Below are 137,908 nucleotides of genomic sequence, written 5' to 3'. Positions count from 1 at the left end.
CACTGAAGTACTAGGGACAGGACTAGGATACAGGGTGAGGTCAAGGACATGGACACGAAAACCGGGAACCCGGAACAGGACTGGACAAGAGAGCTAGCAGCCCGGGCTTGGACTCCGAGCCAGAGACTGGACAAAAACTCAGTACCTCGGTCTTGCCTCTGGCTCGGACCCCAGAACTAGGCAAGGACGAGACTTGGCAGGCAGGCAGGACGAGGCTGAAGTCTTCAGGCTTGAGGCTAGGCAGGCTCCTCTTGGCCAGGGCACGGTTCGCCTGGGCAGGGCGCGGATCACCACCCGACGGAGGCATGGGACAGGAAGGGACAGAACCAACAGCAGGTAACGGCAAGACGGCCTGGTTTACCCGACGGAGACAAGGGACAGGAAGGGACAGAACCAACCACAGGTAACGGCAAGACGGCCTGGCTTACCTGGGCGGAGGCAAGGGACAGGAAGAGAGCTAGTTACAGGGTGTCTCCAGGACAAGACTGCAGGCGAGTCGAGGTGAGAGTTACCAGCAAGACAAGGCAAGGCTTCAGGCAATGCAAGGCGAAACGAGAACTTCAGGTGAAGCGAGAGTTACCGGCAAGACAAGACAGGGCTGCAGGCGAAGAAACAGAAAGCAGAGGAAGGGATACAAGGAGTAAGGACAAGAACAATCCAGCAGCCACACCCTGGTCTCTGAAGGTATTTATGCAGCCAGCCCCAACGAGCGTCAGCTGACTAAATTAAAGCTCAACAAGAACAGAAACAGGGTAGACAGGAAAACCTGGAGCAAGGGTCGATGGACCGGACCGTGAACCGGAATACGGATTCACGGACCGGACCATGACAACTGTAGCACATCCACTTCAAAGCTCGACTGTCCCCTTCCTGTTAGCTTCAACCAGCTAAACCATTCTCCTCTCACCCCTTTCATTACCAAGGCCGCTCACTGGATGTTTTATTTTGTTGTTGTTGTTTCATGCACCATCCTCTAAACTCTAGAGACTGTCTATTTGTCTGTCTATCTATCTATTTATTTATTTTTCTGCCCATCTGTCCACTATTTATTGATCTATCTATTATTCATTCATTTATTAATTACTGATGGGTACAACGCGGAATAGTCCCACTGAGCCGCACCACCTAGCGACCCATCTATTTAACCCTAGACTAATCACAGGACAGTTTACAATGACGAGTTAACCTACTAGTCGTTATGTCTTTCAACTGTGGGAGGAAACCAGAGCATCCAGAGGAAACTCATGCATTCACGGGGAGAAACGGACACACTCCTGACAGACGACGTCGGCATTGCACTCCGAATTCCGACGCCTGCAGCTATAATAGCGCCTCGCTGACAACTACGCTACCATGGCTGGTAAGATATTTACATTAACAAGAAGGTCTACATGTGTACCCTAATAAAGTGGTCACTGAGTGCAGTTTCACTGTGCATTTTTTCTAAATTAATAGGCACTAAAGTAGTCAAACGCGATAGTGTCCAGTGACCGCACAGCAATTCACTTCTGCACGGATTTGAGTCACGCTGTGCAGCCTCTAGGTGGCGCCGATCTCATCTACAGTCCACCGCAGAAATAGAGCAATACAAAAACTAGAGCAGAGTACACTTAAACCAGCTGCAACGTCTGCAATTAAAAAAGAAAATTAAATAAAAGGTTTGAAACACTTAACACGTCAGGCTCATTTGGAGACAAGGAAACAAAGTTGAGTTTCTAGATTTTTTTCAGAACTTAATTCATACATTTTTGCCACGTTCAATTTGTTGCAGTCACTGGCCCTTCTTTCCCTCCCCCCCTCTCTCTCTTCTTTCCGCAGGGATCGCTCCCTACGCGACTCCCTTGTCCATTCGTCCCCCCCATCCCTCCCCACTGATCTCCCTCCTGGCACTTATCCGTGTAAGCGGAACAAGTGCTACACATCCGCTTACACTTCCTCCCTTACCACCACTCAGGGCCCCAAACAGTCCTTCCAGGTGAGGCGACACTTCACCTGTGAGTCGGCTGGGGTGATATACTGCGTCCGGTGCTCCCGATGTGGCCTCTTATATATTGGCGAGGCCCGACGCAGACTGGGAGACCGCTCTGCTGAACATCTACGCTCTGTCCGCCAGAGAAAGCAGGATCTCCCAGTGGCCACACATTTTAATTCCACATCCCATTCCCATTCTGACATGTCTATCCACGGCCTCCTCTACTGTAAAGATGAAGCCACACTCAGGTTGGAGGAACAACACCGTATATTCCGTCTGGGTAGCCTCCAACCTGATGGCATGAACATCGACTTCTCTAACTTCCGCTAATGCCCCACCTCCCCATCGTACCCCATCTTTTACTTTTTTTTTACACACATTCTTTCTCTCACTCTCCTTTTTCTCCCTCTGTCCCTCTGACTATACCCCTTGCCCATCCTCTGGGTTCCCCCCCCCCCAACATCTTTCTTCTCGGAACTCCTGTCCCATGATCCTCTTGTATCCCTTTTGCCAATCACCTGTCCAGCTCTTGGCTCCATCTCTCCCTGTCCTGTCTTCTCCTATCATTTTGGATCTCCCCCTCCCTCTCCAACTTTCAAATCCCTTACTCACTCTTCCTTCAGTTAGTCCTGACGAAGGGTCTCAGCCTGAAACGTCGACTGTACCTCTTCCTAGAGATGCTGCCTGGCCTGCTGCGTTCACCAGCAACTTTGATGTGTGTTGCTTGAATTTCCAGCATCTGCAGAATTCCTGTTGTTTGCGTTTTTAAATCCACAACAAATCCTTAGCCTGAAAGGATACTCCTCTCCGTGCTCATCAATACTTTGAAAATATGATGTCATCCACTTTCACTATGTTTCCAGGCAACGTGCCTTAGAATTGCAGTTGAAAAAATTCTCCTTCTCCCTAATCCATAAATACTATTACTTCGTATCAATGTCTGGTAGTTTTTTTTTGCTGATGTGAAAGATTTATTTCTTATATATGTGACCTCTAGTTATCCCTTCCTTTTCCACATCTCAGCGAAGATTTTTACCAAAGCACATACCAGCTAATCTCTTTTCACAGAAACATAGTAACATAGAACATAGAAAACCTACAGCACAATGCAGGCCCTTCGGCCCACAATCCTGTGCCGAACATGTACTTACTTTAGAAATTACCTAGGGTTACCCATCGTCCTCATGATTAGTAGTTTGTAAGCGTTGGCATCACACTTGAACTCGGTTACTATACTGACCCAACCTTGCTAATTCCATGTCTTGGTATCGTAGACCTATTGTACGCAAAGCCTCAGCGCAGCGGAGTTCTCAGGAGGTAAACGGGCCTCAGATTGTAGAACCAGACATTGAAAAAAATTTGTTAAAAGATTAAATCGGTTAGTGCAATAAATTGTTGAAATAGAGCTCACATGCATTACTTGCGCTAGTGGCTCGTTCAGCACTCTTACGAGACCCTGAGTGAAGAAGTGTTCCCTTACTTTCCCCTTAAACGTTTCACGTTTCACGCTTAACCCACGATCTCTAGTTGTAGTCCCACTCAAATTCAGTGGAAAAAGCCTGCTTGCATTTTCCCTATCCTTCATAATTTTGTACACCTCTACCAAATCTCCTCTCACTTTTACGTTGAAAGGAATGAAGTCCTTACTGACTCAATCTTTCCTTATAATTCAGGTCCTCCAGTCCCGACAACATAGAAACATAGAAACATAGAAACATGAAAACATAGAAACGTAGAAAACCTACAGCACAATACAGGCCCTTCGGCCCACAGAGTTGTGCCCAACATGCCCCTACCTTAGAAATTACTAGGCTTACCTATAACCCTCTATTTTACTAAGCTCCATGTACCTATCTAAAAGTCACTTAAAAGACCCTATCATATCCACCTCCACCATCGTTGCCGGCAGCCCATTCCACGCACTCACCATTCTCTGCGTAAAAAACTTACCCCTGACATCTCCATCATCCATCATCCCGCAGAGACTAGTGGAGAAACTGTGGCTGCTTGGCCTGAGCACTGCCATGTGTCGCTGGATTCTGGATTTCTTGACAGAGAGACCACAGTCAGTCCATGTTGGCAGGAACATCTCTGACTCCATCACAGTGAGCACTGGATCCCCACAAGGCTGTGTGCTTAGCCCATTGCTGTTTACACTGCTAACACATGACTGTGCAGCCAGATTCAAGGAGAACCTGATCATTAAATTTGCACACAATACCACAGTGGTGGGGCTCATCAGCAAAAATGATGAAACAATGTACAGGGAGGAGGTCAAACACCTAGCAAGCTGGTGCAAGGATAACAACTTGATGCTTAATGTCACCAAAACCAAGGAGATGATCCTCGATTTCAGACGGTCTCAGCCTGAGCACACACCCTTCAGCATCAGCGGCTGCACAGTGGAGAGAGAGGAAAACATCAAGTTCTTTGGGGTGCAGATCTCGGACAATCTCACCTTGTCCAGGAACATCACTGGGATTGTGAAACGGGTCCAGCAGAGATTGCACTTTCTGAGGAAGCTTAAACAAGCATCACTCCCCACTAACATCTTAACTACATTCTACAGAGGCGTAGTTGAGAGTGTGCTGAACTTTTGCATCACAACTTGGTACTCCAGCTGCAGTGGTGTCAACAAAAAAGCCTTGCAGAGTGTGGCTAGGGGAGCAGAGAAGGTTATTGGGGTCTCCTTACCTTCTATCCAAGACCTCTTTCAGAGTCGATGCCTCCAGAAGACACGATACATCATTAAAGACCCCTCACACCCTCTACATGAACTGTTTGTTCTTCTGCCCTCAGGCAAACGTTACAGGAGCATCAAAACTAAAACCACAAGGCTACTAAACAGCTTCCTCCCACAGGCAGTCAGACTGCTAAATAGCTGCTCCACCTGACTCTGCTTTGGACACTTTTAACTTGTACTGGACACTTATAACTTGATTTTAACTGACATGTGGCTGTTGTGTTTTACTATTTATTGTTATGTTTATTATTTAGTGTTGCGTTTGTTATGTTATGATTGCACTGCCCCTGAGAAACACTGTCTCATTCTGCCCTGCAGAGCTGATGTATGGTTAGAATGACAATAAAGTTTTCTGAATCTTGAATCTTGAATCCTCTGTACCTTGTAAATTGTACCTGTAAACATCCTTGTAAATTGTCTCTATACTCTTTCAACCATATCTACACCTTTCCCCTTGATTAGTGACCAAAACTGCACACAATACTTCAAATTAGGCCTCAGCAACGTCTTATATATCTTCAATATTACATCCCATCCCCTCTGCTCACTAACAAGAGGAATTCTGCAGAAGCTGGAAGTTCAAGCAACACACATCAAAGTTGGTGGTGAGTGCAGCAGGCCAGGCAGCATCACAAGGAAGACGTACAGTCGACGTTTCGGGCCGAGACCCTTCGTCAGGACTAACTGAAAGAAGAGCTAGTAAGCTATTTGAAAGTGGGAGGGGGAGGGGGAGATCCAAAATGATAGGAGAAGGCAGTCTTTTAAGTATTTCATTTGGGCACCAGCAATTTCTGCACTTGCCTCCCAGCAGGTCCGAGGGAACACCTTGTTAGGCCTGGAGGTTTATCCACCCTGAGCCAGCAAGGACTTCCTCCTCTGTAATCTGTATGGGGTATATGGCCTCGCTGTTTGTCTTACTTCTACAGACTCTGTGTTCGTCTCCTGAGTAAATACAGATGCAAATATAAAATCTACATTTAAAATCTCCTCATCCCTTTTGTCTCCACACATGGATTACCAGTCTGATGTTCTAGAGGACCAATATTCCCCCTTGTAATCCTTTTGCTCTAACATGTCAGTAGGATATGTTAACGATTCTCTTAGGATTCGACTTTACTTTGTCTTTTAGGGCAGGCTTATCCCTTGTGTTAGCCCTTATAATTTGTTTATTGTGTTCTCCTTATAGAAGTAGCAAACACATGGAAGTTCAGACAGCCTATTCACACCCTCTCCAGTACTGTTCTTTATCATATAACAAGAACTGCATTCTAGCCGTGGCACAGCTGGAGGACAGGGTTTAGATATGAAAGATGTAGCCACAATTTTTATGAGAATCATAGTGGGCATCTTGTACTCTTAAATTTAATTTTAACATTTGTCAACATGCATATTCGAAATTTCAAACTACGCATAGAAATGAAATGTTCAGACATTCCAAGTTTTTATACATCAATAAGTTATCCCGGCTCCTGCGCTTCTTAGAGCAATAAAGCAGGCCATAAACACAAGAGATCCTGCCACGCTTGAAATCCAGTTGTGTGTGTTGCTTTTAATAAAACCTTCAATTGGTTTATACGCTAATTCAATTGTGGTTTCATATGTTTCAGTTAACTTGTGGCTCTTTTTCTTTTTATCTGAGAATTGAGAACTTTTTCCTGAGGTGTACAAGGTAATGAGAGGCATTGATAGTATGGATCGTCAGAGGCTTTTCCCCAGGGCTGAAATGGCTAACACGAGAGGGCACGGTTTTAAGGTGCTTGGAAGTAGGTGCAGAGGAGATGTCAGGGGTAAATTTCTTATGCAGAGAGTGGTGAGTGCATGGAATGGGCTGCCGGCGGCAGTGGTGGAGGCGGAAACGATAGAGTCTCTTCAGAGACTCCTGGATGGCTACATGGAGCTTAGAAATATAGAGGGCTGAGGGTAAAGCCTAGGTACTTCTAAGGTAGGGACAGGTTCGGCACAGTTTGTGGGCTGAAGAGCCTGTATTGTGCTGTAGGTTTTCTATGTTTCTATATGTTTGTAACTGCTACTCTGTCACCCAATTCACACTTTAATCGATTGGTTGGCCTTTCAAAAACTTCAGATAGTATTTCCTCCCAACTAACCCAGGCCAACCAGTGGGCTCCCATTGGCCTTGATCTCATTGCCCAGCATCTGCCCAGAGCCTTCAAAGCTGATTACAGTGCTCATCTAAGCACTTCTTAATGTTCTAGGTTACTATGCTTCTTATAGTGACACTGTCATTGAATTACAAGTATTAGCCACATCCTGGGTAAAAAAAAAGGTCCTCCTCGGATTTCTTATTCCTTACCCAACATCTATGTCCTATATTTTTATTAAGGGGAATACTTGGCTTTCCAGTCTATCTGAACTGGCGTTTCAATTGTCCAAACACCGGATAGGGCCTCGCACTAGGACCCAGACCCCGGCGAAGCAACACAGTTTGGCTGCCCAGCCCGAAGCCGTTCTCGATCGGCTTGGCACTTGGAATGATCCAACCTTACACCTGGGTTAGGTGGACGAACAACGAAACTTTTCCTCATCGAATCCGCTCCAAATCGAAAACAAGGAGGGAGACTGGGGCTAAGAGGGAAAACAGATCAGCCATGGTGAAATGGCGGAGTAGCTTTGATGGGCAAATGGCTTATTTCTTTTCATCTTTTAAGTTAAGCATACCGTTACAAGAAAGAACATTATTCAATCAAAACATTTCAGTGCAAAGTACATAACATAGAAACACAGAAACATAGAAAGCCCACAACCCAATACAGGCATTTCGGCCCACAAAGCTGTGCCGAACATGTCCTTACCTTAGAACTACCTAGAATTACCTATAGCCCTCTATTTTTCAAAGCTCCATGTATCCATCCAGGAGTATTTTAAAACACCCTATCGTTTCCACCTCCACCATCATTGCTGGCAGCCCATTCCACGCACTCACCACTCTCTGCATAAAAAATTTTCCACAGATATCTTCTCTGTACCTACTTCCAAGCACCTTAAACTATGCCCTCTCGTGCTAGCCATTTCAGCCCTGGGAAAAAGCCTTTGACTATCCACACGATCAATGCCTCTCATTATCCTATGCAACTCTATCAGCTCACCTCTCATCCTCCGTCGCTCCAAGAGAGAAAGGCCGAGTTCACTCAACCTATTCTCATAAGGCATGCTTCCCAATCCAGGCAACATCCTTGTAAATCTCCTCTGCACCCTTTCTATGGTTTTCCCGTCCTTTCTGCAGTGAGGCGACCAGAACTGAGTGCTCCACGTGGGGTCTCACCAGCGTCCTATACAGCTGCAACATTACCTCTCGGCTCCTAAACTCAATCCCACGATTGATGAAGGCCAATACACCGTATGCCTTCTTGACCACAGAGTGAACCTGTGTAGCAGCTTTGAGTGTCCGAAGGACTTGGACCCCAAGATCCTTCTGATCCTCCACACTGCCAAGAGTCTTACCATTAATGGTATGTTCTGCCATCATACTTGACCTACCAAAATGTACCACCTCACACTTATCTGGTTTGAACTCCATCTGTCACTTCTCAGCCCAGTTTTGCAACCTATCGATATCCTGATGTAACCTCTGAAAGCACTCCATACTATCCACAACACCCCCAATCTTTGTGTCATCATCAAATTTACTATCCCATCCCCACACTTCCTCACCAGGTTATTTATAGAAAATCACAAAGAGTAGGGGTCCCAGAAGAGATCCCTGAGGCACACCCCTGGTCACTGGACTCCATGCAGAATATGACCCGTCTACAACCACTCTTTGTCTTCTGTGGGCAAGGCAGTTCTGGATCCACAAAACAATGTCCCCTTGGGTCCCATGCCTCCTTACTTTCTGAATAAGCCTGGCATGGGGCACCTTATCAAATGCCTTGCTGAAATCCATATACACGACATCTACTGCTCTTCCTCCATCAATGTGTTTAGTCACATCCTCAAAAAAATCAATCAGGCTCGTAAGGCACGACCTGCCTTTCATGAAGCCATGTTGACTATTCCTAATCATATTATGCCTCTACAAATGTTCATAAATCCTGCCTCTCCGGATCTTCTCCATCAACTTACCAACCACTGAAGTAAGACTCATTGGCCTATAATTTCCTGGGCTATGGCTACTCCTTCTCGTGAATAAGGGAACAACATCTGCAACCCTCCCATCCTCCGGAACCTCTCCCGTCCTCATTGATGATGCAAAGATTATTGCCAGAGCCTCAGCAATCTCCTCCCTCGCTTCTCACAGTAACCTGGGGTACACCCCGTCTGATCCCGGTGACCAAACCAACTTATTGCTTTCCAAAAGCTCCAACACATCCTCTCCCTTAATATCTACATGCTCAAGCTTTTCAGTCCACCGCAAATCATCCCTACAACTGCCAAGATCCTTTTGCACAGCGAATACTGAAGCAAAATATTCCTTTAGTACCTGTGTCTCCTCCGGTTCCATGCACACTTATCCACAGTCACACTTGATTGGTTCCATTCTTTGATGTCTTATCCTCTTGCTCTTCACATACTTGTAGAATGCCTTGGAGTTTTCCTTAATCTTATCCGCCAAGGCCTTCTCATAGCCCCTTGTGCCTCTCCTAATTTCATTCTTAAGCTCCTTCCTGCTAGCCTTATAAACTTCTAGATTCCTATCATTACCTAGTTTCGTAAGCTCTTCTTTTCTTCTTGACTAGATTTACAACAGCCTTTGTACACCACCGATCTTGTACCCTACCATCCTTTCCGTGCTTCATTGGAACGTACTACCTCAGAACCTCACGGAAATATCCCCTGAACATTTGCCACATTTCTTCCGAACGTTTCCCTGAGAACATCTGTTTCCAATTTATGCTTCCAAGTTCCTGCCTGATAGCATCATATTTCCCCTTACTCCAATTAAAAGTTTCCGTAACTTGTCTGTTCCTATCCATCCCCTATGCTATGGTGAAGGAGATAGAATTGTGATCACTATCTTCAAAATGCTCTCCTACTGAGAAACCTGACACTTGACCAGGTTCATTTCCCAATATCAGATCAAGTACAGCTTCTCCTCTTGTAGGCTTATTTACATATTGTGTCAAGAAACCTTCCTGAACATACCTAGCAAACTCCAGCCCTTCTAAATCCCTCACTCTAGGGAAATGCCAATCAATATTTGGGAAATTAAACTCTCCCACCACAACAACCCTGTTATTATTACACCTTTCCAGAATCTGTCTCCCTATCTGCTCCTCAAAATTCCCTGTTACTGTTGGGCAGTCTGTAAAGAACACCCAACAGAGTTGTTGTCCACTTCCTATTACTAAATTCCACCCACAGAGACTCTGTCGACAACCTCTCCATGACTTTCCCTTTCTCCAAAGCTGTGACACTATCTCTGATCAACAGTGCCACGCCCCAAACCTCTTTTGCCTCCCTCCCTGTCCTTTTTGAAACATCTAAAGCCTGACACTTGAAGTAGCCATTCCTGCCACCTGCACCATCCAAGTCTCTGTAATGGCCACAACATCATAGCTTCAAGTGCTGATCCACGCTCTAAGCTCATCTGCTTTATTGATAATACTCCTCGCATTAAAATAGACACATGTCAAACGGTATGAGTGCATTCTTTCTCTATCACCTGCCTATCCTCCCTTTTGCATTGTCTCCAAGCTTTCCCTATTTGCAAGCCAACCACCCTTTCCTCCGTCACTTCAGTTCGGTTCCCACCCGCCAGCAATTCTAGCTTAAACTCTCCCCAATAGCCTTTACAAACCTCCCCGCCGAGCTATTGGTTCCCCTCACATTCAAGTGCAACCCATCCTTTTTGTACAAGTCACACCTGCCCCAGACGAGGTCCCAATGAACCCGAAATCTGAATCCCTGCCCCAGACGAGGTCCCAATGATCCCGAAATCTGAATCCCTGCCCTCTCCTCCAATCCCTCAGCCACGCATTTATCCTCCACCTCATTCTATACCTATACTTACTGTCACGTGGCACAGGCAGTAATCCCGAGAATACTACCTTTGAGGTCCTGCTTCTCAAATTCCTTCCTAACTCCCTGCAGTCTGCTTTCAGGAGCTTCTTCCTTTTCCTACCTACGTCATTGGTACCAATACGTACCGCGACCTCTGGCTGTTCTCCTTACCACTTCAGGATATCGCGGACACGATCAGAAACATCCCGAACCCTGGCACCTGGGGGGTAAACTTCCATCCGCGTTTCTTTCCTGCGTCCACAGAAGCGTCTGTCTGACCCCCTAACTATAGAGTCCCCTATCACTGCTGCCATCCTCTTCCTTTCCCTACCCATCTGAGCCACACGGCCACTGTTACTTTCTCCGGGTAGGCCATCTCCCCCAACAGTAGTTAAACAGGACTGTGGTACTGTCTAGCACCTGCTTCTTTCCCTTCCCTCTCCAGACTGTTACCTACTTATCTGTCTCCCCAAGCCCCGGAGTGACTACCTGCCTATAGTTCTTCTCTATCAGCTCCTCACTCTCCTTAACCAGACGAAGGTCATCGAGCAGCATCTCCAGTTCCCCAACGCGGTCCCTAAGGAGCTGCAGCTTGACACACCTGGTTAAGATGTGGCCGTCCGGGATGCTGGGAGTCTCCAGGACCTCCTCCATCTGACACCGAGCACAGAAAACCGGCCTCACACACATTCTCTCTGTCAGCATTCTAAACAGATAACCAATCTCTCCTCGACCCGTTATCGCCTAAGCCCCATTGAGCCAAAGTGTTCCTACTCAGTCTCCCACGACTCCTTCGCCCGCTCCTCCGACGACTGCTCTGTAAATCTGTCTTCTTTTTAAACTTTTCCCGCTGTTCTCACTGGCCGACCTCCACGCGCTTGCGCAGTTGTGCCCCGTTCAAATCGCTGAAGAAAACTTTCAAAAATTGTCATGAACTTTCCAATGTTCCAATGTTTTCTAATCATTAAGGACCTTCATAATGCAGGACATGCCCAGGTCGAGCACCTCCTCTCCGTCCGCCACAACAGACAGAATCTCCCGGTTGCCACCCACTTGAACTCTTCTTCCCATTCTCATTCGGATATGTCCGTACATGGCTTCCTCTACTGTCATGATGAGGCTAAGCTCAGGTTGGAGGAGCAACACCTCATATACCGTCCAGGTAGACTCCAGCCCCTTTGTATGAACATAGAATTCTCCAACTTCTGCTAATTCCGAACCCCTCCCTTCCCCTATCCCTATGTCACTCTGCCCCCTCCCCCAGCTGCCTATCACCTCCCTCTTGGTTCCGCCTCCTTCTACTACCCATTGTGTTTTCCCCTATTCCTTCTTCACCTTTCCTGCCTATCCCCTCCCTGCTTCCCCTCCACCACCCCTTTATATTTCCCCTTACTGGTTTTTCACCTGGAAGCCACCAACCTTCTCCTTCCCACCCTCCCCCAACCTTCTTTATAGGGCCTCTGCCCCTTCCCTCTTCCGTCCTGACGAAAGGTTCCGGCCCGAAACATTGACTGATCGTTTCCACGGATGCTGCCCGACCTGTTGAGTTCCTCCAGCGTGTTGTGAGCAAAGAACAGGAAAGTGTCATTTTTAAAGCACTTCCTCTATTTCATTTTTGAAAATGAAATCAATCCCACGGGTATCCTGTGAACCGCAGATGACAGTAAAATGTATCAAAGAAACAGTTGGCTATTTACTATCCACAGATGTTTTGTCATTTAGAGGGATAACAGCTACTTAGCATCAATTACTTGTTCCAGCCCAGTGACACGTGCTTCCCTCAAAGATATCGATCATTTATTGGTCTATACAGAAAAACATAGAAAACATAGAAAACCTACAGCACAATACAGGCCCTTCGGCCCACAAAGTTGTTCCGCACATGTTCTTACCTTAGAAATTACTAGGCTTACTTATAGCCCTCTATTTTGCTAAGCTCCATGTACCTATCCAAAAGTCTCTTTAAAGACCCTATCGTATCCGCCTCCACCACCATTGCCAGCAGCCCATTCCACGCACTCACCACTTTCTGAGTAAAAAACTTATCTCTGACATCTCCTCTGTACCTACTTCCAAGCACCTTAAACCTGTGCCCTATAACCAGGGTCCTATATAGCTGCAACATTATCTCTCAGCTCCTAAATTCAATTCCACGATTGATGAAGGCCAATATACCATATGCCTTCTTAACCACAGAGTCAACCTGCACAGCTGCTTTGAGCGTCCTGTGGACTCGGACCCCAAAATCCCTCTGATCCTCCACACTGCCAAGAGTCTTACCATTAATACTATATTCTGCAATTATATTTGACCTACCAAAATGAACAACTTCACACTTATCTGGGTTGAACTCCATCTGCCACTTCTCAGCCCAGTTTTGCATCCTATCAATGTCCCTCTGTAACCTCTGACAACCCTCCACACTATCTACAACACCCCCAACCTTTGTGTCATCAGGAAATTTACTAACCATCCCTCCACTTCCTCATCCACGTCATTTATAAAAATCACAAAGAGAAGGGGTCCCAGAACAGATCCCTGAGGCATACCACTGGTCAGCGACTTCCATGCAGAATATGACCCGTCTACAACCACTCTTTGCCTTCTGTGGGCAAGCCAGTTCTGGATCCACACAACAATGTCCCCACGGATCCAATGCCTCCTTACTTTCTCAATAATCCTTGCTTGGGGTACCTTGTCAAACGCCTTGCTGAAATCCATATACACTATATTTACTGCTCTTCTTTCATCAATGTATTTAGTCACATCCTCAAAAAATTAAATCAGGCTCGTAAGGCATGATCTGCCCTTGACAAAGCTATGCTAACTATTACTAATCATATTATAACTCTCTAAATGTTCATAAATACTTCCTCTCAGAATCTTCTCCATCAACTTACCAACCACTATAGTAAGACTCACTGGTGTATAATTTCCTGGGCTATCTCTACTCCCTTTCTTGATCAGGGGAACAACATCGCAACCCTCCAATCCTCCGGAACCTCTCCTGTCCCCATTGATGTTGCAAAGATCATCGCCAAAGGCTCAGAAATCTCTTCCCTCGCCTCCCACGTTAGCCTGGGGTACATCTCTTCCTGTCCCTGTGACTTATAGAAACATAGAAACATAGAAAATAGGTGCAGCAGTAGGCCATTCGGCCCTTCGAGCCTGCATCGCCATTCAGTATGATCATGGCTGATCATCCAACTCAGAACCCTGTACCTGCCTCTTCTCCATACCCTCTAATCCCATTAAGGGCCATATCTAACTCCCTCTTAAATATAGCCAATGAACTGGCCTCAACTGTTTCCTGTGGCAGAGAATTCCACAGATTCACCACTCTCTGTGTGAAGAAGTTTTACCTCATCTCGGTCCTAAAAGGCTTCCCCTTTATCCTTAAACTGTGACCCCTCGTTCTGGACTTCCCCAACATCGGGAACAATCTTCCTGAATCTAGCCTGGCCAATCCCTTTAGAATTTTATACGTTTCAATAAGATTCCCCCTCAATCTTCTAAATTCCAGCCAGTATAAGCCTAGTCGATCCAGACTTTCTTCATATGAAAGTCCTGCCATCCCAGGAATCAACCTGGTGAACATTCTTTGTGCTCCCGCCATGGCAAGAATGTCTTTCCTCAGATTAGGGGAACAGAACTGCACACAATACTCCAGGTGTGGTCTCACCAAGGCCTTGTACAACTGCAGTAGAACCTCCCTGCTCCTGTACTCCAGTCCTCTTGCTATGAATGCCAGCATACCATTCGGCTTTCTCACCGCCTGCTGTACCTGCATGCTCACTTTCAATGACTGGTGTATAATGACACCCAGGTCTCGTTGCACCTCCCCTTTTCCTAATCGGCCACCATTCAGATAATAATCTGTTTTCCTGGTCTTGCCACCAAAGTGGATAACCTCACACTTATCCACATTAAATTACATCTGCCATGAATTTGCCCACTCACCTAACCTATCCAAGTCACCCTGCATCCTCTTAGCATCCTCCTCACAGCTAACACTGCCGCCCAGTTTCGTGTAATTCGCAAGCTTGGAGGTGCTGCATTTAATTCCCTCGTCTAAGTCATTAATATATATTATAAACAACTGGGTCCCAGCACTGAGCCCTGCGATACCCCACTAGTCGCTGCCTGCCATTCTAAAAAGGTCCAGTTTATTCCCACTCTTTGCTTCCTTTCTGCCAACCAATTCTCTACCCACATCAAGACCATATCCCCAATACCCAGAACCCCACGCAAGTATCCCCTGAATATTTGCCACATTTCTTCCGTACGTTTCCCTGAGAACATCTGTTTCCAATTTATGCTTCCAAGTTCCTGCCTGGCAGCTTCATATATCCACTTACTCCAATTAAACGCTTCCCTAACTTGTCTGTTCCTATCCCTCTCCAAAGCTATGGTAAAGGAGTTAGAATTGTGATCTGTATCTCCAAAATGCTCTCTTACTGAGAGACCTGACATCTGACCAGGTTCACTTCCCAATACCAGATCAAGCACAGCTTCTCTTCTTGTACTGGTCTGTTTTCGCTTCCCATTCTCCGTTACACTGGTAACGTTCTGAGACCATTGAACAATTTTGGGAGCGTCATTTTGTTTCTAAGTTAAATTTCCCACATTGTGAAACATTTCGCAGTTTCTCCTGCTGACGGCAACATCAGCAGAAGTGTTCCATCGTGGTTGTTTCTCAGGAAACCCACTGAGATCCGCATCAACAAGATATTCTCTCTATTTCGCCTGGTTGTAATCTTAACCTAAAGTTAACAGATAAAAAAATCAGGATCAAGTGTATGAACACTGACATATGTAGTAAAATTTATTGTTTTACGGCACCAGTACGTGGGGGGGGGGGAGAGAGAGAGAGAGAGAGGGAGAGAGATGGCGAGAGAGAGAGAAAGGAGCGCAAAAAGAGGGCAAAAATGGTGAGGCAGTGTTCGTGGGTTAGTTCACAGTCGGTTTTGAAATCTGATGGCTGAGGGAAGGAAGCTGTTGCTAAGCTGTTCTGAAAACACGGACTGTGTTTCAGGCCTTGTACCTCTAATGGTAATAATAAGAACAAGGCGTGTCCTGGTTGCCAGGCGTCTTTAATGATGGGTGCCACCACTTTGAGGCATAGCCTTTTGAAAATGTCCTCAATGGTGGGAAGGTTAGTCCATGATGGAGCTGGCTGATCATACAACCTTCTGTAGATTTTTCCGATAGTATGCAGAAAAATAACAAGCTGCGATGCAACCAGTTATAATCTGTAGAAATTTGGACAGCGTTCGGTGACATATCAAATTTATGTCTGTCTGTCTGTCTGTCTGTATCTTGTTTTACGGCGGTTGGCATCCAGCTTAACGGTGCATTACCGCCACCCTCTGCTCCGGAATGTGCACTAGACATACATTCTAATTCCCCCCCCCCCACACACACACACCTACACTTCACCCTCCTATCTTTGACCATCTTAGTATCCTATTCCTGTTTATTCGTCATATTCTATAAAAAACCCCTGTACCCCTTAAAAACGCTAAAAATACCCGGACTTGTGCTCTCTCACCCATGCCCAGCAACCCTTTTAGTGTGAATTCCTGCATCCCCAACTCCTTTAATTTAGTTCTCATCATCTCTCTCTGTATCCCATACTTCCTGCAACTCAGAACTACATGTTCTACTGACTCCTCGTCCTGGCATTCCTCACACAATCCTGTCTGGTGTTTCCCTATCATTTTCAATGTTTTGTTTAATGCACAATGCCCCAGCCTTAACCTAGTCCACACAATTTCCTCTCTTCTGTTTCCATTACCTACCCTAGTAACTGCAACACTCTTTTGTATTTGATATAAATGCCTCCCTTTCCCCTCCCTGTCCCATCTTTCTTGCCACATTCGGTTGACTTTTTCCCAGATTACACACTTAACCTCTGCTTTACTGATACTAATGTGCATTTCCACATTTTCTTTCTTTAACGCCCTCTTTGCCAACTCATCCACCCTCTCATTCCCCTTCACCCCTGCATGTGCTGGAACCCATAGAAATTTTACCTGACCTCCCTGATTTGCAATTCTTGTAACTAACTGAAGGACTTCATAAAGTACATCTTGCCGAATGCTTGTGTGAAAAGACCTTAAACTTGCTGGAACTGAGGATGAATCTGAACATATCAATGCTTTGGCTTGTCTGGCTTTCTGCACCCATTGCAACGCAACCAACACTGCCAGCATCTCCACTGTAAACACCCCTAACTTATTAGATGTTCTTCTGCTGATTCCAATTTCTTTTGCTGGTATTACCACCCCAAACCCTGTCACTCTTGTTTCAGGTTCCTTCGCACCATCCGTATAAATCTGAGTATAATCACTATACTTTTCCATCACATAACAGTTAAATGCATTTACCAAATCTGTTTTATATCTTTCTTTCCTTTTTACCTCTAACAAATGCCAGTCTATGTCAGGCCATACAAGCTTCCATGGAGCTACAACCGGATAAACTACTAAAGGACATATCCTCAGATCAAACACTCCACATTCTTTCGCGATATCATTCCCTGCCCGACTAAAGGTATCCCTCTGAAACCTCCCATTTTCCCAGCACTCCTGCAACACTCCTTTAGTAGGGTGAGAATCATTGTGCCCCTGCAAGTTAGCCCAGTAGTTTGCCATCAGTTGCATCCTTCTTAGTTCCAAAGGCATTATTCCCATTTCTACCTGTAGTGCTGAGACTGGTGACGTTTTAAAAGCCCCACTGCACACTCTCAAGGCCTGAGCCTGAATCACATCCAGTTTCCTTATAAGAGACCTAGCTGCTGATCCATATATTATATTTCCATAATCCAATACAGATCTTACTAAAGCCACATACATTCTCTTCAAAGCTAAACAACTTGCTCCCCATTCCCTACCAGTCAAACATCTCATCACATTTATTACTTTTTTACATTTCTCCTCAACTTTCCTGATATGGTCTGCCCATGTTAATCGTGAATCAAATATAACTCCCAGAAATTTAAATGATGCAACCCTTTCTAATTCAACCCCATACATCCTTAACTTCTTCCCTACCTCAACCCTTTTCCTGGTAAAAAATACAGTTTGAGTTTTATCTACTGAAAATCTACATCCCCAATCATAACCCCACTCCACCACTTCATCAATTGCTTCTTGTAGTTTCCTGATTATATGGTCCATGTTCCTGCCTCTTTTCCACAAGGCCCCATCATCCGCAAACAGTGACCTACCTATATCCACTGGTACCTTTGTGAAGACATCATTGATCATAATGATGAAAAGTAACGGGCTAATCACACTACCTTGAGGTGTGCCATTTTCCACTATGTACTGTTTTGATCATTCTGATCCAATCCGAACTTGAATTTTTCTACCAAACAAAAAATCTTTAATCCAATTAAAAACTCTCCCACCAACCCCCATCTTGTGCAGTTTAATTAATAATCCTTCCTTCCACATCATATCATAGGCTTTTTCAATGTCAAAGAACACTGCCACTACTGACTCTTTATTTGCTTGGGCCTTCCTTATTTCAGTCTCTAGCATAATCACTGAGTCCATGGAATTCCTTCCCTTTCTAAAACCACTCTGATAACTTGCCAGCATTCCCCTTTTCTCAAGCTCATATGATAACCTTTCTGTTATCATTCTTTCCATTATCTTACATATACTTGATGTTAATGCAATTGGTCTGTAGCTAGTGGGTTTTGACAGATCCTTGCCAGGCTTCCTTATTGGAATTACTACTGCTTCTTTCCATGCACTTGGTAATCTTCCCTCCTCCCACACTGTTATAAAAATGCAGCAACTTCAAGAGCGCTCCTTCTCCTAGATTTTTTAGCATCACAGAGCATATCAGATCTTTCCCTGGGGAGGTTGGTCTTGATCTCTTTATTGCTCTCACCATTTCTGCTAATGTAAATGGATCATCAATTATATCATCTGTTCCTTCCCTCCTGCTTAACACACCTGGGTGTTGGCTCATTATTCTTTCCCTTCTTCTTCTCCCTTCTTCAGACAAATTTTCTGAACTGTGTATCAGTACAAATGACTTGGCCATGACCTCAGCCTTATCCCTACTGCAGACTGCAGTGTCCTCCTCAGATATCATTACTGGATATTCCCATTCCCTTCTATCTCCTCCCATCTTCTTAATCATTCCCCATATCTCTCCCACAGGTGTTGTTCTTCCTACCTTGTCGCAAAAACTCCTCCAACTTGCCCTTTTAGCTTGACGTATAGTTCTTCTCACCACTGCCTGTGCTTTCTTATATTGAACCAAATGCTGCATATTATGGGTTCTTTTAACTAGCCTGAATGCTCTATTTCTGTTTTTTACAGCCTGACAACATTTCTCTGTCCACCATGGTACCAGTTTTCTATTCATCCTATTTTTACTCCTAGGTATAGATCCTTCTGCTGCCATGATAATTGCTGAAGTCACCTGACTGTTTAATTCATCTACATTTCCAGAAATATCAATCTTTGTCAACCCTTCTTCACTCAATTTCTGGAACTTACCCCAATCAGCTTTTTCAAATACCCACTTTGGGGTTCCGCCACCTGGTCTTACTTCAACTCTTTCACCCACTGAACACAAAACTGGGTAGTGATCACTGCCTACTGTTGAAGCAGTCCAAACTCCCCAGTTACTAATGCCAGCCAAGGTATTAGACACTAACGTAATATCTAACACTGACTCAGTTCCTGTTGTTATATCTATCCTTGTGCCGCTACCATCATTCATACACACCAAATCCCTTTCTTCCATCAAATCTTCAATTAACTTTCCATTTGGATCTGTAATCTGATCCCCCCATATTGTGCTATGAGAATTGAAATCTGCACACCACACTACTTTATGTCTGTTTTGTCCTTGTATCTTTAATAGGCTGTCCAAATCCAACCTTTTACATGGATTGTAGTAGTTAATTATAACCACTCTCTCCCCTCTCTCCCACACTTCCACCACTATGTATTCCTGATCATCTCCTTTTTCCAGTATCCTATATGGTATACCTTGCTTGATTAACATAGCACAACCCCCTCCTCCCCCTAGATTTCTATCTTTCCTTATCATTGTATACCCATATACCACAAAGTCTAAAGTTGGTTTCAACCAAGTTTCCTGAATACACACTGCATCCGGTTTTACAACCATTTCTTTAATAAAGTGCTTGAATTCCTGGCTATTGGCCAGTAAGCTCCTTGCATTTCATTGTAAAAGAATCACCATAATTAGTATTAACCAACACATGACACTTCCTGGCTTGACTGATTACTGAGCTTCTCCCTCACTTCCTCCCATGTCAGTCCTACTAACCCTAAATGGTTTACTGCTGCTTTTACCACCAGCTGAATTTTGTCACTTTTTGACTTTACCTCAGCCGTACTATTAATCACTCCTGCAATGAATGTTACTAGAGCCTTTTTGTCTACATAAATCCTGTCATTTGTTCTTTGTTGCATCTCTCGTATCCCTATTGCTCCCTGTTCATTAGGAGCATTATTCTGGTCACTTGACATTCTTACAGCTTCTGCATAAGTGATCTTTCTTTTCACTCTTATTTCTTGAATTTTAGTCTCCCGTCTGACAACCTCACACCCACTATATGCCACATTATGAGCTCCTCCACAATTGCAGCATTTTGGTTGAACTCCTGTTCCGCACTTTCCATATTCATGGTCACCCCCACATCTAGCACATCTCCTCTGTCTTTTACAGTTTTTAGCCACGTGTCCAAACCTTTGACAATTATAGCACCTCAATGGCTTTGGCATATACACCCTTACTGGGTAACTCATGAAACCCAGGAACACCTTCCTTGGCACTCTTTCTTCTTCAAATTCAATCAATACAGATTCACTTTCCTTTTTCACTCCCTCCTTTGTTGTTTTCAGTCTTTGAACATTCATTACTTTCCCTCCTTTGATATTCCTCTTTATCTCCTCCATATTTATACTCATTGGTATCTCTGTGATCACTCCTTTACAACCACTGTTTTGTGCTCCCACCCTCCCAGTGTATTCCACCTTGCATTTTCCTATCTCTTTTAGCTTGAGTGCTTTCTCAAGTTGTTCCTCATTCGCACATCTTACCAATAAGTTGCCATCATTAAGGACTTTTGCAAATACTATTTCCCCTATCTTAGTTGTCAGAGTTGTTGTTAGCACAAACGGGTTAATTTCCTTCATATGTCCCTGAGCCTTCTCATTAAACCTAATTATGACAACACCTCCTCTCTGAGCTTGTTCATCTTCCTCACTTTCAGAGCTTTCTCCACTATCATTTCTTTTATTCCCTTTGTCTTGGTTTTTATTCATCCGACCCCTCACTACCTCTTCATTCCCTTTATTTCTCCCTTCACAATAATCCACCTCTCCCCAGCTGCCTACCTCTGATCCCAAGTCTCTATCCCTCTCCTTCTCCACTTTCTTTCCCTCAACCCCGCCTCTTATCTTGTCCGCCATTACCGGACCCACACGACCCCCTCCCAGCAACTTCCGTTCCTTCCCCACTCTCTTTCTCTCAACAGGTTCCAAAACACAGTCATGCATCAAGCAAAACTCAGCCACTTTCCAGTCGAGCCAACTCAGCCACTCCCGCTCCCAACTGGCCGACTATCGGGAATCGCCTAACCCCCATATCAAATTTCATTAAACCCCCACTGAAATATAGCCTTAGGCATGCACTCGCAGTAATGTTATTAATATGTTGGGTCCACACGTGTAGATCTTCAGAAATGTTTGCACCGAGGAATTTAAAACTACTCGACCTTCCCACTGCTGACGCCTCGATATGCACTAATTTTATTCCCTCGACTTCTCCTTCTCGAAGTCAATCCACAATTGTTCTTAGTCTTGACGTTGAGTACAAGGTTGTTGTTGTGACACCAGTGAATCAGCCGATGCACGTCACTTCTGTTCACCTCTTCGTCGCTGTCAAAGATTCCGCCAATGGCTGCGTCATCGGCGAATTTATAGATGGTGTTTGCGCTGTGTCGAGTCACACGGTCATGAGTGCAGAGAGAATAGAGTAGGGGGCTACATACGCATCGTTGAGGTATTGATTGTTCGCAAGAAGGGGATGTTGTTTCTGTTTCGTATTAACTGTGAATTCCCGATTAGGAAGTTGAGGACCAGTTGCAGGGGGAGGTACCGAGGCCTTGAAGTTCATTGATTAATACTGAAGGGATGATGCTTACTTCAGAAATGACCCACAGAAGTAGTTGCAGCGTTTCAACGACCGTCCCGAATTCTCTGAGAGGTGATCATTGACGCCATTCTTGTCATAGAATGTAGGTAGAGAACTTCTTATGCCGAGACTGAAAACCCGCCCAGATGACGTAGCTACTCACTATACTTCTAATTCGGAGTGCCGCATAACAGGGTTGTTTCTTCTACGTTGGAGAAACCAGATACATTTCAGTGACGTGATGGCAAAGCTCCTCTGTATAGTTCACAGAGCGACCCTGAGCTTTTTTGTTGTCTGACATAATAATTCTCCACCCACTGTCACTCTGGGCTCTCTTCTCTTGGCCACTGATACTATCCAATAAAGTTTCTTGAGTGAATTCCGCACCTTCTGTCTGGGTTCATTGCACTATTCAGGACTCAAAAGAAAATTCAATAATTCCGGACAAAAGGAATTCCGTCTGTATTTGAAGCGCAGCTTTTGATGAAAAATGATCTGTTGTAAGATTAACTTTGCTTTCCCCTCGCCTCCCTCCCTGATACTCTCTGATCCTTTATGCGCCCATGTGTGTGGGTACGTGTTTTACAGAGGTCTACTTTGTTTTAGGTTAACAAGGGTGCAATTTTATTTCCTAGTGTTTTATTTTTATTCTCTTCTACTCATACTTGTCGCCTACTTTCGTTTCCTCCGCCTAAACCAATTTCAGCTAAATTGGCTGTCCTGATGACAGGTCTCAGCTCGAAACATCGACTATTTCCTCCTCTCCATAGATGCTGTCTGACCTGCTGAGTTCCTCCAGCATTTTGTATTTGTTCTCTACTTTGGAATTCTCTCTACCGGGGGTGTGTGGATGCTACTGATATGTTAGCTGGCACATCCACTATAGGTATATTCCTATCCCACGTGTTCTCCATCATGTCAAAGTGATAATTTTTTAATCACTTTCCGCTTCTTTGCAAAGTTATGTTTCAGTTTTTAACTGTTGCGATTCTCTCAAGAGGGAATGTACTCTCCTCAGCTACTTTTTCACTCGTTGAGCATTTTCGATGAGAATGACATTGATTATTCCACATTCTGAACTGCAGATCCAGTTCCTCAGTTGCTGATAAGATTTAGAGAGGGACGGGGGGAGAAAGAGAGAGAGAGATATGGAGAAAGAGAAAGAGAGAGAGAAGGAGGGAAAGAGAGAGAGAGTCTGTGTGAGTGCGTGTGTGTGTGCGTGTGAGAGAGAGAGTGTGAGAGGGAAAAAAAGAGAGAGGGAGGGAGAGAGAGGGGGGAATGAAACAGAGAGAGAGTGTGTGTGTAGAGAGAGAGAGAGAGAGAGAGAGAGAGAGCGAGAGAGACAGAGACAGAGACAGACAGCGGGGTTATTTAGATAACGTCTACCCGAAACCTTTCATGTTTTCACACATGTGTCGATGAGCCGCTGGACATTTTCCAACATTTTTCCGTTTTATTTCACAGCTCTTTAAAATCACAGATGGTTTATCTCACCAAAGGATTGGGAAACGAGAAGTGTGCTTTGTGCGGTAACCAACGGTTATGCTCAACATGCACATTACTATATTAGGAAACCGGAAGTGCTATAAGTAAAACTAAGATTCGGTTGTGTGCATAACGTCTGTGCTTTCTGGTACAAAGCTTGAGTTTAAGACGTCCACGGAAGCGTTTAGATTCGGCAGCGATTTTGAGAACGGTAAGTGCTCCTTCACCGAGCATTGGGGAAACCTAATGGCGTTAGACAGGGTCTTAAGAGATCGTTTGTCGTCGAATCGGGCTTTGAAGAGGGCGAATGTCTCTGAGCCTGGTGTCCGTGAGGCTGACCTTCCTTGAAGCGGGCTCTGAGGACTTTGGGGCGGATAAAGTTTCCGAGCCAAATTTTGGGAAAGAGTTCCAAACCTGGGATTCGGGAAGAGTGGGTTTCCAGTTTCTGGAGAGTCCATTAATCTGATTTTAGGAAGATTGAGTGGCTCTGAGCCTGACATTTAGTAGGGCGAGTGTGTCTGGCCGGGCTTTGGTGAAGCTGCGTGGGGCTTGAGCGGTGGCTTGGGGAAGACACAAGAGAGGGCAGATGCTGCATTCTGATGATAAACAAACTGCTGGAAGTACTCAGCAGGACAAGCAACCTCTGTACGGGGGTGGGGGGTGAAGTAGAGGGTCGATCCTGTATCGGGACTGGCCAAGGTGAAGTAAGAGCCGGAACAAAGAGGGGAGGGAGCGTGGTAAAGGCAAGATATGGCAGTTGATAGACAAGGAGACGAGAAGGATAAGGGGCAGATAGAGCCAGTTTTCAAAGAAGTAATGTAGATGGGAGACAGAGGCAGGAGAGTGATGCGTGGAAACAGGCAAAGGGGTGAGATTGCCCATCCCCCGAGGAGAGGGTGAAAGCGGAGACAGCTGCTGGAAGGTGATTGGCTGGAACACAATGGCTACCAGTGCTTGGAGTTAATGTAAGCAAAGCGATAGCGTGAACCATTGATGGTGGGATGGGGCAGTTAGAGGCAGATGGAATGATATGGAGGAGGGACGCCGGCTCATGAAGTATGTGGTTAATATTAAACAGGAGGGCGAAGGGGGCAAAAATGAGCCGACTCATAGATCTCTGCCACCGGATTCCCTTCGCATATATCTTCAACCGCTCCCTTAATGGTTCACAGCATGGCCGTAATTATTAGATTCCAGCACTGCTAGGAAACGTTTCCCTACTCATCGCCCCCCCCCCCCACCCCATCCGCCGGCACCGGTCTCCACCTTCAACATTCTTCCCCCACACGTCCTCATCTGCCTTTATTATTTTCCCCTTTGTCAACTTGCATCTATCATCTATCTGCTACTACAGAGTTTCTCAGCTCCAGCAATGCCCCTGCCCAGATCGTTAGATCTGCCCCTGATCTTTCATCCCTCTTTGGTCTCTATCACATACTGGCCCCTGTCTCACTACTTCCCCTTTCCTAGTTATACTGGCTATTTTACCACTCCAGTCTCAGTCCTGATGTGAGCTTTCGATCCAAAACGTCAGAAATCCTCTCTTCCAGGTGGCTGTTACTCGACCCGCCGACTTCCACCAGCAGATGGCTTTTTGTTTGTGCTTCCGGGAGGATGACTATTCCTGAGCCGAGCTGAAGGTTGCTGTTTCCTTCTGCAACGCAGCCCATTATCCTGCCCCTGTCTAAATCAGTCCCATCCCTTGTACCAATTCGCCTGCAGTGGCGCACATTTCAATGAGTAATGACGACATATGTTCACTGTTCGTTCGCCTCACTGAGTGAAGGAAAATCAAATTCAGTGTAATTCTTCAGTGGCCCTGCAGCCTGGCTGTTTTTAGAGCGCGGCTTTGCCGCTGAAAATCCTGTAAAAGTGGCCTGTGAAGCACAATGATATCTTTATCTAGAGTGGACATGGAGAGGATGTGGTCTATTCTGGGTGAGTCTCGGACCAGAGGGCACAGGCTCAGAATAAAAGGTCATCCTTTTAGAACAGAGATGACAAGGAATTTCCTAGGAACTGTAAAACGATAAGATATACGAGCAGAATTAAGCCATTTGGCCCATCGAAACTACTCTGCCATTTCATTATAACTGATGCATTCCCATCTCAGGCCAATCTCCTACCTTTTCCCCATATCCCTTCATTCCCTGATTTATCAAGAATCTATCAACCTCTGCCTTAAACATACCCAATGACTTCAAAGGTTCAAAGGTTATTTATTACCAAAATATACAACTTTGAAATTCTTCTACTCCAAATAGCCTGGAAACCAAGAAATAAAAGTAAAGCAGTACGCTCATTAGCCCCCAAATTACTCCTCCCAGCACAAAAAAATCAAACAAAAATGGAACAGGTACATCGACCCTCAAATCCCCCATCCCACGACACAAAAATCAAGAAAGAAAACACATAGCAGAAAAACACTATAAGTCTGAAATATAAAAGTCTGTAGTCCAAATCCATATCCAAAATGCAGAAAACCTGGGTAACATTCTTCGTGCACCTGATCTCCACAGCCGCATGTGGTAACGAGTCCCATGCATTCACTACTCTTTGGATACAGAAATTCCTCCTCATCTCCGTTCTAATTGGACGGCCCTCCACCTGTCTTCGTATCATCCTCAAACTTGGCCGCAAAGCCACAAATTTCAGCATCCAAGCATTGAAGTATAACATAAAAAGAAGCGGCCGCAGCACAAACTGCTGTGAAACACCCCTACTCACAAGTAGCCAAGTGAAAAAAGGCGCCTGTTGTTCCCAGTCGTTGCTTTCTGTCAATCAACCAATCCTCTGTCCATCCTAGTATCTTCCCTGTAATAGCATTGGCTCCTTTTCCCATAAGGAAGCCAGAGGCTATGGACTATTCAATCTTGTGCCTCTAAGTAGCTCGAAACCACATCCTTAGCAATCGACTCCAACATCTTCATAGCACTGAAGTCCGACTAATGGGCCTGTAATTTGTTCTCCCTTCTTGAAGAGTGTAGTCACATCTGCAATTTTCCAGACCTCCGAAACAGTGTTAGAATCCACTGAGTTTTGAAGGAACATTACGAATGCCTCCACAATCTCTTCAGTCACCTCTTTCAGAACCCTGCAGTATAGACCGTCTAGACCAGGTGACCGCTCTGCCTACACACCTTCCACTTCCCTAAAGCATCACACAATTCTACCGTTAACAGTCTCGAACAACTGCATACTGCTAGTTTCTTCCACAGTGACGAATGATGCAAAATACGTAGTCAGTTTGTCCGCCATTTCGTTGCCACCATTACTACCTCTCTAGCATCTTTTCCAGCAGTTCGATATCCACTCTCGCTTTCCTTTACGTTGCATACAGTATATGAAGAAACATTTTTCTCTCTTTAATACGATTGGCTGACCTAGCTCTGGTGTTCTATCTTCCCCTTCTTTATGACGTTTTAATCGCCTTCTGTTGATATTTAAAATGTTCCCAATCCTCTAACTTCTCGCGAGAGTGTAGTGTTTAGCACTAAACTTTACAGTGCAGACAACTCGGGTTGACTTCCCGCCGTTGTCCTGTCTGCCGATTGTACGTACACTCCGTGGCTGTGTGGGTTTGCTCCGGATGCTCCAGCACCCTCCCACAGTCCAAAGACGTACCCGTGGGCAGTTTACTTAGTCTTTGGAAATTGCCCCGTGATTAGACTCCGATTAAATCGGAGGAATTGCTGGGTTGGAAGGGCCGGTTTGGCGCTGTATCTCAATAAATAATTTTTGCTCTGGTATAGGCCCTCCTTTTGGATTTTATGTTGGCTTTCACTTTTCTTGTTCGCGTCATCCTGCCTTGAGAATGCTTCTTCTTAGACCAGAAGATATCGGCACAGCATTAGGCCTTTTGCCCCTCGAGTCTGCTCCACCGTTCAATCATGATGATCCTTATTTTTCCCCCCTCTCAGGACTAATCTCCGGCCTTCTCCATGAAACCTTTGATGCTGTGGCCATCAAGAACCTAGCAATCTCCGCGTTAAATACACCCAAAGAGCTTGCCCCCACAGCTGCCTGTGGTAACAAATTCCACAAATTCTCCACCCTCTGGCTAAAGCAGTTGCTCCGTGTATCCATTTTAAATGGATGCCCATCCATTCTGAGGCTGTGCCGTCTTGTCGTAGACTACCCCGCAATGGGATACATCCTTTCCAATCTACTCTTTCTATTATCTTCGAAAGATTTCAATGAGAGCCCCTTTCATCCTTCTAAATTCCAATGAGTACGGTATCAGAGCCATCAAACGTTCCTCGTATGATAACCCTTCATTCCCGCAATCATCCTTGTGAACTTCCTGTGAATCCTCTCCAATGCTAGTACACCTTTTCATAGAACATAGAATAGTACAGCACAGTACAGGCCCTTCTGCCTACAATGTTGTGCCGACTCTCAAACCCTGCCTCTCATATAAGCTCCCACCTTAAATTCCTCCATATACCTGTCTAGTAGTCTCTTGAACTTCACTAGTGTATCTGCCTCCACCACTGACTCAGGCAGTGCATTCCACGCACCAACCACTCTCTGAGTAAAAATCCGTCCTCTAACATCCCCCATGAACTTCCCACCCTTTACCTTAAAGCCATGTCCTCTTGTATTCAGCAGTGGTGCCCTGAGGAAGAGGCGCTGGCTATCCACTCTATATAATCCTCTTATTATCTTGTACACCTCTATCATGTCTCCTCTCATCCTCCTTCTCTTCAAAGAGTAAAGCCCTAGCTCCCTTAATCTCTGATCATAATGCATACTTTCTAAACCAGGCAGCATCCTGGTAAATCTCCTCTGTACCTTTTCCAATGCCTCCACATCCTTCTTATAGTGAGGCGACCAGAACTGGACACAGTACTCCAAGTGTGGCCTAACCAGAGTTTTATAGAGCTGCATCATTACATTTGTAGATGAGGAGCCCAAAATTGTTCACAATACTCAAGGTGATATCTCACCAGTGCCTTACAAAGCCTCAGCATCACATCACTTTTTTTATATTCTAGACCTCTTGAAATGAATGCTAACTTTGCATTTGCCTTCCTCAACAGCGAATCTACCTGTAAGTTATCTTTCAGGGTGTTTTGCACAAGGACTCCAAAGTCACCTTGCATCTCAGATTTTTAGTTTTTCTCCCTGTTTAGAAAACAGCCTGCACATTTATTTCTACTCCCAAAGTGCATGGTCATCCATATTCCAACACTGTATTTCCTTTTCCACTTTCTTGCCCATTTTTCTAACCTGTCTAAGTCCTTCTGAAGCCTTCCTATTTCCTCAATACTGCCTATCCCTCCACAAGTCTTCGTATCATCTCTAAACGGCAACAAGGCCATCTAGTCCATCATCTGACTCATTGATATACAGCATAAAAAGAAGCGGTCGCAACACTGACCCCTGCGGAACACCACTACTCACTGGCAGCCAACCAGAAAGGATCATTTTATTCCCACTCGCTGCCTCCAATCAATGGGTTCATAACTTGGTAAGCAGTTTCAAGTGTGGCACCATGTGAACGGTCTTTTGAAAATCCAAATATACAACATCCACTACATTCCCTTTATCTATCCTAACTGCAATTTCCTCAAACAATTCCAATAGGTTCATCATACAGTATTTTCCCTTTAGTATGTGGGTGTGTTTCTGAAAATGTCAAGGCAGAAGGAAAATAAAAGTGTTGCAACTTCAACACCTTAACGGCAATTAGAATGCAACTTAAGAATCTCAAAATAGCAGAAAACAAAATCTTGGTGACTCTTCAAATCTTATTTTCTATGGTCACAATTTGACGAAGTTTAAGTATCAATTTGACTTTGGTCTAACCTCCATGACTGCTTCTTGAGAAGCGAAACCAGCCAAGGAAAAATCATGTTCAGAAGTAAAAATATTCGTAATTTCATAACCATAGATTCGTATAAATTTAACTTTCTTTCTCGCATTGCTGATTAACTGTCTCGACGTGGTGATGTGGCGCTAACGCTGGAACCGGGGGATCTGTTTCGATGCTTCCTGTCTGGAGTTTGCCCACGTGGCATCGTTATTTGCCCCCGTGCGTTCCCATGCCCTGATTGTTAATTGGTTAGTATAATTTTGGGTTTATTGTACTCGGGTTGAGAGCGATTGGCGATGTGACAATGGGTGAAGTTGATGGGTATGTAGCAGAGAAGAAAATACAAAGTTGATTGCATGTCAAAACACCTCTACTTAGTTCATCAGAGCGACAATGAGCATTCTGTTGGCTGGAGGGGTGGGGTGGGGATTACTCTGATGGCTAGGTGAGACGCTATGGCCTGAATGGAATCTGAACTCCCACACCACCACATTCACGAACAGATTGTATCCTTTAAACCTCAGGCTTTTAAACTAGCGAGGGTAACTTCACTCACCTGAAATGATTCTACAAGCCATGGACTCACTTTCAAGAACTATAACATGTTCTCGGTATTATTTATTTACTTATTTATTTGTGATTTTGTTTTTGTATTTGCATAGTTCGGTTTCTTTTCTATATTAGCTGCACATCCGACATTAATTTTCAGCATTCTGGCATCTGCCCCCTTCCTTTACAGTCTTGATAAACGGTCTCGACCTGAGATAGCGACAACTTATTCCCCTCCAAGAATGCTGTCTGAGTCCCTCCTGCATCTTGTGCGCCTTTCTCTGGATTTCCATGTAGAATCTATGGACCAGAGTGCATTCGAAGTTTCGGGTCGAGACCCTTCAATCAGTCCTGATGAAGTGTACTCTTTTCCATAGATGCTGCCTTGGCTGCTGAGTTCTCAGCATTTTGTGTCTGATGCTTGGATTTGCAGTATCTGCAGATTTTCCCCTCTTTGTGATCTACAGAATTCCCTGTGTTTCTAAGAGTTGCTTAATAGTAAGGTCTGTACCAAAAGTTTCAAGCGTAGCTTAAGAGTAAGGTCTATACCAAAAGCTCCCGGCACTATTTTTAAAACATTGTCTGAACATTGCCTGTACAAAAAGGGAAATAGATACCAAACTTCAGTTGCTAAATGATGATAGCTAAATTGTCCCAAGGGCTCAAACTTCTTTAAGTTTTGCTGATGAAACAAAAAAAATGTAGAAATGAGTTGCGATCATTAAAAATCTGAAGCTTTTTTTTCATTATTGCCATCAAAGGAAGAACATCTTCTGTCCTAGATCAGGTACGGCAAGACGAACCTCCTGCTACTTCGTTAAATGACATAGAATAGCATTAAGTTCATTGTGACTTGCTTTTGTCCGCTGTGTAAAATGCAGTACGTGATTCTATTCATCTTTGATCAGGTACAATTCACACAAGTGCACGATATTTTAATCAGATTATTTATGTTTTAACATTCAGTATTTATCCGTTAAGTCTAACCCACAATTGCAAGATCAAGCACAACCATCTGCAAAATCAGACAAGGAAGACCACGTTTCAGGTCAAACACATTCAGAAAAAATGGGAAAAAAAGAGGAAATCTGCTAGCTTTAAGTTGCAGAGAATGCACGGAAGTGATTCGATAGGATAAAGGGAATATTTCTAAGAGGGTAGCTGCAGCGACAAGTTATTAATAAAACCATTTTCTGGAGCTGAAACAAGGAAACTGACGTAAAAGTTGCAAAATGCAGGTCAGAGCTGTAGGACATGCCAATCAGATGAGGCAGTGTTGGTGGGGGAAAAGCTTCAGTAAATAAAATAAAACCGAAAGCCATTTGCATGAAATTACTGAAGATGACACTCAGTCCCGAAGCCGACTATTTCTTTGGTGAAAGACTTTCTTTGGGCATTCTTTTCTATTTCAGACTTCCGGCATACGGACCTTAGATTGTATTTCTATTTTTTACAATATTTACGATATTTATGTTCATTTGCTTCTCTTTTTCTATAGGCATCCGCCGAACTATGACGTGGTATGAGTTCGTATGTTTATTGCTGTTGTTCTCTGGTAAGTGCTGCAAACGAGAACGTACACACACACACACACACACACACACACACACACACACACACACACCAGAGCAGAAAGAGAAACAGAGAATGAGAGAGGGGGATAGAAGAATATTGGGAGCATTAAGGTGTTATTGTTCTCCTCAAGATTATTTTGACAATCACTTAGATAGTCACTAATCTAAGGCCTAATTGCTCATGCTCACATATTCTTCATTAGTGAAACAATTCAGTCCTTTTTTGAGGGAAGGGCAAGTTCAAAGTAAAATTTATTATCAGAGAACATACAGAATATATCACTATATACTAATCTGAGATTCATTGTCTTGCGGGCAGGACAAGAAAAGCAACGTTTTAGTGCTTTAATGTTCCAAACGGTACAGAGAGGGGGTGAAAGAGTCGGTAGAGCCGCATTATTAAATGCGCATTGTTAAACATCTGCAATTAGAGAGAACATCTTGGAAGGGCATCCAGTGAGGCGACATGGGCAAAATTTAGGATGGGGTCACGGTGGCACAGCTGTTCTGTAGTTAATTAGAGCACCCGAGAATGAAAACGCAATGACATAACAAAAAGAATCAGCCGATTCGTTCCATCGTGGCAATTAGATCGTATTTTGGAAGAAGCGCGTATTTGGCATTTTGCAATGTTAGCGGCTCTCCCCAGCACAGAGGCTTTGCCTCAGTATCACCTCTGTGCACTGAATCTGTAAGTTCTCTTAATAGCTAAACGTGCATCAATGTGTTCTGTAAATATGTTCAGTAAGTGAAGCTCCTTGGTCTCCTTGGCGAGAGAATTTCAGAGATTTACCAGCCCAGGGGAGATGATATTTCTTCTCATTTCTCCCCCGAACGAGTAGTAATCTTTTTTAAGACCGTAAAACTTCATTCTTTCTTTTTCAATATTTTTATTAATTACTTGCATTCTAAACTTCTGAGCAGGGAATATTAATCTGCCATTTAGCTTGCTAAGCGTCGCATTATCTTTGTGTGCATCATTTAGATCACCGGTCATTCGTTCAAACAGCAGAGAGAATAACTCCATTCTGTTTAATCTGTCCTCATTCTGCTATGTTCGGGAGCCGGGTCTCTTTCAGATGTTCCAAAATCAAACTCTCCAGTGCTCTATCTAATGCAGAAAAAGAGCGGTACCGAGTGTCCAAGATAATACAGAAGAGAAACAGGGAACCAAGTCATCACTGTGATATGACCATTAGACATGGGCGCAGAATTAATTCATTTGGCCTTTTGAATTCTCTCTACCTTTTCATCATGTCTGATCCATTTTTTTCTCCAACCCATTGTCCTGCCTTCTCCCAATAACCTATCTAATCAAGAACTTATTAACCTCCACTTTCAGTGCACCCAGTGACCTAGTCTCCACGGCCGCCTATGGCAACGAATTCCACAGGTTCAGCACACTGTGGTTAAAGAAATTCCTCCTCATCTCCGTTCTAAATGGACGTCCCTCTATAGTATAATCAGGTCATGACTGACCTGAATGTATGGATGGATCGGTAGATTTTCAGCTTTGCATTTCCCTGACAGAAGGTTCAATTACGTAAGCATCAATTATATAAAAGGTCTCGGATAAATTTGGAGACTGAACAAAATATTATAGAGAAGGTTATTTTTATTGTAAATACACATCTCTCACTTGCAGCATACAGATTAAAGAAAAAATCGCCTTCCATGTTTGATTCAATGAAAACGTAACGAATCAATTTTCTGATGCTCAGTGACGAGGGAAAGTTTCCATCTCAGTGGCGATGAAAAATGAGATTTGTGATTATTATTGATAATGGGCGCTGTTGTCAACAGCAATAGGCAATGGCAAATGACATTTGGGGAGGCAAACCATAGCAGAACGCACGCAATATATGGGAGGCCTCTGCTGAGTATTAGTGAGCTGAGGGACCTCAGGTTGTAAGTCCGTAGAATACTCAAAGTGACAGCAGCAGTGGATAAAGTGGATATTCGAATGTCTGCCTTCATTGACGTGTCATTATTAGTAATAATTGGGACGTTAGTTTACAGCTTCTTAAAACATTAGGTAGACCTCATCTCGGTTATCGTCAGCGGATTTAGCCCCTACATTATAGGAAGAATGTTATTGAGCTGACAGGATGAAGTTGCAGCTGATTAAATTAGAAAGTGAAGATTTGTAGATGGCGACAATCTTTATTCCGTGACCGGTGTGTTGAGAAACAATGACATAATTGTACTGTGAGAGATGGGAAGTTCGAGAACCTATAGGGATTCCTTTCAGACAGAAGGTGGTTTAAAACTGGGATGTACTGTCTGACGAGGTGGTGGAGACAGGTACTGTCGAGATATTTATAAAGGCATCGAATACTTGAATAGCCACAGCAGAGAAGTCTATGGACAAGATGTGAGTAAATGAGATCAGCGTAGTTATGTACAACTCGTGGGTTTGATATGTCGGGCCGAAAGGAAGGTATGAGACTATGAGATTATTTCCGGTTACAGCAGCTGCCAGAGCTAACGGAATAAGCCACCAATGGCCGGAGCGGATCACGGTTACTGAAGGGGGCACGGCGCAGCTGAATTGTGCTTACATCAGTTATATTAACGTTACAAAGAAGTGGATCGGATTTCTTACCTGGTACAAAGACGAGGAAAACGGTACCGTTTGCAACAAGTGCAGTGGGTTTCATGGTCGCGTAACGACTAACAGTTCAAAAGGCTTTCTTAGGCAAACTTTACAAATCGTCGACGTCAGAATGAACGATACAGGAAAGTATTACTGCAAAGTACAAATTCTCGACAAGGAAAGTTATCTTGGCAAAGGGACAGAAGTTCAAGTCACAAGTAAGTTCGTATTATTTTGCATTTATATTCGATGTTTGATGCGCATTTCTCAACTTCTGCAATAAAGTGTACCTCGATACAAATTTAGACACAGAAATTCGGGATGTCGTTGACATATTGATGGTGAACTAACTTACAAATCCGCGTCCTTGGGATGAAAGAGGAAACTGGCACAACTGGTAAGAAACCTATGCTGTAACAGAGATCTTGGTCTGTACGAAATATGGGGTGCAGAGGGATAATAAATTTTCCATGGTGAGATAGGGGATAGACTGGAAGGGCCGAATGGTCTGTTTACGCTCCTACGACTTATGCTGGCTGCCCGGGATAGCAGCTGTGCTAGAGACGCTGCTTCTAACACTCTTGATTTATGTTAGTATTTTCGTTTATGTAGAAAGATGTAGGCCTCAGAAACGTAATTAGTGATTCTGATTGTTTTGTTATCAGCAGGCATGAAGGCAACAAAAAGCGCTGGAAGGAGCTTACGTTGGCAGCTACTTGAAATGGGAGTGAAACTTATAATATTTCTTGTGATCAACATTGTAACGGTTCTCTTCATCCGTTCCCGGAGGTCTCGTGGAATTGTCAACAGGAACAAATTAATCTAACATGGAATTTCCAAACGGAATAGTAGACTGCTTTTGATGTTGTGTTTATTGCTAATGAGTGAGAATAACTGCATATCTAATTATTAAATACAGAAAAGGACTGTGTATTTTATTGCCTTTCAGAATATTGCTCTGTACCACAGCACATGGGTATTTTTCAGATAAATATATTACATCCAACGATAGCATCAAAAAATCACGTCAATATATATTAATCCCATATGCCGCTTTAGGCCCGAATCCCTCCACGCATTTCCTATCGACTGCCGAAACTACGTATAAATATCGTAATTATATCTGCCTCTATTGTCTTCTCTGGAACACCATGTCAGATATTAACCACATATGACATGCTTATATGATAGCTTACTGAAAGCTGTATTTTACTAAATATGATTATCCAGTTTATTCTGACTGACCGCGATGGTTAATGGCAGTCGTACTGAGTAAAACCAAAATCTTCCATCTTGCGGGAAGAGAACGACTTGTTAAGCAGCAACAGGGAAAAAAATAAACACGGAAATAACGGGAAACAATCGACAGCCATTTATTGGTTTCTAGACTTGGAAATCAATAAAACTTTAATCTAACGTGTAATTTTCATCCGTTGTGTGTGTACATCACTAACAAGAGACGTCGTGCAATTTTCGATTCAATAAAGTGCTAATATCCACCGAAATGACTATATATATCTCTATCTCTCTATATATATATATATACACCCTCAGTGGCCTCTTAAGAAGGTGTCTCCTGTATGTGTACAATCATGAATTTCTGCTACTGTTGTCATAAGGCGGTGGCTGGGAACGGACCCAAGTGCAGGACACAGACACTGAAGTACTAGGGACAGGACTAGGATACAGGGTGAGGTCAAGGACATGGACATGAAAACCGGGAACCCGGAACAGGACTGGACAAGAGAGCTAGCAGCCCGGGCTTGGACTCCGAGCCAGAGACTGGACAAAAACTCAGTACCTCGGTCTTGCCTCTGGCTCGGACCCCAGAACTAGGCAAGGACGAGACTTGACAGGCAGGCAGGACGAAGCTGCAGTCTTCAGGCTTGAGGCTAGGCAGGCTGCTCCTGGGCAGGGCACGGTTCACCTGAGCAGGGCGCGGTACTCCTGGGCAGGGCGTGGATCAGCACCCGACAGAGGCAAGGGACAGGAAGGGACACAACTAACCGCAGGTAACGGCTAGACGTCCTGGCTTACCCGACGGAGACAAGGGACAGGAAGAGACAGAACCAACCACAGGTAACGACAAGACGGCCTGGCTTACCTGGGCGGAGGCAAGGGACAGGAAGGGAGCTAGGTACAGGATGCTCCAGGACAAGACTGCAGGCGAGAGGAGGCGGGAGTTACCAGCACGACAAGGCAAGGCTTCAGGCAATGCAAGGCGAGACGAGAACTTCAGGCGAGACGAGAGTTACCGGCAAGACAAGGCAGGGCTTCAGGCGAGGAAACAGAAGGCAGAGGAAGGGAAACAAGGAGTAAGGACAAGAACAATCCAACGGCCACGCCCTGTCTCTGAAGGTATTTATGCAGCCAGCCCCAACGAGCATCAGCTGGCTCAATTAAAGCTCAACAAGAACAGAAACAGGGTAGACAAGAAAACCTGGAGCAAGGGTCGATGGACCGGACCGTGAACCGGAATACGGACTTCACGGACCGGACCATGACAACCGTAGCACATCCACTTCAAAGCTCGACTGTCCCCTTCCTGTTAGCTTTAACCAGCTAAACCATTCTCCTCTTACCCCTTTCATTACCAAGGCGATTTCGCCCACAGAACTGCCGCTCACTGGATGTTTTATTTTGTTGTTGTTTCATGCACCATCCTTTAAACTCTAGAGACTGTCTATTTGTCTACCTATCTATCTATTTATTTATTTTTCTGCCCATCTGTCCGCTATTTATTTATCTATCTATTATTCATTCATTTATTAATTACTAATGGGTACAACACGGAAGAGTCCCACTGAGCCGCACCACCTAGTGACCCATCTATTTAACCCTAGACTAATCACAGGACAGTTTACAATGACGAGTTAACCCACTAGTCGGTGTGTTTTTCAACTGTGGGAGGAAACCAGAGCATCCAGAGGAAACTCATGCATTCATGGGGAGAAACGGACACACTCCTGACAGACGACGTTGGCATTGCACTCCGAACTCCGACGCCTGCTGCTGTAATAGCGTCTCGCTGACAACTACGATACCATGGCGTCCTTGGCTGCTAAGATATTTACATTAACAAGCAGGTCTACATGTTGTGACGAAAAACCAAGTTATCAGAAGATTGATGCTGTTGAGAGAGATAAGGGAGACAAATGGAGAAACGTTCAAGATGTTAATGAGAGAGGAGAGAGATAACGAAAAGAGTCACAATTCAGAGTATTTACAGACCGGTTGCTTTGAACCTGAACTGTTTGAAGTTTGATGGACAGGCGATACCCCAGCAGGGGGATAAGAAGAACGGGTTCGCTAAGGCACGGGACACACCACGAGATCACGAGATAACGAGACCCTGGAAGAGCGGTGTGCCCCCACAAGTTGGCGGAGTTGGAGGTCTGGTTCGCGGAAACCGACCACAGACGTACAGGGTGAAAATATACGATGGGCGGGAACCTGGTGTGTCTGTCCGCCCTTGCCTGGGTGCCGGGTTCACCGCGGAAGAACCGTCGTATCCGGAACGGAGGGGTCACAGTCGGTGACCATAGAAGACATAAAAGGGTCCGCTCGAAAGCTAACTGCGCAGAACATCAAAGGTCTGCTTGAATAAAAATTTGCATTCTCTCTCTCTCTCTCCAACGGCACAACAGCGATTACTGCGATCTGTACTAAACTGAGCTGAATTCTGCGTCACTTGAGACTGATCATTTTACCCCTAGACTGCGATAGAGCTTGGTTGATTCCTATTACCCTAGTTCTGTGTACAGGTGCTTTTTATCATTGGTAACCTGTTGCATTTATATCCTTACCATTAGAGTACTGTGTTACTTATTTCTTTAATAAAACTTTCTTAGTTCCAGTAATCCAGACTCTAACTAAGTGGTCCATTTCTGCTGGTTTGGCAACCCAGTTACGGGGTGCGTAACAATGTGTACCCTAATAAAGTGGTCACTGAGTGCAGTTTCACTGTGCCTTTTTTCTAAATTAATAGGCATTAATGTAGTCAAACGCGAAAGAGCCCAGTGACCGCACAGCAATTCACTTCTGCACGGATTTGAGTCACGCTGTGCAGCCTCTAGGTGGCGCCAGATCTCATCTACAGTCCACCGCAGAAATAGAGCAATACAAAAACTAGAGCAGAGTACACTTAAACCAGCTGCAACGTCTGCAGTTAAAAAAGAATATTAAATAAAAGGTTTGAAACACTTAACACGTCAGGCTCATTTGGAGACAAGGAAACAAAGTTGAGCTTCTAGATTTTTTTCAGAACTTAATTAATACATTTTCGCCACGTTCAATTTGTTGCAGTCACTGGCGCTTCTTGAGTGAGATACATCCGGTCATTAGCCCCAGTGTTTCATTGCAATTCCACATCATCCCCCATTCTATGCTGTAGTGAGCGATGTTCTAATCTGATCGAAAAGGATTTAGTCCAAACAAATCCCACAACAAATCCTTAACCTGAAAAGACACTCCTCTCCGTGCTCATCAATACTTTGAAAATATGATGTCATCCACTTTCACTATGTTTCCAGGCAACTTGCCTTAGAATTGCAGTTGAAAAAATTCCCCTTCTCCGTAATCCATAAATACTATTACTTCAGATTAATGTCTGGTAGTTTTTTTTCGCTGATGTGAAAGAGTTATTTCCTATATATATGACCTCTAGTTATCCCTTCCTTTTCCACATCTCAGCGAAGATTTTTACTAAAGCACATACCAGCTAATCTCTTCTCACAGAAACATAGTAACATAGAACATAGAAAAACTACAGCACAATGCAGGCCCTTCGGCCCACAATCCTGTGCCGAACATGTACTTACTTTAGAAATTACCAAGGGTTACCCATTGTCCTCATGATTAGTAGTTTGTAAGTGTTGGCATCACACTTGAACTCGGTTACTATACTGACCCAACCTTGCTAATTCCGTGTCTTGGTATCGTAGACCTATTGTACGCAAAGCCTCGGCGCAGCAGGGTTCTCAGGAGGTAAACGGGCAACAGATTGTAGAACCAGATATTGAATATAATTTGTTAAAAGATTAAATCGGTTAGAGCAATAAATTGTTGAAATAGAGCTCACATGCATCACTTGCGCTAACGGCTCATTCAGCACTCTTACGAGACCCTGAGTGAAGAAGTGTTCCCTTACTTTCCCCTTAACCGTTTCACGTTTCACGCTTAACCCATGATGTCTAGTTGTAGTCCCACTCAAATTCAGTGGAAAAAGCCTGCTTGCATTTTCCCTATCCTTCATAATTTTGTACGCCTCTACCAAATCTCCTCTCACTTTTACGTTGAATGGAATGAAGTCCTTACCGACTCAATCTTTCCTTATAAATTCAGGTCCTCCAGTCCCGACAACATAGAAACATAGAAACATGGAAACGTAGGAAACCTACAGCACGATACAGGCCCTTCGGCCCACAACTCTTTGTGCCCAACATGCCCCTAGCTTAGAAATTACTAGGCTTACCTATAACCCTCTATTTTACTAAGCTCCATGTACCTATCTAAAAGTCTCTTAAAAGACCCTTTCATATCCGCCTGCACCATCGTTGCCGGCAGCCCATTCCACGCACTCACCATTCTCTGCGTAAAAAGCTTACCCCTGACATCTCCTTTGTACCTTGTAAATTGTACCTGTAAACATCCTTGTAAATTGTCTCTATACTCTTTTAACCATATCTACATCATTCCCCTTGATTAGTCACCAAAACTGCACACAATACTCCAAATTAGGCCTCATCAACGTCTTATATATCTTCAATACTACATCCCATCCCCTCTGCTCACTAACAAGAGGAATTCTGCAGATGCTGGAAATTCAAGCAACGCACATCAAAGTTGGTGGTGAACGCAGCAGGCCAGGCAGCATCTCTAGGAAGAGGTGCAGTCGACGTTTCGGGCCGAGACCCTTCGTCAGGACTAACTGAAAGAAGAGCTAGTAAGCGATTTGAAAGTGGGAGGGGGAGGGGGAGATCCAAAATGATAGGAGAAGACAGTCTTTTAAGTATTTCATTAGGGCCACAGCAATTTCTGCATTTGCCCCCCAGTAGGTCCGAGGGAACATCCTGTTAGGCCTGGAGATTTATCCACCCTGAGCCAGCAAGCACTTTTTCCTCTGTAATCTGTATGGGGTATATGGCCTCGCTGTTTGTCTTACTTCTACAGACTCTGTGTTCGTCTCCTGAGTAAATACAGATGCAAATATAAAATCTACATTTAAAATCTCCTCATCTCTTTTGACTCCACACATGGATTACCAGTCTGATGTTCTAGAGGACCAATATTCCCCCTTGTAATCCTTTTGCTTTTAACATGTCAGTAGGATATGTTAGGGATTCGCATTAACCTATCCACACCCTCTCCAGTACTGTTCTTTATCATATAACAAGAACTGCATTCTAGCCGTGGCACAGCCGGAGGACAGAGTGTATATACGAAAGATGCAGCCGCAATTTTTATGAGAATCATAGTGGGCATTTTGTAATCTTAAATTTAATTTCAGCATTTGTCAACATGCATATTCGAAATTTCAAACTACGCATAGAAATGAAATGTTCAAACGTTCCAAGTTTTTATACATCAATAAGTTATCCCGGCGCCTGCGCTTCTTAGAGCTCATCAATCAAGCAGGCCATAAAGACAAGAGATTCTGCCACGCTTGAAATCCAGTTGTGTGTGTTGCTTTTAATAAAACTTACAATTGGTTTATACGCTAACTCAATTGTGGTTTCATATGTTTCAGTTAACTTGTGGCTCTTTTTCTTTTTATTTGAGAATTGAGAACTTTTTCTGAGGTGTACAAGGTAATGAGAGGCATTGATAGTGTGGATCGTCAGAGGCTTTTCCCCAGGGCTGAAATGGCTAACACGAGAGGGCACGGTTTTAAGGTGCTTGGAAGTAGGTGCAGAGGAGATGTCAGGGGTAAGTATTTTACGCAGAGAGTGGTGAGTGCGTGGAATGGGCTGCCGGCGGCAGTGGTGGAGGCGGAAACATTAGGGTCTTTTAAGAGACTCCTGGATGGCTACATGGAGCTTAGAAATATAGAGGGCTGAGGGTAAAGCCTAGGTACTTCTAAGGTAGGGACAGGTTCGGCACAGTTTGTGGGCCGAAGAGCCGGTATTGCGCTGTAGGTTTTCTATGTTTCTATATGTTTGTAACTGCTACTCTGTCACCCAATTCACACTTTAATCGATTGGTTGGCCTTTCAAAAACTTCAGATAGCATTTCCTCCCAACTTACCCAGGCCAACCAGTGGGCTCCCATTGGCCTTGATCTCATTGCCCAGCATCCGCCCAGAGCCTTCAAAGCTGATTACAGTGCTCATCTAAGCACTTCTTAATGTTCTAGGTTACTATGCTTCTAACAGTGACACTGCCATTGAATTACAAGTATTAGCGAAATTCTGGGTAAAAAAAAAGGTCCTCCTCGGATTTCTTACTCCTTACCCAAAATCTATGTCCTGTATTTTTATTAAGGGGAATACTTGGCTTTCCAGTCTATCCAAACTGGCGTTTCAATTGTCCAAACACCGGATAGGGCCTTGCTCTAGGACCCAGACCCCGGCGTAGCAACACAGTTTGGCTGCCCAGCCCGAAGCCATTCTCGATCGGCTTGGCGCTTGGAATGATCCAACCTTACACCTGGTTAGGTGGACGAACAACGAAACTTTTCCGCATCGAATCCGCTCCAAATCGGAATCAAGGCAGGAGACTGGGGCTAAGAGGGAAAACAGATCAGCCATGGTGAAATGGCGGAGTAGGTTTGATGGGCAAAAACGTTATTTCTTTTGGTCTTTTAAGTTAAGCATACCGTTACAAGAAAGAACACAATTCGATCAAAACATTTCAGGGCAAAGTATATAACATAGAAACACAGAAACATAGAAAACCTACAGCCCAATACAAGCCCTTTGGCCCACAAAGCTGTGCCGAACGTGTCCTTACCTTAGAACTACCTAGGATTACCGATAGCCCTCTATTTTCCTAAGCTCCATGTATCCATCCAGGAGTATCTTAAAACACCCTATCGTTTCCGCCTCCACCATCATCGCTGGCAGCCGATTCCATGCACTCACTACTCGCTGCGTAAAAAACTTACCACAGATATCTTCTCTGTACCTACTTCCAAGCACCTTAAAATATGTCCTCTCGTGCTAGCCATTTCAGCCCCGGGGAAAAGCCTTTGACTATCCACACGATCAATGCCTCTCATCATCTTATACACCTCTATCAGGTCACCTCTCATCCTCCGTCGCTCCAAAGGGAAAGGCCGAGTTCACTCAACTTATTCTCGTAAGGCTGGCTCCCCAATCCAGGCAACATCCTTATAAATCTCCTCTGCATCCTTTCTATGGTTTTCCCGTCCTTTCTGCAATGAGGCGACCAGAACTGAGCACAGTGCTCCACGTAGGGTCTCACCAGCGTCCTATATAGCTGCAACATTACCTTTCGGCTCCTAAACTCAGTCCCACGATTTATGAAGGCCAATACACCGTATGCCTTCTTGACCACAGAGTGAACCTGCGTAGCAGCTTTGCGTGTCCGATGGACTTGGACCCCAAGATCCTTCTGACCGTCCACACTGCCAAGAGTCTTACCATTAATGGTATGTTCTGCCATCATATTTGACCTACCAAAATGAACCACCTCACACTTATCTGGTTTGAACTCCATCTGCTACTTCTTAGCCCAGTTTTGCAACCTATCAGTATGCTGCTGTAACGTCTGAAAGCGCTCCACACTATCCACAAGACCCCCAATCTTTGTCTCATCATCGAATTTACTAACTCATCCCCACGCTTCCTCACCAGGTTATTTAAAAAAAATCACAAAGAGTAGGGGTCCCAGAAGAGATCCCTGAGGCACACCACTGGTCACCGGACTCCATGCAGAATATGACCCATCTACAACCACTCTTTGTCTTCTGTGGGCAAGGCATTGCTGGATCCACACAGCAATGTCCCCTTGGATCCCATGCCTCCTTACTTTCTCAATAAGCCTTGCATGGGGTACCTTTCTGAAATCCATATACACGACATCTACTGCTCTTCCTCCACCAATGTGTTTAGTCACATCCTCAAAAAATTTAATCAGGCTCGTAAGGCACGACCTGCCTTTCATGAAGCCATGTTGACTATTCATAATCATATTATGCCTCTACAAATGTTCATAGATCCTGCCTCTCAGGATCTTCTCCATCAACTTAACAACTACTGAAGTAAGACTCACTGGCCTATAATTTCCTGGGCTATGCCTACTCCTTCTCTTGAATAAGGGAACAACATCTGCAACCCTCCAATCCTCCGGAACCTCTCCCGTCCTCATTGATGATGCAAAGATTATTGCCAGAGCCTCAGCAATCTTCTCCCTCTCTTCTCACAGTAACCTGGGGTACACGCCGTCTGTTCCCGGTGACCAAACCAACTTATTGCTTTTCAAAAGCTCCAACGCATCCTCTCCCTTAATATCTACATGCTCAAGCTTTTCAGTCCACCGCAAATCATCCCTACAACCGCCAAGATCCTTTTGCGTAGCGAATACTGAAGCAAAATATTCATTTAGTACCTGTGTCTCCTTCGGTTCCATGCACACTTATCCACAGTCACACTTGATTGGTTCTATTCTGTCACGTCTTATCCTCTTGCTCTTCACATACTTCTAGAGTGCCTCGGGGTTTTCCTTAATCCTATCCGCCAAGGCCTTTTCATGGCCCCTTCTGCCTCTCCTGTTTTCATTCTTAAGCTCTGTCCTGCTAGCCTTATAATCTTCTAGATTCCTGTTATTACCTAGTTTTTTGAACCCTTCGTTAGCTCTTCTTTTCTTCTTGACTAGATTTACAACAGCCTTTGTACACCACCGATCTTGTACCCTACCATCCTTTCCATGTCTCATTGGAACGTAACTACTCAGAACCCCACACAAATATCCCCTGAACATTTGCCACATTTCTTCCGTACGTTTCCCTGAGAACATCTGTTTCCAATTTCTGCTTCCAAGTTCTTGCGTGACAGCTTCATATTTCCACCTACTCCAATTAAATGCTTTCCTAGGTTGTCTGTTTCTATCCCTCTCCAAAGCTATGGTAAAGGATTTAGAATCGTGATCACTCTCTCCAAAATGCTCTCCTACTGAGACACCTGACATCTAACCAGGTTCATTTCCCAATACCAGATCAAGTACAGCCTCTCCTCTTGTAGGCTTATCTACATATTGTGTCAGGAAACCTGCCTGAACACACCTAATAAACTCTACCCCATCTAAACCTCTCACTGTAGGGAGATGCCAATCAATATTTTGGTAATTAAAATCTCCCACCACAGTAACCCTATTATTTTTACTCCTTTCCAGAATCTGTCCTCGCTGTCCCTGTTACTATTGGGTGGTCTATAAAAAACACACAGTAAAGTTATTGATCGCTTCCTATTCTTAACTACCACCCACAGAGACTCCGCAGACAACCCCTCCATGACTTGTTCCTTTTCTGCAGCCGTGACACTATCTCTGATCAGCAGTGCCACGCTTCCACCTCTTTTGCCTCCTACCCTATCCTTTCTGAAACATCTAAAGCCTGGCAATTGAAGTAGCCATTTCTGCCCCTGCACCATCCAAGTCTCTGTAATGCTCACAACATCACAACTCCAAGAGCTGATCCACGCTCTAAGCTCATCCGCTTTATTCATAATACTCCTCGCATTAAAATAGACACATCTCAAGCCATTGGTCTGAGCGCGTCCGTTCTCTATCACCTGCCTATCCTCCCTTTCACACTGTCCCCAAGCTTTTTCTATTTGTGAGCCAACCTCCCTTTCCTCCGTCACTTCAGTTCGGTTCCCTTCCCCTAGCAGTTCTAGTTTTAACTCTCCCCAATAGTTTAGCAAACCTCCCCGCTAAGATATTGGTCCTCCCCTGATTCAAGTGCAACCTATCCTTTTTGTGAAGGTCACACCTGCCCCAGAAGAGGTCCCAGCGATACAGAAATCTGAATCCCTGCCTCCTGCTCCAATTCCTCAGCCATGCATTATCCTCCACCTCATTCTATTCCTATACTCGTTGTCATGTGGCACAGGTAGTAATCCCGAGATTATGACCTTTGAGGTCCTGCCTCGCAACTTCTTTCCTAACTCCCTGTAGTCTGTTTTCAGGACCTCCTGCCTTCTTCTAGCTATGTCGTTGGTACTAATATGTACCACGACCTCTGGCTGTTCTCCTTCCCACTTCAAGGTCTCGTGGACACGATCATAAACATCCTGTACCCTGGCACCTGGGAGGCAAACTACCATCTGTGTTTCTTTCCTGCGTCCACAGAATTGCCTATCTGACCCCTAACTATAGAGTCGCCTATTACTGCTGCCATCCTCTTCCTTTCCCTACCCTTCTGAGCCACAGGGCTAGACTCTGTGCCAGAGGCGCGACCGCTGTTGCTTCCCGCAGGTAGGCCGTCTGCCCCAGCAGAACTCAAGCAGGTGTACTTATTGTTAAGGGGAGCAGCCACTGGGGTACTCTCTAGTACCTGCTTCTTGCCCTTCCCTCTCCTGACTGTTACCCACTTCTCTGTCTCCTGTGGTCCCGGGGTGACTACTTGCCTATCGCTCCTCTCTATCACCTCCTCACTCTCCCTCACCAGACAAAGGTCATCGAGCTGCAGTTCCAGTTCCCTAATGTGGTTTCTAAGCAGCTGCAGCTCGACACATCTGGTGCGCATGTGGTCATCCGGGAGGCTGGGAGTCTCCAGGACATCCCACATCTGACACCGAGCACAGAAAACCGTCCTCCACACATTCTTTATGTCTGCATTCTAAACAGATAACCTACTTCGCCTCAACCCGTTATCGCCTAAGCCCCGTTGAGCCAAAGCCTTCTTACGCTGTCTCCCACTACTCTGACGCCCGCTCCTCGGACGCCGCCTCTGTAAAGCTGTCTCCTTTTAAACTCTTCCTGCTGTTTGCACTGGCCGACATCCACGCGCTTGCGCAGTCGTACCCCGTTCAAACTGCTGAAGAAATAACAGAAATAACGTGAAATAATTAATCTGTAAGCACTTATTTCACAGTTTTCGAATGAATTACATTGTTGTTCTAACTCGTGTCTGCTCTGGAAGCTGATTAGTCAAATACGGACCATCGACTCAACAACTAAATAGTGTACTATGTTTCAAGATTCAGCAGTTTTTCCTGTGACAGAGCGGGAAGCCAGTATTACGATCATCTGATTTCGACTAATCTCTGACTTCCTCATTTCGACAATCTATGACTATCTCAGCAGAGTTGATCGTCTGAGAAGATGGTTATTTTTGTTGGTTTGTACTGATCTGTTTTCGCTTCCCATTCTCCGTTACACTGGTAACTTTCTGAGACCATTGAACAATTTTGGGAGCGTCATTCTGTTGCTAAGTTAAATTTCCCACATTGTGAAACATTTCGCAGTTTCTCCTGCTGACGGCAACATCAGCAGAAGTGTTCCATCGTGGTTGTTTCTCAGGAAACCCACTGTGATCCGCATCAACAAGATATTCTCTCTATTTCGCCTGGTTGTGATCGTAACCTAAAGTTAACAGAGGAAAACAAATCAGGATCAAGTGTATGAACACTGACATATGTAGTAAAATTTATTGTTTTACGGTACCAGTACGGTGCAATGCATGCAATATAAGGGGGGGGAGGGGGGGGAGAGGGGGAGAGAGAGAGAGAGAGAGAGAGAGAGAGAGAGAAAGGAGCGCAAAAAGAGGGCAAAAATGGTGAGGCAGTGTTCGTGGGTTAGTTCACAATCGGTTTTGAAATCTGATGGCTGAGGGAAGGAAGCTGTTGCTAAGCTGTTCTGAAAACACGGACTGTGTTTCAGGCCTTGTACCTCTAACAGTAATAATAAGAACAAGGCGTGTCCTGGTTGCCAGGCGTCTTTAATGATGGATGCCACCACTTTGAGGCATAGCCTTTTGAAAATGTCCTCAATGGTGGGAAGGTTAGTCCATGACGGAGCTGGCTGATCGTACAACCTTCTGTAGATCTTTCCGATGGTATACAGAAAAATAACAAGCGGCGATTCAACCAGTTATAATACTCTCCAAAGTACATCTGTAGAAATTTGGAGAGCGTTCGGTGACATATCAAATTTCATTAAACTCCCACTGAAATATGGGCTTAGGCATGCACTCGTAGTAATGTTATTAATATGTTGGGTCCACATGTGTAGATCTTCAGAAATGTTCGCACCGAGGAATTTAAAACTATTCGACCTTCCCACTGCTGACGCCTCGATATGCATTAGTTTTTATTCCCTCGACTTCTCCTTCTCGAAGTCAGTCCACAATTAAGTTCTTAGTTTTGACGTTAAGTACAAGGTTGTTGTTGTGACGGCAGTGAATCAGCCGATGTACCTCACTTCTGTTCACCTCTTCGTCGCTGTCAAAGATTCCGCCAATGGCTGCGTCATCGGCGAATTCATAGATGGCGTTTGCGCTGTGTCGAGTCACACGGTCATGAGTGCAGAGAAAATAGAGTAGGGGGCTACATACGCATCGTTGAGGTATTGATTGTTCGCAAGAAGGGGATGTTGTTTGTGTTTCGTATTAACCGTGAATTCCCGATTAGGAAGTTGAGGACCAGTTGCAGGGGGAGGTACCGAGGCCTTGAAGCTCATTGATTAATACTGAAGGGATGATGCTTACTTCAGAAATGACCCACAGAAGTAGTTGCAGCGTTTTAACGACCATCCCGAATTCTCTGAGGTGATCATTGACGCCATTCTTGTCATAGAATGTAGGTAGAGAACTTCTTATGCCGAGACTGAAACCCCGCCCAGATGACGTAGCTACTCACTATACTTCTAATTCGGAGTGCCGCATAACAGGGTTGTTTCTTCTACGTTGGAGAAACCAGATACATTTCAGTGACGTGATGGCAAAGCTCCTCTGTATAGTTCACAGAGCGACCCTGAGCTTTTTTGTTGTCTGACATAATAATTCTCCACCCACTGTCACTCTGGGCTCTCTTCTCTTGGCCACTGATACTATCCAATAAAGTTTCTTGAGTGAATTCCGCACCTTCTGTCTGGGTTCATTGCACAATTCAGGACTCAAAAGAAAATTCAATAATTCCGGACAAAAGGAATTCCGTCTGTATTTGAAGCGCAGCTTTTGATGAAAATAGATCTGTTGTAAGATTAACTTCGCTTTCCCCTCCCCTCCCTCCCTGATACTCTCTGATCCTTTATGCGCGCATGTGTGTGGGTACGTGTTTTACAGAGATCTCCTCTGTTTTAGGTTAACAAGGGTGGAATTTTATTTCCCAGTGTTTTATTTTTATTCTCTTCTACTCATACTTGTCGCCTACTTTCGTTTCCTCCGCCTAAACCAATTTTAGCTAAATTGGCTGTCCTGACGAAGGGTCTCAGCTCGAAACGTCGACTATTTCCTCCTCTCCATAGATGCTGCCTGACCTGCTGAGTTCCTCCAGCATTTTGTATTTGTAGGTCTGCGTATTATTCTCTACTTTGGAATTCTCTCTACCGGGGGTGTGTGGATGCTTCACTGATATGTTAGCTGGCACATCCACTATAGGCGTATTCCTATCCCACGTGTTCTCCATCATGTCAAAGTGATAATTTGTTAATCACTTTCCGCTTCTTTGCAAAGTTATGTTTCAGTTTTTAACTGTTGCGATTCTTTCAAGAGGGAATGTACTCTCCTCAGCTACTTTTTGACTCGTTGAGCATTTTCGATGAGAATGACATCGATTATTCTGCATTCTGAACTGCAGATCCAGTTCCTCAGTTGCTGATAATATTTAGAGGTGGGGGGGGGGAGAAAGAGAGAGAGAGATATGCAGAAAGAGAGAGAGAGAGAGAAGGAAAGAGAGAGAGAGTCTGTGTGTGTGCGTGTGTGTGACAGAGAGAGAGAGGGAAAGAAAGAGAGAGAGGGAGGGAGAGAGAGGGGGGAATGAAACCGAGAGAGAGAGTGTGTGTCTAGAGAGAGAGAGAGAGAGACAGCGGGGTTATTTAGATAACGTCTACCCGAAACCTCTCATGTTTTCACACAGGTGTCGATGAGCCGCTGGACATTTTCCAACATTTTTCCGTTTTATTTCACAGCTCTTTAAAATCACAGATGGTTTATCTCACCAAAGGATTGGGAAACGAGAAGTGTGCTTTGTGCTGTAACCAACGGTTATGCACAACATGCGCATTACTATATAAGGAAACTGGAAGTGCTATAAGTAAAACTAAGATTCGGTTGTGTGCATAACGTCTGTGCTTTGTGGTACAAAGCTTGGGCTTAAGACGTCCACGGCAGGATTTAGATTCGGCAGCGATTTTGAAAACGGTAAGTGCTCCTTCACCGAGTATTGGGGAAATCTAATGGCGTTAGGCAGGGTCTTAAGAGATCGTTTGTCGTTGAATCGGGCTTTGAAGAGAGTGAATGTCTCTGAGGCTGGTGTCCATGAGGCTGACCTTGCTTGAAGTGAGCTCTGAGGATTTTGGGGCGGGTAAATTTCCCGAGCCAAATTTTGGGAAAGAGTTCCAAACCTGGGATTCGGGAAGAGTGGGTTTCCGGCTTCTGGAGAGCCCTTGGGTCTGATTTTAGATTCAGTGGCTCTGGTACTGGCATTTAGTAGGGCGAGTGTGTCTGGCCGGGCTTTGGTGAAGCTGCGTGGGGCTTGAGCGGTGGCTTGGGGAAGACACAAGAGAGGGCAGATGCTGCATTCTGATGATAAACAAACTGCTGGAAGTACTCAGTGGGACAAGCAACCTCTATACGGGAGCGGGGGTGGGGTGAAGTGGAGGGTCCATCCTGTATCGGGACTGGCCAAGGTGAAGTAAGAGCCGGAATAAAGAGGGGAGGGAGCGTGGTAAAGGCAAGATATGGCAGTTGATAGACAAGGAGACGAGAAGGATAAGAGGCAGATAGAGCCAGTTTTCAAAGGAGTAATGTAGATGGGAGACAGAGGCAGGTGAGTGATGGGTGGAAACAGGCAAAGGGGTGAGATTGCCCCTCCCCCGAGGAGAGGGTGAAAGCGGAGACAGCTGCTGGAAGGTGATTGGCTGGAACACAATGGCTACCAGTGCTTGGAGTTAATGTAAGCAAAGCGATAGCGTGAACCATTGATGGTTAGAGGCAGATGGAATGATATGGAGGAGGGACTCTGGCTCATGAAGCATATGGTTGATATGTGGTATTAACCAGGATGGCGAAGGGGGCAAAAATGAGCCGACTCATAGATCTCTGCCACCGGATTCCCTTCGCATATATCTTCAACCGCTCCCTTAATGGTTCACAGCATGACCGTAATTATTAGATTCCAGCACTGCTAGGAAACGTTTGCCCGCTCATCGCTACCCCCCACCCCCCACCCCATACCCCGGCACCGGTCTCCACCTTCAGCCTTTCTTCCCCCACACGTCCTCGTCTGCCTTTATTATTTCCCCCTTTGTCAACTTGCATCTATCATCTATCTGCTAGTACAGTATTTCTCAGCTCCAGCAATGCCCCTGCCCAGATCGTTAGATCTGCCCCTGATCTTTCATCCCTCTTTGGTCTCTATCACATACTGGCCCCTGTCTCACGACTTCGCCTTTCCTAGTTATACTGGCTATTTTACCACTCCAGTCTCAGTCCTGATGTGAGCTTTCGATCCAAAACGTCAGAAATTCTCTCTTCCAGGTGGCTGTTACTCGACCCGCCGACTTCCACCAGCAGATGGCTTTTTGTTTGTGCTTCCGGGAGGATGACTATTCCTGAGCCGAGCTGAAGGTTGCTGTTTCCTTCCGCAACGCAGCCCATTATCCTGCCCCTGTCTAAATCAGTCCCATCCCTTGTACCAATTCGCCTGCAGTGGTGCACATTTCAATGAGTAATGACGACATATGTTCACTGTTCGTTCGTCTCACTGAGTGAAGGAAAATCAAATTCAGTGTAATTCTTCAGTGGCCCTGCAGCCTGGCTGTTTTTAGAGCGCGGCTTTGCCGCTGAAAATCCTGTAAAAGTGGCCTGTGAAGCACAACGATATCTTTATCTAGAGTGGACATGGAGAGGATGTGGTCTATCCGGGTGAGTCTCGGACCAGAGGGCACAGGCTCAGAATAAAAGGTCATCCTTTTAGAACAGAGATGACAAGGAATTTCCTAGGAACTGTAAAACGATAAGATATACGAGCAGAATTAAGCCATTTGGCCCATCGAAACTACTCTGCCATTTCATTATAACTGATGCATTCCCATCTCAGGCCAATCTCCTACCCTTTCCCCATATTCCTTCACTCCCTGATTTATCAAGAATCTATCAACCTCTGCCTTAAACATACCCAATGACTTCAAAGATTCAAAGGTTATTTATTATCAAAATACACAACTTTGAAATTTTTCTACTCCAAATAGCCAGGAAAACAAGAAAGAAAAGTAAAGCAGTACGATCATTAACCCCCAAATTACTCCTCCCAGCACTGAAAAATCAAACAAAAATGGAATAAGTACATCGACCCTCAAATCCCCCATCCCACGACACAAAAATCGAGAAGGAAAGTGCATAACTGAAAAACACTATAAGTCTGAAATATAAAAGTCTGTAGTCCAAATCCATATCCAAAATGCAGAAAACCTGGGTAACATTCTTCGTGCACCTGATCTCCACAGCCGCATGTGGTAATGAGTCCCATGCATTCACTACTCTTTGGATACAGAAATTCCTCCTTATTTCCGTTCTAATTGGACGGCCCTCCACCTGTCTTCGTATCATCCTCAAACTTGGCCGCAAAGCCACAAATTTCAGCATCCAAGCATTGAAGTATAACATAAAAAGAAGCGGCCGCAGCACAAACTGCTGTGAAACACCCCTACTCACAAGTAGCCAAGTGAAAAAAGGCGCCTGTTGTTCCCAGTCGTTGCTTCCTGTCAATCAACCAATCCTCTGTCCATCCTAGTATCTTCCCTGTAATAGCATTGGCTCCTTTTCCCATAAGGAAGCCAGAGGCTATGGACTATTCAATCGTGTGCCTCTAAGTAACCCGAAACCACATCCTTAGCAATCGACTCCAACATCCTCACAGACCCGAAGTCCCATTAATGGGCCTGTAATTTGTCCTGCCGCTCCCCTTCTTGAAGAGTGCAGTGACATTTGCAATTTTCCAGACCTCCGAAACAATGCCAGAATCCACTGATTTTTGAAGGAACATTACGAATGCCTCCACAATCTCTGCAGTCACCTCTTTCAGAACCCTGCAGTATAGACCGTCTAGACCAGGTGACCGCTCTGCCTACGCACCTTCCACTTCCCTAAGAACGTTGTCCCTAGTAAAAGCAGTATCACACAATTCTACCGTTAACAGTCTCGAACAGCTGCATACTGCTAGTTTCTTCCACAGTGACGAATGATGCAAAATACGTATTCAGTTTGTCCGCCATTTCGTTGCCACCATTACTTACCTCTCTAGTATCATTTGCAGCAGTTCGATATCCACTCTCGCTTTCTTTTACGTTGCATACAGTATATGAAGAAACATTTTTCTCTCTTTAATACGATTGGCTGACCTAGCTCTGGTGTTCTATCTTCCCCTTCTTTATGACGTTTTAATCGCCTTCTGTTGATATTTAAAATGTTCCCAATCCTCTAACTTCTCGCGAGAGTGTAGTGTTTAGCACTAAACTTTACAGTGCAGACAACTCGGGTTGACTTCCCGCCGTTGTCCTGTCTGCCGATTGTACGTACACTCCGTGGCTGTGTGGCTGTGTACGTCCAAAGACGTACCCGTGGGCAGTTTACTTAGTCTTTGGAAATTGCCCCGTGATTAGACTCCGATTAAATCGGGGAAATTGCTGGGTTCGAAGGGCCTGTTTGGCGCTGTATCTCAATAAATAAATTTTGCTCTGGTATAGGCGCTCCTTTTGGATTTTATGTTGGCTTTCACTTTTCTTGTCCGCGTCATCCTGCCTTGAGAATGCTTCTTCTTAGACCAGAAGATATCGGTACAGCATTAGGCCTTTTGCCCCTCGAGTCTGCTCTGCCGTTCAATCTTGATGACCCTTATTTTTCCCCCTCTCAGGACTAATCTCCGGCCTTCTCCATGAAAACTTTGATGCTGTGGCCAATCAAGAACCGAGCAATCTCCGCGTTAAATACACCCAAAGAGCTTGCCCACACAGCTGCCTGTGGTAACAAATTCCACAAATTCTCCACCCTCTGGCTAAAGCAGTTGCTCCGTGTATCCATTTTAAATGGATGCCCGTCCATTCTGAGGCTGTGCCGTCTTGTTCTAGACTACCCCGCAATGAGATACATCCTTTCCAATCTACTCTTTCTATTATCTTCGAAAGATTTCAATGAGATCCCCTCTCATCCTTCTAAATTCCAATGATTACCGTGTCAGAGCCATCAAACGTTCCTCGTATGATCAGCCTTCCTTCCCGCAATTATCCTTGTGAACGTCCTGTGAATCCTCTCCAATGCTAGTACATTTTTTCATAGAACATAGAACATAGAACATACAGTACAGCACAGTACAGGCCCTTCAGCCCACAATGTTGTGCCGACCCTCAAACCCTGCCTCCCATATAAGCCCCCAGCTTAAATTCCTCCATATACCTGTCTAGTAATCTCTTAAACTTCACTAGTGTATCTGCCTCCACCACTAACTCAGGCAGTGCATTCCACGCACCAACCACTCTCTGAGTAAAAAAACTTCCTCTAATATCCCCCATGAACTTCCCACCCCTTACCTTAAAGCTATGCCCTCTTGTATTGAGCAGTGGTGCCCTGGGGAAGAGGCGCTGGCTATCCACTCTATCTATTCCTCTTATTATCTTGTACACCTCTATCATGTCTCCTCTCATCCTCCTTCTCTCCAAAGAGTAAAGCCCTAGCTCCCTTAATCTCTGATCATGATGCATACATTCTAAACCGGGCAGCATCCTGGTAAATCTTCTCTGTACCCTTTCCAATGTTTCCACATCCTTCCTATAGTGAGGTGACCAGAACTGGACACACTACTCCAAGTGTGGCCTAACCAGAGTTTTATAGAGCTGCATCATTACATTCGTAGATGAGGAGCCCAAAATTGTTCACAATACTCAAGGTGATATCTCACCAGTGCCTTACAAAGCCTCAGCGTCACATCACTTTTCTTATATTCTAGACCTCTTGAAATGAATGCTAACTTTGCATTTGCCTTCCTCAACAGAGAATCTACCTGCAAGTTATCTTTCAGGGTGTTTTGCACAAGGACTCCAAAGTCACCTTGCATCTCAGATTTTTAGTTTTTCTCCCCGTTTAGAAAACAGTCTGCACATTTATTTCTACTCCCAAAGTGCATGGTCTTCCATATTCCAACACTATATTTCCTTTTCCACTTTCTTGCCCAGTTTTCTAATCTGTTTAAGTCCTTCTGAAGCCTTCCTGTTTCCTCAATACTGCCTATCCCTCCACAAGTCTTCGTATCATCTCTAAACGGCAACAAGGCCATCTAGTCTATCATCTGACTTATCGATATACAGCATAAAAAGAAGCGGTCGCAACACTGACCCCTGCGGAACACCACTACTCACTGGCAGCCAACCAGAAAGGATCATTTTATTCCCACTCGCTGACTCCAATCAATGGGTTCATAACTTGGTAAGCAGTTTCAAGTGTGGCACCATGTGAACGGTCTTTTGAAAATCCAAATATACAACATCCACTACATTCCCTTTATCTATCCTAACTGCAATTTCCTCAAACAATTCCAATAGGTTCATCATACAGTATTTTCCTTTAGTATGTGGGTGTGTTTCTGAAAATGTCAAGGCAGAAGGAAAATAAAAGTGTTGCAACTTCAACACCTTAACGGCAATTAGAATGCAACTTAAGAATCTCAAAATAGCAGAAAACAAAATCTTGGTGACTCTTCAAATCTTATTTTCTATGGTCACAATTTGACGAAGTTTAAGTATCAACTTGACTTTGGTCTAACCTCCATGACTGCTTATTGAGAAGTGAAATAAGCCAAGGAAAAATCATGTTCAGAAGTTAAAATATTCGTAATTTCATAAGCATAGATTCGTATATATTTAACTTTCTTTCTCGCATTGCTGATTAACTGTCTCGACGTGGTGATGTGGCGCTAACGCTGGAACCGGGGGATCTGTTTCGATGCTTCCTGTCTGGAGTTTGCCCACGTGGCATCGTTATTTGCCCCCGTGCGTTCCCATGCCCTGATTATTAATTGGTTAGTATAATTTTGGGTTTATTGTACTCGGGTTGAGAGCGATTGGCGATGTGACAATGGGTGAAGTTGATGGGTATGTAGCAGAGAAGAAAATACAAAGTTGATTGCATGTCAAAACACCTCTACTTAGTTCATCAGAGCGACAATGAGCATTCTGTTGGCTGGAGGGGTGGGGTGGGGATTACTCTGATGGCTAGGTGAGACACTATGGCCTGAATGGAATCTGAACTCCCACACCACCACATTCACGAACAGATAGTATCCTTTAAACTTCAGGCTTTTAAACTAGCGAGGGTAACTTCACTCACCTGAAATGATTCTACAAGCCATGGACTCACTTTCAAGAACTATAACATGTTCTCGGTATTATTTATTTACTTATTTATTTGTGATTTTGTTTTTGTATTTGCATAGTTCGGTTTCTTTTCTATATTAGCTGCACATCCGACATTAATTTTCAGCATTCTGGCATCTGCCACTTTTCTTTACAGTCTTGATAAACGGTCATGACCTGAGATAGCGACAACTTATTCCCCTACAAGAATGCTGTCTGAGTCCCTCCAGCACCTTGTGCGCCTTTCTCTGGATTTCCATGTAGAATCTACGGACCAGAGCGCATTCGAAGTTTCGGGTCGAGACCCTTCAATCAGTCCTGATGAAGTGTACTCTTTTCCATAGATGCTGCCTTGGCTGCTGAGTTCTCAGCATTTTGTGTCTGTTGCTTGGATTTGCAGTATCTGCAGATTTTCCCCTGTTTGTGATCTGCAGAATTTCCTGTGTTTCTAAGAGTTGCTTAAGAGTAAGGTCTATACCAAAAGCTCCCGGCAGTATTTTTAAAACATTGTCTGAACATTGTCTGTACAAAAAGGGAAATAGATACCAAACTTCAGTTGCTAAATGATGATAGTTAAATTGTCCCAAGGGCTCAAACTTCTTTAAGTTTTGCTGATGAAACAAAAAAATGTAGAAATGAGTTGCGATATTTAAAAATCGGAAACTATTTTTTTTCATTATTGCCATCAAAGGAAGAACATCTTCTGTCCCGGCTCAGGTACAAGACGAACCTCCCGCTGCCTCGTTAAATGACGTAGAATAGCATTAAGTTCATTGTGACTTGCTTTTGTCCGCTGTGTAAACTGCAGTATGTCATTCTATTCATCTTCGATCAGGTACAATTCACACAGGTGCACGATATTTTAATCAGATTACTTATGTTTTAACATTCAGTATTTATCCGTTAAGTCTAACCCACAATTGCAAGATCAAGCACAACCATCTGCAAAATCAGACAAGGAAGACCACGTTTCAGGTCAAAGACATTCAGAAAAACTGGGAAAAAAGAGGAAATCTGCTAGATTTAAGTTGCAGAGAATGCACGGAAGGATTCGGTAGGATAAAGGGAATATTTTTTCTAAGAGGGTAGCTGCAGCGATAAGTTATTAATGAAACCATTTGCTGGAGATGAAACAAGGAAACTGACATAATAGTTGCAAAATGCAGCTCAGAGCTGTAGGACATGCCAATTAGATGAGGCAGTGTTGGTGGGGGGAAAGCTTCGGTAAATAAAATAAAAAGGAAAGCCATTTGTATGAAATTACTGAAGATGACACTCAGTCCCGAAGACGACTATTTCTTTGGTGAAAGACTTTCTTTGGGCATTCTTTTCTATTTCAGACTTCCGGCATACGGACCTTAGATTTTATTTCTATTTTTTACAATATTTACAATATTTATGTTCATTTGCTTCTCTTTTTCTATAGGCATCCGCCGAACTATGACGTGGTATGAGTTTGTATGTTCATTGCTGTTGTTCTCTGGTAAGTGCTGCAAACGAGGACGTATACACACACACACACACACACACACACACACACACACACACACACACACACACACACACCAGAGCAGAAAGAGAAACAGAGAATGAGAGAGGGGGATAGAAGAATATTGGGAGCATTAAGGTGTTAGTGTTCTCCTCAAGATTATTTTGACAATCACTTAGATAGTCACTAATCTAAGGCCTAATTGCTCATGCTCACATATTATTTGTTAGTGAAACAATTCAGTCCTTTTTTGAGGGAAGGGCAAGTTCAAAGTAAAAGTTATTATCAGATAACATACAGTATATATCACTATATACTAATCTGAGATTCATTGTCTTGCAGGCAAGACAAGAAAAGCAACGTTTTAGTGCTTTACTGTTCCAAACGGTACAGAGAGGGGGTAAAAGAGTCGGTGGAGCCGCATTAATAAGTGCGCATTGCTAAACATCTGCAATTAGAGAGAACATCTTGGAAGGGCATCCAGCGAGGCGACATGGGCAAAATTTAGGATGGGTCACGGTGGCACAGCTGTTCTGTAGTTAATTAGGACACCCGAGAATGAAAACGTATTTGGCATTTTGCAATGTCAGTGGCTCTCCCCAGCATGAGGCTTTGCTTCAGTACCACCTCTGTGCACTGAATCTGTAAGTTCTCTTAATAGCTAAACATGCATCAATGTCTTCTATAAATATGCTCAGTAAGTGAAGCTCCTTGATCTCCTTGGCGAGACAATTTCAGAGATTTACCAGCTCAGGGGAGATGATATTTCTTCTCATTTCTCCCCCGAACGAGTAGTAATCTTTTTTAAGACCGTAAAACTTCATTCTTTCTTTTTCAATATTTTTATTAATTACTTGCATTCTAAATTTCTGAGCAGGGAATATTAATCTGCCATTTAGCTTGCTAAGCGTCGCATTATCTTTGTGTGCATCAGTTAGATCACCGGTCATTCGTTCAAACAGTAGAGAGAATAACTCCATTCTGTGTAGGCTGTCCTGATTCTGCTACGTTCGGGAGCCGGGACTCTTTCAGAAGTTCCAAAATCAAACACTACAGTGCTCTATCTAATGCAGAAAAAGAGCGGTACCGAGTGTCCAAGATAATACAGAAGAGAAACAGGGAACCAAGTCATCACTGTGATATGACCATTAGACATGGGCGCAGAATTAATTCATTTGGCCTTTTGAATTCTCTCTGCTTTTTCATCATGTCTGATCCATTTTTTCTCCAACCCATTGTCCTGCCTTCTCCCAATAACCGTTCACATCCTATCTAATCAAGAACTTATTAACCTCCGCCTTCAGTGCACCCAGTGACCTAGTCTCCACGGCCGCCTATGGCAACGAATTCCACAGGTTCAGCACACTGTGGTTAAAGAAATTCCTCCTCATCTCCGTTCTAAATGGACGTCCCTCTATAGTATAATCAGGTCATGACTGACCTGAATGTATGGATGGATCGGTAGATTTTCAGCTTTGCATTTCCCTGACAGAAGGTTCAATTACGTAAGCATCAATTATATAAAAGGTCTCGGATAAATTTGGAGACTGACCAAATTATTACAGAGAAGGTTATTTATATTGTAAATACACATCTCTCACTTGCAGCATACAGATTAAAGAAAAAATCGCCTTCCATGTTTGATTCAATGAAAACGTAACGAATCAATTTTCTGATGCTCAGTGACGAGGGAAAGTTTCCATCTCAGTGGCGATGAAAAATGAGATTTGTGATTATTATTGATAATGGGCGCTGTTGTCAACAGCAATAGGCAATGGCAAATGACATTTGGGGAGGCAAACCATAGCAGAACGCACGCAATATATGGGAGGCCTCTGCTGAGTATTAGTGAGCTGAGGGACCTCAGGTTGTAAGTCCGTAGAATACTCAAAGTGACAGCAGCAGTGGATAAAGTGGATATTCGAATGTCTCCCTTCATTGCCGTGTCATTATTAGTAATAATTGGGACGTTAGTTTACAGCTTCTTAAAACATTAGGTAGACCTCATCTCGGTTATCGTCAGCGGATTTAGCCCCTACATTATAGGAAGAATGTTATTGAGCTGACAGGATGCAGTTGCAGCTGATTAAATTAGAAAGTGAAGATTTGTAGATGGCGACAATCTTTATTCCGTGACCAGTGTGTTGAGAAACAATGACATAATTGTACTGTGAGAGATGGGAAGTTCGAGAACCTATAGGAATTCCTTTCAGACAGAAGGTGGTTTAAAACTGGGATGTACTGTCTGACGAGGTGGTGGAGACAGGTACTGTCGCGATATTTATAAAGGCATCGAATCCTTGAATCGCCACAGCAGAGAAGTCTATGGACAAGATGTGAGTAAATGAGATCAGCGTAGTTATGTACAACTCGTGGGTTTGATATGTCGGGCCGAAAGGAAGGTATGAGACTATGAGATTATTTCCGGTTACAGGAGCTGCCAGAGCTAACGGAAGAAGCCACCAATGGCCGGAGCGGATCACGGTTACTGAAGGGGGCACGGCGCAGCTGAATTGCGCTTACAGCAGTAATATAAACGTTACAAAGAAGCAGGTCGGATTCCTTACCTGGTACAAAGACGAGGAAAACCGTACCGTTTGCAACAAGTGCAGTGGGTTTCATGGTCGCGTAACGACTAACAGTTCACGAGGCTTGCTTAGCCAAGCTTTACAAATCGTCAACGTCAGAATGAACGATACAGGAAAGTATTACTGCAAAGTACAAATTCTCGACAAGGAAAGTTATCTTGGCAAAGGGACAGAAGTTCAAGTCACAAGTAAGTTCGTATTATTTTGCATTTATATTCGATGTTTGATGCGCATTTCTCAACTTCTGCAATAAAGTGTACTTCGATACAAATTTAGACACAGAAATTCGGGATGTCGTTGACATATTGATGGTGAAGTACATGTTGACAAAATAATGAAAAATAAATTAAGATTGCAATTGCCATAATCAAATGAACATTTACAGGAGAGTTAACCCAATCTGTCCCTAACTCCATAAGCCATGGAAGCAAAAAGAGGCTATTTGGCTCATCGAGAACGCTCCGCCATTCAAATTTCCAACATTGCCTTTCACTTGCCATTTTTTGTCCGTTCCCCGAATTCATCTAAGTCCTTCTGCAGCCTACGTGTTTTCTCAGCATTACTTTCCCCTCCACCAGTCATCTGCAAACTTGGTAACAAAGCCAACTATTCCATCATTCTAAATCATTAATATACAGCATGAAGAGATGCGTTCCCAGTAGCGACCCGTGCGAAATATCATTGTCACTGGCAGCCAACCGGAAAAGGATTATTTTATTCTCTCTCGCTGCGTCTTTCCAATCAGCCGATGCACTAACCATGCCAGTAACTTTCCTATAAAACCAAGGGCTCTTAACTTGATAAGCAGCTTCATGTATGGCACCTTGTCAAAGGTCTTCTGAAAGTCCAAATATACAACATCCACTGCATCCCTTTATCTATCCTAGGTGTAATCTTCTCAAAGAATTTCAACAGGTTCGTCAGGCAAGATTTTACCTTAAGGAAACCATGCTGTCATACCTTGTCCTGTGTCACCAAATATTCCATAATGTCATCCTAACAAGACAAAATGTTATGGCGTTATGGGAAAGATACTGACATGAACAGTGGGATGGCTAACAGGCTGGAGGCAGCAAGTGGCGCCTTCTCTGCTTGGTTGCCGGTGACTAGTGGTGTTCCTCAGAGTGCAGTATTGGGACCGCTGCTTTTCAAATTGTTTGTCAATTTTTTACATAATGGAATTGCTGGCTTTGTGGCAAAGTTTGCGGATGATAGGAATATAGGTGGTGGGGTGGGGGCGGGGTAGGTAGTGCCGAGGAAGCAAGGCGATTGCAGCTGAACTTACACACTTTGGAAGAATGGGAAAAAACTCGCAAATGGAATACAGTGTTGGGAGATATATGATAATCCATTTTGGTAAAAGGAACAATGGTGCGGACTATTATCGAAATGGTGAAAAAGTTCAAACAGCAGAGGTGCAGAGGGACTTAGGAGTCCACGTGCAAGACTCCCAAAACATTAATTTACAGGCTGAGTCTGTGGTAAAGATGGGAAATACAAAATCTGCATTTATTTCAAAGGGAACAGAACATAAAAGCAAGGCGGTAATGTTGGGCCTTTATAAGGCACTAATTCTGGGCACCATATCGCAGAAAGGATGTTTTATCATTGAAGAGAATTCAGAGGAGGTCGTGAGGATTATTCCGGGAATGAAGGGGTTAACATATGAGGAGCGATTGGCAACTTTGGGCCTGTACTCACTGCAATTTAGAAGAAAACTACGGTATCCTATTGAAGCCTTCGGAATAGAACTTATAACACAATACAGGCCCTTCGGCCCACAAAACTGTGCCCAACATGTCCTTACCGTAGACCTACCAAGGCTTAACCCATAGCCCTCTATTTTTCTAAACTCCATGTACTTATCCAGGAGTCTCTTAAAAGACTCTATTGTTTCCGACTCCACCACCGTCACCAGCAGCCCATTCAAAGCACTCACCCCTCTCTGCGTAAAAAACTTACCCCTGCCATCTCTGTACCTGCTTCCAAGCACCTTAAAACTGTGCCCTATCGTGCTAACCATTTCGGCCCTAGGAAAAAGCCTCTGATCAATGCCTCTCATTATCCTGTACACCTCGATCAGGTCACCTCTCATCCTCCATCCGTCCAAGGAGAAAAGGCAGAGTTCACTCAACCTATTCTCATAAGGCATGCTCCCCAAACCAGGCAACATCCTTGTAAATCTCTTATGCACCCTTTCTATGGTTTCCACGCCCTTCCTGAATTGAGCACAGTACTCCAAGTGGGATCTGACCAGGGTCCTATATAGCTGCAACATTACCTCTCGGCTCTTAATCTCAACCCCACAGTTGATGAAGGCCAATACACCATATGCCTTCTTAACCACAGTCAACCTGCGTAGCAGTTTTGAGTGTCTTATAGACTCAGACCCCAAGACCCTTCTGATCCTCCACACTGCCAAGAGTCTTACCATTAATGTTGTATTCTGCCCTGATATTTGACCCACCAAAATGAACCACCTCACACGTATCTGGGTTGAACTTCATCTGCCACTTCTCAACCTAGTTTTGCATCCTATGAATGTCCCGCTGTAACCTCCGACAGCCCTCCACGCTATCCACAACACCCCCAACTTTGTGGCATCAGCAAATTTACTAACCCATCCCTCCACTTCCTTATCCAGGTCGTTTATAAAAATCACAAAGAGTAGGGGCCCCAGAACAAATCCTTGAGGCACACCACTGCTCGCCGACCTCCATGCAGAATATGACCCATCTACAACCACTCTTTGCCTTCTGTGGGCAAGCCAGCTCTGGATCCACAAAGCAATGTCCCCTTCGATCCCATGCCTCCATATACACTACATCTACAGCTCTAGCTTTATCAACAGCCTCATAATTGAAGGGCGACCCTTTAGAACAGAGATAAGGAGGAATTTCTTTCAGCCAGAGAGTAGTAAAGCTGTGGAATGCTCTGCCACAGACAGTGGTGGAGGCAAAGTCCGTGCATTTATCTAAGGCGAAAGTTGATCGTTTCATGGATGGTCAGGGAATCAAAGGAAGGCAGGTATATGTGGTGTATGGGATCCGGGATCAGCTATGAAAGAATAGTGGATGAGACCCAATCGGCTGAATGACCTAATTCTGATCCTATGTCTTCGGGTCTTCTAGTCTAATGGTCTTAACAATTGACTCTAACGTCTTCCTAACCGCTGAGGTCAGTTTAACTGGTATAGACCATAAGACCATAAGATCCTATGACATGGGAGTAGAAATATGCCATTTGGCTCTTCGAGTCTACTCCGCCATTCAATCATGGCCGGTCTTTCTTCCGTCCTCAGTCCCACTCACCGGTCTTCTCCTCGTAACATTTGATGCTGTGTCCAAACAAGAACCTATCAAGCTCTGCCTTAAATGCACCTAACGATTTGGCCTCCACAGCTGCCTCTGGTAATAAGTTGCACAAATATACCACGCTATGGCTAACGAAATTTCTCCGCACCTGTTTTCAATGGACGCCCCTCTATCCTCAGGCTGCGCTCTCTTGTCCTAGACTCTCCCACCATGTGAAATATTCTTTACACATCTACTCTGTCTAAGCATATCAACAATCGAATGGTTTAAATGCCCTCATTCATCTAAATTCCAGGGAGTACGGACCCAGATCTATCAAACGTTCCTCTTATAACCCTTCCATTCCCGGAAACATCATTGTGAACTTTCTCTGAACCCAGTCCAATGCGAACACACATAGGAAGACCAGAACTGTTCACAGCACTCAAGGTGAGGCCTCATAAATGCCTTATAAAGTCTCAGCATTACATCCCTGCTCTTGTATTCTAGACCTCTTGAAATGAATGCTAACATTGCATTTGCCTTCCTCACCACCGACCGTAACAGCAAGTTAACATTCAGGGTGTTGTGCACAAGGACTCTCAAGTCTTTTTGCATGTTATATTTTTCGATTTTTCCCCCATTTAGAAAATAGTCTGCACATTTGTTATTTTCTTCCGAAGTGCAACACAATGCAATTTCCAACATTGTATTTCATTTCACATTTTCTTGCCCATTCTCCTAATCTGTCTAAGACCCTCTGCAGCCTACCTGTTTCCTCAACACTACCTGTCCCTGTACCAATATTCGAATCGTCCGCAAACCTGGCAACAAAGCCACCAATTTCATCATTCAACTCATTGATATACAGTACAACATAAAATAGAACGGTCCCAGAACTGACGTCTGCGGAACACCACTAATTACTGGCAGCCCATCAGAAAGGATCCTTTTATCCCCACTCGCTGTCTCCTACCAATCGGCCAACTCTCTAACCATGCCAGTAACGTTCCTGTAATACCAGGGGCTCTTAACTTTGCAAACAGCCACATGTGTGGTACCTTGGCAAATGCCTCCTGAGCTCAAATATACAATATCCATGGCGTCCCCTTTATTTATCCTAATTGTAATCTGCTCAAAGACTTCAAACAGGTTCGTCAGGCATGAATTTCCTTTAAGGAAACCATGCTGACTTTGTCCTATGTTGTGCAGTATCACCAGGTACTCCACAACCTCGTCCTTAACAATTGACTTTAACACTTTCCCAACCACTGAGGTCAGCTTAACTGATCTATAATTTCCTTTCTGCCGACCTCCTCTTTTCCTAAAGACTGGAGTGACATTTGCAACTTTCCAGTTGTCCGGAATCATGTCAGAGTCCAATGATTCTTGAAAAATCATACTAATGCCTCCACAATCTCTACCGCTACCTCTTTCGGAAGACTTGGGCGCAGTTCATCAGGTCCGGGTGACTTAAGTACCCTTGGATCTTTCAGCTTTTTGAGCACCTTCTCCCTTTTCATAGTAACTGCACTCACCACTCTTTATTAGAATCCTTCAACATCTGGCACACTGCTAGTGTCCTCCACAATAAATACTGATGCAAAATACACATTTATTTCACATGCCATCGCCTTGTCCCCCCATTATTATTTCCCCAGGCTCATTTTCTAGCGGTAAAAATCCATTCTCATCTCTCTTTTATTTTATACATTCTTCAAAGAGCATTCACTATCCACTTTGATATTGTTTGCTACCTTGCTTTCATATTTCATCTTTTCCCTCCTAATCTTTCTTGTAGTTGTTTTCCGTAGGTTTTTAAAAGAGTCACAATCCTCTGCTTTACCATTAATTTTTGCTTTGTTGTGTGCCCTCTCGTTTGCTTTTACGATAGCTTTGACTTCGTTTGTCAGCCATAGTTGTACTATTTTGCCTTTTGAGTATTTTTTTTCCGAGTACATCTATCCCGCACCTTCCTCATTTTTCCCAGAAGCTCATACAATTGTTGTTCTGCTGAAGTTCCTATCAGCAGCTCCTTACAATTTACTTTGCTCAGCTCCTCTCTCATACCACTGTAAATTCCTTCACTCCACCGAAATACTGCAACCTCAAACTTCGCTTTCTCCTTATCAAAGTTCAAGTTCAACTCAATCATATTGTGATCACTATCTCCAAAGGGTTATTTTATCTTCAGCTCCCTAGTCAATTCCGCATTATTGCATACCACCCAATCCGATATATCTTATCCGGTAGCAGGCTCAGTGACAAACTGCTCTAAAAAGCCATCTCGTAGGCATCCAACAAACTCACTGTCTTGAAGTCCATTAACAACCTGATTTTCCCAATTGACCTGCTTGTTGAAATCTCCCATGACTATCATAACATTTCCTTTTTGATACACCTTTTCAACAGCCGGTTGTAATCTGTTGGCCACATCACAGCTACAGTCGGAGGCTGGTATATATATCTACTATCAGAGACCTTTTACCCTGGGTCTCTCCAACCTAAAAGGATTCAACATCTTCGATCCTATGTCACATCTTTCTATTTCTTTACCACCAGAGTGACGCCACCACTTCTACCTACCGTCCTATCTCTCCAATAGGACGCCTAACCTTGGGCAATCGGTTTCCAACTACAACCATCCTTCAGCCATAATTCAGTGATGACCACAACATCATACCTGCCAATCTGTAATATTGCAACAAGATCATCCACCTCATTTCCTATACTCCGTGCATTGAGATATAACACTTTGAGTACTGAAGTTGCTACCATTTTTTAACTCTGCATCCCTAAAACAATGATAATCACCCTGCTGTCTACAATTTTGTCCTATCACCTGCTGCCTTCTTGACAGTCTGACTGTGAACTATTTTTGCTTTTTTACCATCCGTACTATACTGAGTCCTTAACTCCGGTTCCTACCCCCTGCGAAATTAGTTTATACCCTCCCCAACAGCTCTAACAAACCTTGTCGCGATAATATTGGTCCCTTTCTGGTTCAGGAGCAACCCGTCACTTTTTAACAGGCTATACCACCCCACTCCCCCCAAAAGAGATCCCAATGCCCAGCCTCCTGCGCCAGCTTCTCAGCCACGCATTAGTCTGCCAAATCTTCCTGTTTCTACCCAGCGTGGCACAGGCAACAATCCAGAAACTACTACCTCTAATTCTTTCAGAATTTTGAGCACACTCGCCCTTGTAATAGTAACTGCACTCGCTTCTCTTCCTTCACCCTCTTCAACATCTGACACGCTGCTAGTGTCTTCCACAGTGAGGACTGGTGTATTTAGTTCATCTGCTTTCTCCATGTCCCCCGTTATTATTTTTCCTAGCTCATTTTCTAGGGCTACAATCCACGCTCACCTCTGTTTTACTTTTTAAATTCCTGAAAGAGCTTTGACCACCCACTTTGATATTGTTTGGAAGCTTACTTTCATTCATCGTTTCCCTCTTAATGATTCTTTTACTTGTGTTCTCAGTAGGTTTTTAAAAGCTTCCTAATCCTCGATCTTCCCAGTAATTTTTGTTTTGTTCTGTGCCCTCTCCTTTGCTTTTACATTAGCTTTGTCAGCCACGGTTGTACTATTTAGCTATTTGAGTACGTTTTTGGGAATATATCTATCCTGCACTTCCCTTTTTTCCCCAGAAACTGAAGCCATTGCTGCTCTGCTGTCATCCCTGCAAGCATTGCCTTGCAATTTACTTCGGCCAAATCGCTTCTCATACCACTGTAATATCCTTCACTCCGCTGAAATACTGCTACGTCGGACTTTACTTTCTCCCGATCAAATTTGAAATTGAACTCAATCATATTGTCATCACTGCCTCCTAAGGATTCTTTTACCTTAACCTCCTTAATCACCTCAGGCTCATTACATAATACCAATCCAGTACAGCTGATTCCCCTAATCGCCTCAACAACAAACTGCACTGAATAGCCATATCGTAGGAACTTTCAAATAAGAGAAAATCTGCAGATGCTGGAATTCCGAGGAAAGCACACAAAATGCTGGATAAACTCAGCAGGGCAGGCAGCATCTGGGACAATAAACCAGTCGATCTTTCGGGCCAAAAATAAAAAGCTGAGGAGTAGATTTAGAAGTTGGGGAGAGGAGAGAGAAACGGAAGGTGGTGGGTGAAACCTGAAGGGGGAAGGATGAAGTAAAGAGCTGGGAAGCAAATTAGTGAAAGAGACAGAAGGCCATGGAAGAAAGAAAAAGGGGGAGGAGGGAGCACCAGAGGGGCCGATGGGCGGACTAGCAGATAAGGTGGGAGAGGGAAAAGGAAATAGGAAATTGTGAAGCAGAGGGGGTGTGAGCATATTCAACAAACTCACGCACTTGAGATTTATACCAACTTGATTTCCGAATCGACCTGCCTGATGACATCTTCCATGGCTATCATAAAATTGCCCTTTTGACACGTCTTTTCTATTTCCCGTTGCAATCTGTTGTCCACTTCCAGCAGGGAATCCTCTATATAACTGTCATCCGGGTCCTTTTACCCTTGCAGTTTCTTTCCACAATCCACAAGGATTTAATATCTTCCCATCCTATGCCACATCTTTCGACTGATTTGATGCCATGCCCGAACGCCCGCGAAGGTCTTGTTTTTAAACAATCTGTCCCCAGGAAACTGGCGGAACCGGTGACATACAACCAGAAATAAATCAAAGAATAAGACGGGTGAAAATGCTGGAATTAGTCAGAGTTTTGATACAGCATTAGAACAACTACGGTACAGAAAGAGACATCCTAGACGGTGGGTAAAAGAAACCTGCACAACCCAATCCCCAATCAGTACCAGATCGGCAAACCCTCAGTTCACAGCGCTTAACATGCACACCTCGACCAGTTTTAAATTTCGCAATGTGTGCTACCTCCAGTACTTACTCAGGCAATGAGGTCCGGGCCCCTACTACGTTATTTGTGAAATAGGTTTTCCCTCAGATATTAAAGGTACGCTCTATCTGAACTATCTACACCCTTGATAATGATCAATATTCCTCTCAACACTGAACTTTTAAAACTTTTTTTTAACATTCTTACATTCATAACATTTAAACATTTGAAAAACTTCTGTGTAGGTGTGTAGTGGGGAGTATATTGGCTGGCTGTATCACAGTCTGATATGGAAACACCAATGCCCTTCAAAGCCCTTCAAAATCCTACAATAATTTTTGCATACAGCCCAGTCCATCACAGATAAAGCCCTCCCCACTATTAAGCACATCTACACGAAACTTTGTCGCAGAAAACCAGCATCCACCATCAAGGACCCCCGCTAGCCAGGTTATGCTCTCTTCTCCCTGCTGCCATCGGGAATGACGTACGTGAGCCTCAGGACTCACAACACCATGTTTTGCAACCCCTCATCCTTCCGGCTCTTGAACCAAAGTGGATAACTTCACTCAGCTTTACTTGCCCCATCATTGAAAACTTCTCACAACCTATGTACTCACTTCTAGGGACTCTTTATCTTATGTTCTCGATATTTATTGCTAGTTTATTATTATTTTAATTGTTGTTGTTATTATTATTATTATTATTATTTCTTCCTTTCTTTTTGCATTTGCACAATTTGTTGTCTTTTTCACACTGGTTGAAAGCCAATTTCGTGGGGTCTTCTGCTAATTCTATTATAGTTATTATTCATCATCTATTTATCAAATATGCCCACAAGAAAGTGAATCACATGGTTATATACGGCTACACTTTCAATTACTCTACAACACGTTCTCTATATTATTGATTTACTTATTTATTATTATCAGTCTTTTTTGTATTTGTACGGTTTGTCTTCTGTTGCACTTTGGTTGTTTGACAGTCTTTATGTGTTGCTATTCATTTATTACATTGTATGACTTTGTTCTACTGCAAATGCCAGCAAGAAAATGAAACTCTGCGTAAAATATGGTGACATGTACATACTTCGATAATAAGTTTACATTGAACTTTGATATTACAGCCTCCATTCCTCAGCCTTTTCCTTCTGGAGAAAACAATCCTCGTTCGTCCCATCTTCCATCACTAAGAAAGTACTGCTGTCCGATTAACAATGTGGCAGAAGTTCTTCACCAGTTAATGGTGATAACCGTTGATTACAAAGTTCTTAATGAACCATCCGTTCAGTTTGTCTCACCACAGAACGCTGCCCGTTCTACCTTGAAGTTTCAGCATGTACTAGTTTTATTTTTCCATTTCAGACAAAGACTATATATGAATGCTTTCTTACCTCGCCCTACCTCCACCTCCGTGTTTGCTTTTAGAAATGAATCCCACATGCAAGATACTCTTGTGGTTTTATCTGTTCAACATTTTCAATCTATAATTTGTGGAAGAGGTTTACACCCACCCAAATTATAACGAAAGCTATCAGGCAGAAAAATATAGACATAGTCAAATGTTACCTCCAGTCTACTTATTCATCATTTTGGAGCAACGCAGAATAGTCAGCGTTGCCATTTAGGATTTTCAACTAAACCTTGGGTCAAAACTATCAATCAATGTAAGAACGGTAAACGAGAAGGGAAGTTAACCGATATAATTCTATTCATCAGCAGTGGTTGGTCATGACAAGGGATTGTTTCCGAACGAAAGGAAAATCGTCTTGTATGTGTCTCCACTCCTGGTTTCTGTGCTCCTCGCCCTGGCGCTGATCATCATCATCATTTACAGGAAACGTTGTGCCCGATCGACAGGTAATTACAGATTTACTCCTAGTCCGCATAACAGAAAGGAAAGCTGGCCACTTGGGCCCTCAGGTAATCACGATCCTTCGATATGATTACAGTTGATCTATACTTGACCATTTAGAATAATCAATCCAGACCTTCCTACTTGGTTTCAGATCCTCACTGCCTCTTTAAAAAAATTCAGAACTCTTTCAAAACTTTATCTGCCATTACATTAAAATGCTTTCAGCGAGTTAGGCTCCAGAGCTCCCTGGAGTAATGAATTCCGGAGACTCACGTCGAATGAATAATATTATGGATGTCAAGAATGAGGTTATGGAATACTTGGTGACACAAGACAAGGTAGGGCAGAGTTAGCATTATTTCCTTAAGGGAACATCTGACCTGACGAACCTATTGGAATTTTTTGGGATTACCCGTAGGATAGATAAAGAGGATTCAGTGGATGTTGTATATTTGGACTCAGAATGCCTTTGCCAAGGTGCCACACATGGGGCTGCTTACCAAGTTAAGAGCCTACTGTATTACGGAAAAGTTACTAGCGTGGATAAACTATTGGCTGATTGGAAGGAGGCAGCGTGTGGGAATAAAACGATCATTTTCTGGCTGGCTGCCAGTGAATTACTGGTGTTCTGCAGGGGTCGGTATCAGGGCTGCTTCTTTTTAAGTTGTATATCAATGATTTAGATGACGGAATAGATGGCTTTGTTGCCAAGTTTGCAAAGGACACGAAGATTGGTGGAGGGGCAGATAGCTTTGAGGAAACAGGTAGGCTGCAGAAGGAATTCAACAGATTAGGGGAATGAGCAAAAGACTCTCAACTGGAATGCAATGTTGGAAAATGCATGGGCATGCACTTTGATAGTAGAAATAAATGTGCAGACTATTTTCTACACGGGTAAAAATCCAAAAATCTGAGATGTAAACGGACTTGAGGTTAACTTGCAGGTTGTGTTGGTGATGAGAAAGGCAAATCCAATGTTAGCATTCATTTCAAGAGGTCTAGAATACATGAGCAGGGATGTGATGCTGAGGCTTTATAAGGCACTGGTGAGGCTTCACCTTCAGTATCATGAGCAGATTTTGGCTCCTCATATAAGAAATAAGAGCTGGCATTGGAGAGGGTTCAGAAGAGGTGTTTTAAAGGATGATTCCGGGAATGAAAGGTACGCTTGTTAGCTCTAGGGCTGCAGACCATAAGACCATAAGGACATAGGAACATAAGAAATAGGAGCAGGAGTAGGTCATCCGGCCCATCGAGCCTGCCCCGCATTCAATAAGAGTCTGTCCATAAACTCAGCTCCATCTACCTGCCTTTTCCCCATAACCCTTGATTCTCATATTATGTAAAAATCTATCTAACTGTATCTTAAATATATTTAGTGAAGAAGCCTCAACTGCTTCCCAGTGCAGAGAATTCCACAGATTCACCACACTCTGGGTGTTGCATGGGGGCGTTGGAAGTGGACCCAAGAGCTGGACACAGGCACGGAAGTAGCATTAACAGAAGTGTGTTTATTAGTAGTTGCCAGGAAAGCCGGAGAGCGAGGATTAGACGCTTACATGAACGTAAACTTTGGACAACAGACCAGAGCAACCTGAACTTGGACTTGGCCATGGAGTCTGGATTCGGACGCAGAACCCGGACTTGGACTCGGAAGCAGATACAGAAACCTGGACTTGGACTTGGACTCGGACACGGAGCCTGGATTTAGACTTGGACTCGGACTTGGACACCACTTGGACTCGGACTTGGATACCACTTGGACTCGGATATGGACACCACTTGGACTCGGACATGGAGAGACAGGATTCCCAACTCGAAGTAGCGGCAAACGGCCGAACCTACTCAGCTAGAAACGAGACGACTAAACCAAACAACAACAGATAGTTCGAATCTTGACACAGAGTAGCTCATGAAGCGGCAAACGGCCGGCAATCACTCCACTGGACACGAGGAGCAGAATTCCCAACTCGGAGCGGTGGCAAACGGCCGGACACGGTCAGCTGGAAACGAGACAACTAAACCAAACCTCGGCAGAAAACCAGCATCTTCACTCGAAGCGGGGGCAACTGGCCAGAAACACTCAGCAGGACACGAAAACGACAGAAGTCTCAAAGCAGCCTAGGCACAAAGGCAGAATGCACGACTCCTGGTGGCCCAGAACGTGCATTACCGCACTCGCTCAGCTGACGGTCCAGACTTCTCGACAGCCGGAACCTGCATTGCCGGACTGTCTTCCGGTAATGGTCCAGCAATGACTAGACGTAAGCCGGAGTTTTTATGCTGACCCGTTCGAATGCGGGTCAAGTGCCCTAATCAAGGAGCCCAGTGGAACACGGGGAAAAGGAAATTAACTGAAATGAGGAGTCAATGGTCCAGACCATAACACTGGGAAAAACAGTTTCTCCTCATCTCCGTCCTAAATCTTCTCCCCTGAATCTTGAGGCAATGTCCCCTAGTTCTAGTCTCACCTACCAGTGGATACAACTTTCCTACTTATATCTTATGTATCCCTTTCAAAATTTTGTATGTTTCTATAAGATCCTCTCTCATTGTTCAGAATTCCAGAGAGTATAGTCCCAGGCAACTCAATCTCTCCTCATAGATATAAGACCATGACATAGGAGCAGAATAGGCCATTCAGCCCATCGACTCTGTCTCGCCATTACATCATGGCTGATTCCGGATCCCACTCAACCCTGTACACCTGCCTTCTCGCCATATCCTTTGGTGCCTTGACCTTAAATATATGCACGGACTTGGCCTCCATCGCAGTCTGGGGCAGAGCATTCCACAGATACACTCTGGCTGAGAAAAACCCTCCTTACCTCTGTTCTAAAGGGTCGTCCATCACTTTTGAGGCTGTGCCTTCCAGTTCTGGATATTCCCACCATAACATACATCCTCACCATATCACAGATTTCAATGATAACCCTCGCATTCTTGTAAATTACAGTGAGTGCAGGCATAAAGCTGCCAAACGTTCCTCATATGTTAACCCTTTCATTCCCGCAACCATTTTCGAGAACCTCCTTTGACTCTCTCCAATGATATGACATACTTTCTGAGATACGGTTCCCAAAACCGTTGACAATACTCTAAGTTCAGCTTGACTATTGCCTTATAAAGGCTCAGTATTATCTCCTTGCAATAATCCTCTATTCCCCTTGAAATAAATTCCAACATTGCATTTGCCTTCTTTACTACAGACTCAACTTGTAATTTAACGTTCTGGGAGTCCTGCACGACGACTCCTAAGTCCCTCTGCAGTCTGTGTTCCCTCTGTACTCGCTGAAATTTAGAAGGATTGGTGGAGGAGGTATCTCATTGAAACCTTTCGAATGTTGAAAGGCCTAGACAGGATAGATGAGGGAAATATGTATCCCATGGTGGGGGGAGTCGAGGACAAGAGAGCACATAGAGGGGTGTCCATTTAAATCAGTGATGCGGATAAATTTATTTAACCAGAGGGTGGTGAATTTGTGGAAGCTATTAACACAGGCAACTGTAGAGGCCAGGTCGTAGAGTGTATTTAAAGCAGAGCTTAATTGATTCTTGATTAGTCATGGCATCAAAAGTTACAGGGAGACGTCGGGGTGTGGGGCTGAGGAACGGGGAAAATGATCAGCCATGATTGAATGGCGGAGCAGATCTACAGTACGTCTTTCTACTCTTTGTTTTCGATCCGATAACAAGTCTATTCCAGTATATTACACTAAGTTCCGTTTTTCTAATCAGCTTCCTGTATGGGATTTCATGGGAACCCTTTTAAAAATCTAAAGCCATCACATTAATTGGCTCCACAGGTTTTAGCAGATTAGTTAAACGAGATCTTCTTTACATCAACCTGTGCTGTCTGTTTTATTTTTTCCTATGCGCTCCATTGGTGTATTCTGTGTTTTACCTGATGCCGACGGGTCAGTCATGTCCTTACTCTGTCTATCCTTAAAAACAGAGTAGATCACAGTTGCTGTCCTCCAGTACACAGAAATGAAGGGAGTCTACCGTACCCTGACAGATATAACTCTGTATTCAGTAAGCGGATTAATATTAATATCATCGAGCACCAGATGTACAGTTGTCATTGCTAAATGTCCGTCAGTTTGGTCAATAACAGAAGAACGCCCGTATTTTATGCAAAAGTTTATTCAAGAAAATGAAATGTATTACACGACTTCTGTATATTGCACGAATCTGAAGTTGAAAAAACACGGATTTTGTTTTATAAAATATTAGCACACTTTTCGCCTACTTGTTTGCCCCTAAAAAAAAGACTATAGATTTTGAGAAGGTTCTTAAAGGGAAGGAGGAGGAGTATTAGTTCTGATCGTCGAGGAAGAGAAAGAAATACAGGAGGTAGAAAATGTGTAAACCCCCCCCCCCCCACTAATTATCTTAATGTCAAATTTAATTAATCGTAGGATATCCAATTATCGAATTCGAGAGTCGGTTTCAATGTTTTATTAGTTAATGCAGATACTTTGCGCAAAGCATCATATTGACACTGGAAAAAAGTTTAATTTTATAAAAGTTCAGGTATGTTAACGAATAAGCATATTTTGCTCTCATAGTTACGGAACTAGGATTTAATTTTTTTCTCATTTTATTTGTGGATTCGATAAAAAAAATACTATTTGTTTGAAATGTTTTATAGATAAAGAATCCACAGCCCAAGTTGTGCCTAAGGTAAGTATCTAGTTAAAATTAAAGTTTTTGATCACGTTTTTACTCTGTGATTACTTGCCATTGTATGTGAGAATTATTGAGCTATAAAAAGAAATAGTTGATGTTTTAGACTGATCCAAGGTCCTTGGCTCCAGACACATCAAATTAAGACACTGTACCTGTTAGCTTGGTGTTTGATAAAAAGCAATACATTTACTGTTCTAGATCATGATGGGTTGTGTCCGAACCCACTATACAAAGTTGTTCTTCAGAGGCCCAACAAGCAGGTTATATGAAGCAGCTCATGATACAATCTCAGCAACTCTTTTTAGCCCGTTATGCCAAACTTGTGTAAGAGAGAGCAGTAATACAGTGACAGAAAAAGGCTATTGTTTGTTGGCTTGTGGTCGTCATGACAGATTGAAATGTTTCGAAGCTGGCGGCGAATCCTCTAAGTAATTTTGTTAACACACATATATCATCTAACCGATTTTTCCCAGGATACCACCCATGGCAAAAGAGATAAATTAAAACAATCCTGCCCACTTATAACAGCTAAATAGAAAGCGTCACTGTGGGAGGGTTGAGTTACACCTTTATTACGTTACAAAAGGAGACCGTTCGGCCTACGGGATAGATTTCAACACCCAACAGAGCAAACATATCAAAAGAGCATCTCCTACACTCCCCATTTGCCTACCGCTCCGCAACCGGTAAAATTCCCCTTCTACTCAGAGTCACTAATCAACAGGTTCTTGCTATGTGGGAGGAAAACCGAAGACACATTTGGTTATTTATTTCATACAGCACGGTAACACGTCCTTCCGGCAAAACAAGAACGCGCTGCCCAATTACACCCAAGTGACCAACTAAACCATAATCCAAGGAATATGGGAGGAAACTGGTACACCCTGAAGAATCCCACTCGGTGACTGGGAGAACGTAAAGCCTCTTACAGAGAGCGGCGTGAATCAAACCTGCGTCGCGGCGCTTTGATAGCGTTATGCTAACCGCTATGCTGCCGTACCGCCCGTGGATTATCGGAGCGACATCCAAGCTCCACACAGGCAGCTCCTAAATTCAGAATTGAACCACTTTTCACGAAGCTGTGAGCTAGCGGCATGATTGCTGCCATACCCTTGTTAATTGAAATTGGAAACGAAATGAGTCATAGAACATAGAACAATATAGAAGAGGATGAGGGTTATGCTGAACCAAATAAATTAGTAGTCAAATGGCTAACTAAACTAATCTGTTCTGCCTACATAATGTCTATCCATATGCTAATGTAATTCTCACGCTCATATGTCTATCTAAATGTTTCCAATGCTTCTACGTCTGCCATCGTAGCATGCAGCGTATTCCAAGCATCCGGCAATCTTTGTAAAAAAAAACTTGCCCTCCAGATCTCTCTTGACATTAACCCCTCTCACGGTAAAAGCAGACATTCTGGTCTTAGATATTTCAACGTTTGGAAAAAAAATTTGTCCACTCAATCTATGCGTCCCATAATCTTAAAAACCTCTATCATATTTCTCCTCAGGCTTCGCTGCTTCACAAAAATCACCCCAAATTTAGACCATAAGACTGTAAGACATAGGAGCATAATTAGGCTATTTGGCCCATCAATTCTACTCCTCCATTCAGTCATTTCTACTGTTTTATTTCCCCTTCTCAACCCCATTTCCCGGACTTCTCCCCGTAACCTTTGATGCAGTGTCCGATCAAGAACCGATCAACCTCTGCCTTAAATACCCCCAATGATCTGTCTTCCACAGCAGCCGTGGTAACAAATTCCACAAATTCAGCACCCTGTGGCTAAAGACATTTCTCCCTATCTGTGTTATAAAGGGGCGCCCCTCTATCCCCAGGTCGTGCCCTGTTGTCCAAGAGTCCCCCACCATGGGCATCATCTTTTCCACATCTATTCGATCAAGGCCTTTCAACATTCGAAGGGTTTCAATGAGACACCACGCCTCCGCAACATACTTCTAAATTCCAGCCAGCAGAGACCCAGATCTATCAGACAATTCCTCGTTTGATAACCATTTCGTTCCCCTAATTATCCTTGTGAACTGCCTCTGGTACTCTCCAATGCCAGCACATCTTTTCATAGATAAGGAGCTCAAAACTGTTCACAATATTGTAGGCGCGACCTCAGCAGTGCCTTGTAAAACCACAGCTTCACACTCTTTTATTCAATGCCTCTTGAAATGAATGCTCACATTCCAGTTGCCTTCCTGAGCATCGACTCAACCTGCAAGTTAACCTTTAAGGTGTTCTGCACAAGGACACGCAAGTCCCTTTGTATCTCATTTTTTTGGATTTTCCCACCGTTTAGAAAATAGTCTGCACATTTATTTCTACTACCAAAGTGCATGGCTATGCATTTTCAAACAATGTATTGCATTTGCCACTTTCTTGCCCATTCTTCTAATCTGTCTAAGTTTTTCTGCAGCCTACAGGTTTCCTTAACACTACCTGCCCTTGAACCAATTTTTGCATCATCTGCAAACCTGGCTACAAAGCCCTCTATTCCATCATCTGAATCATTGACATACAACACAAAAAGAAGCGGTCCCAACGCCAACCCCTGTTGAACACTGCTAATCGCTGCCAGCTATCCTGACAAAGATCCTTTTATTTCCACTCGCTGCCTCAATCAGCCAATGCTATAAGCATGTAAGTAATTTTCCTTCAATATCATAGGCTCCTAACTTAGTAAGCAGCTTCGTGTGTGGCACCTTGTCAAAGGCCTTCTGAAAGTCCAAATATACAACATCTACTGCATCCCCTTTAACTATCTTATTTGTAAGCGCCTCAAAGAATTCCAGCAGGTTCGTGAGGCAGGATTTTCCGTTAAGGAAACCATGCTTTCTTTGTACTTTCTTGCCCTGTGTCACAAATTACTCCATAATGCCATCCTAAAAAATTGACTCCAACATTTTCCAAACCACTGAGGTCAGGCTTACTGGTCTATATTTTTCTTTCTGCTGCCTTTCTCATTTCCTAAAGAGCGGAATGACATTTGCAATTTTCCAGCCCACTGGCACCATGCAGGAGTCCAATGATTTTTTTGAAGATCTTTGCTAATGCTGCCGCGATCTCTAACGCTAACTCTTTTAGAACCTTAGGGTGCCGTTCATCTGGTCCATGTGACTTATGTATCTTTAGACCTATCAGCTTTTTGAGCACCTTCTCCCTTGTAATAACAACTGCACTCACTTCTCTTCCTTCACACATTACATCCTCTTGTTATAGCTCAAGATTTCTCATCCAGTCAGCATCCTGGTGAACCTCTGAAAAGGCTCGACAACCTTCCGAAAATTGGACGAGCAGAACTGTATGCAATACTCCAGATGCGGCCTAACTGGAGTTTTAAACTCAACTGGGTTTTTAGCTCAATTCCAAGACAACTAAAGGGAAGCATGCCATATTGCTTCTTAACCACCCTCTCTGCCGCTTTCAGGGAGCTATGAACATGGACCACCAAGATGCCTCTACTTTTCAATCCCTCTGCTTTATATTTGCCTTACCACGTGCAACACTTCACAACTGGCTGGGTTAAAATACAGCTGCCATTATCTCCGCCCATATCTGCAACTAATGTAGATCCCGTTGTGTTCTTTGACAGTCTACTACTGTACCACACAACTACCAATCTCCCTGCCTTCTTCAAATTTACTTAGCCATACATCTACGGCATACTTTTATCCAGGTCAGTTATATACACCATAAACAACAGAGATCCCAGTACACAACCCTGCAGAACACCATGAATAACAGAGCTCAAGCTAGCATAAGTCCATTCACCCACTACTCTTTGTCTTCCATGTGCAAGCCAGTTCTGAATCCAAGCAGATAATTCACCATCTTAAACTTCCGGATGAGCCTCCCACCAAGAAGCTTGTCAAGCCCCTTGATAGTATCCATGTAAACAACATTCACAGATCTACCTCCATCAGTCACCCTTGTCACTTTGTCAAAAAAAAATAAGTTTGTAAGACACTTCTTGCCCCTCACAAAGAAATGCTAGCTCTCCCTAATTAAACAATAGTTTGCCAGATACTCATAAATGTCATCCCTAAAAGTTCTCTCAAAGGATTCAAAGCTTTCAGTTACAGTTGATGTCAGAGAAATGCATACAATATACATCCTGAAATGCCTTTTCTTCGCTAACATCTACGAACACAGTGGAGTGCCCCAAAGAATGAACAACATTTAAGTGTTAGAACACTAACGATCGCCCCCCCCCAGCTCCCCTCCCTCCCGCGAGTAAGCGGCAGGAAGCACGATCCCACCTTCCTCCACCGGCAAAACAAAAGCATCTGCACCCAGCAGCGAACATGAGCAAAGCAACAGCAAAGACATCGATTTGCAGTTACCCCAAAGACTACATTGTTCACTGAGCATTCGACATGCTGCAGGCTCTCTCTCAGGGAGAAAGATGTGCCTAAGTTTCACAGCGAGCTAGAAGACATAACAAACAACTCGCTGGTTTACGACATTGAAAGTCCGTTATGTCGCTTTTTTCGAGCTTTGTGCCCAAAGATCCCGAGACTCTGGGCATACAGCCGTAGATCTTCCGGCTCCCCCGGCGATACACGCGTCTCCTGCCGTAACACCGACGCCGTGTCTCCAGAGCCCCGATATTCTAGGCCTCCAAAGTCGAACTGAACTTTTAGGCCGAGACCTTGGCGTGCCGAACAACGGCCAGTTCTGAAACCCCGACAGTAAAGAAGCGTATTCAGCGTGTAACTCCAGGTCAGGGGTCTTCAGAAGGTCCCTGAACGGGGTAAATAGGGATATTAAAGATAGAATTTCTATCTCATGTAACTACCTACTACGGACACGAGACGCCCCCGGCGATTGTTCACAGGATTAACCCTGGTTCCGTAATAATATAATGGAAGAATATTAGCTACCCGCCCCACTCCACCCAATCCTGCGGGACCTCGCCTTTAGCTAGAGAGGACAGGAAGATATTGATAAAATCCTTTAGCTTGCTTCCCTCAAGACACTGGGGTACGTCCTATCAGGCCATGGAGACCTATCCGCCTAAATGCTCTTTAAGTGTCCCGACACTACTTTTCCCCTTACGTACATGGATGGGAGAGGTCTGGAGGATTATGGACTGGGTGCAGGATAATGGGACTAGCGGAATAATGTTTCGGCACTGACTATAAGGGCCGAATGGCCTGTTTTCTGTGCTGTAGTGTTCTATGGTTCTACAGTTCTCTGGTCAAAATGTCCTGGCATATCAATATGCTCGGCACTGATCTCCCTCTCTTCCACATCCTTCTCCTTTGTAAATACTGATGTAAAGTATTCATTAAGGGCTTCAACCACATCCTCCGCATTCAAGAAAATGTACCAACACCGTCTTTATCCTTGAGCAGTCCTACATTCTCCATAGTTATCCTCTTGCTCTTGAAGTATGCATAGAATGCTTTAGGATTCTTTTTGATCCTACCTCCTAAGAACCTTTCATTATCCCGCCTGGCTTTCCCTAATTCCCTTCCTGAATTATCTTCCGGCTTCTTTACAATCCACAAGCTTTCTGTTTGATTCTAGCTTCCTCAGCTTTACATACTTTTTTTTCTTTTTTACTAAGTTCATCACATCTCTCAACAACCAAGGTTCTCTTACCTTGCCATAATTGTCCTTCCTCCTGACTGAAGCATAACTGTCCTGTATTATAGACAATAGACAATAGACATTAGGTGCAGGAGTAGGCCATTCGGCCCTTCGAGACAGCACCGCCATTCACTGTGATCATGGCTGATCATCAACATCAGTATCCAGTTCCTGCCTTATCTCCATATCCCTTCACTCCGCTCTCTATAAGAGCTCTATATAACTCTTTCTTGAAAGCATCCAGAGAATTTGCCTCCACTGCATTCTGAGGCAGAGCATTCCACAGATCCACAACTCTCTGGGTGAAGAGGTTTTTCCTCAACTCCGTTCTAAATGGCCTACCCCTTATTCTGGACTCTGGTTCTGGACTCACCCATCAGCGGAAACATGCTTCCTGCCTCCAGCGTGTCCAATCCCTTAATAATCTTATACGTTACAATCAGATCCCCTCTCATCCTTCTAAATTCCAATGGATACAAGCCCAGTCGCTCCAATCTTTCAACATATGACAGTCCCGCCATCCCGGGAATTAACCTTGTGAACCTATGCTGCACTCCCTCAATAGCAAGAGTGTCTTTTCTCAAATTTGGAGACGAAAACTGCACACAATACTCCAGGTGTGGTCTCACCAGGGCACTGTAAAGTTGCAGAAGGACCTCTTTGTTCCTATACTCAATTCCCTTCGTTATGAAGGCCAGCATGCCATTAGTTTTCTTCACTGTCTGCTGTACCTGCATGCTTACTTTCAGTGACTGATGTACAAAAACACCTAGATCTCGTTGTACTTCCCCTTTTCCGAACTTGACTCCATTTAGTTAATAATCTGCCTTCCTGCTCTTACCACCAAAGTGGTTAACCTCATATTTATCCACATTAAATTGCATCTGCCATGCATCCGCCCACTCACCCAGCCTGTCCAAGTCACCCTGCATTCTCATAACATCCTCCTCACATTTCACACTGCCACCCAGCTTTGTGTCATCTGCAAATTTGTTAATGTTACTTTTAATCCCTTCATCTAAATCATTAATGTATATTGTAAACAGCTGCGGTCCCAGCACTGAACCCTGCGGTACCCCACTGGTCACCGCCTGCCATTCCGAAAGCGACCTTCTGTGAAGTTGGTCTTTTCTGTGAAGTTGGTCTTTTAATAGCCTCCACATGTCAGATGTGTACTTGCGCAAAAACAGTTGTTCCCTATTAATCCTCCCTAGTTCTTGCATAATGCTCTCTCAATTTCCCTGTTTCAATTTAATACTCTCCCGTGAGGTCCATAGTGGTATCAAAACTTAAGGAGTTGTGGTCACTGCTCGCTAACTTTGCACCCACTGTCGGTCATGTGATGGAAACCGGTATGCTAGAGACAAGGATGAGCTAGAAGGTTTACAAGTAGATGATGGATGTACACATGAATGGAAGGAAGGACAAACCAATGATTGGGTACAAATGCAGACAGAGCAAAGAGTTAAATTGTATCACAGGCAAAATGTAAAAGGGCGAAGAATACAGGAATTAAGGTGCGCACAGCATTCAGAATAAGGTGGACGAACTTGAGGCGTAATTAAAGGTTGGTCGATATATGGCGGTGTGGGCATCACTGAGTTGTGACTAAAAGAAAGCAAGAATGGGGTGCTTAACATCATCGAGTGTTTATATCGAAAGAACAGGCAGAAACGCATAGGCGGTGGTGTGGTTCTGTTGGTCAGAGATGGAAGTACAACTTTAGAAAGTGGTGACATAGGGTCAAAGAATGTGAATTTTTTAAGAAACTGCAAGGGTTAAAAACTTTATGGGAATCATATATAGGCCTCCAAATAATAGGCTGAGGTTGCAAAGGGAACTAGAAAGGACGTGGAATAAGGGTGATGACACAATTGTAACGGGAGAGTTCAATATGCAGGGACTTTGGGGAAATCAGGTTGGTGTCTGACATAAAGAGAGAGAATTCGTTGAATGCCTTTTAGTGCAGCTTGTGCAGTCTACAGGGAGAAAGATTATCTTACATTGGGTGTTGTTTAATAACCTAGACCTTATTGGGGAGCTTAATGTAAGGGGACCCTTCGAAGCAGTGATCATAATATGATTGAGTTCATTCTGAAATTTGAGATTGTCACATGTATCAGTATCACAATGGAATAAAGGGAATTACAGAGGCATGAGAGAGGAGCTTGCCTATGTGGATTGGAGGAGGATACTGGCGGGGATGACGGTAGATCAGAGATGGATGAGGTTTCTGGGAATAGCTCACAAGGCGCAGGATAGTTATCTCCCACAGAAGAAGCAGTTCTCAAATGGCAGGGGTAAGCAACTGTGGCTGACAATGCAAGTTAAGGACTGCATAAAAGCCAAGGAAAGGACATATAAGGTAGCAAAAGTGAGTGGGAAGTTGGATTAGGAAGCTTTTAAAATCCATCAAAAGGCAACTAAAAAGCTATAATTGGGGAAAATGGAATGAGGGCAAACTAGCCAAAACTATAAAACAGAATACCAAAAGTTTTTCAGTTATATAAATAGTAAAAGGGAGGAGAGAGTTGATATTGGACGCCTGCAAAATGATGCTGGTGGGGTATTAATGGGGGACAAGGAATCGCAGACGAACTTACTGGGTACGTTATAGCTGTATTCTCTGAAATACACGTGCAGTGTGCCAGACATCCGTAAGTGTCAGGGAGCAGGAGTGAGTGTCATTGCTATTACAAAGGAAAAGGTGCCAGGCACACTCAAAGATCTTCAGGTGGGTAAGTCACTTGGACCAGATGGACTACATCGCAGATTACTGAGAGAGCTTGCTAAAGAGATAGTGGACGGATTGGGCGTGATCATTCAAGAATCACTTGATTCTGAAATTGTGCCGGAGGACAGGACGATTGCAAATTTCACTCCACTCTTTATAAAGTAAGGAAGGCATAAGAAAGGAAATGATGGGCCAGTTAGTCTAACTTCAGTGCTTAGGAAAGGGTTGGAGTCTATTATTGAGGATGAGGTTTCAAGGTACTTGGAGACTAATGATAAAATAAGTCAAAGTCCGCATGGTTTCCGTCAAAGGAAACCTTGTCTGACAAATCTGTTTGAGCTCTTCTAGGAAGCAACAAGCAGGGTGGACAAAGGAGACAGTGAATGTCATTTATTTGGATTTTCAGAAGGCGTTTGGTAAGGCGCATCACATGAAGCTGCTTAACAAGATAAAACCCTATAGCGTTACAGGAAAGATACTGGCATGGATAACGGAATGGCTGACATGCAGGAGGCAGCGAGTGGGAATAAACGGGGCCTTTTCTGGTTGGCAGCCGGTGACTAGTGGTGTTCCTCAGGGGTCACTGCTTTTCACATTAGCTGGAGGGGTAGGTAGTGCTGACAAAGCAATGCGATCGCAGCAAGACTTGGAAAAATTGAAAGAATGGGCAAAAACCTGGCAGATAGAATACAGTGTTGGGAAATGCATGATGATGTTCTTTGGTAAAAGGAACGATAGTGCGGACTATTATATAAATGGGAGAAAGTTCAAACATCAGAGGTGCAGAGGGACTTAGGAGTCTTCATTGAAGACTCCCAGAAGGTTAATTTACAGGTTGAATCTGTGGTAAAAAAAAAAAAAGGCAAATACAATGTTGGCATTTATATCAAGGAGAATATCATATAAAGCAAGGAGATAATGCTGAGCTTTTATAAGACACTAGTCAAGCCACACTTGGAGTATTCTCAACAGCCTTGGGCCCCATATCTTAGAAAGGATGTGCTGTCATTGGAAAGAGTACAGAAGAGGTCCACGAGGATGATTCTGATAAGGACGGTGTTAACATATGAGGCGAGGTTGGCACCTTCGGGCCTGTACTTTCTGGAATTTAGAAAAATGCTTGGAGATCTCATTGAAACGTATCGAATGTTGAAAGGGCTAGAGAGGGAGGATGTGGAAAGGATGTTTCCTGTGGTGGGGGTATCAAGAACTAGAGTGCAGAGCCTCAAAATTGAGGGCGACCCTTTAGGACAGGGTTAAGAAAGAACTTTTTTGTAGCCAGCGAGTAGACTGCGGTAGAGACTAGGTCCGTGCGTATATTGATCATTTCCTGTTCGGTTAGGGCATCAACGGATTTTGCGAGAAGGCGGGAGTATGGGGTTGAGTGGGAACCGGGATCAGCCATAATAGAATGGAGGAGCAGACTCTCTGTGCTGAATGCCCTAATTCGGCTCCTATATCTTATAGTCTTATGGCCTTACTTAACACTCAGTCGTCCCCTCTGTATTGTCCATGATCAATAGTGTAACTGCCCCTCTTCCACCTTTATTTCTATCTTCCCTGAAAATTTAAAACTATTCCTGTCCCTCTCTCAACCGTCTCTGTAAAGCTTCCATGTTTCCATGTATTGATCCACACTCTAAGTTAATCACCCTTTTCCATAATACTCCTTGCACTAAAATAACAAACACTTCAAACTATCTGACCCATTGTATTTGTTATTTTGTTCCTACTTGTTTTTACTGACTCTGACATTTACTTCTCAGTCTATCCTTTCACTTTCTGCTCTGGTGCTCTGATTCCCACCGCCCTGTCAAACAAGTTCAAACCCTCCCGAGTAGCACCAGAGCTTTCCAGCCATGATAGTGTTTCCCTTCCAGTTAAAGTGAACGGTTCCCTCTTATAGGAGATGCCACTTCTCTAGAAAAATCTCCAATTATCCAAGAGCCTGAAATTCTGCCCCCTTCAGCAGTTTCTCAGCCACTCAGTCATCTGTACTAGAATTCTATTTCTGAACTTTCTATGACGTGGCCCTGGGAGTGGTCCAGAAATAGCTACAGTACAGGTCTTGCTATTCAGCCTCTTTCCTAAGTCACGATATTCACTGGGCAGGAATTCTTCACCATTTTTGCCTAAGTCTTCGGTGCCAATGTGCATCATGACCTCTCGCTACATACTCTCCCCAATATTAAGGAGCCACCGCACATTTCTGACGTCTCATTCGCGGCCACCGGATCTCCTGCCCCTCCCCCTCACTATCGATTTCCCTAACACTATCGCTCTGCCTGACTTTACCATTGCCTGCTGTGTCTAAGAACTGGCCACGGTGCCACTGACCTGGCTTCTGCTGCTGTGCCCTGTTAGGTCATCCCCCAAGGATATATAAAGGAAAATATTTGCTGCAGTGGGGAAGGGACACAGCGGAATCCTGAGCAGTCTGCGGTCATAGACATAATATTTGGGTAGACGTCGAAGGAAAAACGTTGGGGTGAGTGGTGTGTCTTAACAGTTGGGAAAGGGGCAGCGAGGTGGAAAACATTATTGACATTTCCTACTCTCAGGGATGTGGTAGTGAGGAATTCTGATTGGCAATGTCGGCAGCGGAACAGAAAACTATTCACTCAGGTCAAAAGTTCAGGGTAAACATTGCAAATTAAGTAGTCATTTAATCTGCAGGCGAAATAGGACACCGTAGGTTCTTTATTTATAATATGGCAAACATTTCCTCAACCGAGGCCCATTCTGTTGAAAGCAGTGGACAGCGTAACGTAAGGCACTTGAAACAATGAAAGTGCTATCTCTCCGTGGTTAGCTTTGCAGTGGCGCGTTATTAACGTTGGGATGGTGAACTATAAAACAAAAGATAGAGAGAGTTACGCCTAAAATTGATGCCGCGCTTTACAGCACGCGCCTTTTAGAAAACGCACTCGATAAGAGACATTTGGTATTGAACCACTTCAAAATTTTTGTATATTTAAAATCTTGTAATAACTGGTCTGTTCCATTCCAGAAAGAGAACTCTGTAGTCTATGCTGAAATGAATATGAGGAAAGCGCCACGGACTGGACCATTGGACTACGTTGCATGCCAGTCAGGCCGGACTGGACGGAGTTCACAAGCGGGAAAAAGGGAAGATCCGATTCTGTACGCCGAGGTGAGGGCTGCATCGCCTAGAAAGGATTGGGCGTCAACGAAGCCCACGAAGTCTCCCAGAAGAGAGGAGCAGATCGTGTATGCGGCCGTGAATGTGCAGCGTATGTGAGGCAGCCTTCTTTACTTTGACAGCAATAGGTCCTGCAGGCCCAGCGAGCCAGCGGAGTCCAATTATACCCACTTCACCAATTAACCTATTAAACCGCAGGAATGTGGGAGGAAACCGGAGCAACCGGAGGAAACCCATATCGCCACAGGGAGGTCGTACAAACTCCTTACTGATTACTGCGGGAATCACATCCGTGTCGCAGGTGCTGCAATGGCATTAAGCTAACCGCTACGCTATCATGCCTCCCATAAGTTTCTTGAACTGGCGGCAGGGATATGAACATTGGGGAAGGTTTCCTGTAGTTGGGCGAATTCACTGAGCCCTAAGCTCCTATTACCGTATTGTATCTCTAAGTAAAATTTAACAAGTAAAATTTATCGTATTTGCCATTGTAAACGGCATATCTGATATCCACGACCCCTGGTTCCATACTTTCCAGCTCTCAGTTACATTGCTGTATAAAACTACTTTTAAGCTGTTAGCATTTTATCTCCAGTCTCATATCATAGTCATGAGTTACAACAATGTCCGAGATAATTCAAGTCGCAATTATGATTCTCAATCCGGGAAACAAGATTATATTCAAGGTTGTAGGTGCCCGTATTTATTCTTTCAGGTTTGCCTGGTCATCTGGCGGTTTTGTAAGGCTATTGCAGGTAGCGTTGTCAAGGGTGCTGTTTCCTAATGTTGGAGTTATGAATCAGCTAGAATTTTATAGGTTTCACTTATATTTCCCTGGTGTCGTTTTTCAAGTTCAAATTCAAATCTATCGTTATCCAATTTTGCACATGTATACTTCTACGCAAAGCAGCGTTCCTCTGGGACCAGGGTGAAAAACACAGTACATATATCACATACAGCGCATAAATGGTATTAGCACAACAATATTAAGAGTTTAAAAGTATTCTGTAGATGCACAAGTTGCGTCGGAGCACTGCACTCCTGCTTTACAATTCCAAACCCACTTTCGGAGATTGTACCAGCATGAGATTTAATAAACAACTTTTCTTTCTTTCTGGCCGAGACCCTTCGTCCTGACGAAGGGTCTCGGTCTGAAACGTCGACTGTACCTCTTCCTAGAGATGCTGCCTGGTCTGCTGCGTTCACCAGCAACTTTTATGTGTGTTGCTTGAATTTCCAGCATCTGCAGTATTCCTGTTGTTTTCTTTCTTTCTTCTTTTTTTTTTTGGCGTGTGCGCGAGTCTGTGCATGTGCGTCTGCATGTGCGTGCCTGCGTCCGTGATGATGTCTTTTTCATGGTAATAAACAAATTTTCAACCTCATTGTGTGAAACACATTGATGCAGATAGAGCAGTAGATATAGTGTATACAGATTTCAGCTAGGCATTTGATAAGGTATAAACCATATAACAATTACAGCACAGAAACAGGCCATCTCGGCCCTTCTAGCCCGTGTCGAACTCTTATTCTCACCTAGTCCCACCGACCTGCACTCAGCCCATAAACCTCCATTCCTTTCCTGTCCATATAGCTGTCCAGTTTAACTTTAAACGACAACATCGAACCTGCCTCAACCACTTCTGCTGGAAGCTCGTTCCACAGAGCCACCACTCTCTGAGTAAAGAAGTTCACCCTCATGTTACCCCTAAACTTTAGCCCTTTAATTCTCAACTCATGTCCCCTTGTTTGAATCTCCCCCACTCTCAATGGAAAAAGCCTATCCACGTCAACTCTACCTACCCCCCTCATAATTTTAAATACCTCTATCAAGACCCCCCCCCCAACCTTCTACATTCCAAAGAATAAAGACCCAACTTGTTCAACCTTTCTCTGTAACTTAGGAGATGAAACCCAGGTAGCATTCTAGTAAACCTGTACTCTCTTTATTTTGTTGACATCTTTCCTATAATTTGGTGACCAAAACCGTACACAATACTCCAAATTTGGCCTCACCAATGCCTTGTACAATTTCAACATTACATCTCAACTCCTCTACTCAATGCTTTGATTTATAAAGGCCAGCATACCAAAAGCTTTCTTCACCACCCTATCCACACGAGATTGCACCTTCAGGGAACTATACACCATTATTCCTAGATCCCTCTGTTCTACTGCATTCTTCAATGCCCTACCATTTACCATGTATGTCGTAATTTGATTAGTCCTGCCAAAGTGCAGCACCTCACGTTTATCAGCTTTAAACTCCATCCGTCATCCTTCAGCCCACTCTTCTAACTGGCCTAAATCTCTCTGCAAACTGTGAAAACTTACGCCATTATCCAAAACTCCACTTATCATAGTATCATCTACATACTTACTCATCCAATTTACCACCCCATCATCCAGACCCATTAATGAATATGACAAATAACACTGGACCCAGTACAGATCTCTGAGGCACACCACTAGTCACCGGCCTCCAATCTCACAAACAGTTTTCCACCACCACTCTCTGGTGTCTCCCATCTAGCCACTGCTGAATCTATTTTGCTACTTCAATATTAATACCTAACGATTGAACCTTCCTAACTAACCTTCCGTGGGGGACCTTGTCAAAGGCCTTCTGAAGTCCATATAGACAACATCCACCGCTTTACCGTCGTCAACATTCCTCGTAACCTCTTCAAAAAATTCAATAAGTTTGTCAAACATGACCTTCCACGCACAAATCCATGTTGGCTGTTCCTAATTAGACCCTGTCTATCCAGATAATTATATATACCATCTCTAAAAATACTTTCCGTCAATTTACTCACCACTGACGTCAAACTCACAGGCCGATAATTGCTGGGTTTACTCTTAGAACCCTTTTTAAACAATGAAACAACATGAGAAATACGCCAATCCTCCAGCACCATCCCCGTTTCTAATTATATTTGAAATATTTCTGTCAGAGCCCCTGCTGTTTCCACAATAACTTCTCTCAATGTCCTAGGGAATATCCTGTCAGGACCTGGAGACTTATCCACTTTTATATTCCTTAAAAGCTCCAGTACTACTTCTTCTTTAATCATCATAATTTCCATAACTTCCCTACTCGTTTCCCTTATCTTACACAATTCAACATCCTTCTCCTTAGTGAATACCGAAGAAAAGAAATTGTTAAGAATCTCCCCCATCTCTTTTGGCTCCACACATAGCCGTCCACTCTGATTCTCTAAGGGACCAATTTTATCCCTCACTATCCTTTTGCTATTTATATAACGGTAGAAACCCTTGGGATTTATTTTCACCTTACTTGCCAAAGCAGCTTCATATCTTCTTTTAGCTTTTCTAATTTCTTTCTTAAGATTCTTTTTACATTCCTTATATTCCTCGAGCACCTCATTTACTCCATGCTCTTTATATTTATTGCAGATCTCTCTTTTTTCCCGAACCAAGTTTCCAATATCCCCTGAAAGCCATCGGTCTCTCAAACTTTTAACCTTTCCTTTCAACCTAACAGGAACATAAAGATTCTGTACTCTCACACTTTCTCCTTTAAATGACCTCCATTTCTCTATTACATCCTTCCCATAAAACAAATTGTCCCAATCCACTCCTTCTAAATCCTTTCGTATCTCCTCAAAGTTAGTCTTTCTCCAATCAAAAATCTCAATCCTGGGTCCAGACCTATCCTTATCCATAATTATATTGAAACTAATATCATTGTGACCACTGGATCCGAAGAGCTCCCCATCACAAACCTCCGTCACCTGACCTATCTCATTCCCTAACAGGCGATCCAGCTCTGCCCCTTCTCTCGTTGGTACCTCTATGTATTGCTGCAAAAAACTATCTTGCACACATTTTACAAACTCCGAATCTTCCAGCCCTTTTACGGTATGGGCTTCCCAGTCTGTGTCTGGAAAATTAAAATCTCCCACAATCACAACCTTATGTCTACTACTAATATCTGCTATCTCCTTAAAAATTTGCTCCTCCAATTCTCGCTTCCCATTTGGTGGTCTATAATACACCCCCATAAGCGTTACTACACCTTTCCCATTTCTCAATTCCACCCGAATGGCCTCCCTAGACGAGCCCTCTAATCTATCCTGCCAGAGCACCGCTGTAATATTTTCTCTGCCAAGCAATGCAACTCCTACCCCTCTTGTCCTTCCGATTCTATCACACCTGAAGCAATTAAATCCAGGAATATTTAGTTGTCAATCACACCCCTCCTGTAACCATGTTTCACTAATAGCTACCACTTCATACTTCCAGGTATCAATCCATGGTTTAAGCACATCCACCTTTTTTTTTACAATGCTCCTAGCATTAAAATAAATGCATTTAAGAAATTTTCCACATCTTATTCTCTGATTATCACTAAATGTGGAAACAGTTCTACTATTTTCTTTTTCTTCCTTCTTCTCTACATCTGTACCTACACTCTGGTTCCTCTTCCCCCTCGTATCTAGTTTAAATCCACTGGGGCCTCTCCAGCAAACCTACCCGCAAGAATATTTGACCCCCTCCAGTTCAGATGTAGACCGTCCCGCCGGAACAGGTCCCACCTTCCCTGGAAAACTGCCCAATTATCTATAAATCTGGAGCCCTCCCTCCTGCACCATGCCTTCAGCCACGTGTTGATCTGCGCTATCGTACTATTTCTAAACCAGGCTGCGAGATTGCTATCCTGAAGGTCCTGTCCTTTAACTTGGCGCCTAACTCCCTAAACTCACCTTTCAGGACCTCCTCACTCTTCCTACTCACGTCATTGGACCACGACGTCCGGCTGCTCACACTCGCTCTTGAGAATACCGAGAACTCTATCTGCGACATCGCGGACCTTCGCACCAGGGACGAAACAGATCATCCGGGATTCTCGCTCTCTTCCACAGAACCTCTTATCTGTCCCCCTAACTATCGAATCCTGTATCACTACTGCTGTCCTCTTTTCGCTCTTTCCCTTCCGAGTTGAGGACCCCATCTCGGTACCAGAGACGCAACCACTGCAACTTGTCCCTGGTAGGTCGGGACCATCAACAGTATCCAAAAGGATGTACTTATTATTGGTGAGAAAGGCCACAGGGGTGCTCTGCTCATTCTGTCTCTTCCCCTTCCCTCCCCTGACAGTCACCCAGCTCCCTGTCTCCTGACTCTTAGGGGTAACCATCTCCCTGTAACTCCTCTCTATGTCTGCCTCTGCCTCCTGAATGATCCGAAATTCATCGAGCTCCAGCTCCAGTTCCCTAACTCGATTTGTCAGTACTCCATGCAAGGCTTATTGAGAAAGTAAGGAAGCATGGGATCCAAGGGGCCCTTGCTTTTTGGATCCAGAATAGGCTTGCCTACAGAAGGAAAAGAATGGCTGTAGATGGGTCATATTCTGTATGGAGGTCAGTAACCAGTGGTGTGCCTCAAAGATCTGTTCTGGGACCCCATCTCGTTGAGATTTTTATAAATGACCTGGATGACGAAGTGGAGGGATAGGTTAGTAAATTTTCTGCTGACACCAAAGTTGGGGTTGTTTTGGATATCGTGTAGGGTTGTCAGAATTTACAGCGGGACATCGATAGGATGCAAAACTGGGCTTAGAAGTGGCAGATTAAGCTCAACCAGTATGGCAGGGTATCAAGGGATATGGGGAAAAGCCGGAAATTGCAACTAGATGGGAGAATAGTTTAGTTCATGGGGGAGCTGCGGGGCAGACTCGATGGGCCGAATGGCCTACTTCTGCTCCTTTATCCTGTGATCCTGTGATCTTGTGAAGATAAGTCTGAGGTGTTTCATTTTGGTAGGTCAAATATGATAGCAGAGTATGGCATTAATGGTAAGACTCTTGGCAGTGTGGAGGATCAGTGGGTTCTTGGCGTCCGAGTCCATAGGACACTCAAAGCTGCTATGCAGGTGGATTCTGTGGTTAAGAAGGCATATGGTGCATTGGCCTTCATCAACCGTGCATCAATCTTCATCAAAAGTTTAAAAGCCTAGAGCTAATGTTGCAGCTATATAGGACCCTGGTCAGACCCCACTTGGAGTACTGTGCTCAGTTCTGGTCGTCTCACTACAGGAAGGATGCGGAAACCATAGAAAAGGTGCAGAGAAGATTTACAAGGATGTTGCCTTGATTGTTGAGCAAGCCTTATGAGAATAGATTAGGTGAACTCGATCTCTTCTCTTTGGAGCGACGGAGGATGACAGATGACCTGATAGAGGTGTATAAGATGATAAGAGGTATTGATCGTGTGGATAGTCAAAGGTTTTTTTTTTCCAGGTCTGAAATGGCTAACATGAAAGGGCACACTTTTAAGCTACAGAGGAGATGTCAGAGGTACGCTGTTTATGCAGAAAGTGGTGAGTGTGTGGAATGGGCTGCAGGTGATGGTGGTGGATGCGAATACGTTAGGGTCTTTTAAGAGGCTCCTGATTAGGTACATGGAGCTTAGAAAAATAGATGGCTATGGGTAACCCGAGGTAATTTCTAAAGTAAGTACATGTTCAGCACAGCATTGTGGGCCCAAGGGCATGTATTCCTCTATAGGTCTTCTGTGCTTCTATGTTTCTATGTGTTGAGCGGTATGGATATCATCCAACACTGTAATCAGGCTCGCCGCAAAACGTATACTGAATTTACTGAAGAGTCGAAGATAAATTAAATCTTGTATGTCACCCACAAGAACTAAAATGCTGTGAACGAAATATGAAATATAATGTCTCTTTTGATGTTGTAACATTGATGGTGTGATTAATGTGCACTTTCAATGACTGATGGTCCTTTATCTAATTCAAGTAATAAATGTGGACGGTTGCCAATCGGAGTTCGTTTCACTAGCAGGTAAGAGATTCTGCAGTTGCTGGAAATCTAGAGTAACACACGGACTGCTGGAGGAAGTCAGCAGATCAGGCAGCATTTATGGAAAGGAATAAGGGGGCTTCTCGATGAAGAAAATCGGGCCAAAACGACGTCATTATATTCTTCACCATTGATGCTGCTTGACCTGATAAGTTCCTCCAGCATTTTGCGGGCGCAAGCTATGTATAGAAGTTATTATTCTGGAAAAACTTTTACTTCAATCAGGAATGAACAGTATTTCAGTTAATACCATTACTAACAACTTAAAAGCCCGGTGCATGTAACGGAAATATTAAATATGATTATTTTTAAGCTCCGCCCTATAAACTACAGTTCTAATATTTCAAAGATCACAGTAATAGCCCACAATATGTTATGTAATTTAAAGAAAAAAGCGTAACTCCTTCATGGGCGATAGGGGGCCTGTCGGGTATGTGGTCAAAACTCAGTTCTATGCCAACAGAAACTCCAAAGACCTCATCCCAGGAGAGGAAGGATCTTCGAAGACGGACTAAACCTGGGGACAATTTGAAAGAATTGTCAGAACGGATGACTCTGGTGAGCTGCTTTCAGAGGCCCATGTTTCAGTTGGAGAGATGTAGAAAATCATAAATGCTCCAAAGACCCAGCAGGTCAGGCAGCATCAGTGGATGGCGAGTTCACATTTGAGTTAGACTGTATATATATATGTGTGTGTGTGCGTGTGTGTGTGTCTGTGTGTGTATATATATATAAACTAGAAACTGTTTAAGTGGGAGATGCTTTGAACCTTTCCGGAGACCAAAGATTGACCTTTTCTCAGAACATTGATTCTGTGAGGTGTTTCCAGCTTGTTATGCTTTTATTTATCAGTTTAAGCCTTTCAGCCGTATGTGGAAACAGCCTGAGACGAAAGTAATAATAACCATTTCATCCAAAGTCACTTTCAAGGCTACTGAAACTTAGATAATATAACTACAATCTGATGTCACCAGGAATCAGCAAACTCTGAGCACGGTGTTGATTTTGTATTATTTCACCATTTAACGAATTGCTCTATCATCAACAGGCATAAGGAATCAATTTTGTAAGCATATGAGACTACATATTGATGTCTTGCTAATACAGCTTCAGCAAAGTATTTGTTCTTCTTGGTTTCCAATTGTTGGATGTGTTTATTCAAACACGCAGGTAAGTTTCCGTATTATTAGCTGAGTAAATAAAATACATAAATTAATTCAGCAACAAATGAAAGCAGCATGGAACAAAATTAATTACAATTATAATTTATCGCCTGCCTAGCATCTCCCTCTTGTGCCCCTTTTCATTGCCATCCTTCCATCGCTCACTCAACTGCCCTACCATACTCCGTCACCCGCTGGTGCACCTCCTTATTCCCATTCTTCCATGGTCCACCAACCTCCTCTGACAGATTCCGGCTCCTTCGGACTTCACCGCTTCCACCTTTCACCTTCCACCTCTTACTTCACGCCCCCACTCTACCCACCGACTTACCATCCCTCTCACCTGGCTTCACCTATCAACTTCTAGCTTGTACATGTCCCCCTTACATATCTTATTATTCTGATGCTTCCCTCTTCCTTCCAGTCCTAATCAAAGGTCTCTTGGCTCAAAACGTTGACACTTTATTCCATTCCATATTTGCTGCCTACCAAGTATGGTGCCAACGCTGTCACGTGATAATTATGAGGAAAACTTTTAGTTGGCCCACGTATGTTTTCATTTTAGGTACAGCTGAGAAATTTAACTGATACAGTGGTATGCAAAAGTTTGGGCCCCTGGTCAAATTTTCTGTTACTGTGAATAGTTAAGTGAGTAGAAGACGAGCTGATCTCCAAAAGTCAAAAAGTAAAAGATGAAACATTCTTTTCAACATTTTAAGCAAGATTAGTGTATTATTTTTGTTTTGTACAATTTTAGAGTGAAAAAAGGAAAGGTGCACCATGCAAAGGTTTGGGCGCCCCAAGAGATTTGAGCTCTCAGATAACTTTTACCAAGGTCTCAGACCTTAATTAGCTTGTTAGGGCTATGGCTTGTTCACATCAATCGTTAGGAAAGCACAGGTGATGCAAATTTCAAAGCTTTATAAATACCCTGACTCCTCTAACCTTGTCCCAAAAATCAGCAGCCATGGGCTCCTCTAAACAGCTGCCTAGAACTCTGAAAATTAAAATAAATGATGCCCACAAAGCAGGAGAAGGCTATAAGAAGATAGCAAAGCGTTTTCAGGTAGCCGTTTCCTCAATTCGTAATGTAATTAAGAAATGGCAGTTAACAGGAACGGTGGAAGTCAAGTTGAGGTCTGGAAGACCAAAAAAACTTTCTGAGAGAACTGCTCGTAGGATTGCTAGAAAGTTAAATTAAAACCCCCGTTTGACTGCAAAAGACCTTCAGGAAGATTTAGCAGACTCTGGAATGGTGGTGCACTGTTCTACTGTGCAGCGACACCTGCACAAATATGACCTTCATGGAAGAGTTATCAGAAGAAAACCTTTCCTGCGTCCTTACCACAAAATTCAGCGTCAGAAGTTTGCAAAGGAACATCTAAACATGCCTGATGCATTTTGGAGACAAGTCCTGTGGACTAATGAAGTTGAAATAGAACTTTTTGGCCGCAATGAGCAGAGGTATGTTTGGAGATAAAAGGTGCATAGTTTCATGAAAAGAACACCTCTCCAACTGTTAAACACAGGGGTGGATTTATCATGCTTTGGGCTTGTGTTGCAGCCAGTGGCACGGGTAACATTTCACTGGTAGAGGGAAGAATGAATTCAATTAAATACCAGCAAATTCTGGAAGCAAATATCACACCATCTGTAAAAAAAAATGAAAAGGGGTTGGTTTCTACAGCAAGATAATGATCCTAAACACACCTCGAAATCCATAATGGACTACCCCAAGAGGCGAATGCTGAAGGTTTGGCCATGGCCCTTACAGTCCCCCGACCTAAACATAATCGAGAATCTGTGGATAGACCTCAAAAGAGCAGTGCATGCAAGACGGCTGAAGAATCTTACAAAACTAGAAGCTTTTTGCAAGGAAGATTGGGCGAAAGTCCCCAAAATAAGAATTGAAAGTCTCTTAGCTGGCTACAGAAAGTGTTTACAAGCTGTGATACTTGCCAAAGGGGGTGTTACTAAGTACAGATCTTGCAGGTTGCCCAAATTTTACTTCGGACCCTTTTCCTTTCTTGTTATTTTGAAACTGTAAAAGATAGAAATAAAAAAATTAGCCTTGATTAAAATATTAAAGAAATGTGTCATCTTTAACTTTATCTCTTTTGGAAATCAGGTCATCTTTTACTCGCTTAGTTATTCGCAGTAGCAGAAATTTTGACCAGGGGTGCCCAAACTTTTGCATGCCACTGTATGTATGCAATTATGAGATGGCCAAAAAAGATAGACTGGAAGCCTGCATTTCCTAAGCAACTGAATAAGTCCCTGCCAGAATTGAATAGCGTCATGGGCACGAAAAGTACAGTGAAGTTGCTAATATTATTAAGCCAAATAGTCGGGGTGTTGGGCGGGTGTGCTGATAAAGAATTCGCTGACAGAAAGGATAGTAAAATCAAATACCACCATTCTATTTATGAAGCAGTTAATGGGAACTTGCAAAGGAGTAACCTCTCAGTATTCAGACTGGATTGTAATATTCATCCCAATATCACCTTTCCGGCCAGCATTTTTATAACGAGTGAAATTACATTAACCTGCACCGACTGTTTTATTAGACTCTATGAGCTGGAATCAGAACTCCACATAAGGAATAAAGATAGGCAGGTATGGCTCGTGATTGAACATAGCGACAATGAATGAAAAATAATCTATCAGATAATGTATTAATGAATTTCGGATGTTGCCTTAAGTTTTAGTCTCTTATCCTATTACAAATGTGAGTAATATTCTATTTTTCAGAATGAAGTTGCATTTTATTTCTGCAATTTTGTTATTCTCCGCCACACTTACAGAATGCCTATATGCTTTTTTCATGAAAATTGAGCAATGATGACATTTGATTTCATAACAGGACAATTTAAGCCAGAAAACCAGACGTTTCCAACATTCCCGATTCAGGTTTAAATACAATCAAAGCATTTCCCTCGCTACCTAATATAATCCTGTGTTCTCAGCACTGGCGCTGCCTGCCCTATTGAATGTAGTCAGCATTTATTTTTCTTTATTATTTCATTTCCAGCATCTGTGTCATTTTTATTCAAAATAGCTGATCTAAAAGACGTGCTAAATTTCCATGCTTTTGTAATTCCAGATGGAGCAAGGTAATGCATAGTGAACTCCATCTTCTCATTTCTGTGAATATTAATATCTAAACAAGTTGAATATTTCCCTCAATCCTCCTGAAAACCCCAAGAGCATAAGATATTAACGTATCAATAGGTCATCTGGCCCTTCGTACTTATTCCATCATAATTGATCGGTTACCACTTTCATAAGCATCATTTGATCGTGAAAATAACTATAATATGATCAGAGATTACATTAGATTGGAACTTACGAGAATATTTCTCTTTAAAGCGAGATTTGTTAAGTAAGCAGACATTCTCAATACGTTTATATTTTGAATGCCCATTTAAATTTTAGTGCTACTACTCATTCGTGCGAAATGTGTAGATTCAATTAGAGTTTTAGGGGTAAGGCTAATCAATGGCTTTTTCTGTTCGTTTTCCGATTATCTGTCACGGTTTTTGTTTGTCACCCTCCGTCGAAACATTGCTTCCACAAGAAAAGGAAGAGTTTGATTTGAGTATCTTGGCTGAACAACTACCAATAGCCATAATGGATCAGACAGGCAAAGCAGGATTTTCAAATTTATTATCTGTTCAATTTTCAGTAAAATGTCTTAAATAATTATTACCAAGACATAAACACCATTAACTGCAAAGCACCCCTAAGATATGTTTCTCGAGAATTGTTTGTGACACACGAAACTGCGGAGCAGAGTAGATCTTACCATCTTTAGCTAGAACCCGTGAATGTCTGGAGCTTATTGGCACAGACAGTGGTGGCGGCCCATTCATTGAGTTTATTTAAAACAGAGGTTGATAGGATCTTGATTAGTAACAGCGTCAAAGGTTACGGGGAGAAGACAGGAGAATGGTGTTGAGAGGGACAATAAATCAGCCATGATCGAATGGCGGCGCAGACTCCATAGGCCGATTGGCCTAATTGCACTGCTATGTCTTTTGGTTTTATTGTATTAATTGACCGGAATAGACATCTGTATTGAACTATTAAACGTTGTGCACAACTATTACTTTTAAATCCTTCGCCAAATGCAGACTTCTATTCATGTCGGTAATTTTTTAAACTGTGTTTCCATGAATACTTGCCTGTTGGCTAGATTTGTTGCTATGAGAGCTCTAGATGTCCCCCAGGTGCAGATGCCGAAAACTGTTACAATGTTGATCAAAGCAAACACTGCAAGTTTCAGTCCTATTTCAGTCAGCTGCCAACGCAAGCTCCTTGGGTTAAGAGCTGTTGAGAATCAAAATAAATCACATTCACCAACAAATCACGTCCAAGTCCTATCGATTTCATCTCGGGTTTGTGCATGGAAATGTTGCTTGTTTCGGTTTAAATAGACAGGTACTATCATCGCTAACTATTATGGAGGCCTAGCAGTGCAGCTAGAGGTGATGCTGTATCACAGTTCCAGCACCGGGTGTTCAATCCTCGTTTTGGTGACGTCAGTGCGGAGTTCGCACGTTCTTTTTGTTACTGCCTGGGTTTGCTCCGGGTGCTTCATTTTCCACCCTGACCTTGACAAATGACATCTATAAATCACTCTTTCTCTGTAGTGGAGTTGGTGGAAGTGTGAAGAAAGTAGGTTACAGAGAGAAATTGGTATGGAAATTGATTGCTCTTTTAAAAGGCTTAGACTTGCATCAAATGTTTTCGTTCTCTGTGTAAAAGTATCATTTTGCCTTGTTTTCCTTTACAATTTGCTAATCCCATGCAAAGTGGAATAAGTTATTTCTCCAGTTTGATACGATTTGACTTCTACAATTGTATTATAATTTTATTCGTGAATATCGAGTCCTTTTGATATTTAACTGAATAAGTGGACGATTAAGCATGGCGACTGAATGTTTACTTTTTAAAGTTTTCAGTCAATTTACCATTCAAGTGTTCAATACAATGGAGGCAACTTGTACGCAGTGAAATAAAGACAATCGTCATGAAGGCCTTCGCTGATTTGGTTATATCGTCATGTGGTCACGTGCCATCTAATATCGTGAGACATCCACATTCCGCCATTGATTTGCCCATCTTTTATCAAACTATCTTTCATTTTTCGATTTATCTGTCTCTTTCTGCTCTGTGAGGATTAACCGTTAATAATATTCCTGATCTACAGATTTCTCAGCGAACGGTCAATCGGCAGCTGCATCCCTGAATTCTGTTAAATTGGTTGATTGAATTTGTAGGCGATCTGTCTTTCACAGAAAGGAGTTATGGCTGGTGGAGAGTGCCATGAATTGTGGTAGGATGCATCTATACCAAATATAGAACCGTTTAGAGTCCTAATACACGGCCTCAACCCACACCATCCACTATGTCTACACAAATGCTGCCTATCCCTGTAACTTCCTCCAGCAGTTTGTTTTTGTTAAAGTATACCGTTCCCAAATCACCACCTTATCGAATTGGACCTATTGAGATATTGATATACACTTGCGCACGGGGTGGATGTAACGCTTTATTGTAACGTTTAATTTACAATTTTGTTCCATTTGGGCAGCAGCTATTCGTTCCGGATCATATATAGGGTTTGTCCTTCCGCAGTATAATGGGTTTGAGAGGGATAATCAATTAGCTACGATGCAATGGTGAAGCATTAATTCTCTTACTATGCCTTATTGACTTACAGTTTAAGTCTGTTTTTCGCGCAGCAGGGTTGAAAACAACAATAAAGCAAATAAATCTCTTACTAGCCCTTCCATCAGTTAGTCCTGACGAAGAGTCTCGGCACGAAACGTCGACTGTACCTCTTCCTAGAGATGCTGCCTGGCCTGCTGCGTTCACCAGCAACTTTGATGTGTGTTGCATAAAGCAAAGTTAACCTGACATGAAAGTCTTAAATTTTACACCATGTAGCAATTTATTTCCTTCATATTAAACTGTCCGAAAGTAAATTGTTCAACTACCGGGGTGAAATTCAACCCACTGAATCTACTTTAATCGCCTTGGAAATCTAGCCCACAAGTAACAATTATCATAATGGTTTTATGATTCCCTGGCGCCCTTCCTCTTTAGTCAGCATCTTCGCCACCAATTCATTGTCTCACGTTTGTGATTTTGATCAGTTGCTTTCAAATGCTTTCCAAACAGCAGTTGAGAAGGCATTGTCTTTACAAGTCGGGGCATTGAGCTCAAAAGTCAGTAAGCTGTGTTGTAACTTCACAAAACTCTAGTTAGGCCGCATCTGGAATATCCCAGACAGGTCTGTTTGCCCGATTATAGTAAGGACGTTGAGGCTTTGGAAATGGTGTAGGAGAGATATCCCGGAATTCCGGTATGAAGTCATAAAAAAGTACAGCACAGAAACAGGCCATTCCGCCCGTGTCGACATATTTAATAGGCCTACTCCCATCAAGCTCCGCCGGTCCATTGCTCTCCAGAACCCCACCATCCGAACTTCACTTAAACGTTGGAATCGAGCTTATATGCACCACTTGTGCTAGTAACTCGTTCTACACTTTCTTGGTCCTCATGTTTCCCCTCATATTCCCCTTAAATATTTCACCTTTCACCATGCTTGCATTTACCCTATTCACCCTGATTACCCTATCTGCGACGCTATTTTCAACTAAATATGGATATTGCTTGACTTAGACTAGGATATCTGGAATAACGAGAGGCTGGAAAATCTGTGCTGTGTTCTCTGGAGCGATGAAGGCTAAGGCGAGATCTGATACAGATTTATAAAAGGCATTGATTGCCAGATGGCCTAATACTGTTCCTACATCTTATGGTCTTATAGTCATATATTCCAAAGCTCTGACGCTTAAATACGATTTTTTTTCCTTTGCGGATGTTGTTGAGGGTAGTACAACACTGAACGTGAAGCGAAGATAATGCAGACTTCTGCCCGTTTCCTAGATAATGCTGGGCAATCCCAGCATTTTCTTCTGTTTGTTTATTTGATTTCTTTCTGGTGGTGTGTGACTGATTCTGGGAATTAACCTGATTATGTCGATTGCAATGTTAATCTACCTTTCACTATTTTATCAACATGTAATTCACCATCACTATGTCAATGATATTCAGAATTTCTCTGTCTAAATTTGCACTGAGGTACACTTTATTGCAGAAGTTGAGAAATACGCATAGAACGTCGAAGATAAATGCAATATAAGACTAACTTACGTATGACTGTAACTTGTGTCCCTTTTCCAAGATAAACTCCCCTCCCGAGAAGATGTGCTCTGCAGTAATACTTCCCTGTATCGTTCTTTCTGACGTCGACAATTTGTACAGATTGGCTTAAAATGCCCATCGAACTGTTGGTCCTTACGCGACCATGAAACCCGCTGCACCAGTTGCAAACGGTACGGTTTTCCTCGTCCTTGTACCAGGTAATGGCTCCGATCACCTTCCTTGTATCGTTTATTTTACTGATATAACTACAATTCAGCTGCGCCGTGCCCCCTTCAGTAACCGTGATTTGCTCTGGCGATTGTTTGATTACTCCGTTAGTTCTTGTAGATCCTGTAACCAGAAATAATCTCATTGTCTCGTATCTTCCTTTCGGCCCACTATGTCAAAACCACCAGTTGCGCATAGCTACGCTGATCTCATTTACCCACTTTTGGTCCAAAGGCTTCTATGCTGTGGTGATTAAAGTATTCGATGCTTCTTAAAGTACCTGTCTCCACCAACTCTTCAGGCAGTACTCTCCATTTTCTAACCGTCCTCTCTCTGAAAAAGATCCCCTCAGATACTGAAAACTTCCCAAATCGTTTCTCTTACTGACTAGCTGCATCTCCATCTCGTAAGGAACCAACTGAGCATCGGACCAGAAATCTCCGTAAAGGACTGTGGGAACGGCTGAGGGGATCATCGGGGTCTCCCTACCATCCAAAGAGGAAATGCATCAGGAGCGCTGCGTACACAGGGCCCGTAGTGTTAGGTGCCTGCGTTCGCAGCGCTCCTTATTATCCATCCAGCATCCTCTTTGACTTTCTACAATTAGGCAGGAAAATCCGATGCATAATAAAAGACCGGTCAGCATCGGAAACATTTTCTTCCCTCGGGCCATTAGGCTTCTGAACTCTCTGCCGCATCGCATTCAAAATGTCACTGGTTAATCTGCTCTGTACCTTACAGTATTTAATTTATGCACTTTAGTTTGTTTATTTATGTGTAGTCCATCTGCAGATGCCATCTGTGCTTTCATAAGATATTATATGTATGTGTGATATGTATACTGCAGTGCTTTAAACCCTGGTTCGGAGAGATGTTGTCTCGTTTGACGGTAGACGTGCACATCGGTAAATGACGACTTAACTCAGACAAACCATCCATGTAGTAAACATTGTCGCCATATACCATTCTTTCTCTCCTAATTTAATCGTATTCTTCCTATAATGTGGGGACTAAAACCGCTGACAATGTTTCAAGAAGCTGTAACCTGACGACACAACTGTTATAAAGAATGACACAGCAATGATGGCAAGCATCCCAAAATCCACACTGTCAACTGACGCTGCCATTTCCAGGATTCTATCCACTTATTTCCAAAGTACCCTCAGCTCTGCAACACTCCATAGATTCCTACTAAATTTGGCGTACGTTCTGCCTTTGTTTGTTTCCCGCAGTGCAATTTGCCATTGCCAGTGGTCGTGGGAGGCAATGAAATGGTTATCTGCTTCGAGTCGGAGGATTGCACCGTGTTGCATGAGTTATCTGTGATCTGAATGAATATACCTAGGTTGTAGAAGAGATGCCCCCTCAAAGTCCTTCAGAGTCTTCCCTAACCAGAAGCCCTGGATGAAACATGAAATCCGCAATCTGCCGAGACCAGCGGCATTCGGCACTGGAGGCCAAGTAAGATACAAGAGATCCAGGTACGATCTCCGGAAAGCCAGCGTACGTGCGAAGTGGACAATCCACACTACATTTGACTCGTTGAAGTTTCCTCGACAGCTGGGGCTTGAATTCTAACATCTCCTACAAAGTGAAACCAGGTGACATAGGTGATAGGTGGAAAGCGGCCAGTGAAGGAGTGGAGCTTTGAGGCTTTGACTCGAGAGACTCTGTCAGTTTTGACAGTTGGTCTGTGCAATCAAGTCAATCAAGATTTGAACAGATCAGCAGAACGCCGTTGATTAGACAATCAAGATTTAAATAACTCAGACTCAGCAGAAAGCAGCTGATTGGGCAATCGAAGTCAGGTGACCAAGCATTTTGAAAAGCTCAAACAGATAAATAGAGCGATAGCTCAAGCGAAGCGGCCCGTGAGTGAGTGGGCCAGTGAAGGAGTGGAGCTTTGAGGCTTTAACTTGAGAAGCTTTGACAAGAAGAGGCAGAGGACAAGCTTGCTCGCAGTTGGTCTTTACAATGTCTCCTGAAACGGTGATGTGCCTGTCATATGAGATGTGGCAGACATGCGGGAATGCCCCTCTCCCGCAGAGTCACATCTGCCAGAAGTGCATACGGCGGGGCGATCTGGAAGACCGTGGAAGGAATCTGGAGCAGCAGCTGGATGAGCTTCAACCCATAAGGGAGAATGAGGCAGTCATAGATGAGAGCTACAGGAAGGTAGTCACACCTAGGCTGTCGGAAGCAGGTCGTTGCGTGACAGTCAGAGGGGGGAAAGCGAAGGTGAGAAGACAGGTAGTGCAGAGCACCCCTGTAGCCATTCCCCTGAATAATAAGTTTACCGTCCTGGATACTGTTGGCGGGGACGACCGACCAGGTGTGAGCTACGGTGGCAGGGCCTCTGGCACTGAGTCTGACCTGGTGGTGCAGAAGGGTAGGATGGAGAAGAGGAGAGCTGTCGTCATTGGAGACTGTATTGTCAGGGGAGCAGACAGGAGATTTTGTGGACGTGAGAAGGACACCCGCATGGTTTGTTGCCTCCCGGGTGCCAGGGTCCGGGATGTCTCTGACTGGGTGCACGACATCCTGGTACGAGAGGGAAAGCAACCAGAAGTCGTGATACATGTTGGCACCAACGACATAGGCAGGAGGAGGGATGAGGTCCTGAAGTGTGAGTTTCGGGAACTAGGCAGAAGGCTGAAGAACAGGACCTCAAGGGTGGCCTTCTCAGGATTGCTACCAGTGCTACGTGACAGTGATGGTAAGAATTGGAAGAGATGGCAGTTGAATGCTTGGCTGAGGAGTTGGTGCAGGGAGTAGGGTTTTAGATTATTGGATCATTGGGATCTCTTCTGGGGAAGGTGGGACCTGCACAGATTGGATGGATTGCACCTGAACTCGAGGGGGAGCAAATATTCTTGCAGGTAGGTTCATGGCATGGATCGGGAGGTTTTAAACTAATTTGCAAGGGGAATGGGACCCAGAGTGATAGAGCAGTGAAAGAAGTGCATGGAGTAAAGCCAGATCTAACTTACAGAGAGGCTTTGAGGAAAGAGAAACAGAATAAACGGTGTAAAGAGAGTAAGGTAGAAGGGCTAAACTGTGTGTACCTCAATGCAAGAAGCATCAGGGACAAAGGTGATGCTTGGATACATACATGGAAGTATGATGTAGTGGCCATTACAGAGACTTGGCTGGCACCAGGGCAAGAATGGATTCTCAATATTCCTGGATTTCAGTACTTTAAAAGGGATAGAGAGGGCGGAAAAGGGGGAGGAGGTGGCATTGCTGGTCAGGGATACTATTACAGCTACAGAAAGGGTGGGTAATGTAGCAGGATCGTCTTTTGAGTCAGTATGGGTGGAAGTCAGGAACAGGAAGGGAGCAGTTACTCTATTGGGGGTATTCTATTGGCCCCCTTGTAGCAGCAGAGATACAGAGGAGCAGATTGGGAGCCAGATTTTAGAAAGGTGCAAAAATAACAGGGTTGTTATCATGGGTGACTTCAACTTCCCTAATATTGATTGGCACCTGATTAGTTCCAAGAGTTTAGTGGGGCAGAGTTTGTTACGTGTGTCCAGAATGGATTCCTGTCACAGTGTATGGACAGGCTGACTAGGGGGAATGCCATACTAGATCTAGTACTAGGTAATGAACCGGGTCAGGTCACAGATCTCTCAGTGGGTATGCATCTGGGAGACGGTGACCACCGCTCCCTGGCCTTTAGCATTATCATGGAAAGGGATAGAATCAGAGTGGACAAGAAAATCTTTAACTGGGGAAGGGCAAATTATGAGGCTATAAGGCTAGAACTTGCGGGTGTGAATTGGGATGATGTTTTTGCTGGAAAATGTACTATGGACATGTGGTCGATGTTTAGAGATCTCTTGCAGGATGTTCGGGATAAATTTGTCCCCGTAAGGAAGATAAAGAATGGTAGTGTGAAGGAACCATGGGTGAGAAGTGAGGTGGAAAATCTAGTCAGGTGGAAGAAGGCAGCATACATTAGGTTTAGGAAGCAAGGATCAGATGGGTCTATTGAGGAATATAGGGAAGCAAGAAAGGAGCTTAAGAAAGGGCCGAGAAGAGCAAGAAGGGGGCATGAGAAGGCCTTGGCGGAAAAGGTAAAGGAAAACCCCAAGGCATCCTTCAATTATGTGAAGAAAAAAAGGATGACAGGAGTGAAGGTAGGACCGATCAGAGATAAAGGTGGGAAGATGTGCCTGGAGGCTGTGGAAGTGAGCGAGCTCCTCAATGAATACTTCTCTTCGGTATTCACCAATGAGAGAGAACTTGATGATGGAGAGGATAATATGATGGAGAGGACAATATGAGTGAGGTTGATGTTCTGGAGCATGTTGATATTAAGGGAGAGGAGGTGTTGGAATTGTTAAAATAGATTAGGATGGATAAGTTCCCGAGGCCTGACGGAATATTCCCCAGGCTGCTCCACGAGGCGAGGGAAGAGATTGCTGAGCCTCTGGCTAGGATCTTTATGTCCTCGTTTTCCATGGGAATCGTACTGGAGGATTGGAGGGAGGCGAATGTTGTCCCCTTGTTCAAAAAAGGTAGTAGGGATAGTCCGGGTAATTATAGACCAGTGAGCCTTACGTCTGTGGTGGGAAAGCTGTTGGAAAAGATTCTTAGAGTTAGGATAGCTGGGCATTTAGAGAATCATGGTCTGATCAGGGACAGTGATCATGGCTTTGTGAAGGGCAGATCGTGTTCTTTGAGGAGGTGACCAGGCATGTAGATGAGGGTAGTGCAGTGGATGTGATCTATATGGATTTTAGTAAGGCATTTGACAAGGTTCCACACGGTAGGCTTATTCAGAAAGTCAGAAGGCATGGGGTCCAGGGAAGTTTGGCCAGGTGGATTCAGAATTGGCTTGCCTGCAGAAGGCAGAGGGTGGTGGTGGAGGGAGTACATTCAGATTGGAGGGTTTTGACTAGTGGTGTCCCACAAGGATCTGTTCTGGGACCACTACGTCTCGTGATTTTCATTAACAACTGGATGTGGGGGTGGAAGGGTGGGTTGGCAAGTTTGCAGGCGACACAAAGGTTGGTGGTGTTGTAGATAGTGTAGGGGGTTGTCGAAGATTGCAGAGAGACATTGATAGGATGCAGAAGTGGGCTGAGAAGTGGCAGATAGAGTTCAACCCTGAGAGGTGTGAGGTGGTACACTTTGGAAGGACAAACTCCAAGGCAGAGTACAAAGTAAATGGCAGGATACTTAGTAGTGTGGAGAAGAAGAGGGATCTGGAGGTACAATGCCATAGATCCCTGAAAGTTCCCTCACAGGTGGATAGGGTAGTTAAGAAAGCTTATGGTGTGTTAGCTTTCATAAGTCGAGGGATAGAGTTTAAGAGTCGCGAGGTAATGATGCAGCTCTATAAAACTCTGTTTAGGCTACACTTGGAGTAGTGTGTCCAGTTCTGGTCGCCTCACTATAGGAAGGATGTGGAGCATTGGAAAGGGTACAGAGAAGACTTACCAGGATGCTGCCTGGTTTAGAGAGTATGCATTATGATCAGAGATTAAGGGAGCTAGGGCTTTATTCTTTGGAGAGAGGGAGGATGAGAGGAGACATGATAGAGGTGTACAAGATAGTAAGAGGAATAGATAGAGTGGATAGCCAGCGCCTCTTCCCCAGGGCACCACTGTTGAATACAAGAGAACATGGCTTTCAGGTAAGTGGTAGGAGGTTCAAGGGGAATATTAGAGGAGGGTTTTTTACTCAGAGAGTGGTTGGTGCGTGGAATGCACTGCCTGAGTCAGTGGTGGAGGCAGATACACTAGTGAAGTTTAAGAGACTGCTAGACAGGTATATGGAGGAATTTAAGGTGGGGGCTTATATGGGAGGCAGGGTTTGAGGGTCAGCACAACATTGTGGATTAAAGGACCTGCACTGTGCTGCACTATTCTATGTTTTATGTTCTATAACAGTGTTTCGCTGCCAGATGAGCGCAATGCCTTCTATGCTCACTTTCACCGTCAAAGCATGGATGAACGCTCATGAGTTTCCAGCTTTCCCCATGACCCTTTGATTTCAGTTTCCGGGGCCGACCTAAAAGCGTTCTTCAGGACGGTGAACCCACGGAAAGCAACAGGCACAGGTGGGATACCTGGCTGAGTACTGAAGACCTGTGCTGATCGGCTGGCTGGAATATTTACTCAGATCTTCAACCCCTCACTTCTGCAGTCTGAGGTACTCATCTGCTTCGAGCAGCATTCAGTTATACTGATGACTCAGAAAAGCGTTGTAGCCTGCCTCCATAACAGTCGTCCAGTAGCACTTACATCACTGTGTTGAGCTGCTTTGAGAGGTTGGTGAGGAAACATGTAAACTCCGACCTCAGAAGCGACTAGAAACCGCTCCATTTTGCCTACCAGCACAACAAGCCCACGGCAGATGCCATTTCATTCTCTCTTCGCTCAACACGGAAACATATGACAGCAAAATGCATACAGCAAAAATGCTCTTCATCACTGCACCTCGGCATTCACTACCAACCTCCCAGCAAAGCTAATGATTAATCTTCAAGTCAGTGGCCTCAGTACCTCCTTGCTGCAATTGGGTCCTCACTTGCAGAACCTAGTCATTTCGGATTGGCAACAGCATTATCACAATCGCTATCCACACAGGTGTACTAGAAGTCTGTGTGCTTAGCTCCTGCTCTACTGACTTTAGATTGCTGACTATAAGGCGAAGCACAGCACCAACGTCATATTAAACTTTGCTAACAACAACCTCGCACTCAATGACAGCAAGAACAATGAGCTGATTATTGATTTCAGTAGGAGGAAACCGTAAGTCCATGAGCCTGTCCTCATCGGAAGATCAGTGGCATTGAGGATCAGCAACTTTAAATTTCTCGGTGTTAAGAGTTCGGGGGTTCTGACCTAGACACAGTATGTAAGTGCCATTACAAAGAAAGCATGACAGCGCCTGTATTCCCTTAGGAGGTTGCTAAGATTCGGCAAAACATCTAAAGCTTTGACAAACTTGTGTAGTTATGTGGTGGAAAGTACGTGGACTGGCTGAATCACAGCCTGGTATGGAACCACCGATGGCCTTGATAGAAAATCCTACAAAGAAGTAGTCAATATAGCCCAGTCAATCACGGGTAAAACACTCCCGACTATTGAGCACACGTACACGAATCGCTGTCTCAGGAAAGCAGCACCCATCGTCACCAAGGACCCTCCACCACTCTGCCAGCAGGAAGAAGGTAAATGAGCCTCAGTACCCACATCACCAGTTTCATGACCAGTTATTACCCCTCAACCATTCAACTACACTTGTCCCGTCATTGAAATGTTCTCACAACCTATGTACTCACTTTCAAGGCCTTCACCCCATGTTCTCGGTAAAGTACCCTTTGTTAGTTGTGTGTGTGTGTGTGTGTGTGTGTGTGTGTGTGTGTGTGTGTGTTTGTATATTCTTATGCCGGTATGTGAGTCTCTAAGTGTGCATTGCTTACCGAGGAGCATTGCTGACCAAAGGACCACATTCCAAACCATGTTTCAGAGACTGCCTGTAAGTGAAGTCAGAAAAAATTAGTTTGCTAATACAGATTTTTGGCACAAGCCAGCCCAGATCATTTCTTTGGAAATGTGTCAAACGCCACTGCCTCCAGTGCAATCAGGAGCCACTTCGTCACCATTCGTAAAAATACGTAATGGTGAATGTCATTTATGCCAAAATAATAATTGTTCGATCGAATCATTATTTTCAATGGTTCACTTATAAGTAATGCATGCTGCAATTGTGTTGCAAAATAATGTTTTCAGTCACTTGAACTCGGGCTAATGTCCTTTTGTCCCAGTCCGTCAAGCCCCATTCCAAAAAGAGACATAATCCAGAAAAGCCTCAATTATCTGAGGCTTTCGCGGATTCCACGCCCTCGGTGCGCACTGGGGGCAGATTGACCCTTCAGGCCCAGTGAAGGGACTAGACTGCGGTCGCAAGCTCTGTGTGTGTGTGTGTTGTTCAATATTTCCAGCATCTGCGGTCTCCCTAGTGTCTATGTAAGCGTTTACGGCCTATGCTGGAATGCTGGAGAACTATTTATAGTTTCTATCGCTGTCCACAAACTGCTCAGTTTTTCATACACTTGCGTTTGCTTAGCACTATGAATGCACAATGAGAATTGACTTTGGTTATTGTACTCTACCGTGGCTAATTGCACTGGGGACGTAAAACTGTCAGAAACAAACTGACAAGATATTACCTATTACATGTATATCAAAATAAACAGTGATATTGGTCGTTTGTGTTAACAACACACACAATGATGTATTGCCAGTCATTCTGGCGCCAACTTTGCATTCCCACAATGTGTGGCCCGAGAGCGTTCATTAGGACAATCGTGTCTGAACTTAGGCATCGGATACGATATAAATAGGAAAGTCCTACTTTGTTTATCAGAAACGTTATCATCCATGCATTCAATATGAAGCCTCAAATTGAACTCTATCAATTGATATCTATAAAAGCAGCCAAACAAACAAAAAGCCTTGAATTTGCTTTTGCTGCTGCCTTCTAAATACATTTGCGATAGATGCTCTATTTCACTTATTAACAAAATGTGGAGATGGCCTATCCATGACTTATGGACCACCCCGACTACCATGGGCGACATAGCTTAGCACTAAGCACTCTGCTATTACAGTTCGGGGCTCGGAGTTCGGAGTTCAATTGCGAAGTCCTCTATAAGGAGTCTGTACGTCCTCCTTGGAATGTGTTGCACTTCTCCGTGCGCTCCGGTTACCTCCTACAGTCCATACCAGTACCGATTAGAGGGTTAATTTGCCATTGTAAATTTTCCCGTGATTAGGCTAAGTTTAATCGGGGGTTGATGGGCGTCAATGCTTGAAAGACTGAAAGGGTTTACTCTGCGCTATATGCCTAAGTTTAAAAATTGCATTCTATGTCTCTTCAGATATCTATTAAAAGTTACCAAGGCTTCTTTCGAGCTATATTCTCGCCAACAGCGCAAACATTTTTCCTTCTATAGAGCAAAGAACAATACAACACAGTACAAACCCTTCGGCCCACGATTATGTGCTAACCTGTTAACGTACTCCAAGAACAATAACCAGTATGTCTCCCACATAACCATTAATTTTGTTTTAATCATGGAACTGTCCTAGAATCCCTAATATATCTGCCTATACCATCAATTCTGGCAGCGCGTTCCACGCACCTACTACTCTCCGTGTACAAAATCATACTCCTGACATCTCCCATTATACTTTGCTCCTAACATCTTAATACTATGTCCCATTATATTAGCCGTGTGAGCTAAGTGGTTAAGGCATTGGACTAGCTACCTGAAGGTCGTGAGTTCAAGCCCCAGCCGAGGGAACGTGTGTGTGTCCTTGAGCAAGGCACTTAATCACACAGTGCTCTGCGACGACACTGGTGCCAAGCTGTATGGGTCCTGCTCCATCCGCCATCCGCCCTGCTCTGCTGGGGGAGAAGCTGATAACGATGCAGGTGGATGCTTCCCTGGTATCATGGATTCTTGATTACCTGACTGGCAGACTACAGTACGTGTGCTTGCAACACTGTGTGTCCGACAGAGTGATCAGCAGCACTGGGGCTCCACAGGGGACTGTCTTGTCTCCCTTTCTCTTCACCATTTACACCTCGGACTTCAACTACTGCACAGAGTCTTGTCATCTTCAGAAGTTTTCGGATGGCTCTGCCATAGCTGGATGCATCAGCAAGGGAGATGAGGCTGAGTACACCAACATGAACAGCAACAATAATCTCCAACTCCTCCCTTGCACAAAAGTAACATATCATCCACCCACCAATCGTCGATAAGAAAGAAAACACAGAAAATTGGCTGGGTTTTGCAAGATGTCGCCCGAAGAATCCCTGTTCTCGGATGCCATTTTGACCGGATTGAAAATTTGCTTGAGTGGTGCCCTAACAAATATCTCTTACCTAATGACAGGAAGACCAAAGAACTGATTACTGACTTCAGAAGGAGAAAACCCGAGGTCAATGCTCTATTCCTCATTGGAGGATGAGAGGTGGAGACGGTCAGCAACTTTAAATTCCTCGGTGTTATCATTTCAGGGGACCTGTCATGCGCCCAGCACTTAAGTGTAATTAAGAAGGACGCATGCTAGCACCTCTACTTCCTGATGAGTTTTCAACGATTCGGCATGCCATCTAAAATTTAGACGGGCATCTATAGACGTGTATTGGCGAGAATACTGACCAGCTGTATCACAACCTGGTTTGAAACGCCAATGCCCTTGAATAGAAAATCCTGAAAAAAGTAGAGGATACGATCCGGTCCACCACGAGTAAATATCTCCCCACTACTGAACATTTAACATAAAATAGTTCAGCACATTACAGGCCCTTCGGTCCACAATGTTGAGCCGATCCTCAAACCCTGCCTCCCATGTAACCCCCCATATACCTGTCTAGTACTCTCTTAACTTCCTCCATATACCTGTCGAGTATTCTCTTAAACTTTCACTGCTCTATCGCTCTGGGTCCCACCCCACCCCCCTTGCAAGTTAGTTTAAACCCTCCCGAACAATGCTGGCAAAGCTGCCTGCAAGGATATTGCTCCCCCTCGAGTTCAGGTGCAACATATCCTATCTATACAGGTCCCAACTTCCCCAGAAGCGATACCAATGATCCAAAAATCTAATTGAACACATCTATATGAAGCATTGTCGCAGGAATACATACATCATCAAGGACACCCCTCCCAGAACACCCCCCCCCCCGCCATACACACACAACACACAGTACCCAGGACATGAGCTTTTATTGTTGCTGCCACCGGGAAGAAGATAGGGAGCTTCAGGACCCACGCCACCAGTTTCAGGAACAGTTTTACCACCAGTTTCAGGAGCAGTTTTACATGAAGCTCTTAAACCAAAACGGGTAACTGCACTTCACTTTACTTGCTCCATCACTGAAATTTTCCCATAACTTATGGACTCACTTTCAAGGATTCCTCATCAAATATTCTCCATATTTATTGCTTATTTATGTGTTATTATTACTTCTTCCTTTTTGTATTTGTTTTGACAACAGTTTGTTACCTTTTGCACACTGGCTAAACGGCCAAGTCTTTCATTGAGTCTATTATTATTAGCATTTTATTATGGATTTATTGATTATGTCCCCAAGAAAGTCACCGCAATGTTGTACGTGGTGACATATATGTGCATTAACAATGAAAAAAATCCACTTTGAAATTTGGACTTTGATCTTTATTTATCAATGGCCTTCATTGGAAAGTTTGTGAAGAGCATTGTTAAAATCATATGTGCAACATCAAATATACTGCACTTGAAATCTACTCTTACATCGTCACAAAAAAAACCAACTTTTGCAATTAAGATCCTCAAGAAGTACCTTCTGCCCCTTCCTAAGTACGTTAATCCTTTCTAGCTATGGTTTGGAGCTGAGTCCAACAACATATCGCACTGGCTGCAATAATTTCGCTCATATTTTTCCTTTTATGTTCTAGTGAATTTGACCTCCACTTTTCAAAAAGGTTTCCTTCAATACTTTTTCAACTAAGTTTAGCAGCTGCACACACAAAATGCTAGAGGAATTCAGCAAGTCAGGCAGGTTCTAGTGACCGTTCAGGCCAAGACCCTTCATCAGGACTGGAAAGGACGAGGGTAGAAGCCAGGTATATAATAGAGAAAAATAATAGCCTATAGATATAGTATATTACAGGGAATTCGTTCGCTGCTTCTCTTTAAGTAAATGTGGAAAACAGAAGACCACTTACTTTAACAATCAGGTGTCTGTGACCTCTCTTCGACGATGCAAACACACACACACAAAGAAATCCTGAAAGAAGGAAACCCAGAATAAAACTTACCACGTCAGCATTGTATTATCGGAACCAAAAGGGGGAATTGAAATTGAAATTCTTGCTTGTGGCATGCAGCATGGAACATCATTTTCTTCGCATCTTGCGTGCAACTTAAGGACCCCACTTTTCTCATTTTCGTAGTTCCATGATAATCCTAATTGTTCAGTCGTAATCTCAGTAAGCAAACATCTCCCCAAGAAATCAGTACATGTCCTAGTTCTCAGGAACTAGAGAGTACAGCAATTTTGTGAAGGAAAATCAGCTCAGCATGACTCATTTTATTCCATGAAAAGTTGCTCATGGAACTTGCGCAAAACTGATGATTTACAGAAGTATGTTTGCGAAATGAGCAGGCACTGGTCCAGTTAGCGTTGAAGATCCTGAACTCCCACTTCCCTGCTTTTTGCTCAGCAGTGAGACCATTTATATATTAATTTCTATCTCTCGCTCTGTTGCGGTTCCTAAAATATAAACTGACTAGAGGCAGTACAGTGATCACTATGTATTCCGAAACTGGTGTTATTTTAGATTTAACATTCTATTGTTGGGGAGCAGGTGCAGTAGATTCCTATCAGCAGTGCCTGATGCCACAGACACCGACTCAATGATTAGTTGTGTTTTGACACCCTACCTTAGAGATTACTAGGCGTAGCCATAGCCCACTAGTTTTCTAAGCTCCATGTACCTATCCAAAAGTCACTTAAAAGACACTGTCGTATCCGCCTCCGCCACCGTTGCCGGCAGCCCATTCCACACACTCACCACGCTGTGCGTAAAAAAACTTACCCCTGACATCTCCTCTGAACCTTCTCCCTAGCACCTTAAACCTGTGTCCACTTGTGGCAACCATTTCAGCGCAGGGGAAAAGCCTCTGCCTATCCAAATCAAGTCAAGTCACTTTTTATTGTCATTTCGACCATAACTGCTGTTACAGTACACAGTAAAAACGAGACAACGTTTTTTTCAGGACCATGGTGCTACATGAACAAAACAAAACTACCCTGAACTACGTAAAACAACAGAAGAACTACACTAGACTACAGACCTACCCAGGACTGCATAAAGTGAACAAAACAATGCAGGCATTACAATAAATAATAAACAAGACAATAGGTACAGTAGAGGGCAGTAGGTTGGTGTCAGTCCAGGCTCTGGGTATTGAGGAACTGATGGCTTGGGGGAAGAAACTTCGGTGACTTTTGCCAGATGGCAGGAGGGAGAAGTGTTTGTATGAGGGGTGCGTGGGGTCCTTCATAACGCTGTTTGCTTTACAGATAGAGCATGTGGTGTAAATGTCTCTAGTGGCGGGAAGAGAGACCCCTATAATCTTCTCAGCTGACCACTGTCCGCTGCAGGGTCTTGCGATCCGAGATGGGGCAATTTTCGAACCAGGCAGTAATGCAGCCACTCAGGATGTTCTCAATACAACCTCTGTTGAATGTGGTGAGGATGGGGGGTGGGAGATGGACTTTTCTCAGCCTTCCCAGAAAGTAGAGACGCTGCTGGGCTTTCTTTGCTATGGAGCTGGTGTTGAGGGACCAGGTGAGATTCGTCGCCAGGTGAACCCCAAGAAATTTGGTGCTTTTAACGATCTCTACAGAGGAGTTGTCGATGTTCAGCGAAGAGTGGTCGTTCTGTGTCCTCCTGAAGTCAAAAGCCATCTCTTTTGTTTTGTTCACATTCAGACACAGGTTGTTGGCTCTGCACCAGTCTGTTAGCCGCTGCACCTCCTCTCTGTATGCTGATTCATTGTTCTTGCTGATGAGACCCACCATGATAGTGTCATCGGCGAACTTGATGATGTGATTCCAGCTGTGTTTTGCAGCACAGTCGTGGGTCAGCACAGTGAACAGCAGTGGACTGAGCACACAGCCCTGTGGGGCCCCCGTGCTCAGTGTGATAGTGTTGAATATGTGCGTCCAATCCGGACTGACTGAGGTCTCCCAGACAGAAAGTCTAGGACTCAGTTGCAGAGGGAGATGTTCAGGACCAGTAGGCTCAGCTTTCCAATCAGTTTCTGAGGAATGATTGTGTTGAATGCTGAACTGAAGTTTATGAACAGCATTCGAATGTTCGTGTCTTTTTTGTCCAGGTGGGTTAGGGCCAGGTGGAGAGTGATGGCAAATAGCGTCGTCTGTTGAACGGTTGGGCCGGTACGCGGACTACAGGGGGTCCACTGAGGGGAGCAGCAGGGTCTTGATGTACCTCATGACCAGCCTCTCCAAACACTTCATGATGATGGGTGTGAGTGCGACGGGACAGTAATCGTTGAGGCAGGACACTGAAGACTTCTTCGGCACAGGGAAGATGGTTGCGGCCTTGAAGCACGTAGCAATGAGGACGCTGCTTAGGGAGATAGAACATAGAACATAGAATATTACAGTACATTACAGGCTCTTCGGCCCACAATGTTATGCCGACCCTCAAACCCTGCCTCCCATATAACCCCCCAACTTAAATTCCTCCATATACCTGTCTAGTAGTTTCTTAAACTTCACTAATGTATCTGCCTTCACCACTGACTCAGGCAGTGTATTCCACGCACCAACCACTCTCTGAGTAAAAAACCTTCCTCTAATAACCCCCTTGAACTTCCTACCCCTCACCTTAAGGCCATGTACTCTTGTATTGAGCAGTGGTGCCCTGGGGAAGAGGCGCTGGCTATCCACTCTATCTATTCCTCTTGATATCTTGTACACCTCTATCATGTCTCCTCTCATCCACCTTCTCTCCAAAGAGTAAAGCCCTAGCTCCCTTAATCTCTCACCATAATCCATACACTCTAAACCAGGCAGCATCCTGGTAAATCTCCTCTGTACCCTTTCCAACGATTCCACATCCTTCCTATAGTGAGGTGACCAGAACTGGACACAGTACTCCAAGTGTGGCCTAACCAGAGTTTTACAGAGCTGCATCATTACATTGCGACTCTTAAACTCTATCCCTCGACTGATGAAAGGTAACACCCCATAAGCTTTCTTAACTACCCTATCTACCTGTGAGGCAACTTTCAGGGATCTGTGGACATGTACCCACAGATCCCTTTGCTCCTCCACGCTGCCAAGTATCCTGCCATTTACTTTGTACTCTGCCTTGGAGTTTGTCCTTCCAAAGTGTACCAACTCACACTTCTCCGGGTTGAACTCCATCTGCCACTTCTCAGCCCACTTCTGCATCCTATCAATGTCTCTCAGCAATCTTCGACAATCCTCTACACTATCTACAACACCACCAAGCTTTGTGTCGTCTGCAAACCTGCCCACCCTTCTACCCCCACATCCAGGTCGTTAATAAAAATCACGAAAAGTAGAGGTCTCAGAACAGATCCTTGTGGGACACCACTAGTCACAATCCTCCAATCTGAATGTACTCCCTCCACCACCACCCTCTGCCTTCTGCAGGCAAGCCAATTCTGAATCCACCTGGCCAAACTTCCCTGGATCCCATGCCTTCTGACTTTCTGAATAATCCTACCGTGTGGAACCTTGTCAAATGCCTTACTAAAATCCATATAGATCACATCTACTGCACTACCCTCATCTATATGCCTGGTCACCTCCTCAAAGAATTCTGTCAGGCTTGTTAGACACAATCTGCCCTTCACAAAGCCATGCTGTCTGTCCCTGATCAGACCACGATTCTGTAAATGTTCATAGATCCTATCTCTCAGAATCTTTTCCAACAGCTTTCCCACCAGAGACGTAAGGCTCACTGGTCTATAATTACCCGGACTATCCCTGCTACCTTTTTTGAAAAAGGGGACAACACTCACCTCCCTCCAATCTTCCAGTACCATTCCCGTGGACAACGAGGACATAAAGATCCTAGCCAGACGCTCAGCAATCTCTTCCCTCGCCTCGTGGAGCAGCCCCGGAAATATTCCGTCAGGCCCCAGGGTCTTATCCGTCCTAATGTGTTTTAACAACTCCAACACCACCTCTCCCTTAATTTCAACATGCTCCAGAACATCACCCTCACTCATATTGTCCTCAACATCATCAAGTTACCTCTCATTGGTGAATACCGAAGAGAAGTATGCATTGAGGACCTCGCTCACTTCCACAGCCTCCAGGCACATCTTCCCACCTTTATCTGTAATCGGTCCTACCTTCACTCCTATCATCCTTTTTTTCTTCAAATAATTGAAGAATGCCTTGGGGTTTTCCTTTACCCTACTCGCCAAGGCAATGATGTCAGTGAGGATATCAGCTAGCTGGTCTTCACATCCTCTAAGCACTCTGCCAGGAATATTGTCTGGTTCCAGCAGCCTTCCGTGGGTTGTCCCTGCACAGGGTCCACACGATCAATGCCTCTCATCATCTTATAGACCTCTATCAGGTCACCTCTCATCCTCCGTCGCTCTAAGGAGAAAAGGCCGAGTTCACTCAACCTGTTCTCATAAGGCATGCTCCCTAATCCAGGCAACATCCTTGTAAATCTCCTCTGCACCCTTTCTATGGCTTCCACATACTTCCTGTAGTGAGTTAACCAGAACTGAGCACAGTACTCCAAGTGGGATCTGACCAAGGTCCTATATAGCTGCAACATTACCTCGCGGCCCCTAAATTCAATTCCACAATTAATGAAGGCCAACACACCATATGCTTTCTTAACCTCAGAGTCAACCTGCTCAGCTGCTTTGAGCGTCCTATGGACTCGGACCCTAAGATCCCTCGGATCCCGCACACTGCCAAGAGTCTTACCATTAATGCTATATTCTGCCATCATATTTGACTACAAAAATTAACTACCTCACACTTATCTGGATTGAACTCCATCTGCCACTTCTCAGCCCAGTTTTGCATCCTATTAATGTCCCGCTGTAACCTCTAACAGCCCTCCACACTACCCACAACATCCCCAACCTTTGTGTCATCAGCAAACTTACTAACCCATCCATCCACTTCCTCATCGAGGTCATTTATAACAATCACGTAGAGTAAGGGTTCCCAGGACAGATCCCTGAGGCACACCACTGGTCACCGATGTCTATGCAGAATATTTCTGTAGAAGACGATGAGACAAAGGAGCAGAATTAGGCCATTCCGCACTTTGAGTTTGCTCCAGCATTTTATGATGACTAATGTATTATGCCTCACAACCTCATTCTCCTGCTTTTTTCTCAAAACATTTCCAGCCCTTACTAATCAAGAAACTAGCAACATCCGCTTTAAGCATATGAAATGACATGGCACAGATAACTTGGCTAATGAATTTCAGAGATTCGCCATCTTCTGGCTAAAGAAATTCTCCCATATCTGTTCAAAAGGGAAGTTCTTCTATTCTGAGACTGTGCTGTCTAGTCCTAGACTCATCTATTATAAGAAACATGCTCTCCACGGCCATTTTATCTGGGTTATTCAATGTTCAATAGATTTCTCTCTTTTCAAATCTTTTTTTTGTACATATAGGAAAAATAACATGAGTACATCGAAGTAACAACACTTACAATACCTCAAAAAAAACCCATCATCTGAAAGATTGAAAACAAAATTTTGTGATAACAAAAAAAACCTACTGAGCATAAAAGTGAGAGAAAAAAGAACCCATTAGGTGTACAACCCCGGAGCCATGCGTCATACAAAATGCTTCTAAAAATAAACATCAAACCGCCAGCAAGAAAAGAAAATATACTAAAATAATTTACAATTAGATCGTGGAAAAATTATATCAATTAACTCAAATGATAATAACGAGCAAATGAGCACAATCTTTTCTCAAAACCAAATAAAGTTCAAAGGTTCGACTTCTAATTTTCTCCAAACTAAGACATAGCATCACTTGAGAGAACAATTGTGACAAAGTGGGAGCTGATGTATCCTTCCACTTCAACAAAATGGTCCTTCTAGCTATCAATGTAAAAAATGCAATAACATGTTGGTCAGATACAGAAATACCATGAATATTTTGAGGAACTATTCCAAAAAGCACAGTTAATTTATTAGGTTGTAAATTAATTTTAAGTGCCTTAGAAATTGTTGAAAAAACCGACTTCCAGAACTGTTCCAATACAAAAGAAGACCAAAACATATGTGTCAGTGTAGCTATCTCAGTTTTACATCTATCACAATGACTATCAACATTAGGAAAGATTTTAGAAAGTCTCTCCTTTGTCAAATGATAACGATGTACAATTTTAAATTGAATCAATGAATGGCCAGCACAAATTGAAGAAGAGTTAACCAACTTCAATATCCGCATCCAATCCTCTGTCATAAAAGTCAAATTAAGTTCCTTTTCCCAATCCTGTTTAATCTTAGACAAAGGACGCTTATCCCATTGTAATAGTAAATTATAAATTCTTCCAATAGAACCCTTAATCAAAGGATTCATACTCATAATAGTATCTAACAGGTCAGCCTCCAATATGTAAGGGAAATTACTTAAATATTTTTGTAAAAAATATCTAACTTGAAGGTATTGCAGAAAGTGTGAGTATGAAAGAGAATATTTATCAATTAATTGTTCAAAGGACATCAATTTATCTTCTTTAAATAAATCCAAAAAAGAATTAATACCTTTATTTTTCCAAAGTAAAAAAATTGGATCACTCAAAGAAGGCTTAAAAAAGTAATTTCGGTAAATTAAACTCCAAAGTTTCAATTTTTTAAGGTTAAAAAAATTGCGGAACTGGAGCCAAATTTGTAAAGAATACTTAATCACAGGATATAGGTTTAAATTAACAACCTTACCTAATTGCATAGGTAAAGGAGCCCCCAATAACGGGGTTAAATAAAACTGTTTTACAACTTTTAGTTCCAAGTCTACCCAAATTGGCCGATCACTCTTATCAACCCAGTATAACCAAAAAGACATATATCGCAGATTAACAGCCCAATAATACATTCTAAAATTAGGCAAAGCAAGACCTCCATCCTTTTTCAATTTTTGTAAATGACATTTACTAATTCTATAGATTTCTATAAGATTCTCCTTCAAATTTCTGAACACCAGCGAGTACAATCCCAGAGCAATCAATGTTCCTGGCCAATGTCAACACGTCCTGTCGTAGAGAAGAGGCTCAATACGGTAAGGGAAAATCACTCCGCACTTCAGGAAAAGAGGAAGGCAGACAAAAAGAGACTATAAGCCAGTTGGGCTGACTTTAGTGTTTCGGAAGATGGTGGAGTCAAGGTAAGGATGAGGTTTCGAGCTACTTGAAAGCACATGGCAAAATAGGTGAAGTGAGCATGGATTCGGTAAGGGGAAATACTGCCGGATTCTTTGAGGAAATAACAAGCAAGATGGACTAACGAGAAATGGTGGGGACTGTGCACTTAGATTTGCAGAATGGCCTTGACAAGGTGCCGCACATGAAACTGCTTAGCATTGTAAGGGGCCATGGTATTCCAGGAAAGATACTAGCACGGACAGAGCAATGGTTCATTGGCAGGGGTTAAGATTTGGTAATAAAGGGAGCCTTCTCTGATTGCCGGCCGGTGACCAGTGGTGCTCCACAGGAGCCGGTGTTCGGGCAGCTTGCTTTTTATGCTGTCAATAATTTGGATCATAGAATTGATGCCTTTGTGGCCACATTAGCTCACGATACGATGAAAGGTGGAGGGAGGGGCAGGTAGTGTTGCCTAAGCAGGGATCTGCAGAAGGACAGACTAGGAGAATAGACAAAGAAGTGGCATATAGAACGTGTCCGGAAGTGTATGGTCATTGTCTTTGGTACAGGGAATAAAGGCATACAGAACTTCCCAAACAGTAAGAAATTTCAAAAATCCAAGGCACAAAGGGACTTGGGAGTCCTCGACTAGGATTCCTTGAAGGCTAACTTGCAGGCTGAGTCCATAAGACGGTAAGACCATAAGTTATAGGATCAGAAGTGGGCCATTCGGCCCATCGAGTCTGCTCCGCCATTCAATCATGAGTTGATCCACTTTATCCAGTCATCCCCATTCCCCTCCTTTCACCCCATACCCTTTGATGCCCTGGCTAAACAAAAACCTATCTATCTCTGCCTAAAGTACACCCAATGACTTGGCCTCCACAGCAGCTCATGGCAACAAATTCCACAGATTTACTACTCTCTGACTAAAGTAATTTCTCCACATCTCTGTCATGGTCCTGTCCGTGAAGTCCGCATTCCGGTTCACGGTCCGATCCATCGACCCTTGCTCCAGGTTTTCCTGTCTACCCTGCTTCTGTTCCTGTTGAGCATTAATTGAGGCAGCCGATTCTCGTTGGGGCTGGCAGCATAAATATCTCCAGAGACCAGGGCGTGGCTGCTGGATTGTTCTTGTCCTTACTCCTTGTACCCCTTCCCCTGCCTTCTGTCTCCTTGTCTGAGGCCTTGCCTTGTCTTGCCGGTAACTCTCGCTTCGCCTTGAGATTCTTGCCTCGCCGTGCATTACCTGAAGCCCTGCCTTGTCTTGCCCGTAACTCTCGCCTCGCCTGAAGTTCTTGTCTCGCCTTGCATTGCCTGAAGCCTTGCCTTGTCTTGCTGGTAACTCTCGCCTCGTCTCGCCTGAAGACTTATCTTGGAGCCACCCTGTACCTAGCTCCCTTCCTGTCCCTTGTCCTCCGTCGGGTAAGTCAGGCCAGATTGCCGTTACTCTGCCGTGGGTTCTGTCCCTTCCTGTCCCTTGCCTCCATCGGCTGGAGATCCGCGCCCTGCCCAGGTGACCCGCGCCCTGCCCAGGAGCACCGCGTCCTGCCCAGGAGGAGCTTCAAGCCTCTAGCCAAACCACGCCTCAAGTCTCTGGGCTCCAGCCTCGCCTGAAGTCTCTGGTCTCCAACCTCGCCTCAAGTCTCTGGTTTCCAGCCTCGCCTCAAGTCTGAAGACTCCAGATTCGTCCAGCCTGCCAGCCAAGTCACGTCCTTACCTAGTTCTGGGCTCCGAGCCAGAGGCAAGACCCAGGTTTTGGGTCCTTGTCCAGTCTCTGGCTCGGAGTCCAAGCCCTGGCTTCTAGCTCTCTTGTCCAGTCCTGTTCCGGGTTCCCGGTTTTCGTGTCCATGTCCTAGACCTCACCCTGTATCCTAGTCCTGTCCCTAGTGCTTCAGTGTTTGTGTCTTGCACTTGGGCCCGTTCCGAACCACCGCCTTATGACAATCTCATTTCTAAAAGAATGTCCTTCAATCCTGAAGTCGTGCCCTCTTGTCCTTGAATCCCCTACTATGGGAAGTAAATTTGCCTTATCTAACCTGTTCAGGCCTTTTACCATTTGGAATGTTTCTATGAGATTCCCCCTCATTCTCCTGAACTCCAGGGAATACAGTCCAAGAGCTGCCAGACTTTCTTCATAGGGTAACCCTCTCTTTCCTGGAATCATTCTCGTGAATCTTCTCTGAACCCAGTCAGTCTAATGTTATTGTATCCTATCTTAAAAAAAGGAGCCCAAAACTGCACACAATACTCCAAGTGTGGTCTCACCAGTGCCTTACAAAGCCTCAGCATCACATCCCGGCTCTTATATTCTACACCTCTAGAAATGAATGCCAGCATTGCATTCGCCTTCTTCACTACCGACTCAACCTACAGGTTAACTTTTAAGGTGTCTTGCACAAGGACTCCCAAGTCTCTTTGCATCTCTGCATTTTGAATTCTTTCCCCATCTGAATAATAGTCTGCCCGTTTATTTCTTCCACCAAAGTGCATGACCATACACTTTCCAACATTGTCGGTGGTGAGGAAGGCAAATGCAATGTTAGCTTTCATGTGAGAGGCATCCATTAGTCTTGCGTGACCACGGATCTGCGCCTGGAAAGTCTTCACTCTCCAGGGCGCAAGCCTGGGCAAGGTTGTATGGAAGACCAGCAGTTGCCCATGCTACAAGTCTCCCCTCTCCACGACACCAATGTTTTCCAAGCGAAGGGCATTAGGACCCATACAGCTTGGCACCAGTGTCGTTGCAGAGCAATGTGTGATTAGGTGCCTTGCTCAAGGAAAGTTCCCTCGGCTGGGGTTCGAACTCACGACCTTCAGGTCGCTAGCCCACATGAGAGGACCAGAATATAAAAACAAGGATGTAATGCTGAGAATTTATAAGGCACTGATGGGGCCTTACGGGATATTGTTTTGGGCCCCTTATATCTAACAGGATGTGTTGAAGTTGCAGAAGGTTCAAGGGAGGTTGGTGAAAATGATTTCCGGATTGAAAGGCTTATTATTTGAGGAGCTTCGATGGCTCTAGGACTGTACGCTCTGGAATTTGGAAGAATGGGTGGTGAGCTTATTGAAACCTATCGAATGTTGAAAGTCCGTGATAGAGTGGATGTGGGGAGAATGTAGGGGAGTGGAACCACAGGGACACAATATCGGAATAGATGGACGTACAGTTCGAATGGAAATTAGGAGGAATTATTTTTGCCAGAGGGCAGTGAGTCGGTGCAATTCGTTGCCACAGTGGGCTATAGATGCCAGGTCATTGGGTGTACTTAAGTCGGAGTTTGATAGATTCTTGATACGTTAGGGTGTGAATGGTTATGGAAGAAGGCAGGAGAATGTGGTTGAGAGGGATATTGATCAACCAGGCGAAGAAGATTCGATGGACCATATGGCCTAATTCTGCTCCTGTACCTTGTGGTCTTATGCTCCATCGCGGACATTAGCCTCCATAGCATCCAGGACATCTTCAAGGAGCGATGACTCAGAATGGCTGCATCAATCATTAAGGAAGCTCAACACCCCGGTCATGCCTGTTCTCATTGCTCCCATCAGGAAGGAGGTACAGAATACTAAAGGCACACACTCAACGATTCAGGAACAACTTCTTCCCCTCTGCTGTCCGATTTCTGAATGGGCATTGAACGCATGAACAGTACCTCACTACGTTTTGATTTCTAATTTTGCACTACTTACCTTACTTTATTTATTTATTGTAAATCGCATCTATCTATTATTATCAATTACGACGTACCGCTGCTAAAAAGACAACAAATTTCACGGCATATGCTAGTGGTATTAAACCTGATTCTGATTATGGTCTAAAACGACCAACAATTCCCCTAGTGCTCTCCGACATTGTCTTATAATATGTCAGCAATATCCCTTGGGGATGCGGGGGGTGGGGCGAGATTGCTCAAGATGCAAGACCCTCCAGTGTTCTGTATCGCATACGTCCTTAAAGTACTTGGGCCCCAGTACTTCCAGGTTCCAGGATCATCTTGTCACCTGAGACTCAATGACCCAAGACTCCATGAAGTTAGCCGTCAGCTGCGATTCGCTAGGATACTGATGTTTCATTTATCAGAACCGGAGAGATTGAAGGGAGATTCAATCAGGTATGGAAAAGATCATTAAATCAACAGCAATGTTCCGGAACAAAAGTGTTCAACATCCCCGTTTCGACAACTGAAGTGACGGGCCTCATTCTCAATCATATTTTAATTTCGTCTCCTAGCCCACGTTATAACTAAGGACTGATAGCCTAAAAAACGGTATTACAAAAAACACACCAATTTGACTATAGTGTAGAATATTTCCCAAGTATGGGCTGCTAAGGTCCATTTTTCAGTACTTTTACATAGCGCCTATCGTTTTTCATTGGCTACGCGTCAATCACACATTGTCCCGGAAACGTGGAATGAGAGTTGATTTTAAGCACCACTCTGGATAATTAAACTGGGGACGTGTAACTAACGTTAAGAAAGAATGAACAGAGAATATGCAATTGAATATTCATCTTGCATTTTGCAGCGAATATTGAGCCTGTTAAAGTAAAATATATCAGGTGGAATATAATTAGAATCCTTAATTAATTGGGATATGCGAGGAAGAGATTTCGTTAAATTGATATCTCAAGCAAGCCGTCTACATTAACAGCAATTTGAAATGCAAAATTGTGCGTAAACATATATAAATATTTTCATCTTGAGCTTTCATCAATTATAAATCATGCAAATAATGCACGACTACCCATTCTAGAGTGTTTTCAGTGGATACAAGCGTCAAAAGCTCATGACTTGCTCGAAAAGTTCAACTATTTCAGTGCAGCACCGATCATTTCCAAAAATAATTCTAGACAAGGAACAAGGCTTCTCAAAATTATTAAAACTGCAAATTTTCATTAAATTTCTTAATTAGTGGCAGTCTGTTATTGTCACTTTAACTCTCCTTTCCATTCACATACCGACCTTTCTACCCCCGCCTGATCCATTGCTTTCACATTCCAAAGAGGAATTGGAAGTAAAGTATTTTATCTGCCAACTGGTTGGTAGTTTGCACTGTATGAACACTGACATTTATATTTTTATTTGACCCATACCCCGTTACTCTCCTCCCCAGTCTACTTAATTTTTGCTCCCTCAGTTTACCGCCCCGGCTCCCTCATCCCTACCCCTTTGGTTCTCTCTGCCCATGATTCCATCCCAACTTGTCATACCTATCACCTGCCTGGCTATGTCCCACACTCTCTTCCATCAGGTTCCATTTGCCCACTGCAACTTTCCATTCTCGCTCGTATACTGCTTCCCACCTCGTGCTGGTAATCGTCCCTGTTTCCACTTGGCGGTGATGCAAACCTTCAATGGAATCCACTTTCGGTCCATCTCTGCCACTGATTGCGATTCCCCTTTAATCTATGATAATGTTGTTTATTATCAACAACGCCGCTTAATTTAGTATCATCCTCAAGCTTATAAACCAAATATGCTAAGTTTGAAAAAAAAATGTCAGGGTTTATGTGATGACATGTATGTACTCTGATAATAAATTTTACTTTGAACTTTGAAGTATTGTGCATTCGCGTCCAAATGATTTATACAAACCACCAATAGCTAGAGTCCCAATACCGACTCCTGTGGCAGATAACTAATCATCAGCCTCCATTCTGACAAACGCCTTCTGCTTTCTATCTCCAAGCCAATTCTGAACCTACCTAACCAGCTCTTCCTCGATTCCATGGGACCCAAACTCCCAGAACAGACGGCCCCGCAGGACCTGATCGAAAGCTTTGAAGTTCAAATAAACAACATCCACTACCCCACCCTTATCTACCTTGTTTTGACAGGTTTACCATTTATTTATCCTAACAAGACATGCTGTTTTGTTATTACACTCTTAAAAGCCTCCCACGTGCCTTTCGTTTCAAATAAGCTCACCCAATCGACCTACAATTACCCCTGCTCCAGTTTGACTAACAGAATTTTGGTCCTAGAACCCCAATTTGCTCATAGACTGCTACTTCAGTTATTTCGTCCACTAGGAAGAGGTCCTGTTTTCAATCTACCAAATAATACATTGACTCGGGAAACGTTCCTTGACACATATTACAAGTTTCACAAGCGTCTGTGTCAATATCGCAGACTTTAAGATCTCTCATTAACACAGCCCTGTTATTTTTACATGGAAATGCTTTTTAACATTGGACGAAAAAGTTGGGAAGGATCAATTGAGAAATTACATGTCAACGTCGACGTGTTACAAAGAAAATACAATGTAATTCTCCAGTACTCCATGGTCTCAATCCTCTGAATCCTTCGATGCCTAGTATTCTCGATTACAAATGGGAGAATGTCAGGTTCTGAAACAGCACACACAAAATGCTGGAGGAAATAACCAGGCAGCATCCATCGACGTTTCGGACCGACACCATTCTTCAGGACTGTAAAGGAAGCGGGGAGAGGCCATTATAAAAAGGTGGGGGTGGGAAGGAGGACATCTAGAAGGTGACAGGTGAGGCTAGGTGGGATGGAAAGGTTAAGGGCTGGAGAGGAAGGAATCTGATAGGAGAGGAGTGTGTACCATAGGAGGAGGAAGGAGGAGGGATCCAGTGAGGTGACAGGGCACCTGATAAGGAGTAAGAAGCCAGATTAGCGAATAAAAGAAGAAGGAGAGGGAGGGATTTTTTATACTAGAAGGAGAAAACGATATTCATGCAATCAACTGGAGGCTACCCAGAATAAATGTGATGTATTGCTCCTCCACCCAGAGGAGGCCATGGTCCAACATTTGAGAACGGGAATGGGAATTAGAATTAAAATGTTTGCCCAGCGGGAAGTTCCACTTGTGGCAGATGGAACGAAGGTGCTCGACGAAGTGGTCTTCAAATTTACCACGAGTCCCATCAATATAGAAGAGGCCACGTTGGGAGCACCGGACACAATAAACGATAGCAGCAGATCTGCGGATTAGTGTTGCCTCTTCTGGAAGGACTGTTCTGGGTGCCGAATGGATGTGAGGAGAGATCTGAATGGACACATGTAGCACTCCACATCAAAGTTGCTGGTGAACGCAGCAGGCCAGGCAGCATCCCTAGGAAGAGGTACAGTCAACATTTCGGGCCGAGACCCTTCGTCAGGACTAACTGAAGGAAGAGCTAGCAAGGGATTTGAAAGTGGGAGGGGGAGGGGGAGATCCAAAATGATAGGATAGCAAGTCTGAGTCAAAATGTGGTCGAAAAGTTGAAGAGACGAAGAAATTACAGATGGGGAGCAGTGAGAGATGGTTTCACTGAACTCCCGTCGAAGAGAAGATTTAAACTTCTGCAGTGTAGGCATCTCCGGAAGAGGCTTCGCAGTAGTGAGTTTAAAAATGCAAACACGAAGAATTCTGCAGATGCTGGAATTTCAAGCAACACACATCAAAGTTGCTGGTGAACGCAGCAGGCCAGGCAGCATCTCTAGGAAGAACGCAGCAGGCCAGGCAGCATCTCTACACATTGCCCGCTTTCAGGGATAAATTGAAGGAAGCAGACTAGTATGGAGGGGTGAATAGACAAGGGAATATCGGGAAGGTGATTCTGAGGTTTTATGAGGCATTGGTGAGGCCTCTTGTTGTCTGTTCTGAACAGTTTTGAGTTCCTTATTTAAGAAAAGTTGTGCTGGCATTAGACGGGGTCCAGAGGTGGTTCAAAAGAATGATTCCAGGAATGAAAGGGTTATCATACGAGGAGCGTTTGATGGCTCTGGGTCTGTACTCCCTGGAATTTAGAAGGATGAGGGCTGATTTCATTGAAACCTTTCTAATGTTGAAAGGTCTAGACAGTGTAGATGCGGAAATGGGAGAGTCTAGGACAAGAGGGCAGGGCCTTGGGATAGAGGGGCGTCCATTTAAAAAAGGGATTCATAGACACTTCTTTAGATAGAGGGTGGGGAATTTGTGGAATTTATTACCATGTGCTGCTGTTTATATAAAGCAGAGATTGATAGTTTGCTGATTGGACACGGCATAAACGTGTCAGGGAGAAGGCTGGGGAGTGGGGTTGAAAAGGGGGGAAATGGATCAGCCTTGATTGAGTGGTGGAGCAGAATCGATGGGCCAAATGGCCTGATGCTGCTCATATGGTCTTACTTGATCTTGCATCTCCTTCAGTGGAGCTGGGGCAAAAGTACACACGCTTCAATGAAACCAGACGCATAAAAGGCCATTAGAATGACAGGAGTTCAGTGAGCCATTCTCTCAGTACACCAATTCCGGGACCACTGCTGCTCCCCTACTCTTCGTCAGCTTGTTTTCCTTCGCCTCCTCCACCTTCTTATGCTAGCTTTTATCCCCTCCCTATTCAATTACAGTGCAAATGAAGGGCTGCGACCCGAACATTCGGCGGTTTATTCATTTCCATGAGTGCTGACTGATTTGCCTAGTTCCTCCAGCACAACACAAGAGGTGACAGAGGATCGAAAGGTGTAGAATCGTATTGGGTAGAGCTAATAAAATGCAAGGGCTAAAAGATTATGATAGAGATTATATAGACTCGCCAGACAGCAGTAAACATGTGGTCTACAAATGACAATGGGAGGTAGAAAATGCATGTCAATAGGAAATGTTACGATCGTCATGGGAGACTTCAATATGCAGGTATATGGGAAAATGTTTGGTGCCGCATCCCAAGTGGGGGAATTTATATAATGCCTATGAGATGGTTATTTAGGACGGTTTGTGGTTAATCGCACTGGAGGATTCGCTATTCTGGATTGGGGGTTATGCAGTGAATCCGAAATGATTAGAGAGCTGAACATAAAGGAAAGCTTTGGTGCCAGTGGTCATAAAAAGATAGAATCCACCCTGCAGTTTGAGAAGAAGAAGAACCTAACGTCAGATGTTTCAATATTGTGGAGGATGAAGGGATTTACGGAGGCACGAAAGAGGAGCTGGCCGAAATTGATTGGAAGGGAACACAAGCAGGGCTGACGGCAGAGCAGCAATGGCTGGAATTTTTGTGAGCATCTTGGAAGGTGCAAGAAGGAAGTTTTATCTAATTTGGCGGGGGAGGGGGTGGCAGCAGGAGTGAAAGGACCCGGGATAGGACGGATGGTAAAACAGCAAACATAGCATGTAGTCAGATTGTCAGGAAGTGCAGGCAGATGATAGGACACAATTGCAGCCACCAGGGTGAGTATCGGTGCATTAGGGATGCAGAATCAAAAAGGGTAGCAAGTACAGAACTCAAAGTGTTACATCTCGATGCATGGATTATAAGAAACAAGGAGGATAATCTTGTTGTACTGTTACAGATTGCCAGATATGATGTTGTGGCCATCATTGAATCGTGGCTGAAGGATGGTTGTAATTGGGAGCTGAATGTCCAAGGTTACATGTTGTATCAGACAAATAGGAAGGTAGACAGAGGGGTGGCGTAGCTCTGCTCGTAAGGAATTGCATCCAATCAGTAGAAAGATGTGACATAGGATCAGAAGATATTGAATCCCTGTAGGCAGAGTTAAGAAAATGCAAGGACACCGATGGTAATCATATTCAGGCCTGCAAACAGTAGTTGGGATGTGGACTACAGATTACAAAGGGAAATAGAAAAAGTGTGTCAAAAGGGAAATGTTATAATAGTCATGTGAGATTTTAACATGCAAGTAGATTCGGAAAATCAGGTTGGTAATGGACCTCAAGGGAGTCGACTTGTTGAATGCCTAAGAGACAGCTGTTTAGAGCAGTTTGTTCTGGAGTCTACTAGGAGATCAGGTATAATGGATTGGGTGTTATGTAATGAACTGGATGTAATTAGGGAGTTTAACATAAAGCAACCCTTAGGAGGCCGTGATCACAATATGATTGAGTTCAACTTGAAATTTCATAGGGAAAAAGTAAAGTTTGATATAGCAGCATTTTAGTGGAGTAAAGTAAATTACAGTGGTGTGAGAGAGGAGTTGGCCAAAGTAAATAGAGCGGAGATGCTGGCAGAGATAACGCAGAACATTAATGGCTTGAGGTTCTGGGAAGAATGAGAAAGGTGTGAGATAGATGTATTCCAAAAACAAAGAAATATTCAAATAGCAAAATAGTACAACTGTGGCTGACAAGGGAAGTCAAAGCTAATGTAAAAGCAAAAGAGAGAGCATACAACAAATCAACAATTCAAAATTAACGGGAAGATATAATTTTGAAAAGCGTTTACGAAAGCAACTAAAAGAATCATTAGGAGAGAAACAATGAAACATGAAAGCAAGCTAGCAAACAGTATCAAGGTAGATAGTGAAAGCTTTCTCAATTATATAAAAAATAGAAGAGAAGTGAGAGTGGATGTAGGACTTACAGAAAATGAGGCAGGAGAAATTATAACGGCGGAAAAGGAGGTGGCTGATGAACTAAATGTGCTTTTTCTATCAGTCTTCACTGCGGAAGGCACAAGCAGTGTGCCGGATGCTGAAGGGACTGAGGGAAGAGAAGTGGCTGCAGTTACTATTACCAGGGAGAAGGTGCTCAAAATGCTGAAAGACCTCAAGGTAAATAAGTCACACGAACCAGAAGGATTCCACCCTAGGGTTCTGAAAGAGATACCAGTAGAAATTGTGGAGGCAATAGTAATGATATTTCAAGAAACATTAGCCTGGTTCCAGAGGACTGTAAAATTGCAAATGTCACCCCACCCTTTAAGATAGGAAGGAGGCAGCAGAAAGGAAATTGTAGACTAGTTAGCCTGACCTCGGTGGTTGGAAAATGTTGGAGTCCATTGTTACGGATGAGGTTTCGGGCGACTTGTAGGCACGCGATAACAGAGGCTAATTCGGAGAAGAAAGTCTGAGAATCGGAGCGGGAGTGCAGCGGAAGCCATTTTGATTTTTCTTTTTCTCATCAGAGTTAAGAGAGGCGGGACTGCGCAGGCGTGTGACGTCGGGCAGCGAAGCGCGGAAGATTTAAAAGGAACACAGCCGTATACAGCGGGCAGCGTCGTTTTGCGGGCGGCGGAGTGAGCCGGGAGCAGAGTGAAGGCTTAAGGGCTTTGGCTCAACGAGCTTAGGCGGAAACGTGCGAGGCAAAGTAGGTTTGGTTTTCAATTTTTCCTATTATTTGAGGAAAGGGGGAAATATGAGTATGAGGGCAGCTTGCTGTTCTCGGTGTCGGATGTGGGAGGTCCTGGAGTCTCCTAGCCTGCCAGACGTCCACATCTGCGCCAGGTGCGCCGAGCTGCAGCTCCTATTAAGGACAGTGTTAGGGAACTGGAGCTGCAGCTCGATGACCTTCGTCTGGTCAGGGAGAGTGAGGAGTTGATAGAGAGGAACTGCAGGCAGGTGGTTACACCGGGGTCACGGGAAGCAGACGGTTAGGAGGGAGAAGGGGTAGTGTCAGGTAACCGAGAGTACCCCAGTGGCTGTGCCCCTTGACAATAAGTACTCATGTTTGAATACTGTTGGGGGGGGACAGCTTACCTGGGAGAAGCAACAGTGGCCGTGCATCTGGCACAGAGTCCGGCCCTGTAGCTCAGAAGGGTGGGGAAAGGAAGAGGAGGACTCGATAGTTAGGAGTCTGGTAGGCAATTCTGTGGACGCAGTCTTGAGACCCGGATGGTAGGTTGCCTCCCTGGTGCCAGGGTCCGGGATATTTCTGATCGCGTCCAAGATATCCTGAAGTGGGAGGGTGAGAAGCCGGAGGTCGTGGTATATATAGGTACCAATGATATAGCTAGGAAAAGGGAAGAGGTCTTGAAAGGAGAATGTAGGGAGTTAGGAAGGGAGTTGTGAAGAAGGACCGCAAAGGTAGTAATCTCGGGATTGCTGCCTGTGCCACGCGACAGTGAGAGTAGGAATGTAATGAGGTGGAGGATAAATGTGTGGCTGAGAGATTGGAGCAGCGGGCATGGATTCAAGTTCCTGGATCATTGGGGCTTCTTTTGGCGCAGGTGTGACCTGTACATAAAGGACGGGTTGCACTTGAATCCTAGGGGGACCAATATCCTGGCGGGGAAATTTGCGAAGGCTAGTGGGAAGGCTTTAAACTAGAATGGTTGGGGGGTGGGAATCAAATTGAAGAGACTAGGAGAGAGGAGGTTAGTTCACAAATAGAGAAAGCCAGTAGACGGTGTGTGAGGGAGGATAGGCAGGGGGACAGAGAACGGGAGCACTCACACGGAAGATGTAGAGGAGAAGGAAGACAAAGATAACAAAGTTGTTTGCACCATTAGGGATAAACAGAGAGTAAGAGGTGGAGAGTTTCTTAAATACATCTATTTTAATGCTAGGAACATTGTAAGACAGGTGGATGAGCTTAGAGCATGAATTGATACATGGAAATATGATGTTGTAGCTACTAGTGAAACATGGATGCAGGAGGGGTGTGATTGGCAACCAGATATTCCTGGATTTCGTTGCTTCAGGTGTGATAGAATCGGAGGGACAAGAGGGGGAGGTGTTGCATCGCTTGTCAGAGAAAATATTACAGCAGTGCTTTGGCAGGATAGATTTGAGGACTCGTCTAGGGAGGCTATTTGGGTGGAATTGAGGAATAGAAAAGGTGTAGTAACGCTTATAGGGGTGTATTATGAACACCTAATGGGGAGCGAGAATTGGAGGAGCAAATGTGTAATGAGATAGCAGATATTTGTAGTTAGCACAAGAATGTGATTGTGGGAGATTTTAATTTTCCACACATAGACTGAGAAACCCATTCTGTAAAAGGGCTGGATGGTTTGAAGTTTATAAAATGTGTGCAAGATAGTTTTTTGCAGCAACACATAGAGGTACCAACTAGAGAAGGGGCAGTATTGGATCTCATGTTAGGGAATGAGATAGGTCAGGTGACGGAGGTATGTACTGGGGAGCACTTCGGGTCCAGTGATCACAATGCCATTAGTTTCAATATAATTATGGAAAAGGATAGGACTGGACCCAGGGTGAAGATTTTTGATTGGAGAAAGGCTAACTTTGAAGAGATGCGAAAGGATTTAGAAGGAGTGGATTGGAACAATTTGTTTTATCAGAAGGATGTAATGGAGAAATGGAGGTCATTTAAAAGTGAAATTTTGAGGGTGCAGAATCTTTATTTTCCTGTTAGGTTGAAAGGAAAGGTTAAAAGTTTGCGAGAGCCATGGTTTTCAAGGGACACTGGAAACTTGGTTCAGAAAAAGTGAGATATCTACAATAAGTATATGCAGCTTGGAGTAAATGAGGTGCTCGAGGAATATAAAGAATGTAAAAAGAATCTTAAGAAATAAGTTAGAAAAGCCAAAGGAAGATATGATGTTGCTTTGGCAAGTAAGGTAAAAATGAATCGAAAGGGTTTCTACGGTTATATTAATAGCAAAAGGATAGTGAGGGATAAAATTGGTGCCTTAGAGAATCAGATTGGAAGGCTATGTGTGGAGCCAAGAGAGATGGGGGAGATTTTGAACAATTTATTTTCTTCCGTATTCACTAAGGAGGAGGATATTGAATTATGTAAGGTAAGGGAAACAGGTAGGGAAGTTATGGAAACTATGATGATTAAAGAAGAGGAAGTACTGGCACTTTTAAGGAATATAAAGGTGGATAAGTCTCCGGGTCCTGACAGGATATTCCCGAGGACCTTGAGGGAAGTTAGTGTAGAAATAGCAGAGGCTCTGACAGAAATATTTCAAATGTCATTAGAAAAGGGGATGGTGCCGGTGTCACAATGGGGCGTTGATAGCGGACCCAAATGCAAGACACAGACACTGAAGTACAAGGAACAAGACTTGACTAGAGTAGGGACATGACAGGATACAGACAACGAGCAGGGACAAGAACGCAGACTAGGGCTTGAACCCGAAGCCAGAGACTGGACAAGGACCCAGAACCTGGGTCTTGCCTGGGCTCGGGCCCCAGAACCAGGCATGGACATGACATGACTGCAGGACAGGAGGCTGCGTCTTGAGGCTTGAGGTTTGGAGACAGGCTTGGGGACTTAAGGCTTGAGGTTTGGAGACAGGCTTGGGGTCTTGAGGCTTGGAGACAGACTTGTGAACTGTACATTAACATAGACTTATCCTTCGAAAAGCCGGGACTCATCTTCAACACGACACCATCATGTGACAGGACAGTAAATAGACATAGAGCCGGGACTCAACTTCATCACCACACCAAGGTGGGACAGGACCATCCGTCGGTTAACGGCAGAACGGATTGACTTACCCCACGAAGGCGAGCACAAGACAAGACCGATCCCCCCGCGGGGCAACGGGAGAATGACTTACCCCACAGAGGCAAAGACAAGAAGAGACAAACACCAAAGAACAGCAGACAGTTCCATCTCTGCATTGTTTGCGATTGAACACGACAGTGGTGCAGGTGAGGTATCCAGGCAGAGAGTCAGGTGAGGTATCCAGGCAGAGAGTCAAGCGAGGGGTGGGGAAAGACAGGGAGGGGAACAGGACAGTCCAACAGGGAATCCCTGTTTTGCAGAGATATTTACGTCTCAGCCCCAAAACGAGAATCATGTGCCCACAACAGAAACGGGGGAAAACCAGAAACCCCGGAACAAAGAACCATGGACCGGACCGTGAACCGGAACACGGACTTCACGGACCAGACCATGACAGCCGGAGGATTGGTGTATTGCTCATGTTGTTCCATTGTTTAAAAAGGGTTCTATGAGTAAACCTAGAAATTATCGGCCTGTGAGTTTGACGTCAGTGGTGGGTAAATCGATGGAAAGTACTCTTAGAGATGGTATATATAATTTAAAACGCAAACAACAGGAATTCTGCAGATGCTGGAAATTCAAGCAACACACATCAAAGTTGCTGGTGAACGCAGCAGGCCAGGCAGCATCTCTAGGAAGAGGTACATTCGACGTTTCAGGCCGAGACCCTTCGTCAGGACTAACTGAAGGAAGCTGCCGGGAGGAGGATTTGGGGATCGATGTGCCTGTTCCGTTTTTGTTCGATTTTTCAGTGCGGGATGGAGGGATTTGGGGTTGATGGTCGTGCTGCCATGTCTTTCTCTCTTCGTTTCGTGGCTATCTGGAGATGAAGAATTTCAGAGTTGTATACTTTGGTAATAAATGAACCTTTGAACCTTTGTAGTTATTGGGTATGTTTAAGGCAGAGGTTGATAGATTCTTGATTAGTCAGGGCATGAAAGGATACGGAAGGAAGGTAGAAGATTGGGCTGAGAGGCACATAGATCAGCTATGGTGAAATGGCAGACTAGTCTCGATGGGCCGAATAGCCTAATGCTGCTCTTATATCTTATGGTCCTATAGTCCTAAAGAAATTTCTCCTCATTTCTGTTCTAAAATGACGTCCTTCTATTCTGAGGCTGTGCCCTCTGGTCCGAGACTCACCCAAATAGAAAACGTCCTCTCCAAGTCCACTCCAGATAAAGATTGGGTTAGAACACAGAACATAGAACATAGAAAACCTACAGCACAATACAGGCCCTTTGGCCCACAAAGCTGAGCCGAACATGTCCTTACCTTAGAAATTAGGCTTACCCATAGCCCTCTATTTTTCTACGCTCCATGTACCTTATGCTTCACTTTCACAGGAATTTCAGTCGCAATGCCACCCTCTAAAAACAGACAGGCTGCAGAATCATCGAAGAGTTACACTGAATTTGATTTTCCTTCACTCAGTGAAGCGACCGGACAATTAACATGAGTCGTCCACTGAACTGTGGATCACTGAAGGCGAATTGGGCACAAAGGATGGGACTGGTTTAGATAGGAGCAGGGTAATGGGTTGCTTTGCGGTAGGGAATATCAACTCTGTGCTCCGCTCAGGAATAGTCATCCTCCCGGAAGCACAAGCTGGACGAAGTCGGCGGGTCGAGTAACAGCCACCCTGGAGAGAGGATTTCTGACGTTTTGGATTGAAAGCCCACATCAGCACTGAGACTGGAGTGGTAAGATAGCCAGTATAAATAGGAAAGGGGAAGTAGTGAGACAGGGGCCAGAATGTGATAGGGACCAAAGAGGGACGAAAGATCAGGGGCAGGTTTAACGATCTGGGCAGGGACACTGCTGGAGCTGAAAAACAGTAGCGGATAGATGATAGGAGTAAGTAGTCAAAGGGGAAAATAATAAAAGCAGATGAGGATGTGTTGGGCAAGGAAGGCTGAAGGTAGAGACAGGTGCCGGGGGTGGGGGGGTGGTGCGATGAGCGGGGAAGCGACTCCTACCAGTGCTGGTATCTAATAATTACGGTGATGCTGGGAACCATTAAGGGAGCGGCGGTGGAAAGCATATGGAGAAGGGAATCGGTGGCACAGATATATGAGTCAACTCATTTTTATCCCCTTAGCCCTCCTGGTTAATACCACATATTAACCACAGATTTCATACACCGGAGTCCCCCATCTATATGATTCTATTTGCTCCAACTACCAACCACCCACCTTCCCCATCCCCACCGTCAATGGTTCACACTATCGCTTTTCCTACATTAAATTCAAGCACGGGTATCCTTTGTGTTCCTGCTACTCACCTTCCAGCAGCTGTCTTCACTTTCACCTTCTCCTCTGCCACCCTCCCCGCATCTGTTCTCTTTGCTTGTTTCCACCCATCGCCCATCTGCCTCTGTCTCCCATCCACATTTGTTCCTTTACTGACTGACTGTATCTGTCCCTGATCCTTCGCCTCTCCACGCCTATCAACTGCTAACTCTTGTCTTTACCACGCCGCCTCTCCTCTTTATTCCGGTTCTTATTTCACCGTGGCCAGTCCTGATACGATATCTCGTCTCGAAACATCAACAATCCGCGCCCCCCCCCACCCCCCTCACAGAGCTGCTCGACCCGCTGAGTACTTCCAACAGTTTGTTTTTATTCAGAATGCAGCATCTGCCCTCTCTTGTGTCTTCCCCAAGCCACCGCTCAAGCCCCACGCAGCTTTAACAAAGTCCGGCCAAACATACTCGCCCTATTAAATGCCAGGCTCAGAGCCACTCAATCTTCCTAAAAATCAGATTCATAGACTCTCCAGAAGTCGGAAACCCACTTTTTCTGAATCCCGGGTTTGGAACTCCCTCCCAAAATTTGGCTTGGGAAATTTACCCTCCCCAAAATCCTCAGAGCCCGCTTCAAGGAAGGTCAGCCTCACGGATACCAGGCTCAGAGACATTCACCCTCTTCAAAGCCCGATCTCTTAAGACCCTGCGTAACGCCATTAGATTTCCCCAATGCTCGGTGAAGGAGCACTGACCGTTCTCAAAATCTCGCTGCCGAATCTAAATCCTGCCGTGGACGTCTTAAGTCCAAGCTTTGTACTACAAAGCACAGACGTTACGTACACAACCTAATCTTAGCTTTGCTTCCAACATTCCCAGTTTCGGCACACCATAATGTGCATATTGTGCATAATACGTCTCAGAATCCGTTGGTTACAGCACGAAGCACACTACCCATTTCCGAACCCTTTGGTTAAAGAAAGCACCTGTGAGTTTAATGAGCTGTAACATAAAACGGAAAAATGGGGAATGCTGAGGGAGTTGAGGAGGGGGATTACCGGAAGTTGAAGAAATCCTTTTTCCATTCATCCCTCCTCACACTTGTCCTTGAAAGTGGAACAAGTGCGACATCTTCCCGTATACCTCCTCCCTCATTACCAAACCTTCCTTCCAGTTGAGGCGACGCTTCACCTGCGAGTCTATTGTGGTCATCCACTGTAGGGGAAATGTCAGGGTACGTTTTTTCCAGAGTGCGTGGATCGCACTCTGAGATGCGATGGTAGAGGCATTGAGCTTTAGGACTTATGTGAAGATCTGACCACCCATTTTAATTCTACTTCCCATTCCCATTCATTCATGTCGGTCAATTAGCCCCTGTACTGCCACAATGAGGCCATATTTATGCAGAGAGATGGTTTGCATATTTAGGTCAT

General features: G+C 44.1%; 3 protein-coding genes across 9 annotated transcripts; 2 read left to right on the top strand and 1 right to left on the bottom strand.

Moving 5' to 3' along the window:
• The first annotated feature begins 23,459 nt into the window (after nucleotides 1–23,459).
• LOC140197424 (natural cytotoxicity triggering receptor 3-like) lies at nucleotides 23,460–35,387 on the top strand. Of its 5 annotated transcripts, none has more exons than XR_011885953.1 (5): nucleotides 23,460–23,565; nucleotides 31,220–31,276; nucleotides 33,768–34,109; nucleotides 34,198–34,288; nucleotides 34,560–35,387. XR_011885953.1 is itself a non-coding variant. In XM_072257387.1 (4 exons), the coding sequence occupies exons 2-4, from the start codon at nucleotides 31,234–31,236 to the stop codon at nucleotides 34,715–34,717; spliced, it is 543 nt and encodes a 180-aa protein (XP_072113488.1). In that variant the 5' UTR covers nucleotides 23,460–23,565; nucleotides 31,220–31,233; the 3' UTR covers nucleotides 34,718–35,387. The 5 variants fall into 5 exon arrangements, 3 of the variants coding, with proteins under 3 accessions (XP_072113488.1, XP_072113487.1, XP_072113486.1); XR_011885952.1 differs by having other exon boundaries at nucleotides 34,557–35,387; XM_072257387.1 differs by lacking the exon at nucleotides 34,198–34,288 and having other exon boundaries at nucleotides 33,771–34,109; nucleotides 34,557–35,387.
• Nucleotides 35,388–48,877: 13,490 nt separating this feature from the next.
• On the top strand, nucleotides 48,878–87,070 carry LOC140197423 (uncharacterized). 2 transcript variants are annotated; one of them, XM_072257384.1, is made up of 6 exons: nucleotides 48,878–49,212; nucleotides 56,842–56,898; nucleotides 59,339–59,680; nucleotides 69,354–69,491; nucleotides 74,144–74,175; nucleotides 85,536–87,070. In XM_072257384.1, exons 2-6 carry the CDS (start codon nucleotides 56,856–56,858, stop codon nucleotides 85,785–85,787), a joined length of 807 nt encoding a protein of 268 aa, XP_072113485.1. In that variant the 5' UTR covers nucleotides 48,878–49,212; nucleotides 56,842–56,855; the 3' UTR covers nucleotides 85,788–87,070. The 2 variants fall into 2 exon arrangements, with proteins under 2 accessions (XP_072113485.1, XP_072113484.1); XM_072257383.1 differs by having other exon boundaries at nucleotides 69,351–69,491.
• Nucleotides 87,071–93,321: 6,251 nt separating this feature from the next.
• On the bottom strand, nucleotides 93,322–113,054 carry LOC140197422 (natural cytotoxicity triggering receptor 3-like). Of its 2 annotated transcripts, none has more exons than XM_072257382.1 (6): nucleotides 112,966–113,054; nucleotides 108,574–108,627; nucleotides 100,917–101,258; nucleotides 97,877–98,021; nucleotides 95,652–95,733; nucleotides 93,322–93,719 (listed from the first exon to the last, which is right to left on the bottom strand). In XM_072257382.1, exons 2-5 carry the CDS (start codon nucleotides 108,611–108,613, stop codon nucleotides 95,697–95,699), a joined length of 564 nt encoding a protein of 187 aa, XP_072113483.1. In that variant the 5' UTR covers nucleotides 108,614–108,627; nucleotides 112,966–113,054; the 3' UTR covers nucleotides 93,322–93,719; nucleotides 95,652–95,696. The 2 variants fall into 2 exon arrangements, with proteins under 2 accessions (XP_072113483.1, XP_072113482.1); XM_072257381.1 differs by lacking the exon at nucleotides 112,966–113,054 and adding an exon at nucleotides 112,873–112,922.
• Nucleotides 113,055–137,908: the final 24,854 nt, after the last annotated feature.

The sequence above is a fragment of the Mobula birostris genome, chromosome 5 (genome assembly GCF_030028105.1).
Source record: "Mobula birostris isolate sMobBir1 chromosome 5, sMobBir1.hap1, whole genome shotgun sequence".
In the NCBI taxonomy this organism is placed as follows: Eukaryota; Metazoa; Chordata; class Chondrichthyes; order Myliobatiformes; family Myliobatidae; genus Mobula; species Mobula birostris.
The sequence above is the reverse complement of the archived record's forward strand: the minus strand, read 5'-3'. Positions and strand labels throughout refer to the sequence as shown.

Coding starts and splice junctions, on each gene's coding strand:
- LOC140197424 (XM_072257385.1), top strand. CDS start 31,234: ATGACGTGGTATGAGTTCGTATGTTTATTGCTGTTGTTCTCTG. Junction 31,277..33,767: donor TTTATTGCTGTTGTTCTCTG/GTAAGTGCTGCA, acceptor TTCCGGTTACAG/CAGCTGCCAGAGCTAACGGA. Junction 34,110..34,556: donor GACAGAAGTTCAAGTCACAA/GTAAGTTCGTAT, acceptor TTTTGTTATCAG/CAGGCATGAAGGCAACAAAA.
- LOC140197423 (XM_072257383.1), top strand. CDS start 56,856: ATGACGTGGTATGAGTTTGTATGTTCATTGCTGTTGTTCTCTG. Junction 56,899..59,338: donor TTCATTGCTGTTGTTCTCTG/GTAAGTGCTGCA, acceptor TTCCGGTTACAG/GAGCTGCCAGAGCTAACGGA. Junction 74,176..85,535: donor CAGCCCAAGTTGTGCCTAAG/GTAAGTATCTAG, acceptor GTTCCATTCCAG/AAAGAGAACTCTGTAGTCTA.
- LOC140197422 (XM_072257382.1), bottom strand. CDS start 108,613: ATGGTTTGGAATGTGGTCCTTTGGTCAGCAATGCTCCTCG. Junction 101,259..108,573: donor TTGGTCAGCAATGCTCCTCG/GTAAGCAATGCA, acceptor TTCTGGTTACAG/GATCTACAAGAACTAACGGA. Junction 95,734..97,876: donor GCAACAAATCTAGCCAACAG/GCAAGTATTCAT, acceptor TATCTTTTACAG/TTTCAAAATAACAAGAAAGG.